The 144,179-nt window shown below is 38.6% G+C and overlaps 3 protein-coding genes and 1 non-coding gene across 5 annotated transcripts; 2 read left to right on the forward strand and 2 right to left on the reverse strand.

Annotated features, from left to right (window-relative positions):
* Positions 1–1,294: 1,294 nt before the first annotated feature.
* Positions 1,295–1,366, reverse strand: trnae-uuc. The gene has a single exon. It is a non-coding gene; the product is annotated as a tRNA-Glu (tRNA).
* Positions 1,367–7,684: 6,318 nt separating this feature from the next.
* mgat4c (mgat4 family member C) lies at positions 7,685–78,701 on the forward strand. Of its 2 annotated transcripts, none has more exons than XM_007903773.1 (6): positions 7,685–7,740; positions 20,444–20,534; positions 24,213–24,308; positions 71,756–71,912; positions 77,282–77,429; positions 77,551–78,701. In XM_007903773.1, the coding sequence occupies exons 4-6, from the start codon at positions 71,766–71,768 to the stop codon at positions 78,696–78,698; spliced, it is 1,443 nt and encodes a 480-aa protein (XP_007901964.1). In that variant the 5' UTR covers positions 7,685–7,740; positions 20,444–20,534; positions 24,213–24,308; positions 71,756–71,765; the 3' UTR covers positions 78,699–78,701. The 2 variants fall into 2 exon arrangements, with proteins under 2 accessions (XP_007901964.1, XP_007901965.1); XM_007903774.1 differs by lacking the exon at positions 7,685–7,740 and adding an exon at positions 9,753–9,786.
* An 11,346-nt stretch (positions 78,702–90,047) lies between these two features.
* On the reverse strand, positions 90,048–98,174 carry nts (neurotensin). Its single transcript, XM_007903775.2, has 3 exons — positions 97,984–98,174; positions 96,719–96,786; positions 90,048–90,414 (listed from the first exon to the last, which is right to left on the reverse strand). The coding sequence occupies exons 1-3, from the start codon at positions 98,039–98,041 to the stop codon at positions 90,253–90,255; spliced, it is 288 nt and encodes a 95-aa protein (XP_007901966.1). The 5' UTR covers positions 98,042–98,174; the 3' UTR covers positions 90,048–90,252.
* A 19,829-nt stretch (positions 98,175–118,003) lies between these two features.
* On the forward strand, positions 118,004–119,203 carry LOC121849181 (ras association domain-containing protein 9-like). The gene is made up of 3 exons (XM_042335060.1): positions 118,004–118,477; positions 118,527–119,012; positions 119,045–119,203. Exons 1-3 carry the CDS (start codon positions 118,004–118,006, stop codon positions 119,201–119,203), a joined length of 1,119 nt encoding a protein of 372 aa, XP_042190994.1.
* The last annotated feature ends 24,976 nt before the right edge of the window (positions 119,204–144,179 follow it).

Genomic DNA, 144,179 nt, shown 5'->3' on the forward strand with positions numbered 1-144,179 from the left:
TCTTGTAAATGTCCTCAAATTGCACAGTGGTGGTTGAGAATGTATTGATATACCACATCACTGTAATATGTTGAGTCAGAGGCAGGTGTTGTTTTAAACAAGTTGTACTTTATTGAGTTGAAGAAAGTAGCACAAATCCATCAGTCACCACTTCTTTTATATACACTGCACATATTTACAAAGATTACAACAAGCACACCATGTGACATTCAGGGACTGGGTACATATTAGGCGTCCTGTCCTTTCAGTTCGAGGATATAAATTTGAATCCAATTTCGATGCGAGTTACTGCCTTTGGGAGAAGAAGTAGAAAGAAAGCTGAAGAATAAACTTGAAGGATCTGGCCAAGCCGGTTATCTATTTCAAGTTTATGGTTGGTTTAACAGTCCATCTACACATATCAAGCCTTGCTATCTCAACACCCCTACCCTGGCCTCAGTGGTACAGAAACTATTGTCTAGTATTTGAACAGTATTTCCTCAACTCAGTCTGCACCCTTGCCTGCACCTCAAATAGTATTGACCAGCACATATTATTTGCCATTTCTTTCAGTGTCATTTGCTTATGGAGTGGAGTTGTGGAGTCCTGGAGCTCAGTGGTTAGAGCACTTGCTTTGCAAGCAAGACACCTGGGTTCAATTCCAGGCAGGGCGAAACCTTGGGCAAGTTTCCTTACTCCACACGCCTAATAATAATCCCTCCAAAAAACCCAAAACAATAATAAATTGGTCATTTTCAATCTACGACTGTTTGTGGGACATTGCTGTGCGCAATTGGCTGCCGCGTTCGCCCACAAATATACAGTCAATTCACTTTACAGTATATTCTGTGAAGCGCTTTGGGACGTCCTCCCGACGTGAAAAGCGCTATATCAAATGCAAGGATTATTATTATTATTATTATTATTATTATGTTGGGAATCAAAGTAGTTTCATACTGTTTATTAGAAACAACACTAGCATTAGGTATTACGCAGCAAAAGAGTATTACTGAATAACTAAGTTTAGTCCATATGTTTTGATCATTTGGCATTGTACCCTAAATGTCAGATATATTTTATAATAATAATAATCCTTGCATTTGATATAGCGCTTTTCATGTCTTCTAGACATCTCAAAGGGCTTCACAGAATAGACTGTAAAGTGAATTGACTATATTTGTGGGCGAAACGTGGCAGCCAATTACGTACAGCAGTGTCCCACAAACAGTCGTGGATTGAAATGACCAATTTATTATTTTCTTTTTTTTGAGGGATTATTATCAGGTGTGTGGAGTAAGGAAACTTGCCCAAGGTTTCATCCTTCCGGGAATCGAACCTAGGTCTCTCGCTTGAAAAGCGAGTGCTCTAACCACTGAGCTACAGGACTTTATATCCACACCTACGTCTATTTGTATTTGAATGTGTATATTCTACAGATACCAGGGTATGAGTTACATATTATTGCATGGACAATATATTTGAGTTATATATTTAAATACAATTTACTCATGCACAATTATTATTCAGTTTATATTAAATTATATATGATACATATGCCTGACTTTGACATTAGATGTCTTTTTTTGATTACCATCTAAATTTATAATCTCTAAATGTTGCAGTTCTAATGTCCATTTGCAGTCAGCTCTGGGTTCGTCGGGAAAAAGAAATGCAGGTTCTCCAGAGAATTTCACTCATCTGATGTCTGATCCATTCTCTGAACTGTGTGACATTGATGCAGATTCAAGTGGAGTTGCTCCATTTACATTGCAAGCTCTCAGTGGAGATCCTCTCCCGCTTTCCATAGTGCTGCAATATGTAATTCATTCGCTGCATCACTCATTTGCAGCAGTCAACAAAATAGAAAGTATCATCGAATTCAGCCACGGTTTACATTCAAACACCTGCAAGCTCATTTTGCTATGACATCAACCCCAGAGTTGCTGTTCCTTCATACCAGGACAATTTCAGAGAACAGAGTTCATGCAGAATTGTACAGATATCACACTTATTTTAACATTAAAACACAATGTAAATAGGATACTAAAAGACCAGAAGATCACAATTTGAGCAGAGGATTAATTTTGATCTGATCTATCTAATCCACTTTAATTTGTTTTAAATTTGGCTTCTAGCCACATTGATTCCTATTTATTCCAACCATTATGTTCCTTGTATATTTTTGTTTAAAAAAAAGCATGCGCAACTTACACCAGAAAATATATAAAAATTGATTTATTTTCATCTTTTTTGGAATGGTGACAGCTCTTTATGAAAGAGCTATCATAAGACAGAACTCCAGATCAAAGGTCGGCTTGGCTGATAACTCAACTCGATATTCTTCACAGTTTAGCTTAGTGCCAAACTGGTTTAAGACTAATCAAAAGGGCAAATGGTGCAGTAATGATTTTTTTCTTTTGAGACAAATTCCAGATTATTACTGTTCTTCAACCATTATGTTTGGATTTTGTTTTTGTCTGGATCATCAACATTGCTAAGATTGCAAAGTGCAGATGGTTTACCATCTGTTTAACTAGCCTTTATTCATTGTGTTTTCATTCAATGATGTGGTGGTCGAGACCTTGCTACAGGAAACTGCAAAACAACCAATGATGCAATTGTTATTATGCTCTATTTAAGAACATTCATTGAAATACTTTAAAGTCAACGCCAGGAAGCATATCCAGTAGGAGCATATCCAGAGAGTGTTTTCTCTGGACATGAAGTAACTGCATTTAAAGAAACCTGTGAAGAAATATCTTAAAGGAACTTTTATTTCAATGCGTAATTTTTAGATGTGTTGAAATTGAGTGTTTTCTCTGCATTGAAATTTATTGAAAGTTTTGAAACAAGATTCACTTGACAATTATTTGGTGCTCAAACAACGCAAGTCATATTGAAATTAATCATCCAACACTCCCTCTTCTTGCTCTTTTCCCTCCTTAAAAAAATATAATATTTGCAAGTGTTACTCTTTGAAAACAATCTACCCTAAACTTTTAGACTTCAGGAGGTTAAAATTCCACCACTTTTTACTAGTAAAGCTATTTAATGAATTAGTCACACAGAATTGTGGAAAATGTTTCAATTCAGTCTAATTTGGAAGTCGGTTCTTTTAAAAAAACTACAGAAAACCAACTTCCAAATTAGGACTTTTCCAAATTAAGAGTTTTCCATGATCTTAAATTTTAAAATAAAATGATCTTATAGGTTAAGACCATACAAATTTGTTAGCAGAGGAACCAATGAGAAATGTGGTGTTTGGGAAAATTATGGCATGTAGTTAGATTATGTTTTTCTTGTTTGTTAAAATCCATGTTTTGTACTTTGTCATTTCCCTAAATTATTTGTGCTCCATCTGCTTTGTTCACTTCCTTTCCATTCAACCTCAGTAAATCCTTTTCCAAAGACCCTGTGTATGAGATACAATGTATTTGTTATTTTCTTTTATTCCATTTGCATTCATCTAATAGTTTGTCACATCATTGAATTCCAGCGTATGTAAACTTTCTGAAGGGAATTAGGAAATATAGCGTGCTCCGTTTCTAATTAATCCTCTCTAGAAGGCAATTTTCTTAAGGCAAAAATCATACTGCCTTCTCACATCAAACTCAGATTTCCAGATGTCATAGGAATATTCTATTTATTTAAATCGGTCCCAAATGGTATTTCGAGGCCTTAAACTGTCAGTTACTTCAGAATAAATTGAAGTAAAAGCAGAAAAAAATTATGTGGAGTGATACTTACCCTCAAGATTTGTGCAAGCCTTTGACAATCTGCTGTGTGTTCTTGATGTTTTTCGTATAACTCGCAGTAGTTGATGCTCAACAGTCTTGAGTTTGTCCTTGCTTTCATTGTTTTAGGCTCAAAATGCAAATTTCAACTTTAAGGCGTCTATTATTAGCCAAGTTATGTTTATAGAATGGGAAGGTCCCAAGTTTAATACCTGGTCTGTGATGATTTAGGCCGAGGGCAACTCAACAAGTGCTGCAGCAGGTGATCTGCTCTTGTTCTAGTCGTCTGTGCTGGGAAAGGATAAATGAGCTGAGAATAGCATTCAGGCCATATTGATGAATGCATTACACGGCAAGCAACCGACAGAACATTCCCCCTTATCACTTCACATTCAGTTGTTTTCACCTGTTTTTGCAGCTTAGATCTGTTACTGCTTCTGTACAGTTGTTTTATCATGTAAAGGCCTCACTCTCAGAACCGGATGAAATAAAATGGTTGGGTCGGATGGATGGTTGGAGTTGGGGAGTCTTTGGAGGTGGTTTTCCCATTATTACTACATATTGCCAAACTGGGTAAATTTACTGGCTGGCAGAGAATACATTTATACAGGGTTTGGTGGGCTGAATGACTCTTTCTTCTTCCATCCTTTCTCATGTCCTTATGCGTTATGTTTTATGAGTATACTTCAAGACTGTACAGTAATGCATTCGAGGTGACATTGCTAAATTGCTGAACTGTTCAAGCTTCACTTTTATAAATAATGTATACTTTATAGTAGTATCACAAGCTTTCCTTTTCAATACGATTAAAGTTATTTTAACAGGATCTATCATTTTAGTTTTATACCTAATACAGTATTTGCAGCTTTACGGAACTCAGTGGCTAAACATAAAAAGCACTAATAGTAAATCCCTTTTAAAAGTTCCATGAAATGCAGACAATTTGTTCATCTCTATGTTCTGCCAAAAGCATTTTCAGCAAATCGACCACCTTTCAATTTTTTTTCATCCAAATATAATCCTGCAGTGATGCAGTCCTATTAATGTTTCCAGCATCTGTCTTTATCACGTGGAACAACGAATACAGTCTTCGCTTTATACAACAGTACATTTATTTAGGAAAGACAATTGCAGATTTTCACAATCTTTGATGTTATCCTGCTTGCAAGGTGCAAATCTTGCATCATTAGAGCTAATGCTTTGCAGGGAATAATAACAACAATAACGATCAACATCTTTAAATTCAAGCACGTCTCAAAATGCTTGACATGATTTTACTGTAAAGTGTGGTAATTTTGTAAGTCATTTGGTACAAATACATTCTGCTACCTTTATTCTTTTATCGGAGCTGAAAAAAAAGTGAAAGTGCCAGATCTCCAACTACATTTAAAAAAGCATTGTTGAATTCCTAATGATTAGGACTGCGACAAGTAGGAATTATTGACAGTGCATTGTGTAAAATGGTAGGAAGCCTGCAACGAATCTTGGGTCACCGCATACAGTGTTCGCTGTTCTTTGAGAGTGTTTCATGCATGTAACTAAGTTTGTTTTGATTTCTTAGAATGAATCAATGATTAGCTCAATATTATTGTATTTCAGTTTTTTTTTCCAATTAAACTTAAGGAACATTTCAGCAGCATGATCGCTCACTTGATTTTCCATACATCTTATTGGCTTCAAAGTTAGAAAATTCTGCAAAACTTTACTCTTTTAGTTTTACTTCTCAGAAGTACAGAGACTAGGTTTTGGCCTTAGTGCTGAGTTTGCTGTTTTCAATGCGAGAGGCAGTGCAGTTACTTCGATGCCACAGACCTAGAGTGGGAAAAACAAGACAACATTCCCATTGGTGATGCCCATCTGCTGCTCACTGTCAAGGATAACATCGGGCCTGGCTATAATCTCCCCTGAGGTGAAAGAGTCTGTGACGATCCCTGTTAAGGGACACACATCAATGACGGTCACTTGCCATTGTACCAAAGGGTATAATTTCAGGAGAGGAGACAAAGAGAGAAACATTTTAATATTTTAAGAAAAGGAATTCTTTTGTTCATTGTTTAGGACCTTCTGATTGAAAATAAATCCATGTAGCAATGATAGATATCCTTTCCAAACTCCCCCGAATGTTCGTAGCACACGGCCTATTTATTTGTTTGATTTAAGTTATTGAAAAGGATGTTAAAATAAAGAAGTAAGTGCAAATATCAGCATGCACTAGATTAAACTGCATAGGTTTTTGGCTTTCCATCTGGTATTGGGTTGAGTCAACAGCTACTGAATTAATAATTAATGGGTTGTCACGGTGATCATTGCAGTGAATCACTTCAGGAAAGTACTGGTGGGTAGTGTTGAGCAGTTTGGTTATGTGCAATTAAGCTTAATTTAATTCTTTTCTCCTCCTCCTAATTTTCTCGCCTCTGCTCATGGAAGCATTGACTCATGCTGACGTATATTCTCATTGAGCGACAGACACAGTCTGTAAGTCACCCAAGTGGTTACTGTTCACATGTGATCCAAGACAGTGAATGATGGCATCCTGCATAAATCTTAAGGGATATTGAGCCCCATCCTACCCTCACCTGAGGCACACTCAGAGATCAGACCAGCTAACTCAGCATAGACCGGAGGTTGAACCAAGAACCTTCCTGGTGTGTATGGCTCAGATCTTACATTGACCAAAACTTTATTAATGAGTGCATGTAATTTTTTTCTTTTTAAAAACATTGCTCTAATGCAGTAGTGGAACATAGAATGATTTTAAATATTTTATTTGAATCATTTCTATTATAATAATAATAATACTTGCCTTTGATATAGAGGTAGTGCCTTTCAAGGCAGGAGGCTCTCAAAGCATTTCACAAGATTTTCTATGGAGTATAGTGACTATGCATTTTGTAGGCGAATGTTGAGTAGTTAATAATAATAATCCTTGGATTTGATATAGCGCTTTTCACGTCTTCTAGACGTCCCAAAGCGCTTCACAGAATATACTGTAAAGTGAATCGACTGTATATTTGTGGGCAAACGCAGCAGCCAATTGCGCACAACAATGTCCCACAAACAGTCATGGCCTGAAAATAACCAATTTATTATTGCTTTTTTTTTGGAGGGATTATTATTAGGCGTGTGGAGTAAGGAAACTTGCCCAAGATTTCGCCAACATGTTCTTAACATTTTAAAACTATAACTGATTACACAGATTTAGATTACTATGTCTTAACAAGTGAATGTGTCTGCAGATTAAGTTTTACATGAATTCCTTTTCATTTAAGCAATTGATAAGAATGGGCAACAAAAGTATTTTATTCAGGTGGTATTTGGCTCCACTTACCAGCATTGTGGAGTGGGGAGGTTAAAGCACACTTCTACGCTCCATATATATACTGTTTTTACTCTAAATCTCACCTCCCTTCATTTGAGAAAATATCTCCTTCCACTCAACATCAGCCCAGTTGAGCTGAGGAAATCATTGATGATGAACGTGTACCTTAACACTCAGTGGCACAGCACATTTTGTTATTGCATAATATGCTGTTGCCAGACAAAGACATCGAAGATCCTCGTTAATAAAGTTGCATTTAAAAAGCTGATGAAATTTAACTTTTGAAAGCACATGATGACAAGGTCAGTAGCTTTAATGGAATTTCATCCTATGCTCAACATTTAAAATAATGCAAACTACAACACAAAGTGATTTCATGTCATTGTTTTTCCCATTAGTAGCCACAGAGTACATTAGATGTGGCATATTGATACTTCTAAGTGCAGTGAGAACACATACAAACACTGTATTTAAATGCACTTTGTTTTAGGAATGCTGCATAGTTCTGTACATTTTACCATATTGCTTTGTAAATTGTGGCTTTGAAATTTTCAGCAAATCATTTTCACTGATCTTGCTATTCAAAATGTTCTCAAATTTGAATCATTCCAGGGACTATTGAGTGTTCTGAAAAGTAGAGAAGCTGGATATTAAGTGGGTGGACGGTGAGTCAAGATGATTGCGTTTGATGAGGCATCTACAGTACAGGTATTTACATGAATGTAAATCAGAGGAAGGAAGAGGCTGATTTCACACTAGGTATTATGGAATTACTGTGTTATCTGTTCATGGCTTTTCAGAAGAAAGAAATACGTACTACTTCCATACACTGTGCACTCAATAGTTAAGTACTGAATAATAATAGCCATTTGTATTGATTGCATAACTTAGTGGTGAAATAAATGGAGGGTATTAATTGTGGTTTTGATCTATTAATCCCAGATGTGTTCAGATGTTGTTCTATGGCTGGTTTAAAAGTTACAGTTTAAATTGACTGATTTTGCGACACCTGATTGACCAGTTCTCCCAAACCACTTGACAAGTGAATTGAATCCAATAGATTATGGTGCTATCTCAGGTTTTGTATGGAGTGTGTGCTTTGTGCTGTCATTTTCCATTGAAGAAAATGTTACATTAGTCGACACTGTGCATTGTAGGTTCTCAAAGTATTTTAATGCCTGAGAAAACAACCCTCCAAAGAGAGTACCATTCTCACAACATCCCTTACCTCTGAAATTCACTACCTCCATCTGTCTGCCTTGTCCCCTTTCTATCTGTCTTTGAATCCCACATTAAAACCTACAATTTCAACTGCGCCTATGATCACCTCCCACTTCTCCATTGTTCAGCATCCAACCCCACCAACATGAAGTGCTCCAAGATGTCATCCTACATAAAAGGCACTACATAAATCCAAATGTTGTTGTTACATTATATGATAAGCTTTTGTGTTCAACAAAGCAATCTCAGAGAACTATTACAAACTCATGAACTGTTAATAAAATAACGTGCAAATATGTTAAATGATTGTTGGTATGCTTGCTCTGGGACTTGCTAGAACCAAATCCCAAATTCGACTCTTGAAATCTTTTGACAGAAGATTAAAAAGTAGAAAGTTATCAAATGAAACAAATTGCTCATACAGCCTGGACCAAATTGGTGGTAGCGGTTATCAGTGGATTTCATATTGGAAATCGGAAACAGATTTCACGGTTGCATTGGCCTCAGTTCCAATGTTCCATTGGTTATTGATCTTAGTTTGGGGTTAGGGTTACTACTGATGCTTTTTCTTTCCTGGAAGCTCTCCTAGATCAAATATTCTTTGCAGTCAATGCTAAAAAGTGGCTACAGGATCAATTACATCCTTATTTCTGAGGAAGATTAGCATTTTTTTGTATTATTGCACTGAGATCAATTCTCATTGTTTCTGGGGTGAAACATTCCATTTGTTCTGTTTTCTCCATCATCTTTCCAATCAGTACACACCAATTTCGGCATTTCAAACACATTTCTCAACCTATGTGATTCTTTTAATATGATTGTACTCATCCATTTCTTTTGATCAGACATTTGAACATCTCCTCCACTTGTGTGCTCTTTGCTTGAAGAACATAGAGCTTGAAATCATAGCACTCCAGTGGAATACTCAGAGCTGTGTTGTTACTGTTTTAGTTGGGAATGTCTGGAGAGGACAGTGAGTTAATTATACGTCACTTCTTAGAGTTTGAATTTTTCTCAGAAGACCAGCCATTGATCTGTCCCATTCTCCAGGGTTTCCTCTTGATCTTTTGAATAAGTGTTGGAATGGAATTAAAACTAAGCTAAGCAGGTCCATAGCGAGAACTACTTCTATGGGTTCCAATTTAATCTCTCCTTCTCTCTGTGATGAAACAAAATCTTTAGTGTAATAAATAATTTATTTCTCAAAGCCTTTTTTAAATTCCATTTCACTCAATCTGCCATTCTACATCAATTGGCTCTATCCTCTCATGCATTCACTATTAAAGATGCATATCTAATGTTGATGCTGCTCGCTCTGTTACTGCAGGACCATTTTGCACAGAAAATGATGGATCATCTAGGTGTTATTACGAGTCAGGGATCAAGAGTAAAGGCCTGAGGAAGAGATAAATTCATGGTACCTGTTTTTGGGAATGATCGAAGGGATCAAGAAATGTTATAAACTGCAAGAGTGAACCAACAACGTGAAACTTCTAATTAACTAACTGACTTGACGTCGCTATTTTAAATACTGTGAGTGGTGTTTTTATTTTATATATTTCTTATAAGCCATGATCCAGTTTTGAGTCCTCTGGAGGCTATCAAATGCAAGGATTATTATTACAATTGTTCCAACGAAGGCTATAAGTCGGCTCAGTGCAGTTGATACACAATGTGACTTACCCATAAGGTGAACGATTATCATATCATCACTGGAGGTTCATTCAGTAATAATTTACAATTGAGCGTAGCGAAATTCTGTGGAGAGTCTGTATTGCATAGATTTTAAATTGCTCTGTTAGAGAATGACTAACAAAACGCACATCACAATGAATGTTCAAATATTATTATGTACACTTATATTTTCAAGACAATTTTTACTATTTAATGCACAAGGTTAGTTTGAACCTTTTAAGGAAAAACAGAGAGGCACAGTAATAAGACTACAAGACTACTCTCTTCCCTTCTTTTTTCTTAAAAAGCGGTGGATGCTGGATCTGTTCACATCTTCGAGACTGAGGTGGATAGATATTTGTTAGGTCAGGGTATTAAGGGATATGGGGCAAGGACAGGTGATTGGATTTGAGGTGAAGTTTAGCCCTGATTTTATAGTATGGCAGAACAGACTCGAGGGGCTGAATGGTTCCTATTTGTAGTTTCTATGTTACATTGACCTTATGAAATCTAATCAAATACTGAGAGTTCACCTTATTGTACCTGTAAGCATTCTGTGATATGTATTACTCAACTGTCAACATGTAGTCGTTGAGTTTGGGACTCTTGGCCATCAGCAGTGTCAAACCAAATTTCTGTTGGAGAGTCTTTTGCCAATAATTCATTCCTGTTATTAGGTATATTTAATCCACATAGCTCCTGTTCAATATCTTATTGTTGCATGAATTACACATAGATACCAGTCAGAAGAGATGAATAAGTACATGATTTGATCACTACAGAGAGCAGCTTCAAACTGTCTATTAATCATGAGAATTGGTATATGATTTTTCTGTAAAATAGCTATTAATGGCCACCCTTATTTCGAGGAACTCATCTAGGACGATCCTCACCAATAGAGTTTTGGTTTTGTGATATATGCCCTTAGAGTCTGCTCATCCCAAGGTGAGCAGACCTCCCTCCAAGTTGTATTTTTTTTAGCCACAATACCTCTTTTAGCAATTCACGAGGGCTGAGTGGACTCATGGTGACTAACAACTTTGAACCAGCCAAGATATTCAGCAAAATAAACCTTAAGCACAGAGGAAAGTTCAATTGTGTCATTGCTAACCCAAAAGCAGAATTGGCAATTACACTTTGCCTATTTTGAGTGTTAAACATAAATTTTGATAAAACGTACAGCATACTACATAAAAACAACTGGAAATGTTTTAATCACAGCAGATATAGTTCCGTTTGGGGAAATATATCAAAAATAGACAGTGGTGGCTCTGTATTAACATTGTGAGAAAGTTGTTTCTGGGAACTGATATGCTGCCCTTTTAAACTGTTTGTCCTGTGTGGTTTCCAAGCCACAAACAGCCTTCCATGTTACCAGAGTACTCATGTCATGTCTTACAAAGTGCAATTTTGAGTAATTTCGCAATCATCTCATGAATTTTATGTTTCTTTTAAAAAAGGGGCTAGAATAAATATTTAATAAGATTGGTGCTTAATGGGTAATCACATTTTCAAATAACCACAGAACTTCTAACTGATGTGCTGCTGTTAATGGTATTATTGGAATGAAGCCAGGAGTATTGGAATGCAACAGAGGGAGGTTCACATGGTTAAGTTAAGCTTTTTTTTAACAGCTTATTTTAAGCATCAAAGAAGTCTCACTTGGATCCAATTTATAAACACTTAAAAAAATTATGAAGAAAACCTAACACCATTTGGTGCTTATTTTTGTGGATTTCTTCAATAGTTTTGCTCAAATAGCAAACGTTGATAACACCGTCAGGAGAAACCAACTTGGAGGGGTTACTGACCTTGACAGTGTGAGGGAGCGGAATTAACATTGATAGAGATACAGGGCAAATATTTGGAAGGTCGGTCAATTATTGGCTACTTACTGCCAAGTGGAATATATCACTTGGGGCATTAAAAGTACATTCAGTACTCTCCGCTCATTGCAACATACATTTACCACAGAACAACTGATGATCATTAGACGCCTGAAACTTCACTGAGCTTTGCCTAGTAAGAACGTTTTGGCTGAGTTGAAGAACTTTCTGCAATCCTTTGTCATTTTAAATTTGAATACAAAATGTCTCTAAGGATTCGACCAGGCCATAGAAATCCAACACCAATAGTGGCAGTTGTTTGTGTGTGTGACGGGGTGGGGGAGTGGGGGGGGACTTTCCTTAATATTGGATTAAGGAGCAGGTACCTGCTCCCTCCCCACTTTCAAAACTACTTCAAGACTAACCTCTTTAACCACGCTTAAGGTTATCTTTCCCCTCCCTGTCCTCTTCAGTTCCCATTCACTGGCTTCAGTTCTCAGCCAGCATTGTAATGAACTTTGAGACGTCTGCCTGACTTAAAGTCGCTATGTAAATGTAAATTGTATTGTATGAAGACAGGAATAAAGTCATGGTTAGGTCTGCAATACATTAAATCCTTGGAACCTTAAAACTGGAACTTCTTTGGTATTTGTGCAATCATTAGAAAAGTGTGGAGTAGAAAGTATAATGCAATCCAGTAAAATTGTGGAATGTGTCAAGACATATACGGCCAAAGTTTATGTCATCTAAAATAATTTTCCCTTATAATAATAATCCTTGGATTTGATATAGCGCCTTATCACGTCTTTGAGACATTAAAAGTGTTTCACAGAATATACTGTAAAGTGAACTGACTGTTTATATTGTGGGCAGAACGCGGCAGCCAATTGCAGAGAGCAGTGTCCCCACAAACAGTCGTGGATAGAGTTACCAAATTATTATTATTATTATAATTTTTAAAGGGATTATCCCTTCTTGCATACTGCAAATATTATGTTCACTGATGGTGTTCCTTTTAATAAAAATATATGTATTCATGTAGATTCTGATTAATTACATCTCAATCCCATAATTGGCAGAGGTTTCCTTTTATCTGATTAACCACAGCTATCAGTCACTCAACTGACATCTCCTTATCAAATGGAGATGGAGTGATGCAAAGAATATGAAACCTCCGATCCCAGCCAACCAATTGTACATAAAGGACTAAGATGCATGACTCAACTTGAACCCTAAACTGTTGGTAAATGCATTTGCTGGGCTGACCACACAGTGGTTATTATCGGAGCAGTGGTTAGTTGATGAGAGAAATTACCAATGCCCGAAAATAGAACTCCACTGAGTATAGCTGATGTGAAAGGGAACAGAATGAATTTTATTTTATGTGCTGGAGCAAAACTAAGAACAAGAACAATAAGGTACAAGGTAACCATCCAGAAATACTCTCTATGGGAGATTCTTTAAGAGGTCATTGTTCCAAGAATGCTTACTAAAGTGACAATAAAGAATAATGCCACCTCTTAAGAAGTGCATCAGATAAGTACATTATCCTAAGAATAAACGGCGCAGAGAATATTTAAAAACCCACAGTACAGAACCCCCATTGCCATCCCTGTTGCTTTCACCTTCATGTTAAATGATGCAAGTGAGCAAAGTGCTCAGGGTTCCTGAGCTAATGGAAAATGCTGGGCTTTATTGAAGTCAGAGTTTTCTGCACTACCTTTGACAAATCAAGAGAGTGCTCTTTTGCAAGAGCTGAGGGTGTGCAATATTTGCAGGTTTAAGTTTACCTTTTCTCTACATTCTACTCATTTAAATTTTATGATTTTTTTCTCCCCCAAAAGCTTCAGAAAAAAAATGATTACTTTGACAGAACAGATTCCCAGACTGTCAGCATATATTTTCTTTCCTTCAATCTGTTCCGTGGGCAAAATGTATGAAGTAATACAATGTGACAACAACTTTTATAGGGAACCTACTTTGCTATAGTAATCCTTCTAGCTTCAGGCTTTACAAGTTACTCGTAGCAACATCAGTTCTTCCTGAGGTAACATTCCTCGCCATCAACATCAGTCGCTATAAATAAGTAATTTGATGTACTTAGTAATCCTGCACTATATACAGTAAAAGCAACCAAAATAATTCATCTTTTATATCTAGACACTTCAATACATCTATGCTAAAACATCTATGCTTCAATATAGCTGCTAATTCCCCAATCCACTTCCCACTGCCTCCGCTCGATTGACTCTGGCCTCCTGCTTCTCCCTCATGCCCTCCGTTCCACTATCGGTGGCTGCACTTTCAGCCACTACGCTCTAATACTCTGGAACATACTTCCTGTATTATCCCTCCATCTTGTCCCCTCCTTCCCTATCTACAGATCATGCCTGAAGACCTTCCTCTTCGACTGTGCCTACGGTCAACTCCCCCCTCTCCCCACCTCTGCGTCATGTTCCACCATTGTCAAGCACCCTGGGACTCTACCCTTCATGAGGGGCAAGTTGTTGTTGCTTTCTATACTATTTGAACTGACATATTTTATTGGGCATATTTTGTAGGGATTATTTAACTACATCCACATTTCCCCTGCCCGATTCATAATATTTCAAACATCTAGTTTCTATATACCAAAATTCCATGTTTTAATAATAAAAATCCTTGCATTTGATATAACACTTTTCATGTCTTCTGGATGTCTCAAAGCGCTTCACAGAATACACTGTAAAGTGAATTGACTGTATATTTGTGGTCGAAACGAGGCAGCCAATTGCACACAGCAGTGTCCCACAAACAGTCGTAGATTGAGTTACCACATTTTTTTTATTTTCTTGAAAGATTATTATCAGGTGTGTAGAGTAAGCGGCAATTGAACCCAGTTCTCTCGCTTGTGAGGTGAGTGCTCTAACCACTGAGCTACAGCACTCCACGAAATGAAAGCTTATACTCAAATTTTACAATTCATTTTAATCCTGATACATGGAACACAATTTTACAACACCATGTGCTCCTCAGAATAGATTTTTTTTTATCCATTTACAAGCACTCTGTACATGTACAGACTTCACTTCTCATGAGAAATTCAATCCTCTGAAAATGCTCAGTTTTTTGGTGGGTATTCAAACTAAAAGAAATTCATAAAAATTACATCATGACCAAATAGTAGTTTTACCACATAAAACTGAGTGAGTCAAAATAAAGTAAAACATAATCCATGTTAGTGCATGATTACTATAAGTTATGTAAATACTGTGCGCTGTAACAGATCAATGAGACACAGATAAAATGTGCAGGATTTAAACGGATCATTAATAACAGAATGCAGTAATGTCACATGGGAGAATAATGTAGAAATTCTGAATTTTCTAAAGCTAAAATATCAGATAAATAAAGCCCTATTCACTCAACGAGCGCATGTCAAATTCAGTAATACTTATGAGGGTTTTCTGGTTTTATCAGCTGTGTTTTTTTAGTTCAAGAATCTAAGATACTCACTGTAAATACATTGTGTGGTTTAATTTGCAGCACAATAAAAAAAATCGTAGTCCTGAAATAGGGATTCCTTCCCATAGCTGGAAGTACTTGTGACAGTTACAGTTCAGTTGCTAACACTCGTGTCTACGTCAGAAGTTTGTGGGTTCAAGTCCCATGTCAGGTCTTTGAGTTCACAGTCTAAGTGGACACTCCAGTGGAGTGATGGGGGAGCGATGTTTCGCCAGGAATGCTGCCCTTTGGCTATGACATTAAAACACGGTCCCATCTGCCTGTTCAAGTGAATCTTAGAGATTCCATGGCACTTTCTGTAATCATTATAAATGCCTGATGCATCGATAATCATAGCTACATCAGAATGAGAAGACATACGAAAGGTTAAATCATACAAATTCTTTATCTACAAAATATAGAGTCATTGCACTTGATAGTAAAATGCTGAGAACAGCTTTTTGAGATTGAGATGTAAAAAGACACTATTATTATTATCATCATTGACTACAATGTCTATTTTATGGTCATAGAGTAAAACATTTGGTCTTGGCTTTTAAACAAGTCCAGCTGCTCAATTGGCTTTCTGCGTCCCTGCAGACTGCAGTTTTGACAAAGCTGAAAGCCAAACACGGATTTCAAGGCTGAAAAATGTTCCCACAAAGTAAAGCACTCACAAAATGCTTTGTGGTACAAATGAAATACATTCAGTACAACTGTCTAATCACGGGCCTAGAAAAAGCTTTTGCTGAAGAGTAATTGCTTGTTGAAGCACACTTCCCTATTAATCATCATTAGACTTTCTGCTTAATGCATGGACTGTTGTATAATGCATCATTTAATGAAAATCTGCTCCTTTGCTGGCAGACTGAGGAACATAGCACATTAAAAACTATGCTGTATAATTAGTGGACACAGCCTTGATATTCCTGTGTAGCTATTTTGTCTCACCCAAGGGAGAGAGACAGACAGATGATGTTAAACATTATGTATGTGTGCAAACAAAAATGCTAGGCCTTACAACCTATCTATATTCTCAGTCAGAACATATGAGTTCGAATCAAGTAGAGTTGAAACCTGATATGGGCATAATTGCCATACCAACAAATGTCATACTTGGATCTGTATTTTGGTGAAGTAGTATATAATTTTCCGTTTATTTTGGGACAGGCAGACAGATTGCAAAAGCCATTTTCTGGTCCAGTGCATTCCTATGTTATATTAATCTGACCATTTAATGTAGCACTTGATCACTTCACCAAAACATCTCAAAATGCTTTAAATTGGTTGCAGTGTTTGCCTGATATGCGATCTTTACACTTTAAACAATTTTTACTATAAGGCATTTCCTAGCTCTTTACCTTCCCATAGCTCAACAAATTTCAAAGTGTTGTATGACAGTTAGATCAAGGAAACTGCCATTTTATTTAGGAAACTAAGCAATGCAAGGATGGATGTAGTTAAACCTAAGCACTTACTGTACTAGGTTAAGCATCCTTGCATTTGATAATAATGCCTTGGCATGGCATGTTGTTGAGATGTCTCAAAGCACTTCACAGAATTTAAAGTGATGTGACTTTATGTATTTTTTGCATGAACATGGCAATGAATTTGGGCACAACTATGTCCCATAAACAGCCAGGAGTGAATGAGCATTTTGTTTATTTGGGGGGATTGTTGGCCAGGAGAAACTCTCTTTTATATTCCAATAGTGCCATGGGATCCTTAACATCCACCTGGACAGACAGATGGGATGTTGGTTTAATATTTTATCCAAAGGACAGTGCCTCAAACAATGCATCACACTATTTTGTTTCAAGACGATTTAATCCTTACTAAAACATCTGTATACAGAATTCAAAATTCCTCTCAAATTGAAAGCACACACAAAAAAAAACATACATTTCACAGCATTGTACATAGTCATTAAGATTTTACAGGCCCTTTTATTCCACCAAGTCCCTGCACTGTTTCAACTTGGACAGTTTCCATATCCTTTCACTGTAATTAAATACAAATTTATTTTGGAGAAGATTGATATCAACAACTGAATTCCATTCGATTAGCACATTAAAAAGCGATTTTGTAAATTATTTTGAACATTTTATTTCCACAACAGCAAAATCAGAATAGTATTGCTAACATTTTCAGGCATAAAATTCTTTCTTAGTCATGTGGTTATATGGATTTTAGCTGTATGATTACCACTTGCCCTCTCAGACAACTAGGGCAGGTGATTCATCTTCTAATCTGTCTCAAGTATAATATCCTAAGCTGTGTTTGCACATACCACCAATGACTATAGTACCAGCAATGTACCAATCTTTTTAACTCCTTCATTTGACAACTGGCTTCTTACACAGAGCTCTGATGTTTCTCAGACAAAAATTACACTGCAGTGTTTCAAAATTATCAATGATACTGCAAATCCAACATCTTTTGAGGCCTTTCGTAAACCACAATATTATAAATTGTATAAATATCACCATAAAATACCAAAAAAAAACACCCAAAGCATTTTGAGCCCGATGCCTGAATAGCTAGGATATTGGTGCTGACAGTTTATGGATCGACACACTTGTGAAATGGAAGTGAAGTTGTTGCATTAAGGTGCTTAATGTCTTTCTCAGATTTGGTATGCGTTCAGACACTCCATTCCCAGTGAGCTACCACTTGACATGGTCATCCAGCTAACATTTCAAATTAACTGGAATACCTTTCAATATTTTGATCTGGATCAAGTTTATTAAATGCTGAGAAAAATTAATAGCCCGGAGCTAACAAGCTGTTCAGCTTGCACTGTGAGCACAGACATAAAATGAAGTGACGCAAACAAGACTTTAAATTAGAAGCTGTTTCACCTCCCCTCCAAGTCTTGCAGATGTGCAAAAGATTGTCTGCTAAAGCAATCAGGGTTGTGATACTGTTCACCTTTGAAAAAAATGCAGAAGTAATTATTACTACCAATGGGAACGTGCTGCGTTTGGCCCAGGGTTTCTAACCCGTTTCAGATCCTTTATGACTTCTTGTTCCTTTCTGGAAGGATCTGAACTGTTTAGTTTCCTGGACCAGAAAGAGTCGAGCGTGGGTTCAGTTTGAGGCTGGACCTGGCAAGGGTGCACACCTCACTACAGACCAACTGACAGTGCACTTCATGGGAGTATCTTGGTAGGTTTTATCCCTGCTCTATCAGTATAGAGATGGATCACTGATGGGTTATTCTGTGCACTCTGGAGGTATTTCTTCTTGATGTGCCATAACTTTTCCTCAGTTGTTTGTAGTATCTCTATAGAGATAACTAAATATAAATATGGTGTTTATAATAATAAAATCCTTGCAAAGCACAAACCCAGTGACTTGTGATGTCCTCCCAGCATGAATGGCATTATACAAATGTAATTTTGTATTTTATATTGTATTTTTATAATAATGCCTTATCACATTCGTGAGACATCTCAAAGCTCTTTACAGGATATATTGTAAAGTGATGTGGACGTATGTATTTTGTGGGTGAATGCAAAATGGAGGAAGGCATATAGTTTGTAAGATCAGTTATGTAGTGAGACCTCATGCATCATTTATATTTTTGAAAAGAAGACAATCAGAGCAGCACCATTCCTTAGGAGATGAGACTCCATAAAAAAGTGCATTTTGTACTATATATGAAGGAATGGTTTGATGGAGCAAATCTCATTCCTTGCTTTCTTTTGTTATCTTGAATACATATACTGTTAACAAATGTTGATAACAAACATTTAACACAAATGTATTTAACTCAATCAGAGAGATCTCTGCAATTTGTTTCAATATATCAAAATGTTTAAACCAAAAAACGATACAGATGTCTTAAATTTTATTTTGTGATTTCAGCTGCAAGGTCAGTAAGTGTCACTTTATTTTAAGAAACGAGATAATAATTTTAAAAATCAATGAGGTAAATTTACACTGATGCCTAAGACAATCTATGCAGAGATACAATATACATCAGCGATGAGAAAATAAATTATTACAAACAAGTTTGATTCACAGAAATATAGGTATAAAACTTGTGACATGTCTTAATTCATGTGAAATTCAAATGCTTTCACTTTGAATATACAAGGAATACATTTTTAGACCATTTTTTTGCTGGGTTGAAATAACCATATCCTCCCTATATATGGGTTATAATCGCTCCAAGTGATCATCCAAAACTCTCACGTAATAGACTCTGCGTGACACTCAAATACTTTAGAATCTTTTGAAATGGCTTTCTTATGGAAATATATTTTTTTCACTGGAAAATAACTGTGAGCTATGTTAATATGAATGAATATTAAAAGATTTGTTCATTTTAAAGTGCATAAAATGTCAGTTGCCTGCTTGGTTCCTTTCTAGCACTTTCATTTCTGGCGGTTCAAACTCAATCTCACAATACATGAAAAGTCTCCAGTAATGGAGGAGTGGTGCATTGTTAGAGGTGCTGTCCTTCAAGTGAGCCATTAAACTTAAGTCCCAGCTGTTGGTTCAGGCGGACGTTAAAAATCCTATCATACTATTTGGAAAAAGGAGTTAGTTTCTTAAGCTTCCAAATAAATTGATAAATCACTTCATGGTTGTTCTGTGTGACCTGGACTGAGTGCAGGTTGTTTGGCTGTTTATGTATGCACAGTCACTTCTCTTGACAACAATTACTTGTGAAGCATTTTGGGACATTTCAATGTTATAGGCACTACATTAAATGCAGGGTTTATTTATAATTATTAAACCGTTTCAAATGATTAATCTGATTTGGCAGTGTCCTTGAATTTTTTTCACATCCTGCACTTTAATGGATAATTTTGTTATTTCAAGTGTTTTAGTAGATCTCTAAGTGTGATAAGATATATCAGGTTAAATTACACAAAAGAAAATAATTTTGAAACATTTAAAATGTTTCAGTAATATTCTAATATACAGTGCCATGAAAGCTTCTGTAAAGCTTCTATCCACAAATCATTAAGTAGTTATTTTTACCAATCTCATAATATCCCCAAATGGGAAACATTTCTGCTTGATACAGACAGCCTCACAGTTGTCTCCTGCTTTTGGAAGACAGTTTGAAAGCAAGTTGAAACATGGGTCTAATTATCCTTGCAGTACATCTACCATCACATCTGTGAATTGATCTTGTTTTGTAATAGTAACATAAAAACAGGCCTCATATTTCATCCTGCATCTGCTTTCAGGTGAATCTCTGGCTTCTGCAGCTGATGTACAGAGCAAGACTTGGGTAGGAGCCATGAAAAAGATTACAGTTCACCTGGCGTTCTCTTCCAGGTGAGGAAGCAAGGAAACAAATTAAAATGAGACAATCTCAGAAACTGAAGCAGAAATATCTGATTCAAGCAGTGTCATATTATTGGAAAGATGAAGTGTCTGCCATAAATGTTTCGCGTTGAGCAGGATTACTATTGCTGCAACACATCATCAGTAGAATAAAACTAACCTGTCTAACGGCGGTTTAAACCCAGCTGTAGTTCTGCTTCACAATGGTAGGAAGAGCCGATGAAAGCAGTCAATCCCTTGTTGATCAATTCTTTATTTTTTTTAAAAATAAGGATATTAAAAGATATCAGAATAGATGCTGACTGAGATGAATGAATGTTCTATGTGATCCAATGGTTTCTTTGGGGTTGGAGAAAGTTAAATATTGTTTGCAAAGCAAAGGCAGCCAGGGTTGAATAGTAAAGTTGAGAGATGCATAAAGATTATGGACTTTTTACTTTTTTTACCCTTGGGGACTGGGGGAGTTTCTATGTAGCATTCGCTCCATGGAGGTAGGATGGGTCGTGTGAAGTCTACTGCAGGGTAGGTTTCACAAGATCACTTTGGATGAAGAAGGCTCTTTCGCTCATTTAATTTCAACCCTCCAGAACACCCACCTTACCGTCCTCCCATCACAGCATCAATCTGCTTTTTAAATGAGTCCAGTGTCCTGGCCACAACCACTTTTTCCTGGTAACCTGTTCCAGTCATTGAATACCTGCTTTTGGTAGTAGCAGTCTTAAGGGTCCAAATGGCATTTATTCATCTTGCCTATTCCTATGTTCTTTTATACAGTGAAGTAAATGATGGATGTTAGGTAAATTCACTCACTGGATGCTTGGAGGAATGAAAATACAAGTGTTAATTTGACACAGCGAAAATGAATCTGGAGGCCAAATGAATCAACATGAATCAGGATGCGAAATGAAACATTGGAAGTTTATTTGCCCAATGAAACTCCATCCTAACAGCATGTAAGTCATTTCAGGATTTAGAACCATGGCTCAATCAGTGGCAACAAAATTGCAAACAAATAGAGAAAGATCAATAACAAGTGTCGACTGGAATGATGAACTAGTCTTTTGCTGAAAAATCCATTTTATTTCTCCTGGTCCCTACACAAGCTGAATGACAATATCAATCCCAAGAAGGTGCCCAATGGCCCATCTATTATATCTAGATTTTAAGTATTTGAGGTAAATTGAATGTCACCTTGAAAAATACTGTTTGGCGGGAACGAAAAACAACATTCAGAAAACCAATACCTTTAAAAAGCAGGGCACGAGGATAAGCACTTTATAGCCATGGGCATATTTTTAAATTATGTTAAGGCAGTGATAGGTAGTTAATAATAAAAGGTACAGTCAGAGCTATAGCCTGATGGTGTAAATTTAATACAGCAGGAAAATGAACCTTCATTTTCTATGGCACAGAAATGGTATTTACCTGGGTCGTAGTAATTTCCTATGATTTCCATATTTAATAATAATAATTAATAACCTTGCGTTTTATATAGTGCTTTATGATAAAACATGTCAAAATTGTCCTGTATTTCTTTTACGTGTAGTGACATATGTAGGTAAACGCTGCAACTAGTTTGCGCACCACTATGTCCCACAGAGAGCTGGAAGCCACGTTTAGTTAGCTCTGACTAGAGTATTGACGGATCTGGAAAGTGAAACTCTGTAAAACATAATCATAAAGAAATTTCAAACATCCTGATTCAAACATCGTAAAGAAATACTTAAGAAGGGGCAGAAACCAAGAGATCGAGGAATCCAATCCAATCTGTAACAAAATGCCTTCCTTCCAAATTGTATAGGTTCTGCCAGCCCACAAGTCCAGAGCACATATTGTAATATTCTTAAAACAGCAGCAATCAATAAAGCACCGTGGTGAGGTGACACGTAAGACACAAAAATGGCAGGTCCACTGCTAGGAAACAACAAATTAATTTTGTTTTGCCCTAATTCAAACATTTTCATTGGTTTTGATTCACGATCGTGGAAAAGACAAATTACCAGATGTGTAACAGTATCAGTGTGCCCCACATAAAGAATGCAGTAATGATGATTGCTGTGGTAATGATATGTTATCAGTGTGCAACACGAGTAGGATTTTATACATTCTCAACAACAAAGGCTGGATTAATGTCACTTCACCCCCATAAGGAGCTTCAGAATCAATTTCAATGCTAATCAGCAGTTGAAAGCATAGATTAGTAAAGCAATGAATGTAATTAACCTTTTGAGAACTGAATTTTCTTTGCACCATGTATGAAACAAATGTGCTTTAGCTTTTTTATTTCAAAGACCAGAATGGTATTCCTTCAAACAATTCAGAGCATGCATTGTTTGATTCAGAGTGTGCATTAGATGCAAGAGGCTGAATCCCCTGTAGTCACAATAATGGAGCTGGTTATACGTTTTGTCTTATTCCCCTGTCTCTTTCACCGAGAGTGATCTGCATCCTTGCCGTGTACAAAAAAAAATTATTAAAATATGAAATGCATAAGTTCTTTAAAAATAGTAATGATTGGTTATTACAAAAGATGTTTGCTGTCCTATGTTAGCTTTGGCCTAATGTGTGTGCTTGAGACTGGGCCAGATGTGCCCTTGTTGGCTACAAGCCAATTTAGTGCCACGTAGTGCAGTATGCTCTCTCTCTCTCTCTCCCTCTCTCCCCCCCACTCCCCCATTCAACCCCCCTGCCCACACACATTCAGGGGACAGTTAGAGATGTTGGAAAATGTACTGACATTATCATATTTTAAATATTACAGCTAAAGGAGGATAAATCGTTGTGGAATGATCATTGTCTTGTTTGTTAAGAAACAAAATGGAATGTTTTGAATGAAATTGAATAGACAATTGTATTCAGCAGAGGCTGTTAATGCGATTTGATCATGGTCAATATGATTCTGCTTGGGAGATGCTAGCCTGGCCTGAATATAAAGTAAGAGGCAAAATATGATTCAGACAACTCCTTGATGTTACTCCTTCTCTATTACCATCAGTTCCACTGAAAGTAATGAACCAATATAGATTTTATCAACATATTAACACAAATGTATCAACGCTCTAATGGGATAAAAGGCATAAAAAAAACAGAATTGTCTCCTTAACATTTTTGATGAGCAGCCAGCATTATTTCTGACATGTACTGTGTATGAAACATTTGCAGCAGATTTGGCTATTACTGAAACAAAATATCTTTAAAATGCAAAGGTTTGTGTTCCCGAGTGATTAACATGATGACATAGACCATTCTGAATATGGTCTATGCATACTAAAGAACACCTGTGTATAAGGCATCCAAATTGCTTCTAAATCTCCTGGAGTATTCACATCGTCATTTACTAATGGCAATACATACTATGAATTCAGCTCCCCTTCGCAGACTAACAATCACTGCTCATTTCAAATACAAGAGCAACATTTTGCTGGATAAAATCCAGACTCAATTGATTCTCTATTGTGCTGTAGACTAGATGAGTGATGAAGAATTTCAGCAAATAGCTTCAGATAGCTGTTTTCCAAGACTGGTTCACTGCAGCTTAAAGGATGAAGTAGAAATTCTTTGCTTAACTTCCATCAATAGTATGACAAAGGAATCCTCTGCACTGCAATTCACAGCAACATAAAAGTACATTTTCTAATCAGGATTCCAATGGTTTGCTTGAATGCGTAGGAACCAGAAGACAGAAGCATTGTGCCCTTTCTGCTGCCAGTTTTAAATGTGGTGCAGTGGGTGAAACGGAGTTGGCAGTGCTGAAGCCCTTTGCAGGTAGGTAACCGAACATTTCATCCAGAGGGCCTACCGGGTCGTTTTGAAAGTGGATCATAACATATGGAAAATAAAACTTGCAAACATTCAAAAACTGAGTGATTCAAAATTTGATGCCTGTAAATTATTCTTTGTTTAACAACCAGTGCACACAAATTGTTAATGTCTGGTTATTGAACGCTGAAAACGAGGCGCGTTGATGTAGTATCTTTCACGTAGAAAAACATCTAGAAGAGATTTGCAACTGGGACAACTTAAAAGTGAAGTGAACATTGGTACTGTATGTAGGCAATCTTGGCAGCTAATTTATACTTGCAACATCCAATTAACAATAGTGAATAGCTGATTCATTTGAATTTTGTTGGGTGAATTTCGATGAAGGAGGAACAAAACCAAAGTAACCAACAGAAGAAAAAATCCAAATTTCTTTGAAAGATTGGCCCTTGGGGTGAGGGGGGCAGGGGGAGGGGAGTTGTGTGTCACTTAAAGCCCACTTGAATTACAATTTACAAGGTTGCAGAGACTTAAGTTAATGACTCAATCAGATAAAGGACGATGCTCCAGAAATGAATAATTGATAAACTTCATTTGAATGTTTTGCAGGCAAATGTTGCATAGTATGGATAGATGCTGCATATTCAGTAATTAGTAGATAAATAGATGCAGGAAGTTACAATTCCCAAAGGTCTGCTATATGCATAATTGCAGGCTTTGTGAATCTGAAAAAAAAACTGCTTGTGGTAGAGAACATTTTCTTTGCAAAGTACAAAAGCAATTTTGGGGTTGAGTAGAACTCTATGTGTGATGCAGATTGTTTTTTAAATGCTTTTATATCACAGTTTGATTTAATTGTATTATTTATATTTCAAAATGTTTGTGAACTTGCCTCGTATTATTAAATAATGAAGGCGTGTAATAAAATATATTTATTGCTCAGCCCATATGATTTCTATATGTGTTCCTCAATGTGAGATAGTTTCAGTTTAGTTTCCTCCAATATTTCCTTATTGACAGGTGAATGTCAAACACCTTGAAAGAAAAACAAATGGTATTAATAAATAATAATAATCATAATCCTTGCACTTGATATAATGCTTTTCACGTATCTAGATAATAATAATAATAATAATAATAATAATAATAATAATCCTTGCATTTGATATAGCGCTTTTCACGTCGGGAGGACGTCCCAAAGCGCTTCACAGAACACACTGTAAAGTGAATTGACTGTATATTTGTGGGCGAACGTGGCAGCCAATTGCGCACAGCAGTGTCCCACAAACTGTCGTGGATTGAATGACCAAATTATTATTTCATTTATTGATTTTCTTGGGGGATTATTATCTGGCATGTGGAGTAAGGAAACTTGCTCAAAGTTTTGCTCTGCCGGGAATCGAACCCAGGTCTCTTGCTTGCAAGGTGAGTGCTCTAACCACTGAGCTACAGAACTCCACTAGGTGATATCAAAGAACCCCTGCTGCTAAATAAATGTTAATATTGATTTTTTTTGTATTGCGGTTGTTTTGGTGATTTCTTATCCAGGCAAAATAATTATGGCTGGGAAATGGAATAGGTTCCACTTTCAGGCAGGCATCAGCCACTAATGGAACAGGTATAGTAAGGCCAGCTGAAGAGTAACTATTACTTTATTCTCTTCAGCAACCTCTGACTGAGCCTTTACTGCTCCAGTGTGACATTCCCATTGCTCAAAGCAGCCAGCCTTGCAGCCAGGTTCAGTGAGATTGCAGGCTGGTGACAGGTTTCTGCAGGGAGCTCACACCCACCAGAACCTGAGCTGTTGCAATCCAAATTCTTTTTCCTGGCTTGAAGGATTATAATTATAATAATTCTAGCATTGGATATAGCACGTCGTTGAGGTGTCTTGACGTGCTTCACAGGATATACTGTTTAAGTAGTATCTGTATCTTGTGGGTAAAATATGTTCTGTGAAATAAGACCTGATGCATCAGTCTGAAGTTGATTTGAGTTCAGATCCTAGATTTTAAAAATAATTAAGCCATCAATTTGTGGAGCTTAATCTGGCGCAAACATATGTATATATATATATATATAATTAAAAATACATCATTACATTGTTGTGGTGCACAGTGTACCATTGTCTTTAAGCTAAACAATAATAATTTGATCACTCAATCCACAACTGTTTGTAGGACGCTGCCTTGTACAATAATAATTTGGTCACTCAATCCACAACTGTTTGTAGGACGCTGCCTTGTGCAATTGGCTGCCACGTTTTGCCCACAAATATACAGTCAATTCACTTTACAGTATATTCTGTGAAGCGCTTTGAAATGTCCAGTAGACGTGCAAAGCGTTATATCAAATACATGGGATTATTATTATTAAAACATGGAATTTTGGTATACAGAAACTAGATGTTTGAAATATTATGAATCGGTCAGGGGAAATGTGGATGTAGTTAAATAATCCCTACAAAATATGCCCAATGAAATATGTCAGTTCAAATAGAATAGAAAGCAACAACAACTTGCATTTATATAGCGCCCCTCATGAAGGGTAGAGTCCCAGGGTGCTTGACAGTGGTGGAACATGACGCAGAGGCGGGGAGAGGGGGGAGGTGACCGTAGGCACAGTTGAAGAGGAAGGTCTTCAGGCATGATCTGTAGATAGGGAAGGAGGAGACAAGATGGAGGGATAATACAGGAAGTGTGTTCCAGAGTATTGGGGCGTAGTGGCTGAAAGGTTCGCTCACAAAATGTACAGTCAGTTAGTTCACTTTACTGTGAAGTGCTTTGAGACGTCTCAAAGATGTGATAAGGTGCTATATCAAATGCCAGGATTATTATTACTATTATATAACTTGCCAGTATGACACGTGGAATCTTTTGCAGTGATGTGGCTGGTAATAATGGTTGAGTTATCAACCTGACTCTCTCTAGGGTACAGATAGATGGCTTTCCTTGCTAGTGTTTCCTGGTAACAGCTGGTTTACATTTAAGAAATTTAAATTTAAGAATACATATACCATTCACTTCATACATCCAAGGAACTCTTGTTAGATTTAGCATTGTAATGAACTCCATTGGTTTCATCAACTGTGTTACTGACATACCTGATCGACACTGAAATGAAAATATGTTGTTGCTCTCTCTTTCCCTCTCTGTTAGGAGAAATTTGCAATGAAATGTTATCTTTTCAGTATCACTGTTTAATGTGTGCTAATGGGCAGGCATCAAGACGTCTGATCATTTTATGGTCAGCAGGTTTTCCAAATCGCATGTTAATGCAATAACTAAGAGTGTTATAAAGAGAGAGGGCTATATTGTACACTGGGGCATTTAAAAAGAATTTCAGGGTGTTAGAAATAAGCAGTGTGCCCTTCGATATGACAAGAACACATCTTTTTTGCACTGTGTCAAGCTGTTGTAGGTTATTTCAAGTTTTCTGCTGTGCAAAGCTATTTCCTCTCTAATTTCCCTTCGGAATTGTGAAACCTTACTTGAAATCAATCCAAATGATCAAATCACTATTTATTTTGTGACATTTCCGCCCGATGGAAAAAATGAAATATGTATTTCATGTTCAGACTTTGCTTGACCCAATGGAACAAATTACAGTCTTACTTATTTGTAGAAAATGAAGGAAGCAGCAGCCATTCTTAAACGTCATTCTTCAGAGTGTTGTGCTGTGAAACTTGGCTGCAAAATGCACTGGCCTCCCAAAACAAGATACTAAGGTGTTTTGCCATCACGTAAGCAGGAAAAGAGAATAGAAGCTTGCACTCAAAGTAAGGAAAATAATGTAGGAAGCAATTTGGGAATAAGGACAGTTGAAAGGCAAAGTGAATCACTTTGAGACATCCTCCTGACATAAAAGGAGCTATGTAAATATGAAAAATAATAATAAATAAATAAATTGGTCACTCAATCCACGACTGTTTGTGGGACACCGCTGTGCACAGTTGGCTGCTGCATTTCACCCACAAAATATACAGTCAAATTATAACACTATCAAATGCAGGGATTATTATAAACTCTGTAAGACCAATTCCTTGGTTTTATAGGAACACAGGAGTAGGTGATTCAGACCCTCGAGCCTTTTCCGTCATTCTATTGAATCGTGGCCGATCTGTAGTAGCTCAACTCCAATTTCCCGCCTTTGCTTCATATCCCTTTATACCCTTACCTAACAAAAATCTATTCACCTCAGTCTTGAAAATTTGAATGGATCCAGCATCCACAGCCTCATATCCCTTTATACCCTTACCTAACAAAAATCTATTCACCTCAGTCTTGAAAATTTGAATGGATCCAGCATCCACAGCCTTTTGGGGCAGAGAGTTCCAGATTTCCACTAGCCTTTGCGTGACAAAATGTTGCCGTGTTTCGCCCACAAATATACAGTTAATTCACTTTACAGTATATTCTGTGAAGCGCTTTGCGATGTATCAGAGACGTGATAAGGCGCTATATTAAATGCAAAGATTATTTATTATTATTATAAATTGTCATGGATGTGATCATAACTAATTGGCCTGAAATGTTCATCTAAAATATGTAAAATCCAAAACACGAGGCAACGATTTAGAAGCCGGTAATTACATTTGTGTGTTCAGATGAGCTCAGAACCTAAGAGAGAACAAAGCTTGTGCAGTTTACAAATGTCATCTGATCCCTAGGATGGAATTAGAACCCTTGTCTCCATCCCTAATATTGGTTAGTTCATGTTATGCATAATGTATGCATTAAGCATTGCTTCAGTTGTCACACTGCGTATTCATAAGTTTACAAAAGACTTTGTGGTAGCACTGGTATAATGAAGGCCGAATGAAAATTACTATGAAGTGATCGTGTCCATGTATACATGTATATATAAACACATACCTTATACAGTAATGACTGCAATGTAATAATATTAAAGCTGATTTTCTAATTCAATCTGAACTTATTTGAATGTTTGGATTTGCATCAGGTGCGTACCAGTTAATATGGCCTTTCCCAGGTCAGATATGGGTTCATGCTCTCAGTTCATCAATTAATGACCTGCTAACTGTGACATGTCATGCACAGAGCCTAGGGGGATGGAAGAAGAAACAGGTAGGCGAGCAACAGCTCAGAAACTATGCTGGAAGAAAATAGTGAAGTAGTGTTACACTCAGTTTTTGTCTCTTCCTTCTGTACTTCATTGTTTTCCTAACTTTAAGCATGTGGTGCAATGATATCAGCTGAGTGACAGTGGTTGAGGGGGGAGGAAGGCAGAGGCAAGGATTGTCAAGCTAACCCCAGGTCTCAGCCATCCTGTTTTTGGTCTTAAACCTAGGAGATTTGGTAGAGTGGCAAAGACTGCTTTTGCCCTCCGAGGTTGAATGCATCTCTGTATAGATATCCACCTACCTAATCAATCATTATTTCTGTTTATGAATGAATTCTTTTCACGCTGCTGCTCCTTTGTCACTTGCTTGAGCCGACCTGCACTGCCCAGCTGCAGGAATTGTCACCATCTGGCATCCGCTTCGGATCAGGAGATACAATTGGGAATGAGTCCAAAAACAGCAACTTCAGGACTGAACAAGTTAAATTGCTAATCGGAGAAACATATTGATGGACTAAATTCCTCAACATGGAAATTAACATAAATAGTGTCTTAATAAGCAACCTGTTTATAACAACATCCATCCAAACTCATTACACGATTCATTGACCAGCCGTTTTCAAGCTGATTTGCACTAGTCTGAAGCCAGACCAGATGATTTTTCCATGTAACGTATGAATGATTTTCAAAGAAATGGCTGTGGCATCAGGTACATTTTGTCTCCCATTGAACTCCACTGAACATCTGATTGATCGGATAGGTTTTAAACTGTTCTAAGGCCTTGGCCAAAAAGGAATATTTGTTTATTGTAAAAAGCAGGGATATGATATCAGAAAACTAGTTATTAAGTAAGATCATAATAATAATTTCTAGAAATTGCTGTGATGTTCTAACAGATAAATCTTGGCAAGCTCTGTGGTAAACTTGCCTGCATTAAAAAAAAATCCACAAAAAAAAGGCATTATAACACTTTAGTTATTTTTTTAATCAATTTAGTTTCTGTCAGTGCAATTACAAATTCAACTGAGGTGCACAAGTAAGCCTGGTAGAGAATAACAACACAATGTAGTATCAATAAAAACTGCTAGCTGTGATAAAGAAAGTAAATGCAAAACAAAAGCTTCAGATACATCAAAGCAACAGGACCAGAGGACACAGGTTCAAGGTTGTGAAGGATGAGTTTAGGATGAGACCTGAGGAAGTTTTTTTTTACACTGAGGGCAATCCATAGTTGAATGGGTTTTTGGAAAGGGTGGCTGAGGCCAAGATTCATTCAAGAAACAGCTTGGGGCTATAATGGAAAGGCAGTATCGCTCTGCGACATTATCCTACATAACCTCTGCTGACACCCCACACTTCTACCGCCTTCGCTCAGGTGGCTGAGGTTTTCTTCACGTCCTTTGTTCCTTTCATTCAACCATTGGCAGCCGTGCTTTCAGCCACTGTGCCCTGAATCTCTGGAGCTCCCTGCCTCAAGTCCTCCTCTTGCCCCCACTTTGTCCATCTTCAAATCACATTTGAAACTTTCCTCTTCGACTGTACCATGGGTCATCTCCCATCTCTTTCCAGCTCGGTGTCAAGCCACCCTGTTGTTAAATGCCCTGAGAACTGAAGGCGCTATACAAATGGAAGTAGTTGTTGTATTCTGGCAATGCCTATGATGGAAGGATCTGGCAACGCTCAGTGACCACTAATTACAAGTCCAGCCTGAGATATATGTGGAGAACAGGGAGCACCTTGATAATTTGAAGCTTGTAGATACTTGGGAGCATGTCATTTATTGGTGGTGACAATCAGCAAGCATGGTCAAATGTTTCAAAACTTTTAAAGTTTGAGTGAGAGGCTGGACATGATGAAGGGAAAATTGTGATGTATAATAGAAAGATAGGAAAAGAGGAACAACAGGAGATCATTCAGCCCATCAAGTTTATTGCATTTTTGCAGATCTTTTAATAACAATGTCCCACCCTTTCACCATACCCCTCTATGACCTCTATCTACCGTTCAATCATCCCTATTGATTCTGTCTCTTGAGATTTCTGAAGCTGAGCATTTCTTGTCTCAACAAGTCGACATGTGAAGAAATGCTTCCTGACCTCAGCTCTAACTCAGGACCTTGCTCAGCTCAGCTAAGTGGGATGTAAAATGCAGCAAATACGCTATAATCCGATGTCGTCAGGCTTGTTACATTCTTCATACTGACTGAAGAATGATTGCAAACAAGAAACTCGCCAGAGTAGTGTTGTCCAACCAGTTTGTTCTATGACCTATAATAACTGATCCCAGGTAATTTGTAAATGGTTGTGAAGGCAGGAGCTTTCTCTCGTCAGAAAGTTAACAGAACTAGAGCTTGAGGTGAATGAAACAGAGCTACCCTTGCGCTAAATTCAAAGGTGATCTATGTGATCACTGGATGTGATATCTATGTCTGCACTGGATATGATTCTCCCCGACAGCTGTTTTAGCTAGATTAAATTCTCTCCCTTTGTGTCGCACTTTAAAGAAGTAGACTGCATAAATAAACATGTCCTGTCAGGGAGTTGATCTTCATTTTCTGCCGTAGGACTCTTTTTGTATTGGTGAAGCATTGGAGTGAGTGCATGAGACAAATGTGTAATACAGTCAGATTGTGTGCATTTACTTTATGGTGCAATAGGCACCACTCATCCCCCATTACACAGTCATGTTCTCCCATCTCCTTGAATTCTCAGGGCACCTTGGATTGGCTTTCTGCAAAAACCTCTAGGAGTTTTGTTTTTCCCCTTTCGCTACCTTCTCAACATTGAAGCTACATAAATGGTTTTGGCTAAAAAAAAATTCCAGGCACTTTATTCCTGAGGTGAGGGGAAAGTGACTGTTGGGGCCGTCTTTCAGGTTTTAGGCATTTTTTTCAAGACAAATAGATGGGAGAGGGGGTGGGCAGGTCAAGATGGAAACGTTTGTGGGATGGAGTTTCAGAGGGTAGGGGATAATGGCTAAATGCAAAGCCACCTATGGTTTGGCTGTAGAGCTGCGGAATGTGCAGCAGGTCCAAGGAGGCAAAGAGAAGATTGAGGGTTGAGAGGATAACAGAGGTAATGGAGGTAGACAGGAACAAGGGTGTGAAGGGATTTGTAGATGAGAGAGGATCTTGATCTTGATCCATTGGGAAACGAGGAGCATGGGAGCCTGGCGAGGACTGGGATGCAGATTTGATGCTGGTTAGAATGTGAGCTGTATCTTATGCAAGTGATGCATGACACAAGCAGTGCTCAACCACTAGAAAAAAGACTTGTGACATCAACCGCTTTCTCCAGGGAAATCTTTGTACATCAATACTTTTGATCCAAGGAGATTTGAGGTTGGAGCTGAAGTCTCGTGAGTCAGAGAGACTTACAGTAACCTGCAGAAAACAGGTTATGCTGTATGTATTTTTTTTGGTGCTTACAATATGACTACCCTATTCAGCTCCATTGATAGGTGACAGTGTGGCATGTGTTGGAAGTTTACTCATGGTTTATTAAGTGCAGTTTGCAAGATTTGCATTTGCCTCTTGAATTTTCTCAATGAGAAAGAACAACAAAGGGAATAGTCATAGATCTTCAAAGAAAAGCCCTTTTAGGCTATCGACATGTAACTGTGCCTTTAGCAAGTTCACCAATAAGTCCAAAAGGAAATTGCTTGATGTTGGAACGAGTGAGCCGAACTTGGATGAAATGTTCAGTTTGTCTTAATTAATGAAAGCCAAATCTAGTTGACAAACTTTAAAATGAATGTTGCTTCAGTTGTGTTTGCTACCTTACTCCAGTCCATTGCCCTTTCCTCCATGAATGTTTCTGATATGGCCATGCTGAAGTAACATATAAGTAAACTCTTAGGAATTAAGTGTTCCTTTGATCTTTATGAACTGAGAATAGCAACGTGTTTGCAGAGCTCCTGAACATAAATAATGTATGAATCCCATTTCGGTACTATAGTCGATCAAGTGCACTGTGTTGTTGTGAGTGAACAAATGCATCAACGTTCCAATGTATTCAGATTGTGTGTGTGAATGATACTTTCAAGATTAAATTTTAGGCAGTGACTATGTGGAATATAGCTAAATGCCTGTTTTGATGTCTATATAAATGTAAATCTGTTCTATCATTTGTAATGAAAGACTGGTATTTTTTCAATTTGTATGCTTCATGCATAATTGGTATATGTTTGTCCCCAGGCAGTAAGATGATCATTAATCAGGAAACAAAAAAAATCTTGCTTTTAAAAGTGATGAGTAGTACTTATTCATTACTGGAGACCTACTGGCTACAGATTAAGGCAGCCTGTATTATTTGTGGATGTATCTAGGATGGCAGATTGCAGAAGTTTCAGGGAAGAGAATACAGACAGAAAATATATTCCTAACACATTGCAGATGGATAGGTTAAGGTGCAGTTAGTGATGTGGCATTTTTTTGCGCTCACTTTTAGAGATGTCTTACTTAAAATGAAAGTGGATGGCTATGGGGTGATAGTATTTTATTGTCAGAATCTTTGAACATTTGTAAATGTGCAAAGGCTGTTGAAAGATTTGCTCAGAAGGAATTGTATCCTGTAGATATGTAATGGAAACAAGGGGGGGCATAATCTTAAGATTAAAGATAGGCCATTTAGGAGTGAAATCAAGAAGCATTTTAAAAATAATAATAATAGTAATCCTTGCATTTGACATAGCGCTTTTCACATCTTCTACACGTCTTAAAGCGCTTCACAGAATATACTGTAAAGTGAATTGACTGTATATTTGTGGGCGAAACACAGCAACATTTTGTCACGCAAAGGCTAATGGAAATCTGGAACTCTCTGCCCCAAAAGGCTGTGGATGCTGGTTCCATTCAAATTTTCAAGACTGAGGTGAATAGGTTTTTGTTAGGTAAGGGTATAAAGGGATATGAAGCAAAGAAGGGAAATTGGAGATGAGCTACTGCAGATCAGCCAAGATTTAATAGAATGACGGAAAAGGCTTGAGGGTCTGAATGGCCTACTCCTGTGTTCCTATAAAACCAAGGAATTGGTCTTACAAAGTTTATAATAATCCCTGCATTTGATATAGTGTTATAATTTGATATGAGGTCCATAACAAGAGAAACTCCCTTCTCTTTTTTGAATAGTACAATAGGATCTTTAACATCCACATCAACACAGAGCAGGGCTTTTAGTTCAATGTATCACTGAACTTTGACGCCTCCAATACTACTGCTCTCCCTCCAGCACTACACTGCAGTGTCAGCCTCAAGAAGAACAACAAATTGCATTTATATAACGCCTTTCACATCATGAGGACGTCCCAAAGCAATGGGACGTCCTTGCCTTGGAAAGGGGGAAATGTAGTTTTATTGATGGAGCAGTATCCCCATCAAATAAGTATTTTATTTCACAATAAATATGATAAATATTAATTGTACGTGCAGTTAGAACTGTTCAGGGAGTGGCTTAAACATGGAAAGGAAACATCTGAAGCTCAGGCGCAGAATGCATTTGATAAAATCAATTTAAGGAGGTAGAAGAGAGAAATACAGAGAAGAAATATCAATTCTCTCTTAAACATTAGGGAGTCATTTGATACTGTTCATTTTTGTTCACTGACAAGTCAGAGCACCCAAATCCATAAAAGTATCAAACAAGGAATACAATACCATAATAGGAAAATTACATCAGACTTGACTAGAAGTATTTGTACTTTAATACCAAACACACAGTTGCTGCTTTGTGCAGAGCAGAGATGCAAATGACTATTTGGTGATGAGGTCCTGACTAACCATGTATTTCCCCATGCCTTCTGGGCAGTGCATTCCACATTCTCACAGTAATTGTGTACAGAAAGTTTTCTGGATTCACTTTTAGCCAGCTTAGCTCTAATTGCACCTACTTTTACTTGTCCTTCATTACCTCTTGTGAGGTACCTGTGGCCTCCACCATCGGATGCATTATTCATTACCAAAGACATAAAATCCCGAGTGACTGTGAAAACAATAATCTTTATTCCTCCCTCCCCAGCTTTCTCTATTAATAAATGACATCCAGCTGGTCTTAATTTTCCTTTTGACAGGAAAAGATGTATCTGCATGATTAGCCGAGCAAGGAACTCTAAACTATTATCAATTACACTAATTAAAGTCAAATAGAAAGAACACTCGTCTTTGTTCACAAAATTTAGATGCTGTAAATCCGTGCATTTAGTGACTCCTCTTATTTTATGTGATCCAGTGTGATGTCGGGCTTGATCCATTCTTCTTAATTATTTTAGACAATGCTCAAGCATAGCAAATGGGTTTTAAATTGACATCTCTACCCCACAATAAAACATTGAAGTAACGTAAAATAAAACCCAATGAAGGCAATACCGCCCAACAACTACTTGCACAGAACATATGTCAGGATCACAGGAACAGAAGTAGGCCATTTTCCAAACCCTTGAGCCTGTTTCCAGAGGGAGGGTTGAAAAAATGTAAGTGGGATTTGGTGATACAGTGGGTCCCTTCACCTCTCGAACTTGGATTTGAATCTAAGATGAAAAGTTGTGACATGGGAGTCAGTGCCTGCAATGGGCAAATCTATTTTCTAGTGTTTAACATCATTCAACTTACTAAACAAGAATAAAGGAGATTAAGCCCACCCACCTTGGCACTCGCTTGACATTCCTTTTGTTTGCAGAATCTACACAGACTATTTACCTTACATACGGCTTTAATTCCACAGCCGTCTGATGAATCGGAAATATGTCCATTTCCTCAATAAGTGCTTCAATCAAGTGATGTTTCATTATACAACACAAGATACAATGTAATCCAATTCCTGAAATCATACATTTCTGTGGCTTCTTTAGCTGAACAATCACTTCCTTGCGTTCTCTGTGCTTGCCTCCACACAAAATCTATCTTTAGATTCATTGAAGTAATTCCCATGAAATTAAAAATAAACCTCTTTAATACTTTTTCTTTCCAGCAAGGAATTGTTGGGCTCCCTTCACCTCTTTGCATAGCTCAATGTCTGAACTCTTGAACCGTCTTAATTGCCATACTTAATTGCCCTACAGTTTTTTTGCGACACTTTATAAGTGAGGTGAGAAACACCAGTCAAAATTCTCCACATGTGATCAGATCACACTGCTTTGTTTAGTGCCAGAGTGTCTTTTTCCTGAGTTTTAATCTGGGAATCTTCTTTATCATCTTAAATGATCTATTTACACCTGCAATCATGGAGATGCAGCACCATGATTAGAAGCTAGCTATGCGGTTTTAGCTGGAGAAACTCCAGCAGTACCTCAATGTACACTCTGAAGTCACCAAGCCTCAAATGTTAGGTAAAACAGGTGCCTCACCTCAGCCAGAGAGTGTTTGCATTCCATTGCTGACACAGGGAAATTTCCATGCGTATGTGCTGTAATATGTGGAACTCTCAGTCTGATTGGGATACTCTGAAGCACGGTGATGGGTTTCTGCATGTGTCAGACACTTGCCTGATCAAAAAAAAATTAGGAGCATCAACCAGCACATCTGAATATTTTACCTGGTCCCATCTTACTTATTTAACCAAAATATACCAGATTTGGGAATATATTGATCGATTAGTCCATTATTGGTTGTTAGTTGGTTAAACTCCAACAGTAACCCATACTTCCAATGCATACTTTGAGGTTCCAGGATTTGGCTCTTGTAGATTCCAGTATTAGGTGAGTAGGATGTACCCCTTAGGGAAGAGAATATGGACTTCATTCCAGTATTTGATGAGTAATAATAATAATAATAATCCTTGCATTTGATATAGCGCTTTTCACGTCTTCGAGACGTCCCAAAGCGCTTCACAGAATATACTGTAAAGTGAATTGACTGTATATTTGTGGGCGAACGCAGCAGCCAACTGCGCACAGCAATGTCCCACAGACAGTCATGGATTGAAAATGACCAATTTATTATTGTTTTTTTTTGAGGAATTATTATTAGGCGTGTGGAGTATGGAAACTTGCCAAGGTTTCGCCCTCTGCCTGGAATTGAACTCAAGTCTCTCACTTGAAAAGAGAGTGCTCTAACCACTGAGCTACAGGAGTAGGATGCACCCCTCAGGGAAGAGAGTATGGACTTCATTCCATATTAAGGGAAATTTCAGTGTGTAGAATACTCTGAAGCATGGTGATGGGTTTCTTTGTGAGTCTGATATCCAGCTGACCTAACAAATCTTATCCCTGGTACACTGGATTGGACTCATTTAGTCTTACAAGAAATTTTACTTTTGACTGCGAGTGAGGGCAAGATTTTTGCAATTGCATGCAATTCAACTCAAGTGTGGAAATGAAAGCAAGACAAGCCTGATGGGTTTAATACTTCCCTTGTTATCTTATTCCTCAAAGCCATGAGGGAATAATGTTAGAAAGATCTTTCTTGCTGCTTTGAAAAGATAACTTCAATGATGATGCATGCTCATTGTGTATTTTCTTCTTTTTAATAAAATGTGATGACAGTATATTGTACTTCTAGTCATTTGAAGTAAAATGTTGTTGTTCATTGATAGTAATTGGTGAAGCAATAAAATCACTGCATCACTTTCAGCCCTGAACCTCCAGTTAACTTTCAAATCCTCTGAGATTATTTTGTTTCTTCATGCAGTGAAGAAAGATCTTTATTTTCAGTTCCAGACCAATTGTTCCTTCAAAGCCATGAACCTCAATACTTAATTATCAAAGTTGATTTCAATAGAGAGGAGTTCCCTGGAGATGTAACCACCATTGTTACATTAAGCTCCTGCCTTCTTTTCGTGAATCAAAGAGATTTTTGGGGGGGTTTAGCCAGGTATGGGAAACCCATCACCATGCTTAAGAGTATCCAAACCAAATGGAGAGTTCCATGCATCCCACCTCTGTATGGAAATTCCTATGATATTTATGGGAATGGAATGTACACTTTCCCTGGGGAGGATGCATCCTGCTTACCTAATTCTGGAGAGTATTATTTGCAGGTTGACAAGAACCAAAGCTTAGGGCCCCCAGAATGTGCGTTGGGGATACTGTTATAGTTTGACCAGCTAAGTATTGGAAGCATTCTTTGGATTTTTTTAATTGGGAACCATTCTACCCATTATGGCTTTGGCTTGCAAGGTTAACAGGAGCTGAATGGGAAGAATCCCTGCCCCCCAGTTACTGCTCTGCCCTTCCAAGTCCTGCGGATGAGCCAGTCTGGCTGGGCTGTCATCAGCAGTGCCCTGGAATACTGCGGACCTGCTTGACTCAGAAACAGGACTACAGAGACCACCACAGAGGGTTGGCTTGATTCTGATATTCCGTTGGCAAACAAGTCGTTATGGAGCAAGTTCAGCTCCAAGGAGTCACCCCACTTACTACCCCACAAGAAGGATAATCACTTAGTGATCATTTGACATTGGACGAGCATAATTTAGAGCCCTCACTAGATGAACGGTAGGTATCAGGAACTCCAGGTGAGCTTCCTGGTGGACAACACAGCTCAGCATGAACTGCTTGAGATCATTGTTGCCATCTCCCTGTCCACAGCTTGGACACACATCCCCTCACTTTGAGCATGATGTTGATTCCACCAGTTGGAGATGCAGAGCTTGAGCAGCTGTTGCTTACCTCTCTGAAAACCAATCAAGGTGGATTCCGACCCTTGGATATACAAACATGTGTTCATGAACCTGGACTCCAGCAGCTATAATCCCAAGTCTCATAGTTTCCTATCAGCTATCTAATAGATATCTAAGAGAACAGTACTATATGATTTATAATTGTATAGCTCCTTTCATGTCTGGGGGATGTCTCAAAGCTCATTACAATGTCGGGTGGGAACCTGAGCTGGGGATGAGCTGAGGGGGGTGGGAGCTAAAAGGGGTGGTGAGGGGAAAGGTAACCAAAACACTGTCAAAGAAGTATAATAAGCACAGTCAAATAATTATTGATCTGGGAAGTGCAGATAACATTAAAGGGCTTCTTTATTTTGCAGAACTGTTTCAGTCTCCATTGTCTTGTGTATTCCAATAGTCTGCCTCCACCATCTCTTTTCAGAGCTCTACATAGTCATCCTACTGATCAGTCAGAATGATGTACTGTCTCACAGCTTGCGGTCACATTCAGCTTAACCTTTTATCCCTTCTCAGTCAACCCTATTACTTATTCAGCCGTGTGTCGTCTGTGCTACATCAAAGGTTAGTACCCATTTCACGATACTGAAGATGATCTTACTCAGAAAATACTGAGTGTAAAACGTAATATCTGTAAACTAGATTTGGGTCACTTATTGTAACTGCTGGTTTGCGAATATCAAGTTGTGAGATTCATAATCCAACAAATTGCAAATCAACAAAGGCCAAAAAAGGAAGTGAGGAGTAAAACACAAGCCCTCTATTGGATTTTGTCAGTTTGGAATCTGCTACTCCATATGCTCGAGATAAAATTAGTCATTCAAACCCATTGCTGTTTGTGGGACATTACTGTGTCCAAATTGGCTGTCACTTTGGCCTATAAAATACTCAGTCTGTCTTCCAACAGCTGTCACCTCAAGTCTCATAATTTCCTATCAGCTATTTGATGGACATCTGAAGAGAACCAATACTCTACAATGTACACTTCATAGTAAATCCGATGAATCTCTTTGAAACATCCTTCTGGTGTAAAAGTTACTAAATAAATTGTGAAGATTATTTAGGTTATCTATTATTTATTGAATCTCAACATCCAATCATCAGAAGTGCAGTTAGCAACTCAAAATCTTTTTAACTTCTCTTCGTGCTCTTGTACAACATTAAACTATAATTGAATTTGGAATAAAAATAATTTTATTTTCAAATGCCATTAACCAATGTGTTCAAGCACTTTTTACACATGATACAATTATTCTATTTTAATTGTAAATGGTTTCTTGTACCAACTCTCCTCTGCTTAACTAGAAGAAGCTCCATCTCAATGTCATTGCATTTGAAGCCTTCAGTCTGTAGATCAAAATGCTAACCTCTGCTCAATCTGACATTTGAAGGACTAACAAGCTCGACCAGTTAAGGAGATAGGCTGACATAGCATTTATGGATCTAACATTTTGGGTGTGCTCTACAGTCCAGGTTCACTGTCTGTCATGTCAATTAGATTTTACCCGACTCAACGACGCTTGTGTGGATAACCTTTTTCTTAAGCAGATGTGATACATCTCCTTGGAGCCAGAATGATGACGTACGTATCAAACTGCATTGTCTTAAATATACAAAGTGTAAAAAAAATGTCTTTTAGATTAGAGCATGATGTAGTTCAATATTTTCACCTTTCCAGAAGGTCTGATGCAAACTATTCTGGAAGAGTGATATGTTTTGTTTCATAGATGTTGTTTAATAATGTTGTTGACTTGAACATCATTGAAAAACATTGCACTGAGGATAATGCAAAATACTGTATTTGTAGTCACTGTGCAATTTAAGTGGTTCACTTGTGCTATCCTGCCATGAATCAATCTTAAACACGTGAGTTTGCTACTAAAGTAACTGCTGACTTGTACATTTTTAGAATCCTAAATTCAAATATTGTTACAGCACAGAATCAGCCTAGTTGACTCATCCAGTCTGTGCTGATGTCTCTCCACACAACCACCTAAACTAATCAACTAATCCTGCTCTCCTGCTCACCTAATACTGGAATATACTTTCTTTTACATTCATCTTTCGCAGAGTCCAAATAAATTGGCTCTACTTAATTTCTACTTAGTTTCTGTGGAAACGCTGAACCCAAGCAACTTCACTTGTGTCAAATAGATATAAGGCAGAGAAATTTAGATCTGAATCACTAATTTACTCTTTCTGGCTTCTGAATATTTGGAACTCCCTACGATATGAAGTATTGGTTCCTTCAGCAATTATACCATGATTTATATTCTTGAAAATACAAATGTTTCAGTGCATATGTGATGACAAAAAGTCCTTTTTTTTAGCGCACTGATTTATTCCCATTTCTTGATTGGCTTCCTCTCCCCAGCTCATTGAGTGATAGTGAGCGTATTATAAAATAGTTGCTACTTTGCTAGTGGCATAGTGGCAGTTAATTGCTCAAGACTTGGTGCAATGCGCAGATGCAGTGCTGCAAAACACATCTATTATCAAGTGTAGTTTCCAATCTTTTCTTTACTATTCCAATGTACAGTCTGTACATCTGACCTTGCAGTACATAGGGAATTGTATGATTTGGGTTCATGACTATGTTTAATTGGATTGAGACTGCTAGGATTCAATTAATCTGTTGGTTTTAATAAACATCAGATTGAAGAGATCTTTACAGACTGTCTTCTCTGGACTGGATTCAAACCAGGTCCCAGAGATGTATTAACAGCATCTGAAACTACAGGCTTTATGATGACAAGCATACACATGAAATATGCAGTCAATCAAATTTGTTTTTTTAAAGAGGAACATTGTACCAAATCCTTGGATTATATCTCATTTCCTCCTCACAAGAGACTTTTGCAAGAAGCTAGCCCTTCTACAACCACAACAATTTGCACTTACATAGAGCCTTTCACATGTCTACAACTGCTTTACAGAGACAGTTGAAGTGCGAGCAGAATGGGAAATAAGGCGGGTTTGTTTTTTTGAGGGGGGGGGAGGGGGAAGGGGTGGCTGAAGACATATTGAAAGGGATTTAGAGGGAGATTTGAAAACAAAGAGGGAGGGAGCCAGGTGGAGATAATTCTGAATAAAGTTCCAGAGAGTGAAAGATAAGCGTTTGAAAGATGACCCATTGATACTGATGCATGAAGGAACCCAGCGTTGAAAGAGTAGAAGATGTGGGACTCTGTGGGACACCTCCCAGCATGGAGAGTGCTACATAAATGTAAGTTGTTGTTGTTGTGTGAGCAACCTCCAGAGATCACAGAGGTAGGATTAGGCAAATTAGTGGGCGTCATTTAATTTTATTTATTTAATCTCATGTTTCCAGCATATTTAATCTTATCTATGTTCCTATTATAGCATCAACCTGTTTTACATAGAATGATATAGCATGGAATTAGGCTATTTGGTTCAACAAGTCCATGACATTATTTATAGTCTACATGAGCCTCCACCCTTCCTATCCTATTGAACCCTTCATAATTTTAAACACCTCTACCAGGTCCCCTCTAAAATGTCTCATCTCTAGAGATAAAAGCTCCAATCTGTCAAATCTTTCTTGGTAGGTGTATCCACTCATCCCTGGTAACATGCTTGTAAATCTATGCCACGCTCTCTCCAATACTATAATATCCATCCTGTAAATATGGTGACTGTTTGTCAAATAATTCCAGTATTGAGGCCTCAGCCACACTTCCTGAAGACCCATTCCAGTTATTGATCACTTTCTGTGTATTCTCACTGCTTCTATCAGTCAACACAATCCACTCTTCATTCGGGAAAGCGGGCTAAGCTAAACTGTAGACTTTCAATGGTGTTCTGTGCTCATACAGCTAGTCCTACATTCGTAAAGATGAACTGGATACGTCTTGCAATGTTCCTCTCAATATTTAAGGTAGGCTTTTGTTAGACTTTGGCTAAAAGACAGAATTACCCTGAGTTTGGATAAAGCTGTGTTTACAGATGAGAGGTTAATATGTGTTAGAAAGGGAGGCATTACATGTGTGTAACAGGTCTGCGATTACAAATAAATAATAATTCCTAAATTTGATATTGCGCCTTTCTTTTTTAGACGTTTTAGGACGTCTAAAAGCACGTCACAGAATATACTGTAAAGTGTATTTTGTAAGCATATATTCAATTCTCAGAAAAGTAACAACAAAACGCTAAAAGATCTTCTTTATCTCAATCACTCTTATGATTTTGTGCACTAAATCCATTGTAAGTGGAAATCAATATTTATTGAAAGATTAACTGAAACAAAACATGGAAAACAAGAACCAAGAGTTACGCCATAATTCACAATTGCCCTCTCAATAACCTCCACACCTAGATAGCAGGTGCTTGAGAACTAACAATGGTGATGATCTATTTCCTGCAATGCAAACTGGTTTCAGTCAGTAGCGTTATGCCTCTTGGTTTGCAAATTGGGCACTGTCAGCCGAGCAGATTGGTGATATTATCAATCCGATGACTATACGAATCTACCATCTGTTATCCTCCTTCATGCACATTCGGGATGTTGCCAGTCAGATCCTTCTAGAAATTCTCTAATAGATACCCTGGTGGAAATATTGAGCTTCCTTCAAGTGCAATTGGGTCAATCTGTTTGGAGGCTAATCTTAGGGCTCCTTGTGGTGGGTGTTCCCTTTCTCCAAACTTGTTCAAATTTTTGTTAGTTTTACAAAGTTGGTAAGTGGTCAGGTTACTTGCCCTGATTCTTAGTGGTAAAAATATCCATTTCATATAATCACCTTGTTTGTTAAAGACTTTAAAAAACTGTATTTTGTTTAAACACTGAAGAAAACAGACTTCCAAACTAAAACTAAATTTAAGAATTTTCCAAAATTTTGCTCAATCTGGTATTAAGGCTCTGAAAGATTGAGCGCTATTTGTTTATCCGCAATACAGAAAACAAATCATATTGCAAACTAAATTCAATGAAGTATTAAAGTCAGGGCTAAAGTCAGAATATTCTAGCACTCATCATTTGATTCCCCATTTAATTTCTTCTTTCATATAAAAGGTGATTTGTTTTGTGTCATTTAATTCATAAAAATAATTGGACAAAATTTTGGCTTATGCCTCAGCGACCAAAACTCTGCAGTGCTGGAGGTGCGCCTTTAGGGCGCACTAAAGAGATTGAATACGATGTTTGGAGATCTGATTCGATTGATTTGCTAATATAGCCCAGTTTCAATTGTAGTCTGCTATATCCATTGACAACTTCTACTTAAACTGCCCTCTTTCTTTCCCCAGCACGCATACTCCTCATGCCAAGCAGCGTAGATACCAATGTGCTACATAAAGCATTACATGGACTTTTTGTTCATATCAGTCCGTATGTATTACTGTTACTGTCACAGGGACTTTTGATGTAGTAGAGTACAGACCCAGTAGATTTGTAATAAGTGTTAATCTAACAGTCTCGTAACCATAAAATCTTGCTTCAAATTTTCTGTATATGTAGTTAATGGGGGGGGGGGGGGAGTAGGGGGCAAAGAGAAGGGAGAACGGATTTCTGAAAAGATAGCAGCTTGATTTATTTAGTGAGGTCTGCTTCTTACTTTGTGGTTTAATTGATGTTTTGAACATTATGCACAAATCCATTATGGATGAGTTTAATTCAAAGTGGGAAATGCAAACTTGTTCTAATTCTACAATAGAAAGGATTCCTGCCAAAATTACAATATTCACTGCAGCCAACCTGTGACAAAGCCAGAAAATATAAGTTGCTTTCATTTTTCAAAGCATCCTGTCACATCCAAAAAGCACTTTACACAAATTTCTCTTGAGTGTAGCGACTGGTGATTGTAGGCAAAGGTGACAGACATTTTGTAGACAGCAAAGTCCTACAAATAGCCATGGGCTGAACCACTGACTTTACCTAATGAATTGTTGGTCTGGACACTGGGAAAAACTCATTGGATCTTACCATCCATTTGAACATACAAACCCGACCTTAGTTTAACCTCCCATTTGAATGATGACACTTCCGACAGTATTGCATTCTCCCAGCACTGCTCTACAGTGTCAGCCTAGACTATGAGCTCAAGTGCCAAGGTGAATCTTGAACCTCCAATCTGTTCAAGAGGCAAGAGTAGTACCAATTGTGGCAAGTTGACAGCCCCACAACGACAGACAAGACTATTTTAGCCGTGAGCATTCAGAATTTAACATATTTTGAGGCTGTTAAGAATGCTAACTCATTCTTTCTGAAGAATGTTAGGAACAAAGATACATTGCATAATGATACCAACTGGAAAAAGCAACACGGTTTTAAGCAGGTACATATTTTGATAGATTAAAATTATTATTTGCAGCTTCAAAAAGTATTTCCATGTTCCATTCAATTTTGCTTAATTCATAACAAAATGGAATAACATAGATATTGATAAATTTAACAGCTTGTGATGAATTCACAAATTATGCATGTAGCCTACAATGAAGTGTGGGGAATTAGCATGTGTTCGGTGTAGATTCCGAATATTTTGCTGATTTTTTTTATTATTGAACTATTTTGTGTTTAAGAATTTAAAAGAAAAATGATCTGATATGTTGATAATTTGAATCCAATGTTATTAAAAGGCAGAACATTAAGAAAATGTTCATTCATTTGCTAAAAGGGAGTTTACAGAGGAGTTTATTTTCTATTCATTGGCTGAAGTCCTTTATGTGAATTTTGCATTTGTTGACAACTGTGTCAACATTAAAAAACGTCAGGATTCTAGCAGCAATTTCTAATCAATCAGATCCAAATGTATTCCTAGTCCCCAGTCTCTCCAATGTGAAAGACTTTATCTTAATCACACAGACTTTGTGATCAAGATTAAAACACATTTCTACAGTAAAATGATAATGGAATGAAAAGAAAGGGAGGTAATATTTATATCCCTCCATCGTTTTCTATTACATGTTTATTGTTAGTGTAACCACATTTGCAGAAGAAATACTGTAGAAACCATTGGACTCATAAATGTGTGGCAAAAGCCAAGATATAAAGGGCAATAAAATATATTATTCAATATCTCAGTGCAATTTGCAGTTCTAATATAAAATATAAAACCCTAGCACTCCTATTGATTTTTTTTTAAAAATCTTAGTTACATCTAATAGCACAAGCCCTAAAATTTCAGCTTAGTCAATGGATTAGTGAGTTCCTAGAGGAAGTAACATTTATTATTTCTGATGCCTCTAAAAAAAACCTTGTTTGTGTAAACTTGTGACTTGCTTATAACAGGACAAAATAAACCAATTCAATTTTTTATAATTGTGCTATTTATGGATATAAACCCATGATTATATTGCACGCATAATTTAGTGTCTGCGGCCCATCATTGCAATTGCCTACTTTTGCTTAAACAATAATACATATATACAACCTGTATACACTGATTCCCATTTCCAACTCATTCAGACGTGATCTCAGGTCTTTACTATCATAAAGATATGGTCACAAAATGTGCTATTTATTGTTAGAAACTGATATTGGCCAGTCACCTTTAAAAGTGGCACAAAGTTAAGATATCTTGGTTATAGCAACAATGTGCAATGTAGCTTGCATAAGTGCTTCTGAAGTAGCGCACAAAACTACAGTGTTTACAAATAAAAGCATACCCTTTGAGAGGATGTCAGAAATGTCATTTACAAGTGAGACTTTTGCCAGATATAGACCAGATTGCAAAAACCCATTTTCTGTTTGCTGATTCAAGCAACACTTAAAAATTGTCATTTTAGCCATTCTGTAATTTGATTTGTTTTTTTGTAAAGTGCAGTGTGTTCATTTTTTCCGGTGATGAAAAGTATTACCATAAGTGCAACTGCTGCTTTATGCCCGTGTAGTTAATGAAAGTCCTTCTGACACTTACCATTCAAACCACCTTTTAGTTCTTTACTTCATTGACTGCGGAACATTTGATATTGCATTTTGTTTCAGTTAATTTATTCCAATACTGTATTGTCACTGCTGCAAGGATTGACTTGCAAAATTCAAACACGATCCTTTGTGCACCTAAAATAACAATGTCCATCAATGCTCCATAAGGCATTTTAATCTCATCCAACCATATATTACGAAAAATAACTGACATTTGGGTGATATCCTGGTACAGGTTAGAGTGGACCTTGGTCTCATAGGGCAACCTGGAACGAGACCATTCCAATGAGTGAAGCTCTTGTTCAGCTCCATCACTTATTCATTCGGGTACATTCACCATCAGTCATTTGTTATGAATGAGTGAATCATAGGTTGAACTGTGGGATGTCCCCTTTAAGAGGTTTCCACTGTATTGCACAAACCACACAGTTTGTATGTGTGAACCAGCAATCTAGGGGAAGAAGGGGGAAAGAAGATGTCTGAAGCAGACCTTTAATAGAATGCAGACTTCCCCAGCAGGAATAATTGGCTTTTCCACAGTTATTTGTTTCTGGAGCAGCCTAATAAAACTAAGGCTCATCAAGAAGAAATGGTCTTAACTGACAAACAGCTATATAGTTAGAGATTAATGCTATGTGGAATTACTTAACAAATGGATGGTTGTATAAGAAAAGGACAGCATCTGTGCTGTCAGCTGTGCCATGTGCAAATGGATTTCATAAGTATCAGTGAAGACATTTAAGCATCTGCTGGAGGGCCTGTATTCATTGTAACTGTGGCTGCACAAGTTACAGTCTGAAACTGAAAGGTACGGTTAGAGACATCGCATGCAGTGGGTAGTCTGATTATCTTCATTTCAGTCATAATTTATTTCACATTTGTTTAGTAGTGTTTTTTTCCTGGATTTAATTTTATAGTCACAGAATAATTGTATTTCATCCCTGTCAGTGTAAAAAGGAACAGTAGCATTCAGACGCCCTCTCTTTAGGGCTCCTGCCTTTCCTTTCTATTTGCTGCTCGTTCTTCTGTGTGAGGATGACTCGCAGTGAAGAGGCAGCCCAAGTAAAACAGAATCCACTAATATTGTCAGCACTTATGTTCTAATTTCTATTGTATAAGCTGTTGATATGTTTCCTTTGGTTATTAGCCCCGAAAAAAGAATTGTTTGTTGGTCTTGTTTATTCGTTCCACAGATTCTCCAAATCGAGTCCCAAAGTGTAAAAGCTGAGTAGAACTCTTTTGAATTATTCACTGCCCTAAATTATTTATGAGCTATAATAGCTTCTGTGCATGTGCGGCAGCTGAACCCTGATAGCTTCACATGACTTAGTTGGAGGTGATAATGTGAATATTGCTGCACTGGATGTGGAGAGCATTGAAATAAGGGGGCGGGGGAATACTGAGAGTATTACAAACCCTCCTTCATGCACAGAGGAATCTGGAATCTGAAATTAAAAAAATCTGCTTCCCCACTACAATGTAAAATGCAGAAGCCGAGCTGCATAATACGATTTAATTATAAAATGTAAATGAAACATTCCTCCTCCTACTTCTTAGGGTAAAGCCAAGTATTAAAACTCACAGGAGATGGTAATGCAAAGTCAAAGGGATGTGTTCCTTCGCTACTTTAATATTTGGATTTCAGAATCACTGTTCTGCTTAGCTTCACCCTCACATCTTCCTTGGAATCCACACACTGTGTTGTAAGCTGTTTAATGCGCTCCTAGACTTCAATTCATTTTCTATATGCAATTGAAACTTTGTACCTTTAGTCTGATTCCTTCAGCTGCTGAACTCACCATTTCAGTTGTTTGGTAAATGTTAACAGGGCATATATTTAAGCAAATTTTGTTTTGAATACTGTGGAAATGCACTATAAAGTATCAATATTGCTAATATGCCTATTTTCTATGATTCTTTTTCCTACTTAAAAAAAACTGTGCAGCAACTTCCTTTTTTGTATTATATCAGCATTAGGGATAGGGTGGGTGGGAGCTGCATTTCCAGTTGATCCTCTTCAGTTTAATATGTTGCTTACCTTCAGTAACTATGTTAGACTAGTTTATGAATTACAGTATGTTGGTTGATAGTAAGGCCATTGATCGCCTCTGCAGCATTGCATTGAAAATCTGACTGAGCCGTAACTTCAGAGTACCGCTGGGGAAGAGAGGGAGCAGTGGGTCATTTCTTCACTACACTCAATCCTAGCACTGCCAAGTTCTGGGCACATACTGCAGACTCACATCCACTATAGGCTGGATTGAGACTGTCACATCTCAATTCATCTAGAATCTTTAATAACCATTAATGAGAGAAGACTTCGGATTCCTTCTTTGTGCCCAAGATTTTTAATGGGTCTCCAGAGATGAAGGGCTTTGCTAGGCTGAGAGATTTTTCTTAGCCGGCTGTACCACTCTTTTTATTTATGAAAAGATAGCCAAAAGGAGCAAACACTCATCTGTTTAGATGTCTAATTTAAACAAGTGGTGACATATCTCTCATTACTGAAACTTGGCAAAAGTGTTTGATGATCACAAAATCAGCCTGGTGTTAAATTACAGGCTACTCCAACATCTGCAACTAATAATCATTGCATTTGATATTCCGCCTTTCACCTTGGGAGGACATCTCAAAGCACTTTGTACAATATACTATAAAGCATAGTGACTGTGTATTTTGTTAGAAAACTCAGCATCCAATTTTTACACAACATTGATCACAAGTAGTCGTGAAGTAAGTGAGTGACCAATTTTATTTGAGGGAGTGTTGGCCAAACACCAGGAGAAACTCTTTTTGAATAGTACCACTCTTTTTATTTATGAAAAGATGGCCAAAAGGAGCAAACATGCGACGTCCTCCCGACGTGAAAGGCGCTCAATAAATGTAATCTTGTTGTTGTTGTACCATGGGATCTTTAACTGAATCAGACAGATGAGATCTTAATTTAACAGTTTATTCGAAGCAGAATGGTACCTTGAACAATGCAGTGTCTGGCCTATATGAATTTCAAGTCCCTTTGTGGTGCTTAGACCCACCACCTTCTCACTCAGAAGTGAGTGTTACCAACAGAGCCAGGCTGATATGCAGCCTCACCAGGTTGTAAAGCAGATCTGCCTCATGCAGCATGACTATCTGTAAGGTTTTCTCACAGCACAAGACCACAGAGGCACCAACAGACATCACTTGTCCAGTGCTAACCCAGTTTGTCATAAACAACAGGCACATAATAATACCTCTCACAAAGAATGAACATCTTAAAGTACATCATAAATAGTATGGGGAGCACTGAGGTGGGAGAAAGAATAATTAAGAATATAGGGCAGTTCCATTATAAAGACACCCCACCCTTTCCCCCCAGCATAATTTTCCTTATCGTGCAAAAAAAGAGAAGCACTTTGTACTCTCCGTGTCATGATCGACAATCCCCCAACTTAAATTGGTCAATCACTCCATAGCTGTTTGTGGGACGTCGCTGTGTGCAAATATTTTGTCGCCTTCACCCACAAAACACTGCATTTTACAGTCACTGAATTTTACAGCATATCCTGTGAAATGCTTTGGCACATCCTCCCGACATCAAAGTGCCGATGTGAAATAAAAGGATTATTATTAAATTCATGAAAGACACCAAACAATATTTATTTTCCAAGTAGGTGATTAATGACTAGACCATATTACCAGGAAGGTTATTTGTGGTTAGGATGCTGAAATAATTTGAAAAAAGCTTGATGTTGTGATGGGAGGACGATATAGTGTATTCTGGAAGAATGAAACCAAATGAGCCAAAGGGCCTTCTTCATCCAAACTTTGTATGTGATCTTGTAAGCTTTCTGCCACCACCGATTAGTGATGTGGCAATCTTCAGCCAAGTGAACCAGGGAGTCAAATTTATAAAAATTGAACTCATTGCAAAGGAACCTCAGAAAATGGTTAACCTCTTAAATTCTGCAGGAATTTGTGACTGAATAAGCAATCTTGTATTCATACTGCAATACAATTTAACAAGTGCATAAAATGCAATTGTTTTACTGAAAGGTATCTGGCAATAAAGCATGCAAGCGATCAGTTTAACAACTAGAACTTTAGTAGTAGCAAGGTGAGAATAAAGATTTTCGTGTTTCTTCCACCTTGCTCAATAATAATTCTTCTGAAATTTGTTCCCTGGAGTTGTCTCTGAAATTCACTCATTAACTCCCAATCATTGGGGCATGAGTTCAGTTATTATTTACCATGCACACTCTGCAAGTAGCAGTATGATAGTTAAGGGACTGAATCCTGCTGGCTTAGTTTATTGAGAAGCAGCAATCTGAAAAATAAATTGGCTGAAAAAAAACCTTGCACGGTTATTTTCATAAAACCCATTTTGTTCCTTCATTACCCCGTAGCACTAATTGAGATTTAATTTGGAGTTACAACAAATATACATGCTTCAATGCACTTCGGTCCTGTCTTTTCTACATCCCTATTGACTTTAAGTCTGTCTCTGTCTATTTGAGTTCCACAGGGGTTACAGCTCGCTGAGCACAATACATAAATGCAAATATCCTGTGGTAGACCTCTTTGTGTTTGCTAAGTGGAGTCTTCTTTTATTCTGGATGGGTTAGCTGTGATTTTTAAAGTATGCGTATTGCATATTGAATCTTAAGGCTTTGGGATTGAAAAAGCAGTAGCTCCCAAAGGAATTCACAAGTAGCGACACAGTAACGAAGAATCCTACTGGTAACTGGCAGTATTTCAAAGGCCAACTCACAAGAATCTTGCTGAGATCTTGCAGTCAGCCGTGACTTACTGTTACTCCCCGTTACCATCAAGACTGCCCATTGCCGACTGAAGCACTTATTATTGAATCTTGTTGAGACAGTCTGTCTTTTGATCCAAATATTTTACAATCAGATGATAATACACCTGAAAAAACTCACAACTTTCAGTTTACATTCACAGTATTAAAAATCTGGTTTACTTAAGTACTTGTGCTGTTAACTTGATCAATTAAGAAGATCTCAGAAACAATTCCCAAAATGAGGTACTAATAATAATAATCCTTACATTTGGTATAGCGTTTCCACTTCAGTTCCAAAGTGCTTCACAGGCTATATTGTCAGTGCAGGAAAGTGCATTGACTGTGTATTTTGTTTGTTTTTGGTCAGCCGTGTGTGTGACACATGTAAAAACCCATCACCATGCTTAAGGTTATCCAAACCAGACAAAGTTCCACATATGCATGTCATCTATCCATAGAAATTTCTCCATGTCTGGAATGAGCACATTCTCCTCGAAGGGACATATCCTGCTTACCTAATTCCAGGCAAGGCTTGGGGACCCCAAATATGTGTTAGGGTACTGCTGGAATTCAACTAGTAGAACAACAAAAGCTTGCCATTCTAACATATCTAAAATGATCACTATTGTAAGCTGCTTTTATGCTAATGGAGCAATGTGTTATCACGTCTGGTAAAACATTGATTCAGAGTAGCACTGCTGTCTGTCAAGCTTCCCGCTACTTATTGAACTTGGACCACCCTACCTTTTATGGCTTTGTCTTGCAAGGTTAACAGGAGATGAGTGGGAAGGATCTTTGCTCCAGTGACTGGTCTGCTCAGCCCTGTCGATAAACCTGGCTGGCTGGACAGTCATCAGAACTGCCCTGGAGTATTGCACATCTGGGAGGATTGTAGAAAGCCAGCAAGCTAAGATTGGTAAATATCTGACAGAAGTTCTGAACTCAAGACAAAGTCCTGCCAAGGGAATACCATATTTAATGAACAATAGTAATCAAAAGTATTATAATGTACTTGACCTTCATTGTAGACATCTGCGAATACCATGTAACTTGTACTGCTTCCCAACTGAAACATGCTTACAAATCTTCTTCTCCCCCAAAAAAGACATGTGTTTTGAAAATATAAATCGAGATCCCATTTGTTTGTTAGGTGGATGTTAAATATCCTATAACACTACTTGAAAAGATAAGGGTGTTTGCCCCAGTGTCCTGGCCAAGAATCCCCAACTAAAATTTGTTATTTGGTTCATGCCAGTTTGTGGGTCATCTCTGTGCGCAAATGCATCTACAAATTCACAGTTACACCACTTCACAGTAATTCTTGTGAAGTGCTTTGGGACATCTTCGCAACGTGAAAGACGTTACCAAATGCAAGGATTATTTTTATTATTATACAGCTTAGTTAAAATGTAACAGCTGTAAAACTCACATGGTGATTTTTTCACTAATTATCTGTCTAAGGTATGTACTTTTCCTTGTTAAATAATATTAAAATAGATTGTGTAAAGCAAATTAAAGCACATAGTGGGTAGTACAACATTGACATCTTGTGCAACATTTTAATAATTCATTTGAAGAGTGTTAGAGTGACAGTATTACTCTCATAAAAATAAAAGTAGATAATTTTTTGTTTGAACCTGTTATTATTTCATCCTATTTTTCCTTCTGAATTTATTTAAACGTTATCACATTCATTTATTTTCTGTTTTTAAAATCACGCAGATCCTCACAAAGATCACAGTTGGGTTGACTTGGAATTGATGAAATTGCCTTGAAACTGACAAGGACCTCATCGCATACAAAAAGAGAATACTGCAGACTTGCGAAAGAGATAATGGAAATGATCTATAAAAATATCATTTTTCTATTAATTAATATCACTACATTAGCTAAAGCCAAATTGCTTTTTCAGCTCTAATCTATCTAAATTACATTTTTGTTACACTTTTTTGGCACTAACATTGTAATGGCATCTCCAGCTAATAGACAATTTGAAAGACTTGGTGCACATATTTCACTCTGTCTCACCACAAAGGATTTCTTTTAACTATCTGACCCATTCATTTTGATTCTTATTAACAGTTTAATTCGATTCCGATATTTTGGGCATGCATCACTCTAATGGCAAAAACAAAAGAAAATAAAGTGGGTGTGTAAAAAAAAGCCAATTAAGTGCACTTTTTTGAAGGAATGTTCAGGAAACAATTTGGTATTTCTGAACCTAAGAACCTCAGAGTTGATGACAATGGTAATGCTACAGCCACGCACACACAATTAAAATACGTCAATCAGAGAAATTTAGAAATCTAAATGAAAAAACGTTTATCAATCCAACCCATGAAGTACAGATTTTTGGTGGCAAGTGCTTACTGTGTTAAAGCTACTTTTGCTTACCTAATAAAGTTACTACATTAGCTGTGTGTCACTTTGAGATATTTTGATGTTAGAGGCTCCGTATCAAATGTAAATATTATCACCACACTAATGCACCATCTTCCCAGAACTAAGAGGATGCAGTGGAGTTTCTCCTGAACTTAGGGAGATTTAGATATTGCTGAGATAGCACTGAATGAGGCAGTGAACAATTGGATGAAGGGGAAATGGTATAATGTTGTTGGAGATGGGATAAGAAGGAGCTTAATAATACAAGTTGAAGGTCCAACAGGTTGCCTGACCCAGTTGAGTTCCACAGTAATAGAGATCATATCAGCTCAATTGGTATCACTCCTGAATCTGGGTCAAAAGGATGTGAGCTCAATCCCCAAATTGAGATTTAAAATGTTGTCTAGGTTCACACTCCAGTGAATTGCAAGGGGAGCATTGCATTATTCCATATGTACCAATACTGTGGGGTGGGGGCAGCCAGGCTACAGCTGGCTTCAGGAGGAAAGATTAAAAGCAGAATGATGCTGTGATAAGTCTTAATGCCACTGAACAGAATTGTGTTGATGCTGTAAACAAATAATAATAACATTTATACAGTGCCTTTCATGCTGGGAGAATGCCACAAACCAACATACAGAATATAATGTAAAGAGGGGTGATTGTATTTTTGTGGGCAAACACCCATATAGGAAAGAAAGTACAGTATGTGACACTTATATCTATAATAATAATCCTTGCATTTGATATAGCGCTTTTCACGTCTTCTTGACATCTCAAAGCGCTTCACAGAATAGACTGTAAAATGAATTGACCATATATCTGTGGGCAAAACGCAGCAGCCAGTTGCGCATAGCAGTGTCCCACAAACCGTCGTGGTTGAAAATAACCAATTGTTATTGTTTGGTTTTGGAGGGATTATTATATCATACCCCAAGTATGGAGAATGCAATATCTATATTATATATTATATATAATACATATATACATATAATATAGTACATATATATAATTATATATCTTCTGAAAGATCAATATTGATGAATTTAAAATGTATTCCTTGGAATCCTTTGAGTGGGTAATAAAAATAAAAAAATAGGCAATATTATTAACTTGGACAGGTCTATTTAATGAAGGCTCCAATTGCAACCCTGTTTATGCATGGTAGCACACAGAAAGCTGACAATATAAGATATATTAAGATATTGAACACGGTTGAACTTCCTTTTTTAAAAAAAGAGCATGATCAGCAAATTGTCTTTGTGATAGCAGAACTATTCCCAAATTGTTCAAAGTTTACATGAATACCCCGGTTAGGTATGTTGCAAGGCTAACACAGAATAGGAGTCAATCCTACTTACATGTATCGCTGAGAATTGCATTTATAAAAGACATTTGCTTTGGTCAGCCTGGGAACTGACATATGTAGAAATCTATCATCATGCTTAAATGTATCCAAACCAGACTGGAAGTGTTTGCCCCTTTACATATAGAAATTTCCCTATGCCTGGAATGAAATGTGCACTCTTTTCCAGGAGTGATACAGGGAATTTTCCATGCTGTCTAAGATCAGGATGGTTGGAGATAGAGTTTTGTTGTCCCATTCCTCACACAAACGAGTTACAAATCCAGCTGCAGCAATTGCTAGCCACCACACTATCGATCAGTTTTATGATATCGCAACAACAATCTGACAGTATTAGTACTGCCTGACAAAAACATTGGAATGCACCACACATCCTCAGGCTACTAGGAGTCTTTCATTTTTAAAAAAAAAAGAGCTTTCAAAGACAATGCCCCACGATGTGAGCGTGCTGTAGAAATGTGTTATTTTTGTTAATTACCAAAAAGTGGGGATGGGGGGAATTATTTTGGCAATTGAGAGGCTTCCATTCAATACATCGCATCTGAAGGCTGTCAGATTTTTCATCGGCAAACCAGCCTGAGCCAGACAGTGTACCACCACAACCCCGCCAACCCACCCAGACCCTCTTGTTGAAATAAAGGACTTCTGCAAGACTGGTACTACCTCACATCACCTTTTATATATGTCTCCCTCTTGGGTGACAGGGTTTTTATTCAACTGCCGTAGGTGCAGTTAGCTGCCATTTATTGCTGAAGGGAACTGGACCTTGATCATCAGCTGATACATCTTGGTTATGTCCTACCTGTGCAAAAGGGAATGACAGCACCCTAATAACTTACTGACAAATCAGTTGGCAGTAAACCGTGAGCACTAAAGGAGCCAGTATGCTCAAGTAGTAGCAAACCAGTTACTCTATGTCATACCACTGTCCACAGCCCTCACCACACCCTCCATCCCATATCCATGTGAGACAGTGACTACTATATACCTGCCCCAATCCCTTGTACTGTTACCCATTTCTTACATTCCAGTCTTTTTCCACCCACAGAATACACAGTCAATTCACTTTACAATATATTCTGTGAAGCACTTTGAGACTCTCAAAGACATGATAAAGGGCTATTTCAAATGCAAGGATTATTATTATTTGGCAGTGAAACCAAACTCTGATTTCTCAACCCCATTGCTGAACATAATCCTAATGTTCCTGTGACTCACTACTTCAACCATCATCCCGTTCCTTGGTCTGCAAGCTCCACAGTCTGGTAAAAGCACCTCTGCACACATGGTCTTAATGACTAATGCTTTCATTCCATTCTGTGATACAGAGGTCCCTGAAATATCAATAGAACAGATTTATACACCTGGCGAGAGGAAAGGTCCTGTTTTAATTAAATTTTGGATTGACTTTATACAGCTGAATGTTAACAGATTTGCGACTCAATAAAATCAGAGTTGAGGCGAATGCAGCTGCAGCTATCACAAGACAATGGATGTTAATGAGTTTTGTTTGTGTTACACTCCACCAAATTCTTTCCTCCCCTCTCCCCCCCCCCCAAAAAAAAAAAGTGTATGCAGCCAATTTATATTTCTGAACGAAATTACATTCTTAGTGCTGTATTATGATTTAAATCTCATGAGATGCAAATTGCTTGTAAACTAGGTTTAATTTGTGCGCCTGTCAGCACTAGATTGGCTGCTTACTAACACTATAAGCCTTTGACAATACAATAAATAACTTGGTGGGCTGAAAGAATACTTGGTGCTGCAATGTTTCCTGACATATATACTCTATATTTTATCCCTTACTTAGACTGGGAAAAATCAATTACCTTACACTGCTTGTCTAGTTAAATGAAAGGTAATAATTTCTTCTTTGTGGTGAAGCCGCCGAATATTAGGCTCATAAAATATTTAAGCATTGAATGTTTTGGGAATTAGATGTATACCACACAATGTGTTTTCTCTCAGCGGTAGAGCTGCTTCAGTCAGACCCATTTCCTATCCATCTTATGATATCTGAATTCAAAGACGGACATAAAAATTCCTCTCATTGCGTGTCAGCTTGGATTAAATTGAACATGGATTCTCAAGAAAGGTACCGCAATGTTTTTCCTAACGTATGTGAAGTTATTGTAAATTCATTAGGTGCTATAATGAATTCTGAATTATATACTATGGGATGCATCTGCTGTGAAACACAGTAAGAAGCCCATGCACATAGCTTTGTTTCTGCAATGCTGAAATGATCTGAGCCTTGATTTGAAGCAAAACGGGGGGTTTTGTTTTTTGTTTACAAAGTGCAGGATTCATGATAAATCATTCATATTTTATGTGATGAATTGTAGTAAATATCTGGATATTTCATTTCTCTGAAAATACACACTTAGATGTACTTGTATTGCATTTAATCTGAATGCATTGAATAAAATATGTATGGTTTGAGAAATGTATTCTGCTCAAGCACAAAGGAATCCTTCCAATTTGCGCTGACTATTGTTTTTAGAATATTGTACAATACCTGAATTGGCAGATTGTTTGACAAAAGCAGATTTAGTGCATGATGGTTTAGAAGCCTACATTAATTAGGTAACAATGCTGTAATAAATACTTGTGTGGTGCAAGTGCAGACAGCCTGACTGTCGGATTCAGCTGCATCTCATAATGTCTGCAAATAATTTAAAATCATTTGACAATCACATTCGACAGCAAATCACATACCCTATTGTTTGTTCTAAACTATTCCAAATGCAGGTTAAGTGATTGGGGATAATTATTGAAAAAGGTAAAGTAATAAACTAATAATATTCCAGATAGTATTGCAAATAATGAAACATTCTATCATTCAAAAGTCTTCTTCTATTCTCTATTTTAGAAATTATTTAGGACCAATATTAAAATAAAAGAGGTCTATAACGTTTTAAACTGATGTATTTTAAAAGTTTCCTTGCAGACGAGTTTTCCAATTCATTTGTATTTCACCCTTAATAATAAAGGGGGCAGCAACATTATAATAGTTTTAATATTGTTTTGTACAAAGGAAAAAAATATTGGACTTAAAGACAAGTGTGTGTGTGTGTGCATATCACCTTTTTTTTACTGTTAGGTAAAACTAACGATCATCCCAAGCTTCCTCTGAAAATGTTTCAACATCGTTTAAGACTTAACAGGAATATGCTAACATTGAGAAACCAAATATCAAGGCTATTTGTTTGAAATGACATTTCATCACACGGGATTGCAACTGCATCGTGAAGGATTATTTTAGATGGAAAACTGAATGAAGAAACATAAATTAAGTCAGTAAGAAACTGAGAAAACCTTGGGCAGTGCAATGATTTTCCTTTCCCCATGCACAGCACTGAGATTTGGAAAGGAGAGTTTCCATCCATCAATGAACATAGTATAGCTGAACAATTCAGTCAGATTTCACCTGAGCTGTAATATCTGTGAGAAGGAAAATTGGTGGCATTTCTGTTGGCAGCATAAACTAAGGCCTGAAATTTCTCATGGTCTTATCCTTAAACCCATTGTTTTAAAATGTATGACTGTTCAGAAGTTTGAGAAATCCTTAAATTCAGACTTAATTTGGAAAATGGTTTGCCACACAATCCTAAATTTTAGGACAACAGGCTTAAGGCTAATATTGTAAAATATTTGGGCCTCCAATTTGGGCTCCACAGCGTAACAATGAATGTTTGCAAACTCTTGACAAAGGGTTTTGTATGTAATTTATATGAAATGACTTTTTTTTACAATGGCATTTTGAAAGGTGCTAAGGGAACTCAGTATTCAAAGACGGATTATCCTCACTGCTTTCCTGTACACTGCCTCTAGGGTTTGGGCAGCCCCTTTATGTTGTAACCAACAAAACTGTATGTGGTACTCTCGGATTATAACCTGACCAGAGCATGATAACGGTTGAATATATCAACATTCTATTTGTCTCATGTATAGCTGATTCACACTGTTTTGACATAGTGAGCGATGAGTCAACTAACATCCCCTAGATTTCTTTCCAGCTTCCACCTTGGCAAGTTGTATTCATTCCATGGAGTTTTTATTTTTATTTTTTTGATGTTTTAGTTTGGTCAGCTTTGTGTCTGATACATGCAGAAACCCATCACAATACCAGACTGAAAGTTTAAAGAGTAACCAGTTGAGAACAGTTGGTGCTAAAACGCAAATCACAATTACCAAATGTAAATAATCTTACATTTTAGCGGCAAATCATTTTTTACATTTATTTCGGGAATGTTAACCTTTTCGTGTAAAATTCCCAGTGCTAAAGGTCTGGACAATTCCAGCAGTTGACTGGTTATATATTGGAGTTTTATATGCCACAAGAGTCCTGTATATGATTTAGTGTCAAGAATACAAATCACCCGATTTTGGTAATTTTAGTACTTGCATGATTAATTACAGTGTTTAAAAAAAAGCTGTTGAAACAATCCAGTACATGTGCGACATTATGTTGTACTCAACATACTTTAACATTGCATTGTCAAAGCAGCAACAAACCAACACCATCAATTACACTGGCAGACAGGTTCCAGTACATGTCATAAATTCATTGCAGTAAGCCACAGGTACCATATACATCATTGGAAAATAGATCAATGAGTGTGATAAATGTGCAGTAATATGTTCTAGCTATTTTATAGAATACCATAGTTGGGTTGATCTATGCTGTGTTATTCTCCTCTGTGGCACAGTATAAAACATTCTGAACCTGGAGGAAAAAGTCATTGTGTCCTGAAACATACAATGGGTTTATTTCGTTTTTCTTCTTCGATACAAAAGTATAAATAAGATTGTTGAAGCCACAGAGGTTTGTTGAAAAGGTTGTTGGTTCTGGAATTTCCTCCTTCTGTAGGGATTGGTAATAAGGGAAACAAATTGTGCTTTCTACTGGCAGTAATTTGGGGAGGACAAGTTTGCAAGACTATGGGGAGAGAGCGGGGGAGTGGGATTGAATTGGATAGCTCTTTTCAAAGAGCCGGCACAAACACATTGGGCCGAATGGCCGACTTCTGTGCTGTATAATTCTCTGATTCTGTGATTCTAATTTAACCAGGTTATACTGTATAATACAAAGAAGGAAGCACTCAACTCTTCGCTGAGAACAAGCTGAGGTTCTCATATGTGAGGGAGATGATTCATGGAGACAGTTAGAGAAGTCACTTTGCGGCTTGGTTTTTTTAAACCTGTCCAATATGACTATTGATTATATTGTAATGCTGTATTGTAAGTCATTGATTTGATAATATTCCCTTGGTTCTCCAATGGCAGACGCTTGAGAAATTCTCTGATCTGTTTTAATAGGTGCCCATAAAAGATCCCAACACTTTGGTTAGCCCATGATTTAAAAGATTCCTTTACAATATGTCCTCCTAACACACTGTGTTCCTTGTAAAACAATAAATAATTAATTTCCACCCATGATATTCTCACAGAATATCTAGGTTGTGTGTGAAACCTTTATAGCTTCAACAATTTTATTTATACTTTGTATCAAGGATGAAAGACTAAACCCAAAAATATGCATTCATATAATGCCCTTCACATGGGTAGCATTTCGGAGTGTTAAACAATAGTGTAGCTTGACACTGAGCTGAGACTCCTGTGACCAAGAATTTGCTTCCAATTCCATTTCAATATCTGCTTCTACTCTGGACTTGGTATTACAGATACGTTAATTAGAACTTTGAGATATTCTAACATGGCAAGGCACTAAACATTTTTTTTTGTAAATTAATGATGATGACCAAAAGAACCGAAGTAGTTTATAGAATTCACCGTAAAGTATAGTTACTGTGCATTTTGTGGGTGAACATGGCAGCTAATTTGTACACAGTGTTGACCCACAAACAGCCGTGAAGTGAATGACCAATTTTATCTGGGAGATTATTGGCCAGAATACTGGGAGAAAAACTCTTTCTGAATATGCCATGGGATCTTTCATGTCCACCTGAACAAGCAGACAGGACCTCGGTTGAAGTCTCAAATGAACCTCCCAACAATTCAGTGCTAAACCCGCATTGTATTGGTCTGTCAGCCTAGACTGTGAGTTCAAAGTCTTGACTTTGGGCTTGAATCCACAAGTTTCAAACTCGCAGGTGAAAATGCTAATGTCAGAGCCAGGCTGACACACAAGGTTAGAAGAATAAAAGATAGTTCAGATAGAAAAATATTCAATTCACCAGTTGGTAGAATATATGGTGCTGTATATTTTTGAACAGTTTTGTGTGGGTTACTTTTTCTTATTTTTCTTCTCCTACCCCCTCTTTATATCTCCTTGTCTGTTGGATTATCCTCTTTGAAGAAGGCTGATGAAATAGAAGCTCCTCAGGCTCCAGCAATTGTATCGTATAACTGGATGCCACTGATTAAGAACACTCCCCAATTCAGCTGATGCCAAATACCCTTGTGGTTTCCTGAAGAGAAACACCTCATTTCCTCTCTCACCCTCACTGTATGAGAATTTGCACATACCTCTCACAAGATCACACAAAAGGTTTGGAAGAAGAGATTCTCTGACTCTATTTAATCTCATTTTGCCCTAAGAGAGTTATGTCTTCCGTGAATTATTTAAAATTAGAATACCAATTTAATGAATATATAAATTTGATGAATATCCAAATTTGATATATATTTTTCGTTAATTCAAAAGGGAACAGAATTTTACTCCTGGGCCAACCTGTCTAATTTGAGGTGATTTTTAACAGGATTTCCTAATAAGTACATCACATTGACCAGTGGGAACTCTGCTCCAATACAATCTACTTCCAGAATATCATTCCCACAGGCCAAAAGGAATTCCAACATCAAGAAATACCACAGATTAGGCTCCCAGTCATTATTTTTATAGATTTGAAATAAATTGCTTTATTAATAGAAATTCCAGGTAAATGATATTAGAGACGGTTTGGAGGTTTTGGAGAAGAAATGGCCAAGGCCAATCATTGCCAGTGAACAAAACAATTGACTTATTGAATCAGATGTAACAAAATAGTTAACTGTGTGTTGACGGCACCCACTATATTGGACATCGACTGCTTTACCTGGTCTTCTCAGAAGCAACATTCCAACTATTAATAATAATGGTGTAGAGTTTGTAACTCTTTTTGCAAACTTTATGTATATACATATAGATGTGAAAATTTATGTATGTATACTTTATGTGTTTCTTACTTGGTACAGATAAATTTGAGTATGGGTTCAGTCTTTGTGTTCTTATGTGCAGAAATGCCTTTTATGTAAAGAGGCTACTTCTTTAGGATGCTTTTCTTTTACCCAGGAGCCTGTAGGCTTTTCTTTTGCTGAATTGTCTGAAAAATAATCATCCTTGCATTTTATATAGCGCCTCATCATGTCTTTGAAATGTCTCAAAGCGCTTCACAGAAAATAATTAAAACAAATTGACTGTATATTTTATGGGCGAAACCCGACAGCCAATGGTTCCATTGTGAGTGCGTGCTTCTGGAGGCTGTCCCAAGATCTCTGCTATGACCATGTTCATCCCCATGTTGTGTCTCTGAATTCACCGTGTCTGGTAGCGTCTCACTAGCATCTGGCTCCGATGGTGCACGTCGCATTCTTCCCAGGTGGAATAGCCCTAGTTAGCAGCATCCACAGAGCTGCAATCACATCACCCTGAATGAGCCGTCTGCACAACCTAACTCCAAGTGTCGAAATAAACATGCTGGAGAATGAAATTAATTTCATTAATTTCTTTCTCCAATGGCTGGAGAAAGAAATTAATATAAACTTATGATATTTTCCAAGAGGAAACCATCAAACCTCCAGCAGCTGGTTCAATATACGACCATTGTTGATTATATATTCATTTTATAGGACTGTGTAAACGTGAAGGAGAAAGGTACTGGTGCTTTTGACAAAGATAACTCGCATCCACTGATTAGCTGAATGACATTTTCTCAAGCTATGTTTCACGTCAGGGGAGCAGGAAAGGGCAAACATGCAAGTTGCTCTAAAAATGTGTGCAATCTTTATGTCATTCATGTGGAAGGATACATTTCTGGGTAGCTTGTCTGCTGGCACTTATTAAATCGTTTGAATGTTTTATTGTTTCATCTTAATGCAAGCAGTAAAGGAAATAAATGGCTGGTGTTAACCCATGGTTAATCAATTCCATCTCTAGACTGAAGTAAATTAACGTTAGAATGAATTAACTTTATTTTAAATTCAAAATAATGAAAAATGGAAGCAACAAATCGACACCAGGACTGTACAAGAAGGCATTACACAGCTAAAATGGCACAAGCTGAACAATATTTCCCAACAAGTGTCATCTATTTGATGATGTGATGGGTGAATGGTGGGGTGGGTGTTCTTGAGGAATGATGTTGGATGGTCCAAAGGGCCTTCTTCATCCAGACCAATTTTGTGATTTAATCCCAGATAACTGGATAAGTGTGTTCTGTGAACACACAAGATGGTTAAAGGTTCCAACCCATATAAAAATTGGCCGCTCATTCATTTTAATGTGTATAGTACCAGTAGATCCTTCTACAAGTTGAGATGAATACATCTTTTGAAAAAATACTAGGCAATGAACATTGGGCCCTTCAGTTTCTTGAATGCTCCTTCATAATGATTGCTTTTCAGCTGAGATAGAAAGAAGAGTTAATGTAAAAATGTAAGGTTTAGTGAAACATACTAGCTTTCTGCCAGCTAGATAGCAAAATGTCACACATAGATCTGTTGGTAGGTCATAAAACATCACAAGGTTACAATAGAGTTTCAGATTAAGAATTTCATCTCATTCTTCCAAATTACCCATCCTACTGCCTTCTCGTCTCACCATCAAGCTTTTTTTCTAAGTGTCTTGGCCTCAATCAACCTTCCTGATAACCTGTTCCAGTTGTTAATTACCTTCTGATCAAAGAAAGAATGCTAGGTGTCTGCCCTGAAAATCCGATGTGCAACTCTAAACCTGTGTCCTGTTGTCAGGTGTACTGTTCTGGGTTTATTTTTTCAATCCCATTTAAAATATTGAATATCTCTAAGAATGTTAAAGGATAGATGTTTTTCTCCTTTCGTGACTGAAGAGCCCCAGCTTGCCTAATTGTTGCTCAAAGCTCATTGCTCGATCACTGGGGATCATCCTCATTGCTCTCCTCTGCACTGCCTTCAGGGGCTGGCAGCTGCCATATGTCGCAGTGACTAGAACTGTATTAGTACTGTAGCTGTGGCCTGACCAGAGCAATATACAGCTTGAATGTAGATCTAAACTCAACTGATTTGGCAATATTCTGTTTGCCTCGTTTATTGCTGTCTCACACTATTTTTTACATGGTGAGTGATGACTCAACTTACACCCCTAGATCTCTTTCATCTTTCTCCTTTAACTTCTATCCAATCTATGGAGTATATGTGTTTCCTATTTTTACTACCTGTATACACTATCTTGTGGAGTCCCATAGCATACTGATTAGAGCACTCGCGTAGCAAGCAAAAGGACCTGAGTTCGATTCCCGGCAGGGCAAAATGCTAGGCCCACACACCTCTGTTTACCTAGCAGTAAGTAGGAACCTGGTTGTTAGTCGATTAGTGGATCACTTTTCCAGGAGTAATTATCGCTTTAAAAACAAGAATAATTTGGTCACGCAATCAACAACTATTTGTGGGACACTGCTGTGCGCAAATGGCTACCGCGTTTCGCCCACAAGCATACAGTCAATTCACTTTACAGTATATTCTGTGAAGCGCTTTGAGACATCTCAAAGACGTGATAAGGATTATTATTATTATTTTGAATTTATCTGTATTGAACTTCATTCACTAGTCATTATCCAATGTGTGCACTCTATCAAGTTCTTATTGTAAGGCCTTTCCTGCCTCCTCTGATTCCACAGTCCCCTAATATGGTATTATCTACAAATGTAACTACTTTACACTGGGTCTGCAAATCTGGGTCATTGGTATATTACAAGGAACAGGAGGGTTTGGGTTCTTAGTACCGACAGCTGAGGCATCCAGCTTTATACCTCCCTCCATTTTGACATAAATCCTTTTGAACAATGACCCACTGCTTCCGTTCTTCCTCCAATTAGAATCCAGTCATGGATTAAGAAGTCCATTGAGCTCATCAGGGTTCCTATCATAAACCATGGAAAATTTATCCTACGATTGACTTCATAACAAACCATTTATTGTTTTCATCCTCTGGCAAAGTGCTTTGCATTAGACATTGTCTGGTTATCAACATTCTACATTCTTTTCATATACAACATTGTTGTTGTATGTCCGCAATTTCAGTTTAGCCACTTCCCTGCTCAATGTGACCTATGCAATATTTATTCTTTTCAGTTAACAGTTATAAGCACATGAAATATTTCCTCCTCTCAGGAACTCCTACAACACCAGGTATCACTACAACAATTACTACTCCCAATTAGATATTTATGGAGAAATTAATCAACAGCATTAATTGCTTTTTCCGAGTCTGTTGTACATATTCATTGCTCTTCAGCAAAGTCCTTGTAATATTAGAGTTAAGTCATGTATATTGCATAGTTATGCTTGGGGTGCTTTAAACATCTGCCCTCTAGTTCTACTCTGATTATCTAAATCTGGTTACATCTACATTGAAATTAAAATGCAACACTCACAACCTAAATTCAGTGATTTGATTTAAACATTGAGTATCTGGATTATAAATCCATGTTGAGGTTTGTGAATTGTGAATTCCATGTCTACAATAATCTGAAAAAACAGTTGGCAGGCAAAGCAAGAGGAAGAGACCAGCATTTTGCCAATCAGGTATGTGAGATTTTGTTGGCAATGGAATTTGTTACCATTTTATCAATCTTGCATTCTCAGAGATTGCTATTAACAATTCAAATTCTGTTTAGGAACATCACGGGAGATCTCATGAACCTAGCATTGACCTGGATGATGACCTCTAATATTTTTCCAAATAAATTAAGTTCACCTTTGCAAGTGTCTTCACATAACTTAGAGCTCCAGGAAGAGAAATAGTGGAGAAATTTGGAGATTTACACTATTTACTTAGCATTTGGTGTCAGCCTGGCTTAGTTTGTAGCACTTTTGCATCTGAGTCAGAAGGTTGTGGGTTTAAGCCCCATGTCAAGACTTTGAACTGAAACATTCTGCTTTGTTAGAGATGTCATACATTGGATGTGATATTAAATCAATGTCCAATTTGTGTGTTCAAGTGGATGTTAAAGATCCCATGGCACTATTTAAAAAACAGAAAGGAGTTTCTCTAGGATTCCTGGCCAACAATCCCCCAGATATAATTGATCATGCATTCATTGTTTGTGGGATATTGCTATGCGCAAATTGCCTGCCGTGTTTGTTTACCCCAAAAATACAGTCAATACATTTTACAGTTAACTAAATCCTGTGAAGTGGTTTCAGACATCCTCCTGAAATGAAAGGTATTATTATTATTGTGTCAGCGTTTGAATTTGGCAATACAGTCTATCTATTGAGAACGGTGCTCTTTAAGATCTTTTAAGAATCTGGCCATCTGGCAGCCCGGAATGAAAATTATGCTCAAACTAAATCTGATCAAGCGATCGACAGATCTCCCGCATTTTGAAATATCAAAGAATATTTAGCAAACAGGACATTTAGGTTTCAACAGCAAAGAAACAAAGACTAAACTGTTCCTAAGTGGAACAGATCTTTGAAAATGAATACCTGAGAGGATGGGAAGATTTCCTTAATAATGTAATAGTGATTGGGGATGTCTCTAATATCTGAGTTTGGATTCTCTGAAGAAGCTAATTCCATTCAACTGACCCTATCCCAGAATTCTGAGATTGTAAAGTCTAAATCTCTAAATACCTAGGAGGATATAGCAGAAGGTTAGCTGGCACATCAATAAGAAACTCTGTGGCAGCTGATTGTTCATACTCTGACTCATTTTTACTTGTTCCCCTAAGGCTCTGTTCTTACTCCCACTCTTTTCTTTCTCCATATCGATGATCTCCTCAACTCATCATCCAATGCTATCCATTCTGTTGTTGATAATTCTACTCTGTATTCATCAACTTCCTTCAGATTGCATGCCCTCAGTCGCACACAGCCTTCATTCCTCTTACGGTGCAATGTTAAGTCATTTAATCTTGATCTTCTCTGTGCCCTTCGGTGGGGCAATGAAATCAAGTTTCTGTGAATTATTTGAAGACAATTTCTTATGTTTATCAAATCCAAGCAAGAGCCATTTATTACTTCCCGACGTTGATGACTTCACCTTAGTCCATCATTGATAATCTTGGTCTCACTATCTCCTCTGATCACAAATAGTATTGTGCTCTCATATCTCCTTTATTGCTGAAGCAAACTCCAAGGAGTTCTTTTTTTATATCCCAATTGCTTCTTCTCCCTTTAATAACTCTTTATCTCTGTCTCACATCCCCCACCGTATCCATCTCACCATCAGCAGGTGATCTTTCAACCATCTGCCTCCACTCTCTGGAATCCTATCCTGGTTTCCCTCGAATTTACCCCCTCCCTCCCTGCCTCCCTCCCTCCCCACTTTCAAAGCCCATCCATCACAGATTTTAAAAGAGTTTCATTCCAATAATCATCTTAGTCTGTATGACTCTGTTCGATGCCAAGATGTGCCTTTATCATCTGAGCCATCATCCAGCAGTTGAAGTTGATGCATGCCTTTAATTCTCATGACGTCTACCAAAACCTATAATGGTTCAGTGTTACATCAGCATAACTTAATTGTTTATAAAGCCAACGTTTTAAAAAATTACACAGAAACTAACATTTTTTTTTCACACTAATTTTTTTGCTGCACCACAGCTGTGATGATTTATTAAAACTTTATAATTACATCCTATATAATTATTCATGATTCACGAAAATTGTTCAAAACCTTATTTGAAAAATGAATGCAAATTGATTAATGAATTATTTAGCAGGCTGAATTCAGCTTGAATGCATTTAACTCCACCCCTCCCCGCTTTGCTCATTTCTCTTTCCAGCTTTCCAATTGAATGCTTTCATGTAAATTCTGCGCACAAAAATATTGCATATCAAATACTTTTAAAGGTGGACCATGAAAGCTTATGAAATCAAAGGTAATAAACCTCTTAGAACAAAGTAAATTATATTTTTAATCTAATGGTGTCCCATCTCCACCATCCACCCTGTCCCCACCCCGTCCCCCTCAAAGGCTGGAAAGCAGTAAATCGAAGGGTTTATTCATAATATTTGAAGCTGAGGAAATTAAATTGCATGTAAGGTTCAGACTGGATCCTTCTCTCAGTGATAGTCTAAATTGATGTCAATTATTGTTAGTTAAATATTGTAAGTATTTTATAATTCCTTCTATCTCCAAATATTCATTTTTAATGGAACATGGAAGTTTATTACTTTGAAATTCAAATGACATTTCTAGTTCTGTAAGTAATTATGAGCCATGTGCATGATCAACATCTCTCAGTAGCTTCAGATATGGACTCCTGATATTCTCAGTGCAGTCTCATCAGTTAATGAGATCATTCCAATTATCAAAAAGTCTCAACTTAGAGCCTGAACAGGTGCTAATGTGAATCTCTAGGTAATAATGATAATTCTTACATTTGATACAGCCTGATCACATCATCAAAATGTCTCCAAGCTTTTCACCAAATTTACTGTAAAGTGTGTAATACTGAATATTTGTAGGCAAATGCAGCAGGCAATTAGCACACAACAATATCCCATAAACAGCCATGCAGTGAATGACTAATTTTTTCTGGAAGATTGTTAGCTAGGAAGTGGGGAGAAACTCCCTTCTATTTTTGAATCGTGCAATGAGATCTTTAACTTCCACCTGAATAGACAGACTTGAGTTTAATATCTCATCGAAGGATGATACCACTGACAATGCAGCAGTGCATGGATTACATGAGTTCAGAGTCCAGATGTGGGGCTTGAACCTATTATCTTCTGACTCAGAAGCAAGAGTGCTATCGACTGAGCCAGGCTGACATCTCGGTACTACGGAAGGTGCCTCATATGACGTGAAGTCTTGCCAAAGATTGTATTTTAAATTTTCATACAGCTGAGCTCGATATTTAGAAAGAGATAGCATCCCAGCCACATTGAAATAAAAAAATACACAACACACCATTTTCCTAAGACCTCAAAACTCTGAAAATCCTTACCCCTTTGTCTTCCATTCCTCTTCCTCCAACAACAACAAATTGTAATTTCAGTGCCTTTCACATTGGGAGGATATTCCCAACAATCAAGGTTTGCACCGAAGCTGGGGGTTGGATTTGGGAGGGTGGAGGCAGGAAGTTGACCTATATACATGTGCTACATGATGGATCTTGGCTATTCAACTGGGTATTTCCCTTTAAGAAAAAGTTTCAGAATAGCAAAAGCACAATCTTTAGCCTGTGAATGAAAAGCTTCAATTCAGAATGAGCATTTACATTAAAAATATCAGTTTAACTTGCTCATAATCTCTAGATATTTCACTTGACCTACTGTTAAATGGAGTTATCTTCACGACTTAAAACAGACCCGTGCTTAATATCAGAGCCCTAAGTTTGTATTCCTGTCACATTCACCAAGGGCAGCTGGCATTGCTTATAATGTGTGCAGGGCAGTGAACATTTCATGTAAAAGATGATTGCTCATGAAAGAAAGAAAGACTACTTTAACTGGCAGAGGCTGATTTCTTTGAAGTCACGGTTTTCTATTCACTTCGCATTGCTGCATAATGTAGGAACCTCCAGGAATAAATGCTTGTTAAACACGAGGAGTCTTTTGTTTTGCAGTTTCTGAAAAAAAAGAAGAATCTTTATAATTTTTTCTGAATTAGAGAGAGGGTATAAAGAGATGGGACAGTTCCAGCATAAGATCCAAGGTAATTTCCCTTAGTCGGAATTCAATTTGCACAGGTTAATGAAACAATTCTGCATCTTTAATGGAATTCATTTTCAAATGTGAGATGTTAATGCAAGACAGCAAAGTTGTATTCTTCCTTTAGTTGTAGCAGGGTGCATTCAAGCGCATTTGATAAGACATTCTTAAAGATGCAGCATCACACTGAAGAATAGATTTCCTAAATAGTTTTTGATCTAGGAAAGCATGCTTAGTGGTGACATAGGATGTGTATTCAGGGCTTATTCGACACTTGTGTCTGCTTGTTTTATTAAAGATGTGGTTCCAGAAATCATTGTAATATTGCTCACTGAGAGATATAGCAGAACAGTCAGTATATTTTTTTCACATGCTCCTGGCTGGATCCCCATTGAAGACATTGACGCATTATTAAAACAAAATCTCATGCTGCAGTCTTCACATTTAAATAAGCGTGTGCAAATAGTTGCATTTACAAACGATGAACTGAATTAAAACAGAAATATTCATGTTCACTCGCACATTGTGCTGAACCTTTGAATTTTTCTGGTTACTGTGGTGCCATCTGGTGGTTTGTATTTTTGGCGATACAGTGGATGTTTGGGGACTGAAGTGTTAAGTAAGTCATTGGAAAACATTTAAAAATCTTTGAAATTGTTTTCCATAAACCCAGATACAATTTATCTTCAGGCCATACATGGCATAAGCAAGCCAGTGAATTATTATTATTTTAAGGAGACAATAAAATCAGCGATAAGGTCTGAAAATGTTAACTACATTCTTCGAGGTGAAGCCGTATACTGAATCTTTTCCAATAGAAATTCTATCTATTTGCATTTTAATTGCACTTCTTTGATCTCTTTTAGTGCTCTTTTTTTAATCCCAGTTTCTGTTACATATTTGATTCCTTAAAAAAACAATGAAAGTTGCTCACAGTGGTTCTGAATAAACATCGACACAATGACAGGAATAGCTGGGCGCAGTCGTGCTCCAAGGGAATCCCCAGTTGACATCATTACAATCTATCAGAATGACCTTTATTCAGTGAACGGAACGCTTCAGAGCTTCATGGAGAATTTCTTCAAACGAAATGATTTTAGATCAAATCTTTGTAAAAGTGAGCTTCATCAATGGGAAATGTTCATATTCACAGAACCTACCCTGGAGCTCACAAGACCAAAATATTCTCTTTCAAATGTAAACGATCATGATAATAATAATATTTCTTGCATTTGATATAGTGCCTGGTTAAATAGTTGAGATGTCTCAAAGTCCTTCACAGGGCTTTTACTGTGAAATGTAGTAACTGTGTATTTGTAGGTGAATGTGGCAGCTAAATTGCACACTGCAATGTCCCACAAACAGCCTTGAATGGGATTATTGGCTAGGACATCAGCAAAAACTCCCTTCTCTTTTTCAGTAGTGCTATAAAATCTTTAACATCCTCCTGAATGGCTGTTGGACAAATTAAGTTATGATTTTCTTTTCTTGCAGGAAACTTCAAATGCTGAGTTTTACGATGAGACTGTATTGGAAATGTTTGGAGAAGATGCGATGCTTCCGGAAACGTTCAACTATTCCAGTGCTAGCTGTCCTTGTTATTTGTCTCCTTTGTCTGAATCTGTACATGGAAGATGACAGATATGTAATGGTAAGGAATAAAAATATAAAAGGAAATAACTAGCATTTGGTCACAGTCATCTTAAAGTAAGCATTAAGTAAATTGAAACAAATTGCAAGCAATTGTCAATTATTGTAATGGCGACCTACGCGGTTGTTTCTGGTTAAATTTCAACAGGACCCCGACAGACACCCTGGAGTTCTCTCCCTCTCCAAACCTTGACTCTTGCAATCTGTGCCTTGACTTTCTAGGCTTAGGTGTGCAGGGTGAGTCCCTCTGTGGATGGAGTACACATTCCATTCCAGACACATGGAAATTTCTATACTTGTGTGGAACTGTCAGTAGTTTGATTTGGATACTCTTAAGCATGGTACGATGGGTTTCAGCTTCTTTAAAGCTAAGATATCGTGACTGAGGCAATAAAATACCTGCAGTATTTTACAGGAAGATTTGCGAATTTGATGAAATGTTTGCAAAAGTTGTAGGTTATTTCAGCTATCGTTATTAATAAGAGACTGGTAAGCTCCCATTAACCAACAACAACTCGCATTTGAACAGCGCCCTTCATGTTGGATAACATCTCTGAGCACTCTACATGACTGGGTCTGATGATGAACAAGGGTGAGGTGACCATACGCGCAGCCAAAGAGATTTTAAAGACAGAGGGCTAGAGGAAGGGTATTTACTCCTAAGCAAGGACATAATAAAGAAATATTGATGGATCAAAAGAGAAATTGCAGAGACAGACAATAAGGCTTAAATGATTATTCCTGTAAGGAGTTAACAAATACTTGGCACAATACTAGACACAATGAAGGGCTAGAGGAAGGGTATTTCGGAGGTTAGGAGTGATGTGACTGAGGATTTGGACACTAATGGTGGAACAGAGAGCCCGATTGAAAACACACTGAACATCAAATCTCTACATTTTTTATTTTAAATAACTAAACCAATAAACCGTATTTCTCCTTTGGATACTGGCTTTGCGTCTAGTTGTGATCTAGTGGTTATCTAATTTTTATGCAGTGTAACAGTCTACTCATGAATCATTTTACTTCTCCAACACCGTTAATCACTACCAAAAGGCATATTTCACGTTCATATCAGTTGCTAGCAGTCTCACAAAACATGGATAGAAAAATCAGTCCCATGCTATTTNAAAAAAATTGTTCCTCTGAGGAATCTGACTAATCCTAAATTATTGAAGGAAAAAGTGAAAAAGCAGCGAAAGAGGAATAATTTCTCCAACAGCCGATAGTATTTTTAATGAAGCTGTCTGTATATTGATAACTCTCCTCTCTACCTGCATGACAAGTCCAATTAAATAGTCGCAACATTACTCAATACAATACAAATTTACATTTATATAGTTCCTTTCACTTCGGGAGGGCATTCCAAAGTGTTTAATAATCCAGGCTTGGCACCAGAGTTGTGGGTGAGTCAAGTGAAGTGGGGATGGGAAGGGGAAAGTTGACCAAAGAGGTAGGTTTAAGACAGACCTTGAACAAAGTGAGGGGGTGGGGGTAGGAGTCAAAGATATACAGTACTCAAAATATATTTTAATTGTATTTGGGCAAATTGTTTTTGTTGGTTAAAAGACATAAGATCCTTCTGCTATCCATTGTTGCTGCTTCAGTTTGCATCAATGCCTCCATCGATGTAACAATAACACATGCCTTTTACACCTGGGCATGGTGCATTATAGACCACATTCTTTTGGTCTTGCGATTTCAGAAATAGTTATCCTTAGAAGGATTCACTTCCAGCTGAGATTTGTCTTGATAGACTCATTAAGCAAATAGGAAAGGTGGTTTGGGATAAGTTATTGATTAGAGAAAGGCGGTTTGGGATGTTATTGATTAGATATCTTTAAAACAGTAGTCAGTAAATTGGTAGCTAAATTCCAGAGGCTTGATATTCCACATAGATTTTAGCTCATAAAACAATTTTGTCTTAAAATTTAAGATTGTGCAAAATTGTGGAAATTTCTTAATTTCAGTCTTAACTTGGAAGTCGGCTCTTTTCTAAGATTTGCAGAAAATTAGATTCTGAATAAAAATTGGAGTTAAGAATTTTTCCCATAATTCTGAAAAATCTTATAATGTTTTGACAAAATGGTCTTACTGTCAAGACTAGGTAGAATTTGGGGCCTCAGAAGGGCTTCCCAATTGCTGAAGATAAGAAGGATAATTTGTCATTGTGTTGAGGAGAAGACTCTTTGTGCATTCATATACATTTAACGGAAAACTTTCAGGTGAATGACAGCTTCGTAAGTCATTCAGATTCCCTAAAATTAATCTTAAAAGCCACTATTTCAAAGCAGAATTTCTTAGTAATAGGAATTTTCCAGCAAAACCCATGACCATATGAAAACTGTAAGGGCAGTAGACAAAATTGGAACCTGGATCCTCTTGTGACTGAAGCAAACATGGAAGTCATCCAAGATCCAAAGGTGCAGAGCTTAGCAGAATGCTTGAAATCAGCTGTATAAATAAATAGCTGATATGTAGTGCCCCCGTGAGAAGCAGCTTGCTGAAAGTATAATTTGATGGCAGCAGAACTGTGACTCTGAGAATTCCCTAATCAAGCACTGTCAAGAGTCAAAATCTGTGTCTTACATTTTCTGCCAAGACAAACTTATCAGAGGCCATGGTGTGAGCCAGCTTCCTGAAATCCTGAGGAGATGGAAATGTAACACCCTAAATTCCCAGGGCTGCGTTGAAAAGGATAAACGATTTACAGCTAAGGCTGCAATTCAACAGGAGGAATGATCAAGTTAGCCAAGAAATAAATGAAATTACCCACATCCTACAGGCCTCTCTACACTTTCAGTAGGCATGAAAAGACAACCAAAAACCTGAAGGTCAGCTAAATCCCTTGTGACTGGGAAAACTGGTGTCAAGAAAGAGGAAGAGTGGACATAATCCTAAACATGATAGATGTCTAAAGGCTCCTGGAAGACAAGCTAGCTACGAAGTGTAACATGCAAGGAGATAATGGCCAAAGTGGGACCTGAAATCTGAGAACAGACCAATTACTATACCCCCTAAGGATTTTCATTGGATTTGTTAGTTGATCCTACCCTGACTTGGGCGATAGGCAGAAAACTCTCCTTTGAAAGCGTATTGAGAAAGGAGTCCCCTGAGCTAAACTGAATTTTGATAATGTCAAATCTGATCTGGAAGGAAGTGAAGAAGCAATCTATCAGCAGGTTAAGTCATAACTAAGAAAACAATGCAGTGGTGCCCATTTGAGAATTAGTGAGATAGTTCTGAAGGAAGCATACTCTCGAAATGTGGTAACTAATAGCCGTGTGAAATGCGTTTAGAGCACCTAGTTCTGCTTAAACTATACCTTTTGAAGCTGGAATGTGCAATTAGCAGGAAAATAACTCCCTAACATTGCCTCTGATCAGAGATTCAAAGGCGTCCAAGATTGGAATCCTTCTTTGAATGACGTTTCAAAAAGCCTATCTTGGGATCAGTTTCTTGCTGAGTGCAAGATGAACATTTCTGAGACTGTGTACACTGCAAAACACACTCAGCCAGATCCCTGCCAAATAAGGGGACAGGGAGGTCAAGTTCCTTACAATCATTACACAGTTTAATATGCATTTGGTCTGAAGTTGCACGTGTTTCATCTACCAGATAATAATTCTGAAGGAGATCCATATGGAAAGGGCTGAGAAATAAATAGCCCTAGGACATTGTGTTACAACTGAAAGCATTGGTCAGGTCTGCAGAGAATGAAAAATCCATCTTGGACTCCTAAGCAAGGACATAATAAAGAAATATTGATGGATCAAAAGAGAAATTGCAGAGACAGACAATAAGGCTTAAATGATTATTCCTGTAAGGAGTTAACAAATACTTGGCATCAGGCATAATTATTTGAATCTTCTTGTCTGACTCTGATAATTGCAGCCACGTACTTCTTGATTTGACTTTCTGCAGTTAAAATTATTTTTCAACAACTTCTGCTATCTTACAGAGCTCAGTTAGTCGGTATTAAAATTGTTAACTAATGAGATGTTTTGGGGGAAAGTTTCATGCAGTCTATTCATTTTGAGGGCCCAGTGAGATCAATAGAAGCAGTGGTTTGCCGAGCAACAGCAATGTTTCTCTTTCATCGTGATTTCAATTGACCGTGAAGTTGTTCCTCTGAGATCTTTGGCTCTGACTGAATGGTCTCCCTCAAAGTTCTGTCATGTGAGCAACAACATCCAACAATCTCATTCAAGTTCAACTGGGTAACACTTTACTGGATACTATTTAGAGGCGTGCTGCCAAACAAGAATTAAGTAAATAGGAAAATGCAAAGGAAATGCCAAGCTGGGTGTATTGCACTTGAATTCCGATGTGATTCATTTTGGATACCCCAGATATTACCTCTTAAATCTGCAGTGTATGATTCACTGCAGATGATAAACCTTTGAATCTAACTCCAAAGGCTCATAATGGGAGCTTAATTTGCAAATTGGGTTGAGAACCCATGTGCAAAATTAGCAGGTTGGATTAATCATTTGCAAATGCATCCGTACAAAGGATGCATTTGATTACCAATGAATAGAACTATTGGTGACTCTATAATCCTTTATATTGGTTGTCAACTACATCATTAAAATGTACCCATCAGTTTTGCACATTAATTGTTAACCCAATCCGCGCACTAGTCTCCAATGTGAAACCAGGTGTTGTTTAGAGAAAGGCAACACATATTAATGTTGCAATCAAGTCTCCCAGTTAAGACATCCACGCATTATGCTTACACCCATTTCATGCCGATATCTACATGCTGTTTCATACTGTGATGCAAAGGAAGCTATGTTATTGTGCCCCTCAATATATGATACTTTACTGTAAACCAATGCAGACTGGAAAATAACACACACGGCTTCTGGGACTGACTAGTTGGGCTCCCACTAAAAGTCCGACTTCTAAGTCCACAGGTCATAGTTGATGTCATTTCCTGTACATCGTGCGTAGAGAATGTAACAAATGTCACTATTTGCATATCATGTGCATGGACAGTGTGCAGGAAATGATGTTAGCAACACTTCCTGTAGATCTGTGCAATGCACAGGAAGTACACCAGCAGCAACCTGACAACCTAGAAGTTAGCCATATTTTTGCAACCAACTTATATCTCAGGATCTAGGAATATTGGACTCAGTTGAATGTGCTACAAAGAGTTTTCCCCATATGTCAGGGTTGTGAAAGATTTTACGTATAAAGAGGAGGTCTGAATTTATTTTGAATTAGACGCTGTACAATTGAACTTTGAAGAGAAAAAAGAAATTTAAGGGTCAAGTGTTACTGGTCATTGTGAACAACATGCACCACTTTTTTCTAAACGTATGTGGCTTTTGCTTTGACCATGTTATATTTCTTATTATTTAGGAAGGAGAACAAAGAGTGGCAAGAGAATTAACTTCCCATCAACTTAATTCAGAAAAATACGTTCATACGTTCAAAGATTTGACTAACTTTTCAGGAGCAATTAATGTAACATATCGCTACCTTGCTGGTTTTCCTATACCAAGAAAAAGTGAGTTTGATTCTCTTTTGTAACTTCAAGAGTAATCCTTATTGTCTAAAAGTTTCAGAAGCATGCTTTGAGTGAAATGTGATTTAGAATTTTCTATTTTCTTCTCTTGTTTTCCATGCAGGATATCTCACAATAGGACTGTCATCCGTGAAAAGGAAAAGAGGGAATTATCTGTTGGAAACTATTAAATCTATTTTTGATCAATCTAGTTATGAAGAGCTAAACGAAATTGTGGTGGTCGTACATTTGGCAGAGTTTGACCTCTTGTGGTGCGAAAATATTGTCCAAGGCATCTCCAGAAAATTTGCCCATCACATCATTTCTGGTCGTTTAATAGTTATCCACACTCCTGAGGAGCATTATCCCAGTTTGGATGGTCTCAAAAGAAATTATAACGATCCAGAGGACCGCGTCAGATTTCGATCTAAACAGAATATAGATTATGCTTTTCTACTTAATTTCTGTGGCAATTTATCAAACTATTATGTCATGCTGGAGGATGATATACGCTGCTCTAGAAACTTTCTCTCTGCCATTAAAAAAGTAATTACCTCAAGAGAAGGTTCCTATTGGGTAACATTAGAGTTTTCAAAGTTGGGATACATTGGAAAACTATACCACTCTCGTGATCTCTCACGGTTGGGACAATTTTTATTAATGTTTTATCAGGAAATGCCATGTGACTGGCTCCTAATTCATTTCCAAGGCTTACTTGCCCAGAAGGATGTTATACGATTCAAACCTTCGTTATTTCAGCATATGGGATACTACTCGTCATTCAGAGGAATGGAAAATAAACTCAAGGATGACGATTTTGAAGAAGATTCCTTTGATATTCCCGACAATCCCCCTGCGACTCTTTACACCAACATGAATGTGTTTGAACATTATGACCCTGGTAAAGCATACAGCAGTGTGGATGAATATTTTTGGGGGAAATCTACTTCGGCTGGGAATTACTTCGCTATTGTGCTTGAGAAACCTGCTAAAATTGACAAACTGAAAATCGAAACAGGGACAGACGAGAGACAAAATGACATTTTGCATCATGGAGCATTAGAGGTTGGTCACAATGTGGTGGTGACAAAAAAGGGAAAACAGTGCTCCAGCTACACGCCATTAGGACAATTTCAACACGGGAAGATTGAGATTCGAGACATTGGTCACAAAGTTGAATTTGACATTGACTGTATTCGCATTCTGGTAACAGAAAGCCAGAAGGAATGGCTGATTATCAGGAGTATTAGTATATGGATCACCCAACAATAAAATTAATACACTGTCGTTCATCTCATGGGAATAAATGCAAAATGTTTTGTAGATGTAAAAATACAAACCGAGGCAGCTGTTGAAAAAGTGATGCCATTTATGATGCTACTGTAATAAATAGGTTGGAATGGGATTAATGGAGAGTTGGTTGAAATGGGGCTCTCAAATAGAAAGGAGCACCAAAACATTTTGCAAGTCACAATTGATTGTAGATCCAAACCATTGATTATAAAAGGATATTTTCAATGAAAGAATCAGTATTAAGAAAATCGGGTTATTTTGTTTGTAGAAATACGTAGCTTTTGTGAGTTTGAGTAGTCAGACCTCTTCTCCAGTAAATGTCTCAGCATGTGTCTTAAAGAGCTACATCTTGCTCCAATTATTCCATTATTCTGTTCTGGCAAACATTTGCTTTGATTGGCCGATTTAACACATTTGCAAATATAACAAAAGCAATTGAATTAAATAAATGTTATTAACAGGAGCAGGAGTGTTAGTACTCACATTCACTGAAAATACACAGTCACTACACTTTATATTAAAGTGAAGTGCTTTGAGATGTTTCAACGACATGAGAAGACGTTATATAAAATACAAGGCTTATTATAAATATTCACGTTTTCTCCACTGTTTGCATCATCGTATTAAGTTTTGTTATTCCTTCAACCATTGGTTTTCCTTAAACTTACAAAGCACATTCATTTTCTGAAGTTTAATTGTAAAACTAAATATTTGAACAGCCAATTTTTTTCTACGAGAGATTTTATAAAAGGAGAGAGGTGGATGTGACAACGACAACAACTTGTATAGCACGCTTCAATCAGGGTAGTGTTTAATCACTGAAATTACAATTCACAATTAAAGGAAGAAATATGCATGAACATTCCTCACTATGTTTTATTATAAGGATACTCAATTATGTAAAAAGATCTCTAAACTCAACAACAACAAACATATATTTATATAACGTCTTTCATGTCGGGAGGTCCCGGAATTAATATAAATCAGTAATATTAATAACTGAGATTTGATCACATGCTGGTCCATAAGCCAGCCAGCTCTTATATTTATCACTAGAAAATTTTAAATTCTGTGGTCTATTCAATAAACAGATCCATGTCCAGGATATATTCAAAACACAGGACTAGTTTCGATAAAAGATGTATCTTATTTATAGACTTTGGATGTGAAAAAAAATGAATTGTATAACTTCCAGCCTAAAATGCAAAACGTAAGCTACAAAATCTATTAAGAGTGATTTTTTCTTTTATCTGGGGGAAATTATAGATGCCTAAGGTCAAAAAGGGATCGTAATTTTTTTGGAAGTGTTGAAAATTGAGACTTGGCAAACTTCCCCTATTTTCAATTCAATTTTGCAATCTTGCAAAACAAAACACATTTAGTTTTGGTTTACTCTAAGGCATTTACACAAGTGAATAAATCTGTGTCTGTATTGAGTATGTGATGATTCCTGGTGCTCCACGTGTGTGCGCATTGCGTTCCTGAGAAATTATTTTAGCATTGTATGTGTTGGACTGGTGAGTAGTAATTGCTGTAACATACCTCTGGCATGAAATTCTGGACAATATTACGTTTTGCGCCTTTGGTGATGCACGATTATAATGGGGAAATCTTAGCAGTGACTGACAATGCCAAAGGTGCTACTCGTAACACTGGCCTGGATTTCACAAGCCTATATCTGAGATCCCTGTGCTCTGCCCATGGACTGGATACTGCACCATTCATATCTTAAACTTAAAATGGATATGGTAAGATGTGCCTGGTTATGGTCATCACAATGGATATGGAGAAAACGCCACAGGGTTTTTAACAGTGAATGAATGAGAATTAAAATGAGGTGAGAATTATTTTACCTTTCTCTGAAGATGACATCCACTATTGTATTTGTTAGTGGAATAACTAAAGAACTGCTCTGGCAAATGGTCCTCTGAAACTTCCATATCCAGTATTAGTGGAAATAATTGACTATTGTGTAACTTGATAACTTAATATTTATTTTACTACAAGGACGATACACATTCAAAGTTTACAAATGTCAAGGCACATATCTGACATTCCATGGCGACAAACTGGCTGCAGTTTGCAAACCTCAGGCCTGAATTTCCCCTTTTGGAAGAAAACTTACGGTGCAAAATTATTTTCGTTGGTGCAGAAAGGTTTGGCACCTGCCGATAGCACAAAAAAAGCTAATGTAACATTGTGAGCGCAGTGATCTCCTTCCTTTCCAGAATGCCTGATGCATGACTTGGAAGAATTGCTGATCTGCGTGCTGGTGCGAAGGCGGCCAACATAACACCATCAGTTTACTTTTTGCCCACTTGACTGGTGCTTGTTAAATGGAACAGGAAAGCAGATTATTTCCTATTTTCATACAAGTAATCTCTGTTCTGGTAAAGAAGTTGGCAATTTGTTATCAGCAACATTGCAATGCACATATTGATGTAAAGGCAGTTTGGGATTTGAAATACTTCAGGGCTTGGACTCTGCATTCAATCTTACCAGCCAGTTATCGAATGGGCACTTGATGAATGATTCACTTGGTTACTCCTACATACCATGCACAACAAAGTAGCTACAATTTTACACTATCATACAATTTAATTTCACCCCGCAAATAGCACCAGTGCCTGTAAAGGGGAAATTAGGCCCTATAAAGGTGTGCTTATTTCTGTTTTGTACCAAGATATTACTTATCTGTTGAGAATTTGTAGTTTGGTTTGTATTGTCCAGCACAATGATTTATTGTAACATTCATGGATGTGTTTATCCTGAAATTTTGTAAGATGTAAAATTGTTTTTTGCACTTTGTTCAGTGATCGGGTTGTGAAGTGTTTTCAATCTTAAAAATGTTTCGCTGCACTTTATTTTTCAAATCTCTGTCTTGAAATAAGAACATAAGAATTTGCTAGGCGAAAGAAGATCAAGGACCATCTAGTTCACCTTCCACCATCCTGGCAGTCGCTTGACATGTCATGTCCCAAACTATACACTGTATCCCAAGACATTATCTTTGAGCAGAAATCTATCTAATTTGTTCTTTAAACAATTGATACTCTCTCTGCTTCCACTGTCTTCATAGAGAGCCTGTTCCGTAAGTTTACCACTCACTCACCGAAGTAGTGTTTCTGCAGATTTGTTCTCATTTCACCCCACTTCAATCGCAGGTTACATCCACTGTTTTGTAACCCATGTTTCACAACTGGTTGTGTGGCGTAGCTTCTGACTTCAAACGTAACAGGAAAGCGAATGCATCTGTTTACCAATGATGTGTGACATGACTGTTAACCCTAATCTCTGAGTGGAATTTTTCCCCCATTCTAAGGCAATAGAGCATGTTACCCCTATTTTCTGTAAATAGAGAAAAACAACAACAACTAGCATATATACAGCATCTTTCACACAGATACAAATTGTTTTCCTTCTAACAAAATAAAGCAACAAAGGCCATTGCCTGTTAAAACTATTTTGTTTTAACATTTAAGTATTTGGGTAATTGGATGGATTGTGAGAAGTGATCAATCTCAAATTAGTCTAACAACTAATACTTCAGAAAAAATTGATGCAGAGGTAGGGTGGGGCAAGATTATGGAAGGATTTGAACATGAGAATGAGGGTCTTGAACTGAATCCGCTGGGGATTGAGAAGCCAGTGGAGCTCAGCGGGGGAGTGGCAGGCTTATGGAACCTGGAAATGGCTTGGAACACCTTCACATTGGAGACGCCCATTGTTGTTATGAAGCTCTTCCAGTTCAAATACAAAATACAATTATTTAAGAGAAAGCCTCATTCCACTGTACCCCCAAAATACACCTCAGTCCCAATCTCACAAGAGTACTCCAACTGCACCAGTGTGACATTTTCCATTACCCACATCAGCTATTGTGTGGACTATCCAAATGAGATTGCCAATTAGTACTGAATTAAAAACATTTTTTGTGCTGCGAACCATTGCCTGATAGGACCTGAGTTTATTACTTTGAATAAATTTGTATGAATATCATCTTTAATAGCCACAATGCTACCAATGTACAGCAAATTTAAATGACTACTGCTAGCTTGTTAAGTTTGTTAAGAAAAAAGATAATACTGCTCACACAGCTGTTCTATTCAGCACTGTAGCACTGGCGCCTTCAATGTTCTCTCCGATGATCATTAGTCATAAGGCACTCAAGCAGTAAAATATTCCACAGGGCACAGTCCGTGGCAGAAAGAGCTTACATGATGGACAGTTTCCGAACATAGGTTTTTCAGATTATATCTGTAAGATCCTTGTATCTTATCACATTGATTTGTCAAATATCATCAAACTGCGGTGTAAATTCAGCCAGAACTCTCAGCATTAATCCACTAATTATCCATGAGAGTGTGCACAGAGTTGCCGCAGTGGTAGAGGCGTGTAGCATCTCCCCTTCCCCCTCATCATTACAACTCAATGCTAGTCTCTTTATCCTGACAAGAATTGAATGACTGATTTGTCCCAGCATAAATGTATATGAAATTGTTTACAAATTGAACCAGAAATGCTCTGCAGTTTGCAAGACTTTAGAGCACTTCTGCAAGACTTTTGCAAGACTCCAACTGAATTTGGTCTGAATAGAGACATGACAAATTCATATTATTTTCTAGTCGATAATGAAAATGATGAGCTCTCCCTCTGCTACCCTTTGTGACACTGAGGCACTCACACTTAATCTCAAACAGGATTTGGGGGCTGCAGAACGTTTCCTCTTTTATTAACGCAGTTGCTTTGTCGTTGGTTCCTCTTATCTACAAGAGCTTCTGTTTGGTTGATCAGTTCCATTCCAGAAAGGTTTCTCCATTTTCCTGGCCGACAATCCCCCAGTCATTCACCTCATGGTTGTTTGTGACAAGGTGCTGTGTGCAACGGACCCTTAGCATTCACTGACAAACTCACTATTTCACCTTCCTACATCCTACACCATTCATTGTGACTGGTTGTGTTCCTCAGTACGATATCAGTATGGTTCCAGCAGTAAATGAACTATTATGTTGCAGGTAACATTTGGTCTTTTTTAACTACTCTTCAATCTAAAATCATTAATCCTGCTATTAACTGGATATTAATCCAACTCTTTTTAAAAGTGCTAATCAACACAATTGCTTTATTTGAGAATCTGTTGAATGTATCTCAAAATTGTGCAGAGATTTCTTCCTTTCTCTGCTCAAAGTCTCTGCTGGAAGCCTGTTAGTTTCTTCAAATTCTACCTCAAAGAACAAGTTGAATACCTGCTCGCATCTACATTAGCCATTTTAGTGTTTTAGAAAAAGACTGCTCTGAATTTCAATTAAATTTCATACAAGATGCCTACATTAACAGTCACAGCACTTGACAACAATTACCTTTGAAGCAGTTTCAGATGATGGAGGCGCTGTATAAAATGCAAGGTCTATTACTACATTAATAACCTTAAGTTGCTTTGTTCTGATGGACCTTTGATCTTAACTACACTTTAACTTGAGATCCATTTATCCTTTAAACTTATTATAAACTAAGCGCTACATATATTATTTTTCTTTAAACATTCACGTAATTTACCATTCATAAATAAACATTTTATTTCCCATTGTCAGAGTACAGTGTTCATACTTGGAATATAAACATGACTGAATCACATTTGACCCATGCACTGCTGTGTTCAAATTGACATTTAATGAGTTGGGTTGTCCCTGGACTGAACATTTCCTTTAGTGTGCCTAGCCAGGTGTTCTATTCAGAACATTTGCTCAGTTTCCTCCTAGCGAAACCCCATTTTGAATGCAAATGGGCACTTAAGGCTGTGCAAAGGTGCAGGGTATTGTTTTATATTGTTGTAATTTTATATTGTGATGCCTTATTAAAAATTCAACTGCAGCATCAGTACCAGATGGTAAGCTCCTCTGCTAATTCCACAATTTAACTGAAAGCATTCCATGAAGTTTCAGTCATCACCATCACCTTAAAAAAGAAGTGGTATTTTAGCACTGAAAAAGTTATAGTTGCAAAACCTTTATTAGCATTGCAAAAATAAAATGTAAACAGAAAACATTATGAATTCAAAGGTTTTAATGTTAATATTTCAAACCAATAAAGCATAAGGTTCAAAGGAAACTGCAGGGACTTTAGAATTGAAAGTTTAATACCCAAATATAAAGTTCCCCACAGACTTTGGAGCTGCAACAGTAGAATGCCATATGAACAAAGTGTCATGCCCTTGACATAACAGATTTGAAATGATAAACAGACTTCGATAGACTTCAACAAAACAATTCAGACATCAAGCACCAGCAGTTTTCAGTCTGCAGAAAACACTTCTTTGGTCTCCTGAGAAGATGAGAGCAGTTTGCAAGATTTCACCCTCATAACCTGCCGAGTTGAAACTTAAAACCAAATATCTTCACAAGAAACTAAACCAGACTTCCCAAAACATTTATCGTTTGAACTTAGATTTGTATGCACAAAGGGCATATTGAGAATCTTCATGCGGGCACCAGGTATAGGAAAATTCTTGACATTTATGCACCATTGGTAATGACATCTAAGAGTCTTTTAAGCACTTTCAGATCATAACTTCCAATCACAAAACTGGGAAGTGGATATTAAAATGCTGAATGCTTTCAAATGGTGTCAGATTTTATATTATACATCTTATGTTTAATATCTTGTATTTATCTGCATAAAATAGCCCATGGAAGGTAATCTAACTATCTGTCCTCTTCTTCTTACTTTTGGTCAGAGAGAAATGTGCATCTGGGCAGCAAACCTAGCCATGGCTACTGTTAATGGATGAATCACAGAAGTATGGGTCTCCTATCTTATGGCTTGCCTCAGAACACACCCAACTCCAGCCAGATGAGGCAACTGTATCATTCTGGCTCAGTTATTAGCACTCATACCGCTGAGTCAAAAGGTTATAGGTTCAACACCATGTTAGGATTTTGAGCTCACAGTTTAGACGGACATTCTGATACAATGCTGGAGGTGCGCTGTATTGTTGGAGGTGCCGCCCTGCGGTTGAGACATTCATCAGAAGTCCCATCCCCCTGCAAAGATTCCATTTGCTATTGAAAAAAAGAAAGGAATGTTTCCCAGTGTCCAGGCCAACACTGATCAAATTGACCATTTCCTTCATCGCTTTTTGTGAGACATTGTGTGTAAATTGGTTGCTGTGTTTGCTACAAAATTCAGTCTCAAATTTACAGTAAATTCTGTGAAGAGCTTTGAGATGTCCCCCCGACATGAAAGGTACTTTATCATTATTATTAATAAGTGAAAACAGCCCTGGGAGAAACTCAGAATGCTTGGGAGTAAACTATTCACATACATGAGTTACTAGGTTAACATGACAATTTTTGCTTATGCTTAATTTCTTTTACAATTAAATCTGTCATTGTCTGTTAATTTGCAGCACATACAAGTGACACTTGTGAGTACTCACTGCAAGCATTACTGAACATCAGCAATCCCAGATAGATTTATCTTTTGCAAAAGAACGAGACTTAACAAATAGCATTAATTAGAGAGCCATGATAATAATAATAAAAATAATAATAATAATCCTTGCATTTGATGCAGTGTCTTATCATGTCATTGAGGCTCCTCAAAGTGCTTTACAGGATGTACTGTAATGTGTTTGACTGTTTGTATTTTGTGGGCAAAATACAATATATAAAATGCTGTGCAACAATAGTTAGCCTATCGCAGATGTAACACATAGAGGGTAAATTAGCAACAGTCAATAATACTGTCAATTCATCGAGCTAATTAAAAGATCAAATATTATGAAACAGCAGAATTTCAGTCAATAATTAACCGCTTCTAAACACCCCGCAGCTTGGGAATCTTGGTTTGCTCCCCATGAGCTTTTTATAAATGTTGGCTGCCATCTAGATTTTGGGCAACCAGCCAAATACACATTTTTCTTTCTCAACGCTAGAGTCACCGTCTGAAACTGCTTTTAGAGATAGTGGATGTATTGGAACAATATCCCATTTTTACTTGACTAAATTAACTGTTCTCAGCAAGTCTTGAGTCACATCTCTCTGACCGTGCTTTCAGTCACCTTTCCCTCTCCATTCCCTTGTCTTGCACCTCCATCAAAGGTGCCCAACCAGCAGTGCCAAGCTCTGGCTTCCTTCCGATGTGAAAGGGGAAATATAAGTTGTAATGCACTGTACAGGGATCGAGAAGGACTGTTGAAATGTCCGGGTTTCTGGCTTTAGGTTATATTTGCAGAATAACTGGGGAAAATTTGTGGTTTTTCTTAAAGCAGTTCTTAATTTTGAAGCTGCCAATTTATGTACTGACTGGGGTGAGCTCTTTTGTTTTGCCTTACATCAGACTCTTTGTCTTATTTAATATTGCTTTCCTGGGGCTGATCTGCCTAGAAGGGCCAAAATTCTCATTCTCCTAGGCCAAACCAATTAACATATAGCCGGCCAGGTAATTACCTGGAGCGATTCACTGGATCGACAGTTTTGGGGCTAGCCTGCCAGATCGATAAAAGTTAATATTTAGGCCAGTAATTGGCTTGAATAAGCAAATCATGAGGTTTGTTGCAAAAGCCTTAATAGCCTAGCTCAGTGTGTAGCATTCCTGCCTCTGAGTCATAACGTTGTGGGTTCAACCTACAGTCTAAACTGACACTCCACTACAATTCTGCAGGTGGGCTGCATTGTCAGAGATGATGCCCTTCGGATTAGATGTTAAACTGTGATTCTTTCTGCCTGTTCAGGAGGATGTTAAAGATCCAATGACATTGTTTGAAAAGAGGAGGAAATTTATCCCGGTATCCTGGCCAATAGTCCTCCAAAATACAATTGGTCATTCACTTGGTCATGGCTGTTTGTGGACATTGCTGTGCGCAAATTGGCTGTCGCGTTCACTGTTAAAGTGTACAGTAATTCAGTAAATCCTGTGAAGTGCTTTGAGACATCTCACCGTGATGAGGAGTTATATCAAATGCATAGATTATTAATAAGAATCTATCTATCTATCTATCTATCTATCTATCTATCTATCTATCTATCTATCTATCTATCTATCTATCTATCTATCTATCTATCTATCTATCTATGCCATAGATGTCTATTTCCTGTATTTATATGAACATTTTAATAAACATGGGGCTGCAATTTAATAGTGAATGTTTACATTATCCTAGTATTCTTGACAATCACATTAACACCAAATATTCTAATTGTTTTTATAATTTGGGCTATTCCAGCATTTGCTGCGCAAGACTCTTTATTTGAAACATAGTCATTATTAAATGCATTTAAAAGATTTCCAAATGATTTGTATTGTGTGGGTAAATAAAATCTTTTTGTGGATACAGCTTCCTTTATCAGATGAACACACTTATTTTAACTGGTGATCTGTACATTGTTGCCATGGATATTTTAACGAAGGAACAGAATAAGTGGGTGGTTTGTTTTCACCGGAAAGTTGTAAAGGGTCTAGGTTATGCATGACTCTAAGAATATTCTCCCTTTTTTATGCAGTATTTAAATGTATACTTACATACGTGAAAAGCGCTATATCAAATGCAAGGATTATTATTATTATTATTACATGTGAACTTTTTCAGACAAATCATACTTATCTGGCTGATGCCTTGTGATCTACTTTGAGATGTGGTTAGGGGATTTAAAAATGCAACTTAATTCTTTAGACTTAACATTTTGTTTTGGTTGATTAAATGCATCATTTGTTAAATCAAATGTTTGTTTGTTCAGCTTAAAGCAATGCAATGATGCTTATTGCCAAACTCCAGAGGTGATGTACTTTCTCCAAAGCGACTTCCCTTTAGATCATGCAAGGATCCCATTTTCTGTTCTGTTTTTGTCACAGCCTTATTATTTCTGGGGCTCTACTGTGCAGCATGCAACGTAACATTCAATTACAAAGAATGAGCAAACAAAAGCTGCTCACTGCACCCACTAATATAAAGTCATATTGATTAGTTTAGTCCTCTAACTTGGACAAACTGCTAAATTATATGGATGATACATCTTTTTACATTTTATATCTAAAACTGTGAGGCATTTTGGGAATGTAAACTGGAGAAATGATTTCCACCGATCGATCAAACAGTAACTAGAGGGCTTAGATTTAAGCTAATTAAGAAAAGAGCAAAGCTAGTGTTTATACAGAGTCTTGTTAGGACGTAGAATGATGAACCGAGAAAAGTGGTTGTCACAGAATCTATACAAGCATTTGAGAGAAAATTACATGTCTGAAAAGGAGAGATACAAAATGGTATGTGGGCAACAGCAAGATATTGGTGCTAAAAGGATAGCATTTTCAGAAGCATCACAGGCACAATACAGTACAATATGCATTCATATAGTGCCATTTGGGAGGGGGTGGGGGGAGTCTAAAAACATTTGACATTGGCTAGGCATCCAAGCAGGAGATGAAGCGAAGTGGGTGAGGTATGGAAACATCACTGAAAACATTGTTAAGGAGCTACATCTTGACATTAGCCCTGAGTGAAAGGTAGAAGCAAGCGAGTCAGAAGGACACCAGGGGCAGAATAGCTGAAAGGCTTCATTCTGTGCTGTTTACATTTATGGTTGGAACAACTTTGCTTTGTGTAAAGCTTTTTAGAGAAAAGCTTACTAGAATTGCAACGTTACAATATTGAATTCCCAGCTGGGCAGTGTTGCCTTGTACCCATCAGAACTATGTTTCACACTCAGATTTCACATGTTTTCCATTCAATTCCAGAAGAAAAGAGATGCAAATCCCAAATGAAATCATGGCAGAAACAGCTGGAACCTCTGGTGTGCTGCAGTTTACTTCCCAAAGAATTGTGAGACAGGATTTTAAAGTAACATCTTGTCCAAATGTCGACACGTCCAACAATGCTTTTCATCCCCAACAATGTGCTAAAGTGTCAGCTTAAGCCTGTGAGCTCAGGGCCTAAAGTGAAGCTTCAACCACATAACCTAATGGGATTTCTACTGGACACAGATATCTTTATTCACTTTGTGTTTTCAGTAACACTTTAAAATGTTCAAGTCTTATTCGGCACCAAGACAAAAATAAATAGATTTTTTTTCAGACCATATTTGAACTTTAGATGCCAATGGAAGTTTATTTACTTATTTGTACCATATGCATTTTGACACAATTAAGAGGATTGTCATTACACAACGTAATGGAAGACAAGTCTCTGATAACAGTGGCATAAAACAGTCATCAGCAGGGAAGAATGAAAGACATGCTTAAGAATGCACACAGAGTTTACACATTTAGAATCACGAGTACAAAGTCCTAGTGAATTGTATTTTTATAGCAAAAAGAAAAGGGAAATTGTAGGATTATCTTTGTCCAAAAATAAAATTCACATCAAAAAGCCTGTAAATTGTCTTTTGAAGAACTGGACTTCTAGTGCAGACCAGAATGTATTTGGATAGATTAAGATGCTGTTTTCACATTAACAGATTATCGTTGTAGTTATTATATGTGATAATTTGTCTCAATATACATAAATGGGTAAATGTAAAATGTTTAGGCATGTGTTGTAAAACTAATCCATGAAAACAGAATTGCGTTTTAGTATATAAGGTCTTCTAAATTTTCCAACACGCACTTGTCTTTTCAAAATATAGGGATGTCTTCTTTTTGCTTGGATGGCTTTCTTAAATGTTGAATCTTCATAGTCGCCATAGTCTTGGGCTTTCTGAAACAACTACAAAGCATGTTAGTAGCAGGGTGAGATCGAGCTATCACAATTCAAAATGGTTTTAAACAGGAATAAAAGCAAAATATGCCAAAACATATTCTTTATTTTGTCTAAGATGTCAATTGAGTCACTATTTTACTCATTTGGAAGAAAGGAAAGTCATCAGTTTTACTTTGGGTTTTGGCAGATAATCATGCTGCGATAGATATGCCAAGTCAGAAGAACAATCAGTAGAATCATTCAAAAGATGCTGTGTAAAGATTAAAGGCTCTCTACTCCAAGAAGAGTTTTTGGATTTGACACAAATACACACAGAGTTTGATAGTCTCCTCTGATTTGTGTTTCACAAAACTGTCGAATCTATGGCAGAAAATCTTTCAGCAATGCATCTTCTATTTATTTTTAAACCCAGACAAATAATAATATTAAACCTGGCAAATACTCAAAACCCTGAAAGTTCACCCAAGGTTCCAACCTGCTTATTGACTTCATCCATTTAATCATCTATTAATCCATGCACGAGATGCACTCAAAGCAGACATGGAACCACTATCCGACCACTATCACAACAATCTGCTGTGAGGTTGTATAGGATTCTTAAAATGAGGAAAAGTTCTTCCCTCCTATGAAGTATTTGTTTAGTATTTTATAATTTGAAATGGAAATTTACAGAAGATATTAACCCATGCTCTATAATCTACAATTGTGATACTTTCCACATGTAATAAATGCACTGGTGTGGTAATGTCATTGTACACTGCATCAATTCTAGACTGCTGATATTCAAGCACCAGACACTAATATAATCTTAAAGGAACACTTTTCTAGACCTTTACTGGCTTGTCAAATGACCCACCTCTGTAAAGTTACCCCACCAGCGAGTTTTAAAATCATGGGACGATAGTGCCCTTCATGCAAAATAAAATAATTCATCTTTTTCTCTGAACATAATGAACTGTTTTGATATCAAAAAGAAGAAATGGTTTTCCGGGTCTTGAAATCCCATAATAACAGTTTTCATCCTCAACATAGAGATTGTCTCTCCATCATAGTTGACTTGGACAAACGTTTTAGAATCATTGGTGACTGTCACCATGGGGAGGATACGTTTGCAGGGCTATGGGGAGAGAGCAGGGGAATGGGATTGAATTGGATAGTTCTTTTCAAAGAGCCAGCACAGACATGATGGGCCGAATGGCCTCCTTCTGTGCTGTATAATTCTATGATTCTATGATCCCTTTCACCACTCTTTATCCCATTAAACTGTTTACAGTTAATGTCTGAATTTGTCTGATCCTGTCACTGTGCAGTGCTCTGGGATATTAATTTATGGCCCTATATAAATCCAAGTTGTTGTTGAATTTCTTTGGAGCGGAGAGCAATTTTTTTTGATAAAACAATTCTTTTCTGTTGATCAACCTGTCCCACTTCTTTTCTGACCTTGTGAATAAAATGCTGCCAAGAATGTTTTATTTTGAGGTTTTTCTTTCAAAGCAAATAATAAAGTAAGACTTCCAGTGATAGAAGTATCTATATAGATAGATACAGTTCATATGTTTTTTCTCCAGAAAACATAGAGTTGAGCACTCTATGTTTTCTGGACAAAAATAATTTATGCTAATAATTTATACTTAAAAATAACAAGCACCTTTCATGTAGAAATGCACACCTTAAAAGATTTTACAAAATATAATTGCAAACCTTAAAGTGCTTTACAAAATATAAAAGAAGTGTATTTTGTTTAAGCCTCTATATAAATCTAAAATATTTCTGAGCTCTTAAGGGGCTTTTCCTCTGGATAGAAGTTATGACATTTTCAGAAGATCACAAGAGAGGTTCAGATGAAAAAGGCCCCCCAGCCCATTTGATCCTTGCAAAATACCAAACATATCCTCTTTCAATTATAGCATCAATAGGTTTCTTCAGCTGTCGAGTGTCCTGGCCTTAACCACCTGCCTGGTCTCAGTCACTCTTCCTGGTAACCCATTCCAGCTGAGATCATTACATAAAGTGTTGCTCAAAATATTGCATTTTCCAAAAACATTCAGCTTGTTCCAGCAAATTCCACAAAATTTACTTTCATAAATTCCAAAAATGCATTTTACACATTCTCTATTATTGAAGGGGGCTATAATTTCTGCAAATTAGAAGCAATGGAAATAGCTCAAAATAGATTTCCCATAGAACATAATTTTTTTTCTTGAACCATCATTTTGTCATCCAGTTTGTCCTAATAATGTTTTAGGTATTTTAATTTAAACATAGAGCGATATATCAGTCTTAACTAGCAAACTGTTTACTATTCCTCGGCACAATTTCAAATCCTCTCCCATGATGTATCATGTTGAGAATTGCTGACACTTAGCAATTTGATGAGCAGAGTGCTACGATTGTTTGAAATATGAGGTTAGTGCTCAGAACCAATGCACTCATATGTTTAATACACTAGTTTATTCTCCATCATAGCTCAGTGGGACAACAGTTTAGAGGTTCTTGATACTTTGATACTTTGCTTTCCTCTTCATTCGTGGGAGAAGGCATCTCAGAGAAGGCATCTCAGGCAACCTTATAAAATTTAAAATGGGTTTGAAAATGTAAACCCAGAACAATACTTGTACCAAATAGAAAAAGAGGACATGGGTTTAGAGTTGCAAAAGGCAATTTCAGGACAAATACCAGGACATTTTTCTTTACTTAGAGAGTAATTAACAATTAAAACAGTTTGCCAGAAAGGGTGATTGAGGCCAATTTTAAAAAAAACAGCTTGATACTGTGATGGGAGGATGGTAGTGTAGATATTCTGGAAAGTTAACATAAGATGGGCCCAAGAACTTTCTTCATCTAAATTAATCTTGTGACCTTGGTATCTAACTCCCCAACTTTGTAACAAACACCTTACTATCATGTGTGATTTTGTGACCTGATGGTCCATTATTACTTAACATTGATTCTCTCTATTGTCTTTCTGACAAGTTAACGTATCTATTAATAAATCAATGAAGCACCTTGTTTATACCAATTCAGATGACCAGGATGTTTGTTTTTCAGAATGGATTGGATAATCAATAGACAGTCAATAAGCAATCATGTTGTTTCTTGATCGCTTTCAAGAAAATAATTAACCAGTTTATTTTGGCCACATATTTTAATTGTATCAGCACAACTTATATTTTCTGATATATTTGTTTCAAAGGTGGCCTGTTCATCACTTTTGTTAAGGACAAACCAGGAGACAACTGGGAAAATCTAAATCTAAAGATTCTTCCTCCAATATCTCTTGTCAGGATAGTTTCAATGATAGTAATAGAGAGAGACTACTTATCAATTCAGGCACTCTGAACACCAAGTCTGTTTACAGTAAGATCTAGTTTCATGCCTCTGGCTAACAAAGTGCAAGGTAGAAGTTCTACAGATACTGAAGGAAATTGAAATTTGTTCTGTCTGTCTCCTTGGCAGGACAGAAAGACTGAGTGGGTTAGCACACAGCCCTTTCAATTATGGGTGTTGTGTTCCGGTTTAGCACGAGAATCTTTCTCTGGTTGTGAGGGTGTCTCATGAAATGACTTCAGGCAGTTTCAACCCAGCTTATGGACAGTATGTCTCACAAAATAAAACTCTTCCGAAATTGGTAACCCAGGCATGGGGCCTACAAGGCTGGATGAATGAAATTAGAAATTGGACATTGGTGAGAATAAGGTGTGTTGTGAATTTGAAGCAAAGTAGAGGATTTTTCTGGTTGACACTAGTTGGCTTAGGATTCCTTGCTGTAGGTGCTAGATGTGAGAAGTGAAAGGATTCTGTTCCTCAGTGCTAATATTTATGGCCTTCATAAGCATAAAATATCACCGACTATGCTTATTACTTTCAACTTTACTGTTATGCAAGACCTCTTACGATCTATAATTCTTATTTTAACTCCGTAGAACTGAAATTCTGGTTGGTACTACGCATAGTACCTCTGGCAATATCAACGAACAATGACATTTCTCCTCTATAAATCACATATTATAATGAAGAGCAAAGAGACCTAGGGGGTTAGCATACATAGATCTTTTAAGATTGGATGGCAGATGGACAAAGCTGTGAAGAAAGCTAATGGAACCCTTGCTTTTATAAATTGGGGTATGCAATATAGAATCAGAGGTGACGTTTAATTTGAATAAATCATTAGTTGGACCATAGTTAAAGTATTTTATTCAGTTTTTGCTGCCCCACTTTAGCAAGAATGTCAGAGCCATAGAGAAGGTGCAAAGGAGATTTACTTGGATGATATTATTGGTGAGTCATTTGACCCATGAGCAGAGACTTGTGGAACTGGGCCATTTTTTACTGAGCAAAGATTGAGAGACCTTATGGAAGTCTTTAAAATAAGGGCACTTGGTAGATTTGATGGGGGGAAATTATTTTCATTTGCCAGTTATTCCGTGACTAGAGGGTATCTAGATAATTAGCAATGGTGGAGATTTAGAAGTTCTTTCTTGCACAGAGTTATTTGTTTGTATGTGGATTGCCCTTGAGCAGTGGTCAAGGCAGAATCCATATTAGCTTTCAAGGAGAGAAATAAATATCTAAAAAGGAGCAATTTGCAGGAATATGGGGAAAAACCGGATATAGAATCATAGGATCATAGAATTATACAACACAGAAGGAGGCCATTCGACCCATCGAGTCCGTACCGGCTCTTTGAAAAGAGCTATGCAAATCAATCATACTCCCCCACTTTCTCCCCATAGCCCTGCAAGCTTGTCCTCCCCAAATAATTATCTAAATGGGAAATGGATCTGAATGGATGGCTCTTTCAAAGAGCTAGCACTGACATGATGTGCTGATTGACCTTCTCTATGCTGTAAATTTCTATTGTTCTAGAGCCAAAGGCGCTATACATAATGTCAACCTAAAATGTAGGCTGCATTTCTTTAGATTTCAGTGCCATGACAATAACCACTAAAACAATTTATGAGAAACACAAGGAAGATAAAGAGTGCCACAGCCAACTTTACTGGGAGAATAGTGACAGAAGTTTTGTTATCCAATATTTCTGGCAATATTGTGTAGCAAAAAAATTGCTTTTCAGAATTATAAAGCAAAGATAGGCAATATACAATTTTTGTGTGAATATGAACTTGGACTTATCGTTCGAATGATTTGGAGGAATACAGTACACTGACACTTAGTTGATGTGACTCATTCAATTGAGAATGCAATTCATATTGATTATGAAGAAAATACTGAATAGATCACGAAACAGTTAAGCTTGTAACTGCCCCTGAAGTGAATGTTAAATGAAAATTATGTTAACAGTAATCCCTTTTCAAAGGTTGCATGTTGATATTTGATAGCCAGATAGCAAAGAAATTGATAGTATATATACCCTAGTGATCACTGTAGATTTATGACTAAGAACATAGTGTAGCTGAATTGAATGCTAGTTTAATCCTCTGGTGGCAGACGGAAACTGAATTAAAACTGATGTTCTGATAATGTGCTTGAAAGCCATCATGTCGAAGGTATGGTTTTAATTCTATTATACTAGTGCTTTCACGTTTAAGGATTATTTGGTTAAAATGCTCTCTTCAAAAAAATCAGAAGCTTTAATACGTCTTTGTCTCAGCTGTTTAAAATAATTTTCGGACAGATGGTAAAAATAAATTATTTTAAGAAGTTCTGAAATGGTTTGTTAGATTGTGCTTCAAAGTGTGTAGTTACTGAGCCACTAGATTTAATGTTGTTCCAGTGCAAATTGAGGCACCTAAATAAAGTATTTCAGCATTCATGTTATATAAATAATATGTAGTTCAAAGATACACTATATTTGTAAGCTTTCATTGTTACTGTATTATTTTAAAATAAAATATAACTGGTTAAGAAATTATTTTATAAAATTATAATAAATAATGAATGTTATACTTATTTATAGCTAATATATCAATATAGTTATTCAACATTATATCACATTTATATTTTGTATTCAGGCAACATGAACATTATGTAAAGGTTGGCATCTTGAATAATTATTTTGGTCACAAAATGAATCATTCATATTTAATTTATCTGGACAGCACTAACACAATATACCATAGGTATACCTCTGAAACAGATATTCCACTTAGATTCAGGGGAAAGATCAACTGTAGGATTTTGTGACTTTTAAATTTCCTTTTTATCTATCAATATAAAACAGGTGTTACGTTTCGAGCTGTACTTTGTTTCTACGTTTTTTAATCTACTGCAAGACAGCGTGATACATAAATGTCAGGTAACATTATACTGTAACCTATGTATGATCTTTGCGTTTTACTGGGATATTTACCTTTAAGGCATAAAGATGACCCAGAAGTTCGTCTTCGCCTGATCGTCTTTCTGTGTTAACTGCAAAAACTGCAGAACAAGTTTCAGTGATTAGTCACACAAATGTGTTAGCTGCAAAAAATCTTCAAAACAAGTTTCAGTGTTTAGCCCCAGACAATGTTTGCAGCTAAACCCACACAACTAGCCCCTGTGAATATATGAATGACTTATACTGCATTAAAGAAATTCGGATCACTGTGCTCCTCTCATTATTCTAGGTGTTTTCGCCAAAGGTGTACAACCAGTCTGGATTTAAAAAAACATGTTGACATATTCTTTCTGATTTCTAGCATTGAGATAGATTGCACATTGGATTTAAGGGAATTCCATAGAGTATTGTACATCTTGCAAAATATGATAATTTTTAATATCCTATGGCCTCCACATGTTTTTATTTTGAGCTAATTACTCTATCAGCAAAAGATAGTTTCATAGATATTTTATACATAGAGATTAAGATTGATCTTTTGAACTAAGATATTCAGTCCTTTGGAAAAATGGGAAACTCTAGGAGCGTGTTGGAATGCAGAACAATTGACTAACCTTTATTAAAAGTTAACTCTTGCAAGATTTGTTATTTAAGGTTTGAGGATGTTTGGATTATCATGTTGCTTTCATGGTTTTTAAAAATGTAACCTGCCAAATCAATCACTTTTTTTAAATAAACAAAAAAGTTACAATGATGTGATTAGCATAGTACTGCATAGCAATTATTGCAATTATTCATTTAAAAAAAAGAATTTTTCAGTCAATGATTATATTCAAAGCTTTAAATTGAATCTTGTTGTTGTAAAAGATCCTGGAATATCACAAAAGTAGCATTACAAATCGTGTGCAAGGATCTGTGCAATGGACTTAACACAAGAATATCCAGGCACTGTGTAATAGTAATTTTTTTTTGTTCAGCCTTTTATTCAATAAGTTGAAAATGTTGCCGAGCAGAGAGAATAGTCTATCATTTGTATTCCTGCTGTTCTCTTTTGCTCATAACTGAAACACTGAGAGAAATGGCAATAAATCTGGACAGTGGGCATTCTGCGTTAAAACAATAGGCTGTGATTATTCCAGTAACACACAAGAATGTGGACATCAGGTCTATTGGCAAAGTATTAAACACATAACAAAACTTGAAATGCTGTCGCAACTCAACTGTTTTCTTTTTATTGTTACCCCAAATAAGAGTTTGAGCTGCTCCAAAACCCAGTGTCGTTGCATGCAGTCACTCACCTGAACATAGACCAAATAGACTGAAGAAGGAGAGTAAACACATGATCTGAAATCTCATCCTTTCTGAGCTTGTGCAGCCGCTGATTCCTACAGTCCTGAGCCCATCAAAGTTGCAGAGGAACCTGGAAACGGAGAGTGATGCTCTTCTGAGGTCCTCTGTCTCTCTCTCTCTCTCTCTCTCTCCACACACACACACAGAGAGAGTCAGTGGCTGATTTATTTAGTTATCTTCAGATTGCCCTGACGTCAAAGCAACGCTATCCTCTTATCTCACGCAAGCTGTAGGAATGCACATCAACGCAACACGAAAACACAAGATGATGCAAACGGTACCCTGTTATTATTATTGCATTATTCACACTGTCTCAGAGTCACCACGTCTTTCATCCGCACGATGCATTCGATCAAAACTTTGCGTGGAGCGAATAGCAAAGGTGAGCACCGCCTCACCAAGGAGATCATCGACACATAAGGCAATGCTGCTCCTTGCACAACTTAGCTTTAACTTTGTGTGTACTACTGTTCTACTTATAGAAATTAGGCATCACTGGGTGCATCATGTTGCATCTTCTGAGATGTTTGACCAAATGTTTTCTCGAACCAGAGGCAGAAGAACATTTTAGTGCCACCTGATGAAAAAAAACACAACTCAGGAAGCCTCTGGAAGTTTATATTGAAAAAAAAGTCCACTGAATTGTGATCGCCCTGAAATAAGTTGTTTACTATTTAAAATGTCGCAATCGCTAGAGGTCGTAATGGAGTTTGTAGGAGTTGGAGGCTGCAATTCGTTGGTTGACCTTTCAACGTTGCAGTGTTCCCTTGATCTCAGTGCAACCCAAATGCTGAATTCACTACATTTGCAAAGATTACATTTTCAGTACCATGAATGCAATACCCAAATTGTATCAAAGTCCAGCATCTCTGCATTCAGGTTTTGAGACATGCGACCAGATTCATCTCAAGAAAAAGTGTAGAACTGGGTCAGGGACAGGGAGATGTTCCAAACAAAACGATCACCCCTGGGTGTAACTTTCAATATTAAAAAACAGAGAGTAAGAACACCATTTCCGCACCGCCATCCATTTTTATTCTCTGACCTATTTTCACACTTTGGCAGCTTCCAAAAATCATAATCTAGTAATTTTGTGAAAATTGGAAATTGTATCTCAAATAACTGACTTTTCCCATTCTTTCTCAACTATTGCAAACTAGACCCCAACTGTGCCCCTGATCAGCATTAGAAAATACAGTAAATATTAATAATCCTTGAATTTAATATAGCTTCTTTCACATCAGGAGAATGTCTCAAAGTGTTTCACATGATTTTACTGTAAAGAATAGTGACTGCATTTTTGTAGGCAACCGTTTCATGGCAAGGAGAGCAGGAAGCTTGTTATAATTTTACTGTGCAAAAGTGGAATTGACAGAGGTATGGGATGAAATGCACCTTTAGCACATGAAAAACAATTAAACTTTTTACAGCCCAGAGGGATATGCTGCAATAGGAAAACAGAAAAACAATGAAGGATTGGTGATGGGTGATGAAAGCTCTGTTATTTGCAAGATGCTTTGTTTTTCAGGTCTCCAAAGATGGAGATGTTATTTCCCCCAGATAGTTGACAAACAGTTTTCTAATGTGATTATCTCCCACTGACACCTACTTCAATTTCTATTCATGAGCATTGATCTTATTTCCCTGATTGTGGAGGAGAGAAATTCCAGATACTGTACTTTTTTTTCTGTTCTTCAGGTTTTGCACCAGTGTTCTTATCAGGAACACTTACGTGTCAAAAAATAATAGTTGTGCCTTTAAACTCAAACCTAGACATTTATATTCTTCTTTATTAACACCGTGAATCTGAATACAATTTGAAAAATAATTTATTTTCTGGTTCGCAATGTTCAATACGTAAGAGCAGATCCTCAAAACATGGTTAAAATAATCAGGCTGACATTGGCTGTCTGGAGTGAATGAATATGAATACATCGTAAAGAGGGAAAACTCTCATTATGCCTTTTACATCAAAAAGTGTCAAATAGACAATCAATATCAAAACCATTTTACACAGAGTAAGATCCCAAGAATATCTTGAAGACAATGAGCAATTAATCTGGGGAATTGTTGATGAGAAACTTCTCATCTTTTGAATAACTTTATGAGAATCATTTACATCCACCCGAGGGACCTTGCAAAACATCCCATTCAAAGGATGGCATCTTCAGCAATTCAGTGCCTCTCTCACTAGCCTTGGGCTTGAAGCCACAGCCTTCTGACTCAGAGATGAGAGTACTATGAACTGAACAAGATGAGAAACTTGTAAAAGACGTGTTAAGAAAATTAGATTTGGAAATATCCCAGATCTTGTTCTCTTGAGGACACTATGGGCTGATGTGAATAAATGGGCTGACAAATATTGATGAGATTTTGCATATCTTGTAATTAACTTTTTTTAAATCATTCTTGTTGCTTGCATATGTTTTCATACATCTTCATCGTGTATTTAAAATCCTTAAATTAATTTCACAGATGTTCTCCCAACATAAAGGTGCCATATCATATACAGATTATTATTATTTTACATTTTTATAAAAACAAATTCAGAATTAAGAGATGTTACCCGTAAATGGGAAAAGGAGAAAAAGGGGAAATGGGAGACAACATACATATCAAACAGCGCTAGAAACTCAATTTTATTTCAGTGGAAAAAATATTTTCATTAATTTTTAGTTCACCTTATATCTTCCAGACACTTGGCTCAAAATTTTCAATTTTCTGCATCTTTCATTATTATAGGGTGCTACAACCATTAACTTCTGCTTGCTCCCTTTGGGGAAGAGCATAGCATCAGTTCAGTACCTCACCATGCATGTGAGAGGTCCCCATACACACCCATTGCTCACAAGGTAATGTTGCTCCAAATTGCCATGCTGATGCACTAAAATATCACTCCAGCTTTTAAAAGCGGGTAAGAAAGAAGTTACATTTACCTTTTTGCTTGAGCAAATCAGGGAAAAACAGGTGCATGAATTAATCAAACATTGAAAACTTTCATGAAAGTGTTACAAAGGCACATAAAATATTGGAGGCATAATTCCAACCATGAAAGTCAAAATGATGAGAGATGGATACTGGATAAGTAAGGATACTAAGGGATGTGGAGGAAAGGCAGGAAATGGAGTGAGTGTTGCAATATACTGAAAACACAGCAGGCTTGAAGGGCCAACTTTTTCTTTACATTTTTATTGTGTGAAGTTGATGTGGGTACTTAGTCTCTATATCCAGTTTTGTCACCATACTTCTGGAGAGATAAAAACAAATAATGTTGAATTGATGTCATCACCAATGGCTTAGAGCGCTCTGAGCTGTCATGATAACATACCGTCTTTTCATAGTGGGTTAAACTGAACCACATTATAGAAGTATTCTTTGAAAAAAATGTAATTGAGAGTCTTTTTTACATAAAAAAAGAACAGTTGTTTTAACTACTACACTTTGAAGGATGATGATGTCTCAGGGTATTACTTTTGTCTTGCGAACCAGATGTCTTTTGTTTAGAGAAAAGACCTTTAAATATGTCTTCTGGTCATTTTCTGCATAATGGTAACATAATTGTTTTCCCACTGTGAAGCAGTAGCTGATTTCACGAAAATTCTGCAAATGGTTTTGTTTTTTCTTCTAAATTACCCCTATGATTGTTTCGCTTTTGTCATGGGAAAATGTTCTTTTCTCCAGATTGGTAATCATATGTCATGCATTACAATCTCCCATTTGGATTGATGCAGATGTCATGTCGTCAGCTCCTGGTTGCTCTGGGCACCCAGCGATCATAAATGCAAGTTGTGGTTGTTGTCGTCGCTCTCCTTCCTGTGGGCCTTTAACACCACTTTCCATATTGTTCGCTTCTAATTCAAAAGATTTTCTCTCAAGTTACAAGGTCTTCTTGGTTCACATAGCTCTTTATTCTTCTTCATAGCTCTCTTTACATCTGTTTTATACTTATAACAATATAATAACTTTTGCATTTAACATAGCACTTTATCACATCATTGAGGCATCTCAAACCACTTTTTAATTCTTAAATGCAGCAATGATGTATTTGTAGGCAAGTGTGGCAGCCAATTTGTACACAGCAATGTACCACAAACAGCTATGAAGTGAATGATCAATTTTATCCAGGGAATTGTTGGTCAGGACACCGGGAGAATCTCCCTTCTCTTTTCCAATAGTGTCATGGGGTCTTTAGTGTCCATCTAAAGAGGAAAACAAGACCTCAGTTTAAAGTCTCATCTGAAGGACGGCACCTTCAGTAATGCAGTAGACCCCCAGCATTGGTTTCTGATGTGCTAGAACTTGGGTGTGGATTATTTGAACCCGGAAATGGTCTGTTATCCTGTGATCAAACAGTGTATTACCTCAGTCCTGTTCTAGTGCTGTTGCTCTCTCTTTAACTTGGGGTCAAAAACATAAGGATCGATATTCACTGTACAATTAGCAAATCCTGCTGGTAACCCAAAATATATTACAGAAATCTCTAACACATATGCCCAGAAATAGGGTAGGATCAATTTGAGAAATACCTAGCACAGATTCCCAAATGTGTTTGATTTAATTTGCTTGACTGATAATTTGATAAACACATTGCAATCATACAGTGTCAGCTAATACCCTGATCAATAACCCATACAAGCACCAGCTGTTACTGTGAATAATGTGATGTTAACTTGGCTGCTCATAATGTTGGTTGTCTGGGTCCATTATCCCAGAACCACACTCTAACTGAACCGCAAAAACAGTCGATATGCAGGGCATCAAGTTGCTGTTGTCACTTCCTGCGCACCACATGTGCACCTTATAGGCAAATAGTGCCACGGACATCACTTCTTTCACAAAGGCACATACTGGAAGTGCCATTAGATAGGCTCCTGCACACTGCATGCAGCATACAACAAATGGCATTATCAGAGAACTGAAAGTCAGCCATTTTTTTTAGCAACAAGTCAGAACCAGAAGTTGGTTGTATCGACTGCACTTTGAGGTAGTATAAGTCCACAACATTGGAGATAAACTACTTAATTCAAAAGTTCACATTCCACATTTTGTATTCAGATTCTCCATCTTTAATACCGCTCAATTGCCTCAATACCTGCTCCAGAAACTTGAATATTATTGGAGGTGCATCATTGTTGCCTACTACAAATTTATCAATAACTAATAACATTGCCAATCAGCATTTATATGACTGTGAAGTCCTGTAGCTTAGTGGTTAATGCACTCGCCTCACAAGCGAGAGACCTGGGTTCGATTCCTGGCAGGGTGAAATGTTTGGCAAGTTTCCTTACTCCGTACACTTCTGTTTACCTAGCTGTAAGTAGGAACCTAGTTGTTAATCGATTGGCGGATTGCTTTTCCGGGGGTAATAATACCTTCGCAATGATCCTACGCTCTCTGTAACCTATTTCTGGGCATACGTGTTAGAGATTTCTGTAATATATTTTGGGTTACCAGCAGGATTTGCTAATTGTACAGTGAATATCGATCCTTGGGACGTCCTCCCGATGTGAAAGGCGCTCTATAAATGCAATCATGTTGTTGTTGTTGTTGTCTGCCACCTTCGCCCAGAAAATATACAGCCAATTCACTTTACAGTATAATCTGTGAAGCGCTTTTAGATGTCTCGAAGACGTAATACCGTGTTATATCAAATGCAAAGATTATTATTTATATTATATATTAAATAATTGGGCAATCATGCAATTTGTTTGGTGCCCCTTCAAACCATTTGTTAGGGAGACTTTTCTTGAACAAGAGACAAATGTTGGCCCTATTCATTGTCTTAATCATTTGCAAGAACATATTTTAAAGTTCTTGTTGACAGCTTTAGTTGTATTAGCATTAGTCATATCTATCATTAATTCTGATCATTGTAACATAGCAACTGTGGGAATGCAGCTGAGACTTGTTGACTGGAGATCTGATGTAGCCTGTAAATCAATTTACGCTGAGAAAAATAGAATCGATGTTGGAATTGATAAAGTAACATGGATAATAAGAATGAGACTGCAGCTAGCTGAGCAATCCTTTTTTTCAGTTATCTTATCAGTTCCAACATCCATCCAGGGATTACAAATGTATCCTCAGCAGAGAGGAAACTGATCAAATTGTAGATCTGAGGTTCTATATGGTTGAATACATTTAACAGTAGGCTACAAAGCTTGTGGAACTGGTCATAACATCTCTATATTCCTGTATTGAAAGTTTCACTAACTTTCCTTTGACAGGTATTACAGTGGTGCAATGATGGTGATTAAAGTGGTCATTGTCAGTGAGTGCTACTGTCCTTTCATTTTGCAATCACAGAGGAAAGCAATAATATGTGCCAGTAGTGACTGAAGAAGACAGTATGTGGGTTGGAAAAGCATTGTACAAGTATCTAACCCCGCTACCATACTGTTCAGTTGGAATCAAATTGAATAGTCAATAAATAGAGGAGATAAAGAAATAGCTCAGGAAGCATCCATTTCCAAGTTTACCTTAAAGTGAAAAGAACGGCAACTTAAAAACTATCAATTTCCTCTTTTCTTCACAAAGTGCTGACCAACCCTAGCATAAGGTTCCATGGACAAGGGCAAATTGCTTAATCCCCAGTACTAACAACAACAACAACTTTCATTTATATAGTCCCCTTCGCGCCAGGCGGCATCTCAGAGCACTTATAATACGAATACTGAAGACTTGCTGTCACATTTTAAAAAGGGTAGAATAATCTGATATATTTCAGTGATACAAGGAATGTTAAAAAAATCAGTCAACTTGATTACAATGTATTGCTCTCATCACATATGCATCTTGAACACTGAAGAAAAGAGCAGAATTCATTAATTTTGCACTGACAAATTTGTACCATATTTTGTTAGAAACATTCAGTAGTACATTTTTTATGTCCTTTCCATCACAGCAAGGCGTATTGTGATTTTGTCTCCAGAAATTTTAAGGTTGATTATAATTTTGACTATTTCAATTTGGAAATCTTTTATTTTACAGTAGATAAATACAATGTTGGCTTTCATCCATACTGCATTCAGGGGTTACCATTCCTTCTTATTATCACATACAGTATCTGCTAAGTATTCTTCATACTTTTTTTGTAAACACTAAAATAAGTTATATTTAGTAATGTTATGAAACAAAAGCCTAACAAAACAAAACTCTTCCTATTTTAGTGAGTTAATTGATGAGCAAATGTCAAAATGTAACAATTATTATATTCATTCTCATCATGGCTGTCTGTGGAACACTTTTTGTGCAAATTAGCTGCTACATTCACCTGCTACAGTTTACAAAAAATCCTCTGAAGTGCTTTGAGGCATTTCAAAGACATAAGGCATGAAGTCAAGTGCAAGGATTATTATTGTTGAGGCATTCATTTTATTGATTTATAAAGCATTTATGAGGAACGCTTAGTCTCTAATCGTTTACTCTATTGTGCATAATTGGATTAGAAAACATTTCAAGGTATTATATTTTCTGCATTAAGAAATAACATTTTAGGTAGATGTTATTTTATCTAGACTAAATTATGTTTGTAATGACTCAAAGATCTTATATCGGTTTAAATCTATTTGCATATCACAAATGTCCCTGCTGAATCTCGCTTTGTGAACCCCTATTAAATTAAACACTTGAAACTTTTGAGAATTGATCTTGTTAATCTAAACATGGAGCACATCAGTGGAATGCAAACTGCAAATTATTTTCTAAAGCAGAATATCAAAACACTTCTTTCAATTGAGGCATATTCTCTGAGGTCGACAGGGGTTCTGGAAATCTATATTTGTGGATGTTTACTCTTCAAGGCAATAGAGTGGTTATCCAATAAAATAAGTCATTTACTTAGATGTTTAATGTACAGTGCTTTTGGTGCTAATCTAGTTTGCAAGTTCCATATATCTTGCTTTTTCCCACCTCCCTCTCTCTTTTTCCTCTCACTCCACCCACCCACCCCAACTCCTACCCAATACGCTACAGGACTTGTGGAGTCCTGTAGTGAGGTGGTTAGAGCGTTCGCCTCGCAGGTAAGGGAGAGGACCCGGGTTTGATTCCCTGGTGGAACAGATCAGGACAAAACTTTAGGCACACTGCCTGACTCTACACACACATACTTCTGTTTAGCCAGCAGTAAGTAGGAACCTGGTTGTTAGTCGATTCGGGTCTCGCTTTTCCGGGGGTAATAATCCCTCTAGATAAAAAAAAATTGGTTTCTCAATCCATGAGTGTTTGTGGGACACTGCTGTGTGCAATTGGCTGCCACGTTCGCCCACAAATATGCAGTCAATTCACTTTAGAGTGTGTTCTGTGAAGCGCTTTGGGACGTCCTTCTGACGTGAAAAGCGCTATATCAAATGCAAGGATTATTATTATTATTATTATTATTATATCCCGTGAAGCGTTTTGAGACATTTCAACGATGTGATAAGGCACTGTAACAAATGCAAGGATTATTATGATGTTGGAATAAAGTTTTTCTTTAATTGTCCAAAATATCAACTGTCTGATTCCTATGGAGTGCATACTGTAACACGGGAGAAGTTGGACAGAGGTATGGAGATGCCCTTTGGATCCACCTTTGGACTGATTGTCCATTTGCTTCACTCTACTTGCCACAATACTTCTATGACATAGTCTCACCTATTAGTTAGTTCAAATGGACATTACACAGTCAGAACAAATGTATCTGAACAAATACAAATATAATGGTATCATGTCTTTCAGTATTGTCTTTCAACACTATTTTTGTTGTAACAGTACACTTTCAGTTATTATTTTACTAAAATATTAATAAGTCATATAATTTCTTTTAAAAAGTATGTTGTTAAGTACTGAAAATAGCTGTGAATCACATTTATAGTGGTTTGTATCTCTGTATCAGCAAAATACTGGGTTAGCAATCAGTTACCAAAACTTCCGTACTATCAAGTGACCATTCTTCACGAGTGAGCCAAGAGTGTGGTTAAAATCAGACTTGTAACTGGGACCTCAACTTTCACACACTCTTTCCAGCAGAGGTCACTGGCACGTGATCGGGTATAAGATTTGCTCCACTTATTTTATTTTGGTAAGACATAAGGAAGATATTTTATGTTGAACTTTGCTGTCGGGCTATATTGATTAAAATATATATACATATTCCACATAAACCATCCCGCACTGATTCAGAAACACTACATTTGATAAGTAATAAAGCAGTATAATATCTAAATTCTAATGGATGGAGATATCGCTTTTATTGGTAGGCAAATTTAGTTACAAAACTGTACAGTTGGTACAATAGGGCACAATAATAATAATCCTTGCATTTGATATAGCGCTTTTCACGTCTTCTAGATGTCCCAAAGCGCTTCGCAGAATATACTGTAAAGTGAATTGACTGTATATTTGTGGGCGAACGCGGCAGCCAATTGCGCACAGCAATGTCCCACATACAGTCATGGATTGAAAATGACCAATTTATTATTGTTTTGTTTTTTGGGAGGGATTATTTTACAAGTAGCCCTGTCCCATGGCACGGTGTGATGTATTGTGTAATGCCTCGTTAGCCAGTACAGGTTATATTTACGGGCACCTTACACGCATTCCAATGGGGTTACAAAATAATGTTCTCAGTTACTTAAAAGCACAAAGTGTTTTGTCGGGTTTACATTGAAAGGCAAAGGCGATCAGCAGCACTGGACATGTTGCCAGGGCTAGGCTGGGAAAGGGTTTGCGTTTCGCAGCATTTTGGTTCCAGAATAATGATTGGGATTGAATGATCGCTGCATTCGCCCTCTGAGCCAAACGTTTTAACCTGTCACAATGTCGTGCTTTGAGCGTGGGATCGTGCCAAGTCACTTGCTGAACATCTCCGGCATCCAACAGGCTCACGATTAATGAGTAACCCATCACTAGAATGGAATGTATTACATGAACAGGTCTCTCCCCCATATGTTAGTCGCAGAAGTCGGACGAACTGGGTTCGAGGGATAGTGTTTTTTTTTTGGAAGAAGGTTTTCGAAGCAGCGAACCGAAATCATTCAGGTAAAACGTGTGATTCTGACTTTTCGAACTGTAATCCATTAGTTACCAAGTGAGAAGTATTAACCATAACACTTCCCGGATCCCCGGCGCTGATAAGGAGTGGCTGTTAGAGGCACAAAATAAAGTTAGTTCCGCGTTACTTGGCAGTGCCCTTAAGGTGTTGGACAAGATGTACCAGCGATATACTGATAGGTGTGGAGAGGCAGATCGTATAAGATGTGAAGAGACGCGATAGAGATCCGATTCCCCCTGGAGACAGTTTTACACAAACAGGATTTCAGATGCTATAAAAACATCAACGCTTTGAAGATTGATTTTTTTAAAAAAAACTATAGCAGTCAGTTACCCTTTGCATTGCCTTATTTGAAGGGCTTTGAAGTGAAAGAGTCACTAGAATTAGAGTAGATCCAAAGTTCAGATAGGACTTTATCCAAATAGTGCGATTTTGGGGCTTGACGCACTCAGCCAAATAAATGACACTTTGTTTTGGTCTCTGGTGTCAGACACATCTCTTTCAGTTGTTGTCCGTGGATTGCTCAACAGTGCTTTAAACAGGAGAGCTGTTTTTACTTAGACAGCTGAGTGCCTTTCAATTTCAAACGATTACTAAAACGGATATTATTCCTTCACAAAGGAAATATCCATCAAAAGGGGTAGGTGTGTAAAAGGTTTCCTTCTTCACTTGAGTCATATCAGAATGGCAGCCAGTTTCACAAAACAAGTCCACATCATAACAGATCTTTCTCCTGAATCAATTTTTTTTTGGGGGGGCAGCCATATGCCTTTATACGCAGGAACCTATTAAGAGTATCCACACTGGAAAGAGTTCCACATATGTATGGTCATTTTCTTGCACACTGGAATGTATACTCTCCCTGGAGGGAGGTGCCCTGCTACATAATTCTATTCACCAGACTATTAGGTACAAGTTGGCAAGAATCATAACTTGGGAACGCCCAGAATGTGTTCTGGGGGTACTGCTGGAGTTAACGAGCTAAATCCATCATTGAAAGTACTGTTTGGTATGGTTTACATTGGTTCTCAGCTTGGACCATTCTCGATAGGGACTTGTCTTATCCCCGATAGTGATTTGTCTTACAGGGCTAATAGGAGCCGAGTGGGACGATTTCCTGCCGTAGAGATTGTTTTCTCCCCCACATACACACAGACACACAAACATGACCTGCCGAAGAGTCAAATTGACTCGACTATCAATCCATCAATTTCTTGGAGGACAGCAGATTCGCCAACCTTGGAATCAGACTACCACAGAGAGTTCATTCAAATCTGCATTCCTTTGTGAAACATATCACAATTGGAGCTAGCTTAGCTTTAATGAGACCCTACTTTACCTTCTCCTCCACCCCACCGCCATTAAATTATTTCCCTAACCAAAATAAATCTCTCAATAAAAGCTAATCTTAAATAGGCTCCTTCAAAATAAATACACTTGTTAATAGACTTAACCTGTTACTCCTAGCTACCTTAACCATAACGCAAGACCTAATTGAACTCTAACTCACCCAACCCCTTAACATGTCACCCAACACCTCATTAGAAGAAACTCATTGTCAGAAGAAATTTTGTTACATAACAAACATACCAAGGGAGTGTGGATGTGTTACAAGAGGGACAGTAACAATCAATCAAAAGAGATTTTATTCTGTAGACACTTCTGAAATGTATCCACCAGGGAGTGTATTTTTGAAAGGACATATGTGTATCGACACCGGCAAGATTTATTGGTTTACTGTATGAAAAAAACAGTTAACAAAAGTTACATTTTGCTCAATTGTCTGCAATGTGTTATCTTGTTTGTTGCTGATAATATTGCACTGACCGCCTGAGCAAATAGGAAGAGGAGCGATTTGACTTGTTCTTAAATAATAGCTTATGTGATTTGACAGTGATGGAAAAGCTGTAGCTGAAAATATCAACACCATATCCCAGAAGAAAAAGGAAAGCCAATTAAGCTACATTCAAGTCGATTGATATTTCCTGCTGCCTAGCCCTCAAAATCTGACATTTAAATAGCTGTTACTAAAGTCATGCAATAAAGATAAATAATTTGTGGGTTGTCCAGTACGTCACTATGTGATATGAAACAATAGGGGACAATGTTATTTAACTTTTGTTTGCACGCGTGTAGACTAAGTATGAAATAGGGAGGGGTGAGAATAATTATTCTTAATTTCTATTCAAAACATCTGAGTGATGGTAAATTTAAGTTAGACTATGAAACCATCCACAGTCAAAGAGTCAAAAACTCACTGCCTGGAACCAATAGTAGCCTGTTAGTTCTGTCACAATTTACACTTATGAGTTATGTACCTCTGTCACTTTGTTCACGCTTTTCTGTGCCTGTGTCCATCATTTCCTGCAAAAGTCAATCAACATGTTTGCTTTCACAACTCACTTTATAGTCCTACCAAAATACATGGATTTGTTAGGGTCCGGTATTCAGAACAAAGCATGTGTTGTCTCAGACGAATAAATAGATACATGAAGTGTCATTTTCTGAGTCAGAAACTACAGCCACACTTTGAATGTCTAATCATTTAGAATACTACTATTATTCTTTACTAGTAATATTATATAATAGTGTTAATTAATTACTAAAATGTAAGGATTTCCCAAAAGCAGAAATATTCTGTATAAGATATGCATCTTATCACAAGATCTCTCTAATTGTTGTCTTATGAGTCAGTTCTCTAGTTTTGATGTAGAAGCATAACATCATCATATTAAACTACAGTTGTTGCAGTTTCAAATCAAGTATAAAATACGATCATTAAAGGTGAAGATTTATGTTGCATCATTAGACATGTCTGAGATCTGTACATCTCAGTTCTGCTGCTCTGATAACTAGTTCATGACATTTAAAAGTCATGAAATTTGTTTGCAACACCAGCCACACCTTTTCAGATCTGACCACAGTGAAGGTCTGATTGGTTTTCAAAGGGAAAGGAATGAGCAAGAGTGGGATTCCAAACTTAAATCTTTAAAGTATTGTGGGAGAAATATTAGTTACTTGCCCTTTCTAAATGAAGAGAATTACTTATAATGACCTACAATCCTTGCTTTCTTGCTTCATTTCATTCATGGATATGTACATAGAGACAATAAAATGCTAATTTAAATTGTGCCCATACACCTATCTAAACTGGGCCCCTTGTTTCAATAATGTTCAGCAGAAATGAATTGGTTTCATACACTGGGTTAACTTACCTTTACTTCCTTTCAGTAATGCCGGTAACTACGCTATTTAAATAGCTATATATTTAAAACACTAAATCTTTAAATTCCTAATTATGTTATAGCGTTCAGCTATTTCAACAAAATGATTACTTCTAAACTAGATAAGTAATTGTTATTTTTATGCTTTATAACTGAAATTAGCAGGACTTTTTAAATTACTATTTTAGTAGCCAAACACCAACAAATTTCTCAACACTAGAAATTTGGCAATTTGTTTGGATTGACTCAGTGACAGCAATAAACCAAACAAGCTGACATTCTTTTGTAATGTTTAAATGCATCATTGAGTTATTTGAACTTATTAACATGCTCAAACTCTTGTTGATTCTATTTGCATTGGCTGCCATTTTTCAGTTGCTTGTTTATAATATAGATTTGTTTTTTGTATATTACATTGTTTCCTTGTGTGAAGTGTGTAATCTTCTAATGCATTTCAATTTGATGAAATCTTTCCAAGTAAAGCAACACAAAATATTGTTACAATTTAAAAGAACTTTTCTAGATTTTAATATTTACTTAACCATGTGTGAAAATGAAAATAATAATCCTTGCATTTGATAAAGTGCCTTTCACATCTGGAGGATATCTCAAAGTTCTTTACAGGATTATATTCTAAAATGAAATTTGTGTATTCTGTAAGACGATAAGATATGTAGATCAACATGTACATTTGCGAATGATACATAGATGCATGCATGATGAATTCCGCTACCACTAACCATCCAGAATATCATATCATGTGAGGTTCTACATGCCGATATTCTACAACACATTCCCTGTGTAACATCCCCATATGCTCAAGTCGCTTCTGATATCACTGCAATAGTGGGGTCTCCTGGGAGCTGAACTGGCTTCAAGGTGACATGCCAGGCAATGGATTGTCGGATTCAAGCCAGCCCTCTGTGGCGATCTTGGTAGGTCAGAGCCAGGCGGGTCTGCAGTATTCCACCACACTGCTGATGACAGCACAGCCCGGCCTGGCTCATCAGCAGGACCTGGAAGGGCAGACCAGTTACTGGGGGCAGGGAGTCATCCCACTCAGCTCCTGTTAACCCTGCAAGCCAAAGCCCTAACGGATAGGTTGGTCCAAGCTGGACAAGCACTTGGAAGGCTTGCCAGACAGCAATATCAATGGCCAGTTATGCGGTTTTAGGTGGTTAGACTCCAGCAGTACCCCAACGTACACTCTGGGGTCCCCAAGCTTTGACTCTTGCCATCCTGCACCTAATACTTTCTGGAATTAGGTAAGCAGGATATGCCCCTCCAGGGAAAGAGTGTGCATTCCATTCCAACAGTCTATCTCTAGAATTCCACGTGTAGGTGGGATGCATGGAATCTTTGTTTGTATACGGTTAAACATATTGATGGGTTTCCCTATGTGCCAGACAACTGGCTGACCAAAGAAAATCACTGCAAGTTTTTGTTGGTTGCTGCTGTTAGCCTAGTGACTGGATTGACATGCTAAAGGGAGTCAGGAGGGTGTGACAATGCTGGAGCTGGTTATTTCGGAAGCTATAAATAAACTATTATTCATACATGTTACAATCACACTTGATGTTCATTTTGATTGTACAAGGTAAGCAGTGGCTACACATTACAATATTTTCTGTGAAGCTCTTTAAAACATCCTCCCGAAGTGAACAACGCTTTATCGAATATACAAATTATTTCAGCCTTCCCTTACCTGTGTACTGGTGTGACAAATGCACAAATGCCAAAGTAAATTAAAAATACTATAAAATTGAGAAGGGTAGCAGTATGGTTAATAATAATCCTTGCATTTGATATAGTGCCCTATCATGTCTTCGAGATGTTTCAAAGCGAATCACAGTGTTGTAAAGTGTAGTGACTGTGTGTTTTGTGGGAGAAATGTGGCAGCCAATTGCATACAGTAGTGTCCCATAAACATTCTAGATGGACTGACCAAATTATTATTTGAAGCCAGGTCCTCTCACTTACTAGGAGAGCGCTCTAACCACTAAGCTGCAGGATTCCATGTGTTTCATTCCCCCCCCCACCCATCCCAAACACACTGCTTCTGGCGCCACCCACTCCCACACTTGGCTGCTCCAACATCACTCCTCCCCCCACATTCAAAACACTGAGCCTGGACTCACAATGACTATCGCACTCTCCTTCCCCATCATGTATCCCACCCCCTGGTCCGCTCCTAGTCTCGTCTTGCACATTTTGACTGCTGCCACCTACCCGAGCTGCTTCTCCCAAAAGTGCTCCCACCCCTGTCCCCCATCCTCCACTACTCCCGTGCAACCCTTCTCTCTCACCGCCCTCCCCGCTTCCCATCTCCAGCCTGCAAAACCTCGGTCACACCCACCGTGGCAGACGCCACTTGCTGTCCAACAGCAGCCACTCTGACTGCCCCATTCCCCCACCTCTGGCGCAAAGCCCATTGGTCCTTGACCTCGGGGGTCAACCTCTCATCGCTTATCCACATCCCAATCCTCCCTGTCAATCCTCCCCCTCCCTCCCTCATTTCACCCATTCCTCCACCAGCAGCTGTCTCCTCCATATCCCAAATGTCTGCTCCCTCTCCAGCAAAACGCTCACCATCCAAGACCTCATTGTCGATGAAAATATCCACATCCTCACCCTCACCGAAACCTGGGTCACCCCAGGTGATACCTTCCCCCTGACTGAGGCCACACCACCCGGCTACACCTTCCATCATACCCCACAACCTAACCACCATGGTGGTGGTGTGGCTCTCACCTTCCGGCCTATCGCCTTACACTTCCAGAATCTTCCCCTCCTTCGAGCACTTTACCCTCTACCATCCCTCCAAACTTTTCCGCTGAATCCTCCTGGTCTATGGTACCCCCAAACCTTCCCCCACCTTCCTCTCAGACATCTCCACCCTCTTATCTTCCCTCTCCCTCTGCTCCAAATGCCATCTCATCCTAGGCGACTTCAACCTGCACTTCTCCCCCTCCTGCTCTATCTCTGCTGACTTTTTCTCTCTCCTCTCAAAACCTCTCCTTCCACATCCACTCCACCAGCCACAAGCATGGCGACTCGCTTGACCTACTGATTACCCGGGGACTCAGTGTCTCAGACCTCAACATCACCTGCAAAGCCATCTCGGACCATTGCTTCATCTCCCTTAACGCCCTCTCCCCACCGCCACACAACCCACCACCATGTCCTACCACCCCACTCTCATTACCACCATAACTCACATGAAACCAACCACCTGCTCCCTCGACTCCATCCCTACCCCTCTCCTTACTTCCCAGCTCCACCTCCTTGGCCCCCTAGTCAAAGACATAATAAACCTCTTCGTGTCCACTGGCACCATTCCCACCCCTCTAAAGATGGCCTTCATCACAGTAATATCCTTAAAAAAATCTCCCTGGACCCATTCCTGTTCTCACACTACTGCCCCATCTCCAAGTCCCTTTCCTAGGTCCTGGAATGAGTCGTTACTTCCCAGCTTCCAGAGACCTTCCTCTCCCGCCATTCCCTTCAAGAACCCAACTGTCTAATCAAGTTGCAGTGCCGCCCACAGCTCAAAAACAGCTTTGGTCAAAGTGACAAATGATAATTTGTCCATCTGCGACCAGGGCTCCCTCTGCCTCCTTATCCTCCTTGACCTCTCTGCTGCCTTTGATACAGTTGACCACTCTATCCTCCTCAACTGCCTCTCCTCAACCTTCATGGTTCTGTCCTTGAATGGTTCAGGTCCTACCTCTCACACCATCTCCATTTCATCTCCACATACGGCTTCTCCTCTAGTCCCCGCACCGTACAGAGTTCCTCAGGGCTCTGTCCTTGGTCCGCTCCTTTTTAATATCTACATGCTCCCTCTTGGTGATATCATCTGCAGGTCAATTTCCACATGTGCCTCCACCCTTGACTCCAGGAACAGATTGTCTGTCAGACATCAAGTCTTGAATGAGAGCTAATTTTCTACAGTTGAACGTCAACAAGACCGAAGCCCTCCGGATTGGCTCCCGTCAGTGCCTCCACACCTCAGGCACTGACAGCATCATCATCCAAGGATGTACACTCCACCTTACTAAGCTGTCCGGAACCTTGGCATCTTGTTTGACCCTCAACTGTCCTTTCTACCCGACATCCATGACATGTCTCGCTCTGCCTTCCCCCACCTCCGCAACATTCCCCGGCTCTGCCACTGTCTCACACCGCAGGCCACTGAGACCCTCATACGCGCATTCATAACCTCCAGGCTCAACTACGCAAACTCCCTGCTTGTCGGCTTCCCCAACTCCTCCCTCCATAGGCTGCAGATCATCCAGAACTCTGCAGCCTGTGTCCTCTCCCCCACCAGCCTCCCTGACCCTATCACCCCCATCCTCGCCCGACTCCACTGGCTTCCCATCACACAGAGGACACAGTTCAAGATCCTGGTCCTCACCTTCAAAGCCCACCATGGCTTTGCTCCCACCTACCTCTGCGACCTCCTAACCCCCACCAACCTGCCCATTCCCTCCGCTCAGCAGGCTCCGTCCTGCTTCACATCCCCCTCCTCTCCCATCCCACCACTGGGGGAACGGACCCTCTGCCTCTCTGCTCCTACCCTCTGGAACTCCATCCTGCAGTCCCTCCGCCTTGTCCTCTCCCTTGCCTCTTTCAAGACCCGACTCAAGACCCTCCTCTTCGACCGTGCCTTCGTTACCCTCCTCTCCCCTCTGCCCTCCACCCTCCCCGATCCCAACCCCCAGCTCGGGTCCGAAGCGCCTTGGGACGTCCTCGCGATGCGAAAGGCGCCATAAAATGTCATTTTATTGTTGTTGTTGTCGTTTGTCAAGACCTTCCTACTCTCTCTAATTAAGTTCAAGTTTAAATGATGAACTTAATACTCAAAAAAAAAGTCCCAAAGTTAGAATTTCCAGACACCCAAACAATGCAACTATTCTGACCACAGGCAGTGTTTTTTTTTCCGTGAATTAGTTCGGAATGCTTTGCGGTAATGAGCTTCCAGAAACTGGCCGGTTTCCAAGGGCACTGGAGAAATGAAATCCACACGCAAAGCAACTCAATGAAACAAGGCAGCAAGACACGCTCTCAGGCTCCCTCCCAGGTCCCACAGCAATGGCCTGCACCTGAACTGCAAAGAGCTTGGGGAGGCAGGGAGGGGGATAGAGAGGGAGGGAGGGAGGGGGGGGGAAAGAGAGGGAGGGAAGGGGAAAGAGAGGGAGGGAGGGGGAGGGGGAAAGAGAGGGAGGGAGGGAGGGAGGGGGAGGGGGAAAGAGAGGGAGGGAGGGAGGGAGGGGGAAAGAGAGGGAGGGAGGGAGGGAGGGGGAAAGAGAGGGAGGGAGGGAGGGAGGGAGGGGAAAGAGAGGGAGGGAGGGGGAAAGAGAGGGAGGGAGGGAGGGAGGGGGAAAGAGAGGGAGGGAGGGGGAAAGAGAGGGAGGGAGGGAGGGGGAAAGAGGGGAGGGAGGGAGGGAGGGAGGGGGAAAGAGAGGGAGGGAGGGAGGAGGGAGGGGGAAAGAGAGAGAGGGAGGGAGGGGGAAAGAGAGAGAGGGAGGGAGGGGGAAAGAGAGAGAGGGAGGGAGGGAGGGAGAAAGAGAGGGAGGGAGGGAGGGGGAAAGAGAGGAGGAAAGAGAGGGAGGGAGGGGGAAAGAGAGGGAGGGAGGGAGGGGGACAGAGAGGGAGGGAGGGAGGGGGGAAGAGAGGGAGGGGGAGGGTGGGAGGGATGGGGAGAGAGAGGGAGGGAGGGGGAGAGGGTGGGGGAGAGAGAGGGAGGGGGAAGGAGAGGGAGGGAGGGGGAAAGAGAGAGAGAGGGAGAGAGGGGGGAAGAGAGGGAGAGAGGGAGGGGGAAAGAGAGAGAGGGGGGGGGGGGGAGAAGGAGGAGGGGGGGGGGGGGGGGGAGAAAGGAGGGAGAGGGTCGACTCGCAAACTCTTGGGAGCTCGACCGCCCCCGAGTGCGGGTTAACTTCAAGAGAAACTTCAAAGTTTACGCAGGAGACAAGTTTGCCTGTGGTGGCGGTGGCGGTGGCGGGGGGTGTGGTTGGTTGGTTGGTTGGTGGGGGGTTTACCTGGAGTTTACCTGCGGACACGTGATCGCGCTCACTTGCATTCGCTCAGTTTAATATTTAGTTTTAAAAGAGATAGAGAGAGACAGAGACAGACAGACAGAGAGGGAGAGACAGACACAGAGAGAGGGAGAGAGACAGAGAGGGAGACAGACAGACACACACAGAGAGAGAGGGAGAGAAACAGACAGAGGGAGGGAGAGACAGACAGAGAGAGGGAGAGAGACAGAGAGAGGGAGAGACAGAGGGAGAGACAGACAGAGAGAGAGAGAGGGAGACAGACAGAGAGGGAGACAGACAGACAGAGAGAGACAGAGAGGGAGACAGACAGAGAGAGAGAGGGGGAGACAGACAGAGAGGGAGACAGACAGAGAGGGAGACAGACAGAGAGGGAGACAGACAGAGAGGGAGACAGACAGACAGAGAGAGGGAGACAGACAGAGAGAGGGAGGGAGACAGACAGAGAGGGAGGGAGACAGACAGAGAGAGGGAGAGAGGGAGACAGACAGAGAGAGAGAGGGGGAGACAGACAGAGAGAGGGAGACAGACGGACAGAGAGAGGGAGACAGACAGAGAGAGGGAGACAGACAGACAGACAGAGACTTGTTGACCACGCTCGGCTTTTCCTCTGGCAGGTCTGCCCCCCCCCCCCCCCCCCCTCCCCAGTCTGGCCATGGACCCCCCGGGCGAGGACGTGGCGGTGTGGGTCTGCCGGGAGGAGAAGGTGGTCCGCGGGGTGACCCGGCGCACCAGCTGCGCTCAGGTGGTGGAGGCGCTGCTGGAGGACCACCGGTCCCGGGCGGGGGCCGCCGGGCCGCCGCTCGGCTCGGCCAAGGACTACCGGGTGGCCGAGAGGTGGCGGGGGGTCGAGCGGCTGCTGCCCCCGCACGCCAGGCTCCTGAGGCTCCGGCCACGTCGGGGCGAGGAGCGAGCCGACCCGAGCTTCGCGCTGGTCAAGCCGGACCCCCCGCCCGCCCCCGCCGCCCCCGCCGGGCACAGGGCAGCCGAGGCCAAAGCGGCGCGCCCCAGGGCGAAGGCGGACGCCCGGCGGGAGCTGAGCCCGGTCCAGCGCACCCGCGCCCGACCGGCCGACAAGCAGCGGAGGATGGTCAGGAGGGCCTTCAGGAAACTGGCCACGATGAACCGGGTCCAGGGGGAGGGGGAGCGGGAGCGGGAGGGGAGGGGGGGGGGTGGAGGCGCTCGTCCGCCTGATCGCCTCCCAGGAGCGGACCCTCCGCCGCCAGGCGCAGAGGATGGGGGACCTGGACGCCGACATCGCGCGGCGCGAGGCTCGCGCGCACCGCGAGCGGGTCCGCAGCGCGGGGCGGGACCGCGTGCGGGAGACCGCTCTGCCGGAGCGCCCGAGCCGAGCGGAGCGCCACCGCGAACGGGCGGCGGAGGGGCTGTCGGCCGAGCAGCTGCAGGGCCACCCCGGGACAGGGGCCGAGGGGACCCCGGCGGCGGCGGCGGCGGCGGGGGCGGCGGCGGCGGAGAGCGCGCGCGTCCGGCGGCAGCTGGAGGAGAGCCGGCGCCGCGCGCTGCGGCTCCGCAGCGAACTGATGGACGTCCAGGAGCGCGTCCAGCGCTGCGAGTCGTTGCTGCGGGAGAGGGCCGACGAGTGCGACGGCTGCGCCGAGCGACTGAGATCGGGGCATCGGCCGGAAAGCGCCGAGAGTGGACCGGTCAGCGGCGGCGGTAAGGATTTCGGACTGTCCGGGACGGGCACGAAGCCTCAGCCTCAGCCTCCGCCTGGACACACCGCCCGCAGACTCCGTGCACCGCCGACCCGAACGACACCGACTCCGACACAGGGATCAGCTCCACCCACAGCCAGGATTCAGAAACGCCCTGTGTCGAGGTGCTTTCTGCGTAGTATTTTCTGGGCACCCACTTGAGGAGGGGTGGGCTGGGGAGGGGTGGGGGGGGTTGGGGGTGGTGGTGGGTGGGTGGGTGGGAGGGGGAAATTATTCTTCAAATGATTTGGTGTGTGCGCTTCGTTAATTGAAGCGATTCCCTCCCACTTGAATGCCTACGCGGACACGTCCGAAAGCGCCGCTTCCAGAGCCGGTGCGCGCGCACTCTCGAGCAGGTCCGCGCACAGAAAGCGTGCGACCAAGTAATCCGAGGAGAGGAGAGGAGAGATGAAGCACCTCGCGCTCGACTCGTTATTTATACACTGACAGAACAGGTGGATGATGATAATAATCGTTGCATTTGATACCGCGCTTTTCTCGTCGGGAGGACGTCCCAAAGCGCCTCACAGAACACACTGTAAAGTGAATTGACTGTATATATTTGTGGGCGAACGCGAACGCGGCAGCCAATTGCGCACAGCAATGTCCCACAAACAGTCGTAGATTGAAAATGACCAATTTATTATTGTTTTTGTTTTTTGGAGGGATTATTATTAGGCTCTGTGTGGAGTAAGGAAACTTGCCCAAGGTTTCGCCCTCTGCCTGGAATTGAACTCAGGTCTCTCACTTGCAAAGCGAGTGCTCTAACCACTGAGTTACAGGACTCCACAAAGGAGGTGATGGTGAGTTATAGCAAGTCAGCAAAACGAAACCCCACTAAGGCAGTTTATGGGGAATATGTTTAAATAGGTTTCCTTGGACTCAAAACATCTCGAGTTTTAAGATGACTGTATTTAAACCGATTTTAAATGATTAGGATTTAGGATCCCACACACCTGTTTTCGGAGTTTGTGAGCAAAATAGACTTATTCAGAAGAAAAAGTTTATTGCATTTTATTTTGCTTAAGGGTAACAAATGTCAGATCCAAGTTTATAAAGCGGTGCCTTCTAACTTCTACTTGTGTCTGACACAATAAAGAAGTTGTCTTTTGTAGTTGCACATTTATTTGTACAGATAAGACGCTGGCAGTTCAGATCAAGCTATCTGTGCTTGCTTAGAGTTATTATTAAGTAGTTCCATAAATCTATGTACAATGCCTTAAGTCTACAGCTCATTTCTCACAATGGGGCGTAATGCACAACAATTTCCTAAAGGATTCCATAAGTGAACATAGCATACTTCTGGTTATTGATTTCACCACTAATATCTCATATTAAAAAAACAGGGATTGGATCCCAGTAACTATATATTTAACCACAATGTGTGCATTTTCTCTGAAAAGAGCATTGAGATAATCACAATGCAGCAGAAAATTAACTTAGAAGCTATGTTTATGTTGGAAACAATAGTTAACTAAAAAGAAATTAAATCATTGAGTTTTTCCATTGGTTCGGTGCCAGTCATGAAGTGTAAGGAGTTCAACATGAATTTTGATGATTTGCATTTGTTGAAATGAAACTAGGATCATTAATCTGCATTTCAAGTGCACATTACATAGGATGCTATTCTACTTCCTCAGGTAGAAATTGACCATTTTCGAGTTATAAAAATAGCTTTAACAGATTGAAATATGAATTGCTACCACAAGGAGTAGTTGAGGCGAATAGCATGGATGCATTTAAGTGGAAGCTAGATAAGTACACAAGGGCACACTGGCCTGTTTCTGTGCTTGTAATTCTATGTAATTCTATGTAAGCTATCCAGGCACGTGAATTTCAGGGAAATAGAAAAAAGGAAAATCAGTAAAGGGTGTTGATAATATTTGTACCTGTTGTTATAAATCATGATGACATTTCAGGCCAGCCAAGGTGTGGCATTTACATTGAAAGAACATGGAGAATTTAATGACCTTTTTACATCAAATAAAATGTCCAGTTAATCTGACTCTGGTCATTTCATGACAGTGTAATTTGATCTTTGATATTAGCCAAATGCTCTTCTTGAAAACAAGATTAAAAACGTCACCTATCCCATGGCATAGTAATGGGCAGAAATCGTATACACAACAGGCTTCAATAGTATGTGCATTGTACTCTGTGAAATAGGGAGGCATTGTTACCTTAAGTGGAAATTTTATCCACTTCAATAATCTTACAAGCAACGAACAATAGCAAACCCACTAACCTCGAATGCACCGGTATGCGTTTGTTCCTCCACCTAAAGTGAATCTTGCACTTACAAGGCAGAATTCAATTCGTCTGTGAAATATGTGAGAGTGAGTTGGCCATCTTTTATATCATGTAATTTGAGTAGTAAACCATGGAGAGCACTTAAATTGGCTGTAGATTAAAGTTAAAAAGACCTGATATGTAAAAGTTCCAATTAATCTTAAAAACCTCCATGTCCGAGCAAACGTTCCCATGACATCCACTAAACAGATTACATTGTTGTAGGAATAGATTTTGCAACAAGTACTGTGCCAACAACAGGATAATAAAACCCAAAGGTCATGCACTTATTCATAGTGTATATTATTAAAGCTTCTGCTGGAGTGCTCTCGCATTACACCCATTTGAGGTAAACTGACTTTGTTCTAAAAGTTACTTATTTTTGTCTTGATACTCTGTTATTTTAAACAATATTTTGTCCCTTTCATGTATTTGTGATCAGTCTCTCAAGCTCCTTTTATCCAGTTTTTCCTTGTATCGATATTTTCAAATATTGTACACAGTAAAGCTAACTTTTTTCTCCCACTGTTCGTCCATTCATTGTTGTGAGATGCAAACATCATTAATTTTTATATATAGATATATAGGTTTATGTTCATTGTTTATGTCAGTTACATCTGTGCTACATTGCAAAACAGCAGCCAAGAAAACACGAGGGTTTCTGAAAGGTTTTCCTGAGCTTGGAGTCTTGGAGTTAAGAAAGGTGGTGGGGGGGAGAAAGGGGGGAGAGAGTGAGAGAGAGGAGTGAGGAGAATCTGTACAATAAAAATATGAAGCATTCCAGGAATGTACATAAAATGTCTGAACGTGTATCTCTCCATTTATCAGATGATGCATTATTATTTGATCTTATCTTGAAATTTGTCTCCTGATATTTGGGGAGCCATTATTTCCGCCAGCTACTACATTCCTGAAAAATCATGGTTTGGAATTTATTTACAAAATAAATGGACTTAAAATAATCAACTGATTTCCCAGCTACTCCAGTGCATTGTGTATCGATTTATTTATTTTTTGTTTTGCCTTTCTTTGCTCTGCCTCTTTGAAATGATTTTTTTGGAAACCCATCATCGTGGTTAAAAGTATCCAAATCAAATGTAGAGTTCCCTTCATTCCATCAACATGTTGACAGTTCTGTGTATTGGAATATAGGAATGAGGCCTAGTTAACCAGTTTCTCTCATCTTCATTCACTCTCTCCCTCTTTCTTTCCCCCACACTCTCTAACTTCTCCCCTTTTTTTATTACATGTAAATATGTTAAACAAAATTGTTTGAAAAGTGAATATTGGGGCATTTTAAAATCACAGTTCATTTTTATGGACCAGCCCATCCTTGTGTTACTTAAAAAGGGGTGTTACAGTGGGGTACGCCTGGCCACTTACACCCCAGCTCTCCTGAACATACCAATTCATGCTGAGACAGATGGGGCTCATCATCCCCTACCAATTTAGCCAAAGGGTCATGATTTGCAAACTTAAATAGTAGAGAGTCCCCTGTGTGAAGCTACCTGACGCTACCCTGTGTGAAGGGGGCTATATAAATGCAAGTTGTCGTCGTAGTAGTAAGGCAATTCAACCATGGACAGCATGAAAGCAAAGCCTGATCTTGTTCTCATTTAATCCCACACAAACACTTTCCAAGAGGGGTCACTGAAAAGGAATCAGGAAAGTAAAACTAGGCAGTGAAACCTCCCCCTTCCCTAACCAACGTCATTATATGTTTTTGGATTACAACTGATAACTTGGCTAAAACAAACACTTTGCACAGTCCAGACATTGATTGACCATCTGTTCAGATGGTATAATTCTGTATTGGAAAGTACATTTACCTTGTAATGAGCCTTCGTGTATTGATTAATACGTTCCCAGATGTGGGTGTGCTTTCATTGCCAAGCATGTGAAGCCTAGAAGCAAAAATAACCTGGAAAGAAGTGACTTGAATTTTTAGCCAGCTTTTTATGACCTTAATCATGGTGTTAAACAGAAGCTGGAGATAAGCTTTGGTTTACATTGGCTGTATCTGAATATTTTGTTGTCTTGGACATCGCTGAAAATGCAGTACTTTGTTATGTACAAAGTAGTTTGTCCAGCTGAGTTGCATTTGTTGTGTGAAATATTTCTTTAATGCTTACACCACAGAGCAAGTGGTATCATTTAACTTGTAATCAAACACTCATACTTTTTTAAAAAATGAACTCCTGCATCAGAGATAAATAAATATCTCCAGCAAAGGCCTGAACACAGGCATACACCATTCCAAATGGAACGACAGCATGCAAAAGATAGTATGCACAGGTAAGGCTAAACTGTACATCAGCAATTTGTTACCCTATCATTATCTCATGTAAATCTCAAATAAATATACAGTATTTGACATTCCAATGTGGAGGCACAGACATAATAAATTGCGTCACTCATCAGGTTGTGGTTTTGTCCAGTGAACTATTGTGTTTAAATTAAATATAAGCTTTTGTGCTGCTGGTTTTGATATAGCAGTCCACACTGTTTGATAAAATCCACAAAATCAATTCACAGAACTTTAAGCGAATAAAACAATAATCCTTATATTTGATAGAGTGTTTATAATGTTGAGAACATACTAAAGTGTTCACCCACAAAACACAGTCACTCCACTTTACAGTATATCCTGTGAAGCACTTTGGGATATCCTCCCAAAGGGAACAAATCTAATTTGTTTTCATAAAAAATATTATTTTTGTTATTATGTTGCATTGTTGAGCCTAAGTAGAGGGAACTTTATTTTGCATGTGACAATGCTATACCTGAGTGATTTGAAATAGAAATAGAAAACAACTGCATTACCCAGAAGTGACATCCTTTCACAAACACAATTAAAAATATATTTTAGGAAAAATGTACAATTGACACTGACAGGCTTATTTCATCATGAAGATGTTACCTACAGTCAGAGAGTGGTGAGCACTGGCCCTTGCACTACAGAAAATACTCTGTAACTCCAGCTTCAATGGCAATTCAGAGGAAATTCAGTTCTTATGGCTTGGTGCTGCATCAAACATGTTCTTTGGATTCTGTCACAAGTGAACAGAGATCAAGTGTTCTCATTTCATGAACTGATTTGGACTTGGGACTTCCTCCTGACGTGAAAGGCACTTTACAAATGTAATTTTGTTGTTGCTTTGTTTCTAAAACATCGATCTATAATGTGTATTCCTTGTGAGCCAAATAATAAAAATATTGCTTATTAATGCTCAGGTTTCTTTGTAAACAGGTAGTACATTTTGAGAGAGTTCACTGAAACCTGACGTTCAGTTCATCATTCAGCCATGATGTATTCAAGAGTTTGATTGCAAGACCGATTACATATGTATGATATCCATTTATATAATCACGTTAAATATTTTTACATTGATATCCCCAAACTAATTTTGCAATGTTTCAAATCTTGAAAACTTTGTAAATCTTGTTGCATTCAATGTAATGAGATAAATGGTCATGCACATGGCTAGCATATAGGCAAGCAATTATTATACCATGATTAAGAGCATTAATTTTCAGTGTTAAAAGAGTGGAAACTATAAACTACTCCACCGAGGGGAGGGAGGGCAGGTCAGAGGAAATATTGTCCTGGTCAGTCTTAATACGGATTCCTGCAGGCAGTTCATGTGTGAAGTACTGTATGTGAAGTACTGTATACTAGGACCAAATCACAGCTAGCCTCTTATTGAGGATTGGTGGCTGAAGGGCAAAATATAAAAGGAGGTGAGAGAAATTAGTTATAATAGGAAAATGGGCAGGTGCATTTCCTGCTGGCAGAAATACTTCATTTAAAAACATGAAAATAATTTCCTTTTTTAAAGAAATGCATTCAAACCAAAAAGGGTTGAAAAATGTTGAATTTAAAACAAATTGGGGTGCTGTTTAATTAGGTCATATCACTAACTTGTTTATGTGGCTCATTCGATCCATTGACCTGCTCACATCCTGCTTTCAGCTGATAACGTCTCTCTACACCCACTGTGATTTCCTTCAGTAATGTTTCCCACTGCTGCTAGTGGCCTCTGCGATTCAGACCAATAAGAAGCACGCTGACTATTTGATAAAACAGATGGAATGTGCTAGATTTTCCCATACGCTGGAACCCCACCTGGCACCCAAGCCAAGAACGGAATTAATTCATCACACTCTGGCAGAACTTGTTCGGTTCCACTGGGACTCCAAGCTGTGATCACAGTAGTGTGACCTAGCTACGAGCTTCAACCACTCCTCTTGCTGCAAAATAGGAACTCTATATAATTGTGGCTCCACTCCCTGGGAATTTGCTTTTAGTGTCAAAGCCATAATAGAAAAGCAAATATCTTAATTTATATGGGACTCTGGCTCGCTCCCTTCCTTACCTTGTTCAACGTCTCAAAATTGACCGTGCATTCAGTCAACTTTCCCCACCTCGCCTCCCACCTTAGCTCGGGTGCCCAGCCAGCAGTGTCAAGAAGTTTGGGATGTTGTCCTGTCACAAAATGTACTATATAAATGGAAATTAGTATTGTGTACTGTATAGATAAACACAGTTCAAATATTCATATTGCATGTCGAAACGTTTGATTTATTTTTGTACAATCTGAGAACTGAATACTTTTCTGTAACTGCTGGCAGAAATACTTCTGATAATCAATTGATAAATACCATAGCTCAACATTTGCTGATCTATTCATTCCTAATATTCTTTAAAAAAAATCAAAATTTATACTTCTTTCAGAACCAAAATTTTAATTCACAAACTGGTTATTATATTTTGCTTTTAAGCTAAGATGTTCTGTGATGGGTGGTTTTGGCTCAGCACCAGCACATAAAGCAGTTCCTGACCCCACCTCAGCTCCTTCCCACTGCCAGCAGGAAGCTTATTGTTTAAGTAGGTTACAATAACCGATTACCACTGACAAAAAAAGTTAACTCCCAAAACTTGGGAGAATAGGAAGAGAGGAATGCCAGCCCCCCCTAAAGCCAATATCTGCTCTGCATGAAGAGAGCTCTAATATTTGTATTTTTCCTATTTCCTGTTTCCCCCAATGCTTAGTTTCAGCCAAAGATGTAATTCCAGTTTACTTTAATGTAGAAAGGTAAGGGAGAAACTTGGTGCTAAGGTACGTTTTCTTTCACGCCTGTTAGAATTGATTTCATCTGGAACCCAATTGTGCAGGCCATCCCACAATAACTTTCATGCAGTTTCCATATTACCACAGTGTGTCTGCACAGTCAAGCCCTCTTCCGTAAGCAACCGGTAATATTCAAAGGGTAATCTTCCCAGCTGCCGATCTCAACTCGGAGATCGGATCAGCTGGACGCTATTGTTCTGGAGATGGAGACCTGGAAACTCTGGTCCGCGCCTTTGTCGTCTCAAGGCTGGACTATGGGAACTCTCTCCTCGCCGGCCTTCCCGGCACCTCCCTCCACAAGCTGCAGATCATTCAGAAATCTGCGGCTCGTGTACTGTCCCGCACCAGGCTTCGGACCACATCACTCCTACCCTCGCTCGCCTCCACTGGCTTCCCATCCCCCAGAGGATCGAATTCAAGATCCTCATCCTCACCTACAAGGCCATTCACAGCCTTGCTCCCTCCTACCTCTCTGACCTACTATCCCCCGTACCCTCCGTTCCTCTGGCTCCGGTCTGCTCCACATCCCCCGCCCCAACCGCCCTACCGTCGGTGGCCGGGCCTTCAGCCTCTCAGCCTCTAGGCTCTGGAACTCTATCCCCCAGTGCCTTCGCCGCCTCCTCCCTTTCCTCCTTCAAGGCCGGTCTCAAGACCTTTCTCTTTGACCGTGCCTTCAGCTCCCCTCTCGACTCTCTAAACCCTCCTCCCTCCCTCCCTCCCTTCCCTCCCCTCACCCTGACCACTTCCCCCCTGCTCGGGTCCTGACCCAACTGTACAGTGCCTTGGGACGTCCTCCCGACGTGAAAGGCGCTCTATAAATAGAATCTTGTTGTTGTTGTTGTTGGTTGTCAGAATATCTGTTTGAGTGACAGGATTAAATGTCGTGACTTCAGTCCATGGTCAGGTCACCAGTTCCTAGTATTTAAACCATGTGCTGTTACAATTTCCTCTTTTTTTCCATGCCCAGATCTATCACCACCCATTTCCTTCTTTGTGCATTATGCTTTCATTCTCTCTTCATCACATTCTCTGAGCTTTGTCTTCTTCTATGTGCCTCTCTTGCCCATGCGCTACAGTATCAAGCACTGCACATTCAAATCAAAAATGGTAAAAATGTTTCTTAAACTACTATTGACAATAATTTTATTGCTGTATAAATTTACTACTGTTGTCTAAGTCCTAATATTGTTAGTAGAATAAAAAGGGCAGATATTGTTAATATTATTATTATTATTTTAGAGCAGAGGCAAGGTATGCAAAGTGAAGCAAAGAACTCTTGGCTAAAGCTTTACAAAATGTTCACACGCTTCCTGGTAGACTTTACAGAGGGAACACCCTACCGGTAGGACGGGCGTTGAGGTTTCTCTTTTCAGATTTTTGCACTTACAATTCAGCTGTCTGCAAAGAAGGATTCTGGCAAAGTATAATATTCAAGCCCTTCTCAAATTCTAAGACAAAAATGAAGCTAACATAACAAGTACCAAAGAACAGAAGTGTACAAGGTATAAGTCATTGAACAATCTCATTGTAACAAGTCAGGAATGTCCCAAGCCACCAGGAATTTAAAACAACTTTTTAAAAAAATAAGGAAGACAGAAATATGCAACAAGGAAAGGCACTCCACTCCCCTCAGTAGACCACCAGTTATCAGCTGAGTACAAGGTAAACACATTACTACTTTATATAAAAAATAATCAACAGGCGTTGCCTTTCTTATCCAAGTTCCAGTTGGAGAGGAAATTGGAGAGGTAGCAAAACTACAATGTGTAAAACAAGCTCACATAATAATAAATAATAATAATCCTTGCATTTGATAGAGTATACAGAATATACTGTAAAGTGAATGATTGTATATCAGTGGGCGAAATGATAATCCTGGGAAATTAATCTTTCAGTGGTCTACTCAAAGTCTCTGTGAATAGAAATAGTCAAGGTCAGGAACAGCCAAAGACAAGTGATCCCAATTTGAGCAATCACAAAGAAACCCATGTTTAATCTTCATAACCAGCCACAATCACACCTTTAGTTTGTTTCATTTATTTAACAAAATAAATCATTGTAAATTCCAGATATTCTAACGTAATAAACAATGAAGGTACAGAGAAGGATTCTAGATAAACATTTTGGGTTTAGAAACCATTTGTGACCAGAACAGAGTAAAATCTAAAAATGTCAATGAATGTGTGGAGGCCAGTCGGGTATTTTCTACAGTTAACAGAAAATGTTGATTGTTGTCTTAGTTAGAAGGCCTTGACCAGGAAATGGCCTGTAAGGTTCTCCTAAGTTCTCCTAAAACTTAATATTAAGAGCAGGAACACAAACATTTTAGAAGCACAAGTTCAGATTGTTCACACCTTTCAGTCATTGCAAATGTGCTTCCTTAGCGCTCAGTCTGAGCATTACGAAGTTGCTGTGGCCGCGCCCATTGCTTACAGGCACCTAGGAAACATGTAGGAGGTTCCTGTGGCGCATAACAACCTCCCTGTTATTATGAGCCAAAAACTAGATTGTGAAGCCAACAAATTGTACTGGTTGTAGCTCAAGAAGATTTATTGCACAATGCTTATATCTACAACAATACTTTCCTCCAATTTCTTTGTTGTTCAGCCAAACGTGTTTGACCTGCAAAGAATACCAGCAACTCTATATAATAAGGATCATTTGTATGTTCCTGCTGATAGTAGTTCACGAAGATCAAAAGTGTAGACCAGTGCCAAAGGATTATTACACTAGCGGTCACTCCTGGGTATATGCATTAAGATAGGACATGTGTAAGAGATTCCGATGGATAAATAAATGAGTTTATTAGGCAATAAGTAAAATGTTAACTTTACACAAAGATAAAGCAGTAGTTACAGAGAAAACAATATTACTCGGTTCCTCTGGGAAACGTGTGGAACTGCTCTTCCAGCTTTCCACACTTCAGCTTTTGCTCCCCCAATCCACGTGTTTATATACCATACTTGGCACGCAATCTTACACTATTATGTGAAAAGCAACTCCATATAACTTTACAAGGTTCTTTGAAATTCTAATGTCCTTCGTTTTAGCCATCTATTCAGCCGATCACTGATTTCCCGCAATACTTGTTTTTCACTCGCTTTGTCTTTGATCAAGTATTCCTTAAGATTCTAGCATTTCTTGTTAACTTTTACTCTGCAGGCACTAATCCTTCTGTTTCTAATACTTGATATAATTTTAACGTGAATAGCTGATTTCCTGAAAATGCCTCATTAAATTTTGTTTCCCCACAAAACAATCAAATATTAATAATAAATGTACATCTCTTAAAATATATTTACAGAAAAACTAATGCATTTAGTCAAAACACATGAATATCATGTTCCTGTGTTTTTAATGGTGTATTTTATTGCTCATTATCTTTTTCCAGTGCTCCTACTACTTGTCACATTCCTGGAAAGTAGGAACAAGCCAGAGACACTCTCAGCAATTTGCAAGCTCTACTCTACAGTGATCCATTGAGGAAAAATGTAATAGTGGTCCCGGGAAAGGGTCTGAGCACCACAGCATTGGCAGCACGATCAAATAACTGGAAGAGTGAAGGATTATAGGCAGTAACCTACAATCTTATTACTTTGTGGGATAGGATACCAAAGTTTCAATGCACTGCCACCTAAATACTGGACTAATAACTCTTATGAGAAGTTCAAATTATATTTTGTCCAAAACAGAGTGATGTGTGATTCTCAGTGGTAAATGCACTTAGTGAGTGAGTGTGATAGAATATAGACAGGATACAGAGGATATACAATAAAATTGAGTGGTTGTGTTTTGTGAGTTAACGTGATAGCCAATTTGTGCAAAACAATGTGTCAAACACGCATGAAATGAATGATCCATTTTAGCTGAGTGTCAAGCTTCTCTGTCAAGTAATGTCAAGCAGATGGGACTTTGGTTTAACATCTCATTTGGAGAATGTATGAATGAAAAATAGAACATTTCCTCACTGAAAGACAAAGGTTTAAAATGTGCACATTTTAAGTAGTTCCTTGGCAATTTATAGATAAAACTTGATCTATATAAGAAAATCTAGCTCTGCAGCAGATATTGATCAGTTCTGAGTGTCACAAAATTGCTGCTCTGTCAGCACATTTAAAGGGACCTTTCTCAATGGTAATAGTACAGAAAGCTTTTCAGTTGTTGCAAAAGTAATATAGAAATAATGTTATGAAGATACATTTTGGTTGTGCAGTCGTGATTTATGTCATTGATTTTTTAAAGGGCATTTTTAGAAAGAAAAGTATTGGATTCAGAGTTAATGAATTTTAAATATCTTCCAATATATTTGTCAAACTGACATGAAGAATTGATGGAATAAATTTTGTTTTCGACATGAACAAAAAACAGTTTACTAAGGCAAATAATTCCCTTTTACTTTACATTCAATAAGAAGCAGCTTTGAGCTTGTCAAAATCTCCATGTTCTGGCAACTTATTTTCTCAACCTATTTTATTCTGTCGCATCTTGAAGGCCTTCCTCTTTAACCTTGCCTACTTTTCCCGCCCCCACCATCCCCCATCCTTGGCTCGATGTCAACCCCACCACTTGTAATTTCTCCAAGACGCTACACCAAATGATGAACACTATATAAATGCAAATTGTTGTCATTCCTGGCTAACACATTAGTCATTCACATCTCAGCTGTGGGATTTCATGGTGCAAATTGGCTGCTGTGTTTGTCTAAAAAAACGCCATTGCGCTTGAAAAAGGTTACTTCAATTACATTGAGATGCTAACATTATAAGGAGCTATACAAATGATGCCTATTGCAACCTATGTAAGTCAAGATCAGGCCATCTAAACATGAGTAATTGATACCTGACATTGTTATCTAAATCAAGGACCATAAAAACACTTTTTATCTTGGTACCCACAAGAGATTGTCAGGCAGACATCATTATTGTTACTTTAAAGCTGCACAAAGATAGCTGGGGGAGTTTGAAACTTAAGAACATAAGAACATAAGAACTAGGAGCAGGAGTAGGCCTTTCGGCCCTTCGTGCCTGCTCCACCATTCAATAAGATCATGGCTGATCTTCTTACCTAACTCTGATTACCTGCCCTATCCCCATATCCCCTAATCCTTCTAATTTTCAAGAATCTATCAGTCTCAGCCTTGAAAATGTTCAATGGACTGAGCATCTACAGCCTTCTGGGGTAGTGAATTCCATAAGTTCACTACCCTCTGAGTGAAGAAATGTTTCCTCAACTCTGTTCTAAGAGGCTGACCCTTAATTTTAAGACTGTGACCCCTGGTTATAGATTCTCCTACCAGGGGAAACAGACCCTCAGTGTCTACTTTATCCAGCCCTTTAAGAATCTTTCATGTTTCAATAAGATCTCCCCTAATTCTTCTGTACTCTAGAGAATACAGCCCTAGTTTATTCAGCCTATCCTCATAGGTCAGTCCCCTCATCCCAGGAACTAACCGAGTGAATCTACGCTGCACCCCCTCTAGGGCAAGTATGTCCTTTTTTTAAATAAGGAGACCAAAACTGCACACAATACTCTAGGTGCGGTCTCACCAAAGCCCTATACAGTTGCAGCAAGACTTCCCTACTCTTATATTCTAAACCTTTCGAAATGAACGCTAACATGCCGTTCGCCTTCTTAGTTGCTGCTGCACCTGCAAACTAACTTTTTGGGACTGGTGTACAAGGACACCCAAATCCCTTTGAATACTAACACTATCTAACTTCTCCCCTTCCAGAAAATAATCTGTTCTTTTATTCTTGCTACCTAGGTGAATAATTTCACACTTGCTAACATTGAATTCCATCTGCCACCTACTTGCCCACTCCCCTAGCCTATCTATATCTTGTTGCAATCTTTTTGCATCATCCTGAGAGCTCACTCTGCTACCTAGTTTAGTATCATCCGCGAATTTAGACACATTACATTCAATGTCCTCGTCCAGATCATTGATGTAAATGGTAAATAGCTGAGGCCCAAGCACTGATCCTTGTGGCACTCCACTAGTTACATCCTGCCAATTCGAGAATGATCCGTTTATCACTACTCTGCTTTCTACCCGATAGCCACTCTTCTATCCATGTTAATATTTTCCCATTAATCCCGTGGGCCTTGATCTTGAGTAACAGCCTTTTGTGTGGCACCTTGTCAAATGCCTTCCTAAAATCCAAATATACCACATCTACTGGTTCCCCCTTATCCAACCTGCTGGATACATCCTCAAAAAATTCTAAAAGGTTAGTCAAGCATGACTTCCCTTTTGTAAAGCCATGTTGACTCTGCCTAATCTTTTTATGGTCTTCCAGGTATCCCATAACTACGTCTTTTATTAAGGACTCAAGAATTTTCCCTACAACTGACGTCAAACTAACTGGTCTATAGTTTTCCCTATTTTCTCTCCCACCCTTCTTAAATAGTGGAGTTACGTTTGCAATCTTCCAATCAATGGGAACTTTTCCAGTATCCACAGACTTTTGGAAGATTATAGACATGCCATCCACTATCTCAGTAGCCACCTCCTTTAAAACTCTCGAATGCAGGCCATCCGGTCCAGGGGATTTATCGGTTTTAAGACCCGACAATTTACCTAGAACCATCTCTTTACTAATGTTAATCTCCCTAAGTTGCTCGCAAACAATGTCTTCTTGGTTCTCTATTTTTGCTATGTTTCCAGTGTCTTCTAATGTGAAGACTGTAGAAAAATAAAACCAAATAAAGACTGTAGAAAAATTACAACACAAGGACAATGATCTCCACACTCAAGAGGTACTTAAAATCAATTAAGGCTCCCAGGTAGTCAAAAGGTTGTAAAAAGAAGTGATGGTTGACAAGGCTGTTGCTGGGAACATAACATCTCCGCTGACCTATTTTGAAAGCTTAATTAAATACTAATGATCTAAAAGCGCATTATATCAGTTCAACTGGCAGCAGCTAAAGTTTGTCTATATGGTAGTCCAACTGTAGTCGAGTCTTCAGACTCTGCTTAAAAATGTTTAATATGTGCTGCATTGCAAAAGTATTTCTGGTGAACTTGACACAATAATGTTAACTCAAGAGCCCTGCAATTGTCTGGCTCCCCTAAACTTGTTCTGGCCACTCTACATGATGGGGCTTTGGTTTGCAGAGTTGAGGGCAGGATTTGTTGGGCATATGTCTTTCAAGTGAGTTCAACCAAAGGCAGATTCCACATAGCTCTCGTGGACCCACTGCTCTGCCTCTTAATATTTGTAGACAAAGTACTCATGGTATTAATTTTAAAAAGGTGAAATATTGACTGGACCACTGGATTGAAACCAAACATTCAGGTTTGCAGGCCAGTGCTCCATTAACAGAGCTACCCAAGATGTTAGTTTTAAATCCCACCTTATGACTTTTCCTATTGACCACTCCTATGATCATCATCCCCTTCTCTCTTGCTTGATGTCCAATCCCACCACTGTAGAGCATTTGGAGTCACTCTCCTGCATGAAACGGCACTATATAAATGCAGGTTGTTGTTGTTTTACAGTGGTTCTAGAAGAAGAATAAAGGTACAGATTGTGCAGTACCACATTGCTTTCCAGATGAAAGTGCAGCAGCTCCTGGGACATGAGAAATCACATGCCAAGGATGAGGCAGACGTGCAATGTATACACAGCCTGGAGTGTGGCTTCATTCATCTTTGAAGCAGGGCAAGACGCAGGCCCGAAATAAAACTGGATCCAATCCACAAAAGAGGGGATGGTGTGGATACAGCCTGAGGATGGAGCAGGCTTGATTGACCCAACAGCATTTCCCATTCCTTGCTTTATGTTATGTAACCAAAAACGACTATAACTTCCAGAATTTGGTCAGCTATGATAGCAAATTAAGTCATATTCAGGGAAAAAAAGTTCTTGTAACAAAGATTAAATTATGTTATACAAATACCTATTGTGATTGATGGATGTAGTAGCAAATCATTGACTGAGGAGTTTCATACATGACTAAGAGTACGTTATAAAATCTGAATCTCAGGAGCAATGGCTTTCCATATATTTAGACAAATGCAACCAGTAAGCTTGGTACTGTGTATTAAATCAGGCTCACAGGATGGTGCCTAAGGAATGCAAATTCTGCAAATCTTGTCTTTTCAGTTAACACTCAAGGACAGCAATTCTCCTGAAAATGAATATATGCTGATTTATTTGAACTCTCACCTCCCCGCCCCTCCTTCCCCCTATGATACAAACAGTAAGTTACATCAATAAATTGCCAGTGAAACCAGAATTATGTATTTTCCCGCAGATGTTTTCCAATTCCAAACATGTCAGCAGTTAAGTGAAGAAAGCATTTCCCAGGATCACATTTAAATAAGACATTGAAACATTTAGAAATAATATTTTTTGTGCAAATCTAGCAAATAACAATGACTCCATTGAGGTAGAAAAAAATGAAACTGGGAAAAAAGGGAAATCCAGAGGAGAAAGAAGAAAAAAATGAAAATCCAGAGGAGAATAGAGGAAAAAAGGGAAATCCAGGGGAGAAGAGAGGAAATCCAGAGGAAAACAGGGGGAGATGGGGGACAAAGGGAAGTCCAGGAATAAAGGGAAATCCAGAGAAGAAAGAAGAACAAAGGGGAAATCCAGAGGAGAAGAGGAACAAAAAGGGAAATCCAGTGGAGAAAGCAGAAAAAAAGGGAAATCCAAAGGAGACCAGGGAAAAAAAGGGAAATCCAGAGGAGAACAAGGAAAAAAGGGAAATCCAGAGGAGAACAAGGAAACAAAGGGAATTCCAGAGAACAACAGATGAAAAAGGGGAAATCCAGAAGAGAAGAAGAGAAAAACGAGGGAAATCCTGAGGAGAAAGAAAAAAGATTCAATGAAGTGTCAGAGTGCATAAAATAGTTACTATCCCAGCACTCAGATGTTGTCCTACATGAAGAGTATTATATAAATGCAAGTTTCTGTGGTCCCAATATTTGACCCAGAGCAAGGGGTGTGCTGAATTGTCAAAAGTACCATCCTTTGGTTTAATATTTTAAATTAAGTCCTTGTCTGCCTATTCAGGCAGAAGTTACAGATCACATTGTTTGGAAAACTGAAAAGGGACAAAGTGAATCCTGCAGATTGACTGATGGTTCACATTATAGCTATTTGTCACAAGATCGGTTTGGATAAAGGCCCTTTGGCCCACTTGATCTTATCCTTTCAGAATACCTACCTTACTGACTTCCCATTATAGCATCAAGCTATGTAGAGCCTGACTACTGCTTTTGCCTATAAAAAAAAGTCACTGCACAACATTTTGAACAACCGTGGCCTGATAAGCAGCTGAAAAATAGCTCCCAAATTAAGACTTAAATAAGAGCTACTTCTCCACAAATGCTTAAGACATATTGATGTTACATGGTAAAACTAAGTGGAATTTCTGCCGTCGCACAATTAGGGACCACTGTCCCCACAGTCCATGAAATATTATCACATTGTCCATTGTCTCTTGTTCACCAGCAAAAAAAATCAAACTCGATCGACTGCCTCCATTTAAATCCATGTGTAACTCTTCAACACATACACACCTATACTTCTATAACTCAAGGAGGAAAATTGGCTTCTTCCTACACTGCATTCTTTCCCATTTAAACCCATGTTAAACTTCTCTTTATCTGTGCTTTCAGCCACCTTTCCCCTTCACTCCCCAGGAATACCCCCCCAGTTGTGTGAGATGGCAAGACGTCGCCCCAATATAAAGGTGCTATAGAAATTATTAATTGAGGTATGAAATAATGAAATACCTTTGTGGTAAGCTTGAGTTACAGTACAGATAATGGCTATATAATTTTAAAAAGTAGAGGTTTTTATGTGCACGTGTGCCCCTAGTTCTTAATTAAATGCTTTGTTTATATTCGTATCAGGTCTGTTTTTGCAACAATATGTTACTGTACTTTTGTAAGGCATCTCTTTTTTTTAAATCTTGGCGGAAAAGTCTGTGCCCCATCCTGAGCTGTAGATAAATTTGAAGATTATGCTGGGTCATCTTCAAGAGAGATTCAAGCTGCCATTTATCTCACACTTGTTAACAACTGCTTTGAATTTCCTTTGACAAGTGGCCATTGCACTGTTTTTACTAAATTCAAACCTTGTCATCCAGTTCTGTTTCATTATTCAGAAGGGATTCGACACCTGAGAAATGCTTTGAAGATTTGCCTGGAGGCAATTGCGCTCCACTTTGTTCAGCCAGAGTCCCATCTCCCTCTCTGTAAAGTTTACTCTTCTCCTGCTTTATAGGAGCAACATTTTCTACCCATGTGGATACAGTGTCTCAGTGTTCAGAATATCGTCACAGTCTTGTGTAGATTTGGTTGAGGAGTGGAATCATGTCATATACGAGTTAGTTAATATACAGCTCACCATATTTTATTTTAAATTATGCTTCAAATAGAGGGTCAGGATTGCAAAAGCAAATGGTAGATATTCAGCACCTAGTAAAAACTAAAGCAATGTTAAACAGCATTAGGGATACCGTAAACACATACATCTAGAAATTGTGTTTAATTAATAATAGTAATCCTTGCATTTGATATAGCGCTTTTCACGTCGGGAGGACGTCCCAAAGCACTTCACAGAACACACTGTAAAGTGAATTGACTGTATATTTGTGGGCGAACGCGGCAGCCAATTGCGCACAGCAATGTTCCACAAGCAGTCGTAGATTGAAAATGACCAATTTATTATTGTTTTTGTTTTTTGGAGGGATTATTATTAGGCTCTGTGTGGAGTAAGGAAACTTGCCCAAGGTTTCGCCCTGCCTGGAATTGAACTCAGGTCTCTCACTTGCAAAGCGAGTGCTCTATCTACTGTGCTACAGGACTCCACGATTGCAGGTATTCATTGTACCTGGCAATGAACTGACATTTCTGTGTTTGGCAAAGGTTGGTCTATTACTGAGGTGTAAGAAAATGAGCAATACAGTGCTTCAATTACCCCAATAATAATAATAATCCTTGCATTTGATATAGCGCTTTTCACGTCAGGAGGACGGCCCAAAGCGCTTCACAGAACACACTGTAAAGTGAATTGACTGTATATTTGTGGGCGAACTCGGCAGCCAATTGCGCACAGCAATGTCCCACAAACAGTCGTAGATTGAAAATGACCAATTTAATTATTGTTTTTGGTTTTTTGGAGGGATTATTATTAGGCGTGTGGAGTAAGGAAACTTGCCCAAGGTTTCGCCCTGCCTGGAATTGAACTCAGGTCTCTCACTTGCAAAGCGAGTGCTCTAACCACTGAGCTACAGGACTCCACCCCAAGTTAATGTAATGTTATACAGAAACTCTGACTGCTGGGTGCTTGAAAGGTCCCCATGGCATAACAGTTTAGGGCACTGCCCCCTTTCACTACCATTCGCAGTGAGGCCTAATAATAGATTGTCTCATAAGTTCTTGATGCATTAAATGATCTCTCGTAAGCTTGAAATTTCACAGGTACTGCACTCCATCATGTCCAGGAAGCCAACTCTTACAATCCATCTGCTACCCTGGGTAATACCTGCTCCAGCTTGTGCTGCTTGGTTCTGTTTCCAGGCAGGCCGCTTCATCAGCTTTATTCAAAGTGCTCCGAGACACCATCCAGAGTGAACGGCGCTATATAAATGCAAGTTGTTGTTGTTGTTTCCTGATTGCAGTTGAGAACTATGCTTCTCTCAAAAACTTCTGTATTCCATTCTCTTTTGCTGCTGTAATGATGTGCCTATGCGCAGTAATAATAATAATAATAATCCTTGCATTTGATATAGCGCTGCTCACATCTTCTAGACGTCCCAAAGCGCTTCACAGAATATACTGTAAAGTGAATTGACAGTAGTGATGTGCATTCACACTACTGACCATAGGAATATCTGGCCTATTGTACCACTTCATAGCCAGAACAGCACTTATAAATCTCAAATGACAGAGATCCACTTGAAATCAAACCGTAGAAAATTACGGCACGCACTATTTGGTCCATCTTGTCTGTGATGGCTCTCTGAAAGAATATCTCTGTTTAGTCATATTCTTCTACCTTTTCCCCATATCCTTTTATGTTTTTTTTCTATCGGAAGAAAAAATGTGATGCTTAGCCGCGGTGTTCTATTGCATGGTAATTATCAATGCAACATGTGTACAGAGAACTGAAATCCAGCTGTGTTTACTGGGAATTGATTTTACTTGAATTAGCTTATCTTATTTGCATTTCACCTCAATTTAGCTTGAAAGAGAAGACTTTTTTTTCCTTCCTGATCTATAAGAAAAATCAACACCATTATTGGTACATTATAGTGGAAATTGTAAAGTGCCTTTAGTAAGAAAGTAGTCTCAAGGCTTCCAGATGTAACAAGAGAGAATGCCTTTTGAGAAGGCAACTCAGAATCATTGTAATCATAATTGTCAATGCCAAATACAACATTCTTATTGAGCCTCATTGTAACTGATATAAATTTGTATGGAACTGTCAAGATTAGTCCTTAATGGTAAAAAAAATGAATGTGTTATTTTGGGAATTGAGTAAATGGGGAAGCAAGCATATTTTATTGTTTCCAGAAGCAGCTTACTCTCTAAATAAATCTTACATTTTGTAAAGTGACTTATCATGTTGTCAAGATGTCTCAAAGCACATCACAAGATTTCACCATAATGTGTAGTTGTATTTGTAGACCGATGCAGCAGCTAATTTTGTGCACAGCAATATCCCACAAACATGAAGTGAATGACTCATTTCATTTTGAGGATTGCTTGCCGGAAGGTGGAAGGTGAACTAGATGGATCTTGGTCTTTTTTGTCTTATGTGCTTATTTCATTTTTGTTACCCAAAAACATTGCTATTTTTGGGACCATCACGCTCCTAGAAAGTTAACATTTGCATCAAAACTTACAATGTAAGGTTTTTGCAGACAAGTGTCCACAAGGAGTGGGATCCAAGAATTTCACTGAATCAATGGAACTGAACATTTAAGGAGTTAGGGCAAGGTTCCCACGAGCTACTTGATAAGTCCACTAGATACCAATCACTTGGGTTCTGACCTTCATTTGTACTTTGGAACATTTATTGGACCATGACCATATCTGAACGTGCATTGCATTCAATATCTGGCATGTATACTTTCAGCAATGCTCCCTTCATTGATGAGGGTTGGAATAGATTTTCAGTAGAGAAACCCGAGTCAGTGAGAAGCAAAGACTAATTGCCATCCATACGGACTCTGGGTAGTGATGAGGTGCTATATAAAACGTGATTTTTTAAAAAATTATTTGCTACACCATCAGATGCTTTCAATGTATTTATTTATTAGCTGTACCCATTGCAGCTTCAATTTCAACCAAACAATCCAATCTGGAAATGTAGATTGACACACAGACAGACACACAGACAGACATTTTGTCCTTATTAGTATAGAGTATTATATAAAATTATATACATAAGGAAAGGGGCTAAACTCCAGAGGGGAAGGAGTTAAACCACAGCCCTGATGACACCTCAACTTGAGCCCCAGGCTTCACTCTCCTCGGCTAGTAAAGGCCGCAGAGAAATCCAGAAACCCTGCAGCCTTACTGAGCCAACCGTCACCGGCCCAACTCTGATATTGTGCCACCCAGCCCGGAGCTGCCCAGGAGCAGCAGGAAAAGCAGCCGAATGGCTGCCGTCAATACCACGCATGGCAACTTCCACCTCACCAACCCCATCTTGTCCCCACTGCTTGGCTTTGTCCGAATGTGTGCGTGCTCTGTGACGTACAATGCCACAACGCCACTGGGAATTGGTGCGGCCACCAGGTGTAACTGCAGCATATATTTAACTGCCATACATGTGCGATGAGCATTTTTTAAAATATAATTCATCAATGATAGGAGATTCCTCTCCCCCCCAAAACAATATGCTCATGACACTCCTCCATGCAAGATCTTTCCGATGAGGTATAAATCATGTCTCTATGTCAATCGGTTGTAGGGTTCTTAATGGACAAACAGATACACAGACATTATGTCTTTAATAGTATATTAAGACTATCCATTAAATATATTTATATCCAGGAGAGTTCCAGATGCATCACATTTACATTATGGCACTGGAGCTCATACACAGCGTATTGACAATGATGAAACATAAGGTAACCAAAAGGTTTAAAAAGAGATTCTCTAAAACCCACAAGAATCTTTAAAAACATTTTAAAAAATTCAGTCAAGAAATAAACCCCCATTTGATATCAGCAAAGTGGAATGATGATCCTTTCTTTACATTTACAACTGAATAGTTCATATCTCTATATATGAATCAATAAAATATAAGGTAGCTAGACTTTAGACACGCCAATGATAACAATTAATTAATACAGCATTAGAAGTCACATAGTATGAGTTATAATTTTACGATTATTTGGGATTTTGATTAGTGAGCCAGGAAAATTTATTTAAAACTACCCCTTGAGTGCTTTCACCTCCTAATAAACTAGACAGAGTCTGGCATTTATTCGCACCAACCCCTCCAGTATGTAATTTCAGATCAGTTTATTACACAAGAGGATTACATTGAACTTCTGCCTATGAAGGTGTAGAATTTCTCTTTTCACTGAAGATGGTTTTAATGAACCATTTCTTGCTCTACAAAAGTGGTTGGTGTGGAGCTCTGTAAAATTCCTGGCAATCCTCCAACACAACATGTCCATTAGTTGATGGTTGATGTTCAAAACAGTGCAATAGTGATAAAGAGAATGGAATTGTAATCCCAAGATACAGTCAGCCATTTTAACATTCTCTAACCATCTGTTACCATAAAGTATGCAAAAGGCTAATTTTCTTACATCCTTAACAAGAGTGAGTTGAGGTCATCTGTATCACTTTACTGCCATTCTGACTGCGACCTGCTCACCCAGCACAGCTTTGGGATCAAGCAAGAAAACCTTTCTCCTCTGTGTAGGTCAATACAACAATGGATGGCACATCACCCACCAAGTCTTCAGGAGAAAAGTTTGAACAATTTTCCCCAATATAATCTTTTTTGAGCCACACCAGTTATGCGAAATGAACAATTATTGTTACTAATGACTTTATATATTTAAGTTCTGCAATTTATTTTGTCAGTCAAGGTTGTGTAAGGCAGAGATGTCAAGTGAAGGGCAGGAGTTCTGTTACATAAGGTGTTTTGCCCAATAAGAGAGTTAATACTGGAACAGACTGGACTTCTCAGCAAGTTGATAGCAACTCTCCTGCTCTGACAAATTAACTTGTCATTTACAAAAAAAGATTGGAATTGGGCAAAGTTCAGATTTTGTGTTGTTGATGCTAGCTCCCCCTATGGAGTTATCCACTGTAGTATGATTGAAGATATCCAATGCAACCCTGATTTTGTTAGACTATCAATTTATTAATAAGAGAACACAATCTTTTAAATAGTTCCTCTATCAGAGGGAGTTGCGACCAATGCAGTCAGATAAAAGCTGTGATGCAAAAGAATGTATCCTAGGTCAAGTAGAATATAGATACAAACCATGCAAGCTTCCAATGTTCATCATTCAAGATTGCAGTAGGTACAGTGATACAAACCCTACTGAGGGTTTAGTGCATGGGTTCTCAGGATTCCAGTCAGCTCTGGCCAAGTTGCTTTGATCCTGTCTTAAGAGCTGCGACATTCATCTCCACATTTCAGATCGGGAAAAGATTGGGAATGTGGTGAACGGTTACATATAAATGAGGTCAAAAAGCTCAGTGGTACTATATCAAACTATTCCTTCAAGTGTATAAAAACCTGTCAGTTTCCATTCCAAGTTCCATTAGTTTGCTGAGTACTGTAATTGGTAAGTCTTTTACTATGTGCCTAGCTTCCGTCAGAATTTTTTTATATCCTGAATCTTTGATTGTTTTAACACCTTCAATCATACTACAATGACTAGCTCAATGGGGCAGCTGGTACCAGCACGATAGACCAAATAGCCTCCTTTTGTGAACTTTGCATGATTCCAATCTTTTTGTAAATGACAAGTTGATTTTTCAGAGCAGGAGAGTCACTATCAACACACCTTTCAGTAAGATCTGGAAGTATTATATAGTATTAACTTGAATATCCTTTTGCTCCTCATTCTCCAACTTAGATACATTTTTGCATTAATTATGCTAGCATATTGAAAGCTGCAGTACCTGTCCCTTTGGCTCTCAACGTTGAGGGCATGTCTGATTCCTTTCATTGATGAACTGGGCAGGTTAGTGAACTATTAACATTGCCTTCATTATGGATTACTGCAAACCTGTATGCCAGGTGTGTGTGCTCAGAGTCAGTTCAGCCCTGTGGAACAAGTTAGGTATGGTACAAATTTTAGTGACCTTGAAAGGGTGAAAAGCTGAGACGTCCCCGCCAGGATTTGCACCCAAAACCATAGGATCTCAGGGACAATACTTAGTCAACTAAACTAGCCAGAAAAATTGTGTTCATGAAGGAGATGAGATGACGGTGCTGAGGAACATATGTGCACATAGCTAATTGCTTGAAATGAATGCTCCTCAGCCAAACAAATACCACAAAGAAAACTCACTGCCTTAACAGCTGGTTTACAAACTCGCACACGACAATGTGAGCTGATGGGACTGGCTGGCATCTATAATAATAATAATATAATAATCCTTGCAGTTGATATAGCGCTTTTCACGTCGGGAGGACGTCCCAAAGCGCTTCACAGAACACACTGTAAAGTGAATTGACTATATATTTGTGGGCAAATGCGGCAGCCAATTGCACACAGCAATGTCCCACAGACAGTTGTAGATTGAAAATGACCAATTTATTGTTGCTTTTGGTTTTGGAGGGATTATTATTAGGCTCTGTGTGGAGTAAGGAAACTTGCCCAAGGTTTCGCCCTGCCTGGAATTGAACTCAGGTCTCTCGCTTGCAAAGCGTGTGCTCTAACCACTGAGCTACAGGACTCCATCTACATAAAATATAGCCACCAAGGCCAAGACTGAACAAGCAGAACATACCAACTGGTAACCTCCTGCAGAGCATGATAATAGTTTCTTAGAAAAACTGAATGATTGTTTATGAAAACTGACCTACACTACCCCATGCAGCTCTGCACCAGGCATTAAAATAACCATCTCACCGGATACACTCACTCACTATGGGCCATTCTTTTTTAATTTAATTAAATTACACCACACAAAACATGGAATGCACATTGCAAAACAAATAGATTGATCATGAACACATTTGTTTGACTTGATTTTCTTTTACACCTTACAAATATACTTTACAAATAACTTCAGGGCTTCAACTTTTGAGAGTCATGAGTGCAATAAAGTGAGATGCTCAGTAGACAATGCTCTTTTATTTAATTCTGATATTTCAGAAATTCTATTATATAATAATAATCCTCTCTTTTTATTACAGCACCTGATCACATTGTTGAAATGTTACAGAATTATTCGCTGTTAAGCATTGTGACTGTCTATTTGTATCTGTACATTTTAAATCAGAAATGCCATTGTTCTTCTGAATTACTTTTTTTACTGCTCATTGAAAGTACACACAGTTTCTACTTATAACTCTATAAAGACTTTAAATTCTCAGGGAAAACTCTTTGAACCTCTTCTTTTGAACATTAATTCATCAGGTAAACAAGTAAAAGCATAATCGTGGAATTTGTACATATTTGATGGACTAAGTTTCAATGCTTCTTTTTGTGCCACAGTGTACAGTTAGTTAAGTAAAGTCTTATTAAA

This window comes from Callorhinchus milii, unplaced genomic scaffold (genome assembly GCF_018977255.1).
Source record: "Callorhinchus milii isolate IMCB2004 unplaced genomic scaffold, IMCB_Cmil_1.0 Scaffold5, whole genome shotgun sequence".
NCBI classification, from domain to species: Eukaryota; Metazoa; Chordata; class Chondrichthyes; order Chimaeriformes; family Callorhinchidae; genus Callorhinchus; species Callorhinchus milii.

What these genes read in the sequence shown, in the direction of transcription:
- nts (XM_007903775.2), bottom strand. Translation starts at nt 98,041, where the DNA reads ATGAGATTTCAGATCATGTGTTTACTCTCCTTCTTCAGTCTATTTGGT. An exon ending in TCTATTTGGTCTATGTTCAG is followed by an intron (nt 96,787 to 97,983) that starts GTGAGTGACTGC and finishes CTTGTTCTGCAG; the next exon opens with TTTTTGCAGTTAACACAGAA. An exon ending in GTCATCTTTATGCCTTAAAG is followed by an intron (nt 90,415 to 96,718) that starts GTAAATATCCCA and finishes CATGCTTTGTAG; the next exon opens with TTGTTTCAGAAAGCCCAAGA.
- LOC121849181 (XM_042335060.1), top strand. Translation starts at nt 118,004, where the DNA reads ATGGACCCCCCGGGCGAGGACGTGGCGGTGTGGGTCTGCCGGGAGGAG. An exon ending in AACTGGCCACGATGAACCGG is followed by an intron (nt 118,478 to 118,526) that starts GTCCAGGGGGAG and finishes GGGGGGGTGGAG; the next exon opens with GCGCTCGTCCGCCTGATCGC. An exon ending in AAAGCGCCGAGAGTGGACCG is followed by an intron (nt 119,013 to 119,044) that starts GTCAGCGGCGGC and finishes TTTCGGACTGTC; the next exon opens with CGGGACGGGCACGAAGCCTC.
- mgat4c (XM_007903773.1), top strand. Translation starts at nt 71,766, where the DNA reads ATGCTGAGTTTTACGATGAGACTGTATTGGAAATGTTTGGAGAAGATG. An exon ending in AAGATGACAGATATGTAATG is followed by an intron (nt 71,913 to 77,281) that starts GTAAGGAATAAA and finishes CTTATTATTTAG; the next exon opens with GAAGGAGAACAAAGAGTGGC. An exon ending in TTTTCCTATACCAAGAAAAA is followed by an intron (nt 77,430 to 77,550) that starts GTGAGTTTGATT and finishes TTTTCCATGCAG; the next exon opens with GATATCTCACAATAGGACTG.